Source organism: Hyperolius riggenbachi, chromosome 4, assembly GCF_040937935.1.
Source record: "Hyperolius riggenbachi isolate aHypRig1 chromosome 4, aHypRig1.pri, whole genome shotgun sequence".
In the NCBI taxonomy this organism is placed as follows: domain Eukaryota; kingdom Metazoa; phylum Chordata; class Amphibia; order Anura; family Hyperoliidae; genus Hyperolius; species Hyperolius riggenbachi.
The window spans coordinates 422,596,669-422,740,847 of record NC_090649.1 but is presented as its reverse complement, the minus strand read 5'-3'; the positions used below and the strand labels follow the sequence as shown (position 1 = coordinate 422,740,847).

General features: G+C 41.9%; 2 protein-coding genes and 1 long non-coding RNA gene across 3 annotated transcripts; 2 read left to right on the top strand and 1 right to left on the bottom strand.

Moving 5' to 3' along the window:
* Positions 1–9,176: 9,176 nt before the first annotated feature.
* LOC137504839 (piggyBac transposable element-derived protein 4-like) lies at positions 9,177–11,051 on the bottom strand. The gene has a single exon (XM_068233430.1). The coding sequence runs from the start codon at positions 11,049–11,051 to the stop codon at positions 9,177–9,179; it is 1,875 nt and encodes a 624-aa protein (XP_068089531.1).
* A 2,068-nt stretch (positions 11,052–13,119) lies between these two features.
* Positions 13,120–18,485, top strand: LOC137570913 (uncharacterized). Its single transcript, XR_011031233.1, has 2 exons — positions 13,120–13,193; positions 18,240–18,485. It is a non-coding gene; the product is annotated as an uncharacterized lncRNA (long non-coding RNA).
* A 10,472-nt stretch (positions 18,486–28,957) lies between these two features.
* On the top strand, positions 28,958–111,303 carry LOC137570912 (bifunctional protein GlmU-like). Its single transcript, XM_068279615.1, has 4 exons — positions 28,958–29,040; positions 37,944–38,003; positions 107,473–107,655; positions 110,874–111,303. Exons 1-4 carry the CDS (start codon positions 29,038–29,040, stop codon positions 111,132–111,134), a joined length of 507 nt encoding a protein of 168 aa, XP_068135716.1. The 5' UTR covers positions 28,958–29,037; the 3' UTR covers positions 111,135–111,303.
* The last annotated feature ends 32,876 nt before the right edge of the window (positions 111,304–144,179 follow it).

Genomic DNA, 144,179 nt, shown 5'->3' with positions numbered 1-144,179 from the left:
TTATCTCCTAGGAGAAAATTAACAAGAAAAGTGAATTGGATAGGGCCCGCTGTTTCTTATGAAGAGAACAATTTGTTCATGACTGTTAAAGCGGTATAAAACCCTGACATAATATTCAATAAAAACATATTTTCCTACTTTTATATGCCATGCAGTTATCATATTTGCATTTGTGCATAAGTATTATTATTCATTTAGAAACTACAAGTTCCCAAAAGTACAGTTTTTGCGTTGAGAGCTGACTTTGCATTTTATTCATAACTGGTTTTATTCATTATGTATTAAAGGCAGAAATGCTTTGAATGTCTGTCTGTGTCCAGGAGTCAGAGAATGTGTCACATTCCTCACTTGATACAATTAAGTAAACACAAGATAACATTATCTGCACTTTTGATGCTTCCAGATTTCTCTGCACTGAACTTTCAAGGCCTGTGTGTAACCCTTTGAATGCTGTTCTAGTAAAAAAAAATGCTGGTTGTATATAATATGCTGTAAAAAATTTTTTAGAGCAAAGAAGAAATGCTGGGTTATATTCCGCTTTAATATTAATATATAGATTCCAGAATAGTTATTCTGTCTTTCAAAGTGCATCAACAAACTATTGCATATATTTTAACTTAATAGCTGTATTTAGACGCCTTTGAAATCTTTATGAACACATATTCAATTTTTCAGCTAAAGTCCTTTCTAAATTGGACTTTTACTGTCTTCATTTTCCATTCTTGGGGTTTTAGAATGGGTGTAGCACTTTTCACATAATAATCTGCCTCCTATGTAGATCAATATACCCCTGTTTAAAGAGCACATCCTCATTTCCTGAATGAATGGAACCTGAACTGCTGACCTTGAGCTTTGTTAGGAATTTAACTTGTTCTATAAAAATGTATTGGAAAAAAAGGCCAGACTTTTCTTTTTCTAAGCTAGAAAGGCAGAGACTGGATAAGACTGCATGTAGCCTCTAGTGATAGAATTCTATGTGCATCCTTTAAGGCCTTGTTTTCACATCACGTGGACAAAAAAAAACCCCAAAACACACATTAAGTATGCACTACAGTCAATGGACTAGTTTCCATATTATGTGATTTTTTTTTTGCATGCAAATTGGTGTTGGAAAAAGACTGATAGGATGCAACATTTTTTTTTTTTTGCAGGATGCATCTAAATGCATGGCGCCACATAGAAACAAGTGTGCATACCGCATTGGTATACACAGGATGGGCAGGAAGGAAGTAGTCATGTGGTCATTTGTTGCTAGGTAGCACCTAATATGGAAAAAGGCATGCACATATTCACATTAAAGCACACACAAAATTGCATACGTTTTTAAAATTCAGAAAGAAATGCCAGATAATGTGTGCGATTTCCAGCACATGGATGACAACTTGTGTGTGGAATCTGGCCTAAGGCTGTGTTCACAATGGTGCATTGTGGCATTTAGGATGCTTTGTATCGAGGCTTGCCGCACTGCAATGCACCACCTATGCTTTGTTCACAGTGTAGCGGGTGCGTTGTGGTGTACTGCATACAGTATGTTACCCCCAAAACATGCACGTTAACTGTGACAGTGATGTATACTTTTCATTGACTGTGTGCTTCATTGTACTTCACTGTATGTGATGCAACACACAGAGTTTGCTATCTGTTTTATTGCATTCCTGTTGTTACAAAGAACGCAATGGCCACTGGCAACGTAGCCTAAGGCTTCTTCACTATGAGAGGTAAGGAAAATAAAATGCCCAGAATACAATCTGGCTACCAAAAACTGATTTTGCCTGCTAATGATGCAAAGTTTGATTCCTGGAAAGACCTGTGCTAAAGCACTATTTACTATGTAAATTCAGGTACCTGCTGGGGTTCTGACCAGAGAAAGGAAGGGGGTGGGTTGGATGCTTATAATACATAAAAAAAAACCCACTTAAAGAGGAATTCCAGTGAAAATAATGTAATAAAAAAGTGCTTCATTTTTACAATAATGATGTGTAAATGATTTAGTCAGTGGTTGCCCATTGCAAAAGCTTTCCTCTCTCTGATATACATTGACATTTACCACATGGTGACATTTTAACTGCTGGCAGGTGATGTCATGGTAAAGAGACGATGCTTGTTTTTTTGGCAGTTGTAAAAAGCTGTTATTTCCCACAATACAACAAGGCTTCCACAGTGTGATGCCAGTACCTCAGTGCTGTGAGGCGCTGACATCATTTGTGGGAGGGGTTTCACCACAAAGTCAGCCATACAGAGCCCCCTGATGATCCGTTTGAGAAAAGGTATAGCTTTCTCATGAGAAAGGGGGTATCAGCTACTGATTGGGAGTTCAATTCTTCGTTAAGGTTTCTCTTTAACTAAATCTACATTTCTTCGACACCATGCCCTCTTTGGCTGGGAAGTGGCTGAACCAGGTGTCCTCCTCTTGCCACCCCCCCCCCCCCCCACACACACACACACAATTCTGTATTCCTGCCCTGTCTGCTCCATTCCATCCACATGGTCACTCACACACCCTCAGCATTAAAGTGAGGGGTTATAGTTTACAATAGTCAGCTGGTCCTTGCCCCTCACCTTACATGGACATGCGATAATGTATTGGCACCCATGCATGTGCATTCAAGGACATAAACGCCTGAGACAAATGGAGGGCGTGGCACAAGTGGTTCACTTCACACAAGGAATTTGTGAGGAATGAATAACTACATAATTTTACTGTCCAAAAGATTCTTTAAAAATGGAAATGTAGATATTTGATATATTAGATATCAGATGCTCCTTCATAGCCAGTTATGTTGGCTGGAATGTAAAAGGTGGTGTTTTCTCAATACAGAAAATCATGAAATAATGGGTAAATATTGCAAGTCTGTAAATGATGATTTTTTTAGCAATTAATCAGATTATTGCATACATTTTCTAGCTTTGTGATTAGTTGCTATGGGGAGCATCGTTTTCTCTTTTTCTCTAGATTTTATTCATCATCTGTAATCTTTCTTGAATGATGAATTGTAAAACGACATCCCCCTTTCTCATTCACAGCCCAGAGGCCCAAGGAGAGACAAATGGTTATTTCAAAGCACAATTAATGGCTGCACACAGTAGATCTATATGCTGTGGGGACAATCTACTAAAAGACAGGAGTAGGGAAATGGTCACATTGTCCTGATTGGGCCTATGCTTTTTTTAGTTATTGGATTGACACAAAAGGAGCGTACACACATGCGACTATAGTCGTTTGAAACGATCGTTCTCCGATTTCAAAACGACGATCGTTTAAAAAAACATCCAACGATCATTAAGTCAAACGATGGACGAGCTAGATCTTTAAAACGAAAGGTCTGCCTTGCCGGATTTTTTTTAAACAACGATCGTTTGCAAAAGTAGTACATCGTTAGAAAACGGTCGTTCGTACTTGGCTTGACATGCGCATTTCATTATATCTCCATAGAACCTTTCATTTTTATGCGCAAGCGCAACAGTTGCTTTTCGTGATGTAACGTTCGTTCTATGAATGTGTCCTGTGACACGTTAATTGCAACATGATTATACCATAATTGTCATTTTAACAGGACAAAGTGTATTTTTGTATGTTTTGTCAACGCTATATTATGGAAATGCTCTACCTACATACCTACAGTATGAAATCTCCTACTGTAATGTAATATACGTAACTTTAATTTTACAGTGTAACGTACATTTTGAACCATTCGTTACATGCGGGTGGAACTTGCTATGATGTCACTTCCAGGAACAGAATGTGACGTTGTTCCGGATCGTTCATTAACAAACGATCAGATCGTTACATACCTTTAAAAGTTAACTTTACTTAGGTCGTTCTTTCGTCAATTAAAAGATCGTTAGTCAATCACAACGAACGATCGTTGTCGTATGTGTGTACGTAGCTTATGGCCCATATGCAATTCACTTTTTCTCCTTCGTTTTCTCCTAGGTGATATTTTTAAAACTTCTTGCCAAAAATGTATTTTATAAGCCACCAGCAAGCAATAAAATACTGAAAATAATTTTAATAGTACTTTTTCACCTACTTTTGGTACTTTTTTTAAATTACAGAGTGCTGAAAAGTTATTTTAACCACTTTACCCCCGCGCGTACGTATTTCTCCGCCCCTTTTTCCATCCTTTAACAACCAGGGACGGAGAAATACGTACTTTCCGCGTTCCCGACGCTGTCCGCGCTCCCGCTCGTAAACACGCCGCCCGCCGCTAGTAAACACGCCGCCGCCCGCTCGCCCAGAGATCAATGAACGGGAAAATCCATTCCCGTTCGTTGATCTAAGCCCCGCAATGATCCGCTGCTCTCCTATGGGCAGCGCGATCATTGTGAGAAAAAACTCACGTGTCCAGCCTCATTATACTTCCTCCAAGCTTCAGGAAGGAAGCTTGGAGGTCGCATTAAAACAAAAAGTTACTGTGGCCATCTTGTGGCCAAATAGTAAACTACACCCTACACATTTTTCACATACAAATAAATGACTTTTACACATAAAATTAACTCATTACCTCCCACACTCCCCATTTTTTTTTTTTGTAATTAAAAAAAAATTAAAAAATTTACAATTAAAAAAAATACATAAATAGTTACCTTAGGGACTGAACTTTTTAAATATTTATGTCAAGAGGGTATAACACTGTTACTTTATAAACTATGGGCTTGTAATTAGGGATGGACGCAAAAATGAAAAAAATTCACCTTTATTTCCAAATAAAATATTGGCACCAAACATTGTGATAGGGACATAATTTAAATTGTTTTATAACCGGGACAAAAGGGCAAATACATTTCATGGGTTTTAATTACAGTAGCATGCATTATTTAAAAACTATAATGGCCGAAAACTGAAAAATAATTATTTTTTTCCCCACATTTTTCCTATTTTCCCATTAAAACACATTTAGAAAAAAATAATTCTTGGCATAATGTCCCACCTAAAGAAAGCCTAATTGGTGGCGGAAAAAACAAGATATAGTTCATTTCATTGCAATAAGTAATGATAAAGTTATAGACGAATGAATGGAAGGAGCGCTGAAAGGTGAAAATTGCTCTGGTGCTCAGGGGGTAAAACCCCTCAGTGGTGAAGTGGTTAAAGAGAAGATGAAAAATGATCTCCTAGGAGAAAATTCCGGTGACATAGGGAATTGCACATCGGGCTTTGTCATAAAATGCTTTCTAAATCACCAGCAAGCAAGAAAATACTCAAAATAATTTTGATGGTATTTTTTCACCAACTTTTTTTTTTCACCAACATTGTAAAGTACCTAAAAGTTATTTTTAAAGATAATATGAAAATCATCTCCTAGGAGAAAACTCAGGAGAAAAAAAATGAATTGCATATGGGACTAAAAAGGCTAAAGCCAGTGCTGCTCACTTTATGAAACCCGCACATACCAAAAGAATGTTTATTTGAATTGTATTAAATTACATACAAATCTGAAATTTTAATCATGATTATTATTCCTATTCATTTCAATATACATTAGGATTTGCTGTCAAAAGAGAAATAACTGAAGTGGATGGAAATGTTTTAAATGCTTTTGATCAAATTGGGCCCGATCCAATTCACTTTTCCTCCAATGTATTCTCCTAGGAGATTACTTTCCATCTTCTGTTAAAAATATATTTTGTGCTCTGCAATTGAACAAGTACAAACAACCTAAGTGAAAAAGTACTGTCAAAACAATTTTCTTGCTTTCTGGGGGCTTAAAGGATACATTTAGGCAAAATCAAAAACAAAAATCTACTTACCTGGGGCTTCCTCCAGCCCCTGACAGCCATACTGTGCCGGTCGGCTTCTGCAGCGGAGAAGACCGGAAGCCATCGGAGCTGCCGTGAGGGCACAGGATGGCTGCCAGGGGCTGGAGGAAGCCCAAAGTAAGTGAATTTTTGTTTTTGACTTTGCCTGGATGTATCCTTTAAAAGGCATTTTATTTATAACGTGAAATATCACCTAGGAGAAAACTTAAGAGAAAAAGTGAATTGGATCGGACCCACAACTGGATTTTGTGACCAGTTTAATATGATGGTACTGTAATTTAGCTGCTTAGTTGTTTCCAAGATTCAGTGCAAGTGATTGAAATTGCACCTAACTATATAAAGAAATGATTGAATATGTGCAAATTCCACATCAATTACTGGCACTTGGTGTTATGAATGACTCATGGTGGCTTTCAACCTATTTTGATTACTTGACTTAAAGAGGAACTTCAGCCTAAACAAACATACTGTCTTTAAGTTACATTAGTTATGTTAATTAAAATAGATAGGTAATATAATCTCTTACCCACCCTGTTTTAAAAGAACAGGCAAAGGTTTGTGATTTCATAAGGGCAGCCATCTTTTTGGTTGAAAGAAGGTGACAGGGAGCATGAGACACAGTTCCAACTGTCCTGTAACCTGATCACCCCTCCCAGTTGCCGGGCAACGTGAATAACAACATAGGAAATCCCATCATGCTTTGCACAGCATCAGGCAAAAAAGGCCCGGGCAGTTTTCTTTGATGGGGCGGAGCTTAGCTAAACATGCAGCTAAAAATGAGACTTCTATAAGAAGACCAAAGTTCTAATGCTGTGAAACTGTTAAAGAAACACCAAGTCTTTTCAGTTCTGCTGAGTAGATTTTTAATCTGGAGGTTCACTTTAAGGACTAACTTAGAACCTGCACACAGCCGTCATTCACTTTTAATGCACTACACAGTACAGTTAAGTAATAATAAATATGTTTACTTTATTACTTAACCACTTCCTATCCCTATGACGTGAATATAAGTCTCTGCACTCTCCTCCCTACAAAATCTTAGATAACACTGTTTATTTATCTCTGAGCTGATAAAAACTCTAGAGAGTTGAAAAGCAACGACAGCAAACCCCTCTTCTCCCCCCAGGGAATTCAATAACAGAGTTAATTAGTAAAAAAGTATAAAATACACATGCCATGAGCAGACAGTGCCAGATTGACTCTCAAAACAAATGTAAATAAAAAAACATTAAACAAACAAAATGTGTAGGTTTAACCACTTCAGGATCACAGGTTTTCTTCCCTTAAAACCAAAACAACTTTTACATTTCAGCGCTCCTCCCATTCATTCACTGATAACTTTATTGCTACTCATCACATGTGAATGATCTATAGCTTGTTTTTTTCGCCACAAATTAGGCTTTTCAAGGGTGATATTTTATTTTAGTAATAATGTTATTCTCTATGCATTTTAAAGAGAAAAAAGAGAAAAAAATGAAAAGATACACTATTTCTATATTTCCAACCACTGTAGTTTTAAAATAGACAAAGATACCATAGATAAAACCAACACATTTTATCCGCCCACTTGTCCCGGTTATCACAACATTTAAATAATGTTCCTAGTTGTCCAATGTATGGCGACAATATATTATTTGGAAATAAAGGCACATTTTTTCAGTTTTCTGTTTTCTGTTTTTTCATTGTCATCTATCAGTAATTAAAAGCCCTTATCTGTAAAAGTAACAGTAATATACCATCATGGCATACATATTTAAAAAGCTGAGTGACTAAGGTAGCTATTTATGTATTGTATTTTCAATTATGTCACTTGTGGGTTTTTTTACAAGCGTTTTATTTTGGTGCCGAGTATATGAAAATAACAATTTTATTGCTTTTCATTCAGTTTCTTGCTAAAGAAAATTCACATGACATAGGTTTCAGTTGTCAAATATCCCAAATTATATTCTCTCGCTTGTCACGGTTAAAATGATACCCTATATACATCATCAGATAGCTTCTTGGGCACACCGCACACTGATAACCACAAGTAGCACCATTGGATTTTTGAAGGCCATTTTTTGCAACAAAAGTAATACAGTCATTCTTTCTTGGCAAAGCCCCTGGTGTCTCAGAACATTCAGTACAGGTCATAAACCAAACCATTCTGAAAACTAGAGACCTAGGCCTACTCAGATAAACATATTTTGTAACATTTGGATTAATGCCCTTTTGCTGAAATTGTACCAGAAGTTTGAAAACAGCATTTTTTTACAGTTTTCTTCAGTTTGGCGAGAAAAAAAAATCACATGACATAGACTTCAACAATACTACATCCCAAATTATATTCTCTCGCTTGTCACGGTTAAAATGATACCCTATATACATCATCAGATAGCTTCTTGGGCACACCACACACTGATAACCACAAGTAGCACCATTGGATTTTTCAAGGCCATTTTTTGCAACAAAAGTAATACAGTAATTCTTTCTTGGCAAAGCCCCTGGTGTCTCAGAACATTCAGTACAGGTCATAAACCAAACCATTCTGAAAACTAGAGACCTAGGCCTACTCAGATAAACATATTTTGTAACATTTGGATTCATGCCCTTTTGCTGAAATTATACCAGAAGTTTGAAAATAGCATTTTTTTACAGTTTTCTTCAGTTTGGCGAGAAAAAAAAATCACATGACATAGACTTCAACAATACTACATCCCAAATTATATTCTCTCGCTTGTCACGGTTAAAATGATACCCTATATACATCATCAGATAGCTTCTTGGGCACACCGCACACTGATAACCACAAGTAGCACCAACAGCTTTTTCAAGGCCAATTTTCTCCCCAAAGTGTCATTCTTTTTTTAAGTCCAGTACACACTTTCAATTAAGATTGGCCAATCACTGACCAATTGTACCACCTTGCCATGTAGTATGAGAGTCAACAAATATTGAATAGTATGAGCAGATTGTGCAGGTAAACGCTCATACTGTAGTATGAGGGTTTACCTACACAATCTGCTCATATTATTCAAGATTCAATAGTAAAATTGATCAGTGATTGGCCAATCATACTTGAAAGTGTGTACAAGGCTTTAGCAAAGTATACTGAGGGCTTCACAATGTCTTTAAACATACACAAATTGGTACTCACCATTGTAGAAGCTGTAGAAAGGTGGAAGTCAGGAGGTCCGAAGGTGTCCGGCAGCCATGCCAAGGGTCAGAGTTTGGTAGATCAGCCATGCCAGAGGTCAGAGGGTAATTCGGCAGCCATGCCAGAGTTCAGAGGGTGGTCGTTAGTTATGCCAGGGGTCGAATTCCATAGAGTGGTTGTCAGCCATGCCAGAGGTCAGATCCGGAGAGTCAAATACAGTTCAATTATACCATAAAAAAAAAGGGCAGTGAAAGGGTAAAAAAAAAAAAAAAAAAAAAAAAAACTAATAATGAAGGACTGTATGATAGGTCTCAAAGCAGGGATTAAGGCATAGTGCTGCTTTGGACGGACATTTCGGACAATGATATCGTGTGTCCCTTCGAACGTGATTTTTCCTGCAAACTCTGCACCTTTTTTGGGGGTATGGTTTTGATGCAGTTGGGGGGAGTGGGGCAGGAAAATGATTTCCCTCAAATCTGGCAACATTTTCTGCACGAAGTTGGTCTGGGTTTGGGGCAGGTTGTCCAGATTCAAAAAGGAGACATGTAATTATTGCCAGCTGGAACTTTAAAAAAGAGTCCCTGTTACCTGATTTTTTGTACAGGACAAAGGCGTTTTGGAGGCACATCTGGAAAAAATATAGAGCCACTTTTTTGTACCAGATCTTCCTCTTCCTGTTGAGCCTGTATGGTGCCAAAACCTGGTCGGACAAGTCCACTGCCCCCATGAACTTGGTGTACTCAGCGATGGCCAGTGGTTTTACTACTTCCCGACTACGAGTCCTCACAGTTGTTGTTGCCTCGGTGTGGATGGTGGTGAGGGCTAAGACATCGCGCTTATCTCTAAATTTTAAAGCGAGCAGCTCGTTGCTCCGTTGGCTGCAGGTCTCCCCCCTCTTCAGTTTTTTATGAACGACCTCTGATGGCAGGCCTTTGCGATTTGCCCTGACAGTTCCGCAGGCTGGAGTCTGGACTGAAAATAAATGTTTGAACAGTGGAACACTCGTGTAAAAATTGTCCACGTAAAGGTGGTAACCCTGGTGGAGTAGAGGGTTGAGGAGGTCCAGTACTATCCTCTCTGTTGTACCCATGTAGGGAGGGCATCCAGGAGGCTGTATTAAGCTGTCCTTCCCTTCATAAACTTTTAGTGAATAGATATAGCCACTCCCACTTTCGCACAACTTGTACAGTTTTATCCCATACCGTGACCTTTTGTTGGGTATATATTGTTTGATTGCCAGCCTCCCGTGGAAAGGGATTAAGGACTCATCGATGGCTATTCTTTGCTCTGGCATGTATTTTTCTGCAAAAGTTCTATTTAAATGGTCGATGAAGGGCCTCAATTTAAATAGTCGGTCATGGGCTGGGTCGTTAGGTGGGAGGTGGTCTGCATTATTGCTAAAATGCAAGCAGGTTAGCAGCATTTGGTAGCGGCGTCTGGACATTCTGGACGAATAAATTGGGATGCAGAGGATTGGATTTTTTGTCCAGTACAGTTGCTGTTCAGGTAATGGAGAAAGGGCCATATCGAAAGTCAATCCCAAAAAAACTTTCAAATCACGGGTAGTTGCAGGGGTCCAGTGGGAAGCTAACACACAGGTGGGATGGTCTGCTATGCGTTGCTGGGCATAGATATTGCTCTGATCGCAGACATACTGCAGGAAGCTCTCTGGCAAAAAAAGTTCAAAAAAGTCAATGGGCTGCATGTTGCTGGTGTCCACTAATAGGCCACTCCTGGCTGTGAAGGGAGGGAGGTTAGGGGTCTCCATATTAGATGCTGACCATTGTGGGTCCCTTAGATCATAGGGTAGTGGTTCCCTCTGTGGTACCCTTGCTGGCATGCTCTGCCTTGGCCTGGCAGCCCTCTGACCTCTTGGGATGGCATTGCTGGAGGTAGCTATAGGTGACCCTCCTTCAGAAGCAGTGTCAGTGTCACTAATGCCCCTTGCCTGCTCCGCGCTCCTAGATGGCTGAGCTGTGGATGGCCCAGCAGACTCAGAATCGCTGTCCGTTGAGTCGCTTTCTGACTCGGACGGCAGCCAATCAATATCTGTGGACTCCAAATCATCCTCAAATTCGCTGCTGCTGTGACTGTCACTGTCACTGTCACGCTCCAGAATGGCGAACGCCTCTTGCAAAGAATACATTCTCTTTGCCATCTTTATAGAAAATGTATATAGGATATACACTATAATTGTATAGAGGCAAATTGTAAAAAAAAAAAAAAAAGAGAGAGAAAAAAAAGAGTCCACAAAAATACAGCAGAAATAATATTCTATAAAAAAAAGCAAGGGAGGCTAGGATTAGATCAGGGTTGATCAGGGTGATCAGGGTGATCAGGGTTGATCAGGGTGATCAGGGTGATCAGGGTTGATCAGGGTTGATCAGGGTTGATCAGGGTTGATCAGGGGTATATAGTCCTGGTATATTTATTTATCAGTCCTGGTATATTTATAAAATCCTCTAGGTGGCAGTCAGAATACAAGAAAAGAAGATCCAGTTACCTTGTAATCCTCTCAGGAGTGATTACAAGGTAACTGTATCTTCTCAAGTGCTGGCAACATTGTTTGTAAACCTCACAAATGAATGAGCACTGCTATTGGCTTATAGCAGTGCTCATTCATGGTTACAGGCATCTGATTGGTGATGGGAGTAATTACTCCCATTCATCAATCCCACCCAGAAATAAATGAAGCTGGTGCACGTGCACGTGCACGCACGGGGGCGCGCACCCGCGGGCGGGAGCGCGCGGGATCGGGGGCGCGCGGGAGCGCGCGCGTGCACGCGCGCGATCGCGCCCGCACAGCACAATAGCGGCAGGGGCGTTTATAAACGCCCCTGATCCGCTAATTAAGTCAATAGGGGCGTAGTTAAGCGTCTGGGAAATCCGAAAGTGGTTAATGTACAATATAACTGTTTACATTCCAGCTACAATGTATGAAAGTGGATAAATTGTGTATTTTTTCACTTTTTTCCTTATTTTCCTTTTAAAATGCATAGAGAATAAGGTAATTACTAATAAAAGCCTAATTTGTCCTGAAAAAAAAACAATATATAGATCATTCACTTGTGATAATTATTGATAAAGTTATTGCCAAAGTAATCAGAGCTGAGCTGAACTGTGAAAATGACCAGGGTAGAGAAGGGGTTCATAAGTAATTAAAATAAACAGAAAAACAAAACAAGCTGAGCTCTACTATGGTGGGAAGCCACCTCCTTGTATTGATTTTATCGCTGTATTATTACAACCTGGGTGCCTCCTGTTCATATTCTCTGCCATACCACATTCAAGAGGCACTGCAACAACGTATAGAAGAATGTACTACGTTATTCAGGATACCCAATTCTATGTGTATTACAGTATCTTGCTTTGAGCATTAGAAACACTTCCTATATCTATATATTGCAGTATATTAGTATGTAACCCCGCCTTCCCAGGGGTGCTTAGTCTAGATTATGATGTCATGAAGCCCTCTCCTCCTAGTGATGTCACTATCTGTGATAAATTTAAGAATATAAATCAGGATACAGAAATATTTTACAATGGGCAAACATTGAATAAACAATTCCTAAAGTAATATTGTAAACATTACGCAATTTTAATTATCAAGGTGTATTCAGTAAAGTTCCTCCTTCAGCTCTGGACACCAACACCTTTAGCCGACATCGGTGGTGGTGGTGGTGCATTGCAAGAAGGGGAGAGATAGCATCTCCCTCCTCACAAAACATTGTGCCACTTCTGGTGGCCACGGGGCATTGTGGACACTCCCGGCCAGGCTTGTTGTTTGGTATCAAGGGGTGGAGAGATTTATCCAGTCTTGTGAAGAAGTGAAGACCTCAGAGTCAGTTTCAAATTGCCTAGCTGGCTACAGAGTAACTGTTTTACCACAAAATGACTTGTGCAGGATGAGCCCTGATGGAATCGGTAACGAAAGAGGATTTTACTTGAAAATGGAACTACTGCCTCAAACAACAATTTTAGCTTTGGACATAGAGAGGAAGGGTTACGACGTCTGGTAAAAGTCTCTTGTGCTGAGGTTTTAGCTGGGCTGGGGGAATGTGCTCATTTCCTGTCACAGTATCAGAGTCACAGAGAACAGGAAACGTAGTGAAAATCCTAAAGATGCAGAGAAAGTAATAAAAACACAATCTACAGCAGGGCGTTAAATGGTTAGAGTATTGTTGACTGAGTTTGTATTGCCATCGGTGTCCTTTCTGAGAAGATTCCTCACATTTCATGTCTTTGTGACAGCTGCAAGAAGAATGGGAATTAAAGAAAAATCTCCTCTGCAGAGGCCCAGGTAACCATAAATACCTAAAACACACCTATCCTTCTGATCCTCTGCCGCTAATATGTTTAGCCATAGACCCTGAAAAAGAATGCAGATCAGATGTGTGTGACGAAAATGTGACAGGATTAGCTGTATGTTTGTTTTGGATGTGCGAACCAGACACGATTGCAGTTAAAGAAATCAGCAGGACAGCCAGGCAACTGGTATTGTTTAAAAGGAAATAAACATGTCAGCCTCCATGGTGTACTTTCAATTTATATAACCCACCCACTTCCCATCCCAAACTAAAATAAAAAGTGTGTGCTAGAGCTACAATAAAAGCAAATACAATGGTTTGAAAAGCTTGGCTCAATCGCTATCATAAGCATTCAAATTGTCATTTATTTGCTTTAATGATATAAGTAAAGCTATATCAAAAGTAGTCAAACAAGCGGAGCTCGAACCATTTCTGGACTGTGTATTTGTATATAAAAATAATAGCTAGACTGCACTTTTTCATATTTTCAAAACAGGAGGTAAAATCATAGCCTAGGCTCTTGTTTTACATACACAAATGCTGTATGGAAATGTAAATTCCTCAGTACTTTCAAGAGCCTAAGCTGCTGTATCCACGAGAGCTCCCCTTTCATGTTGCCTGCATTGTCTTAGGAATCTCGCTGAGATCTTTGGCTGTTTCTCGTGTGGATTTTTTAGGACATTATCTGTTTGGTAATGATATCTATGTTGAAAATCCATCACTTTCAACAACTTCATATAGTGCTAAAACACCATGTCAGCAATTTGACAAGAAAAGTGGCCATTTCTTTATTTATGTTATGGCGTACTTTAATGAATGACCACATGCTGTGCACGGGGCAGGAGGCCGGGGGAGATGCGGCAAGAGATGAAAACAAGCAAAATATATCCCTGCCTGGTTTGGCTGATATTAAGAAATAGGAGCTCTAATAAGTTTACTTGTGAGTTTCCAGTGTTTAATCCTACAGAGAGAGCTGCAAACCCTTTTATTTTCCTTCTTTCTTTTTTCTTTCCTTTTTCTTTTTACTTTAAACAAAGATCTGGCTGTGTCTACATTTTCTTTGTGCTGCTCTGGCTTTACTGTACTTGCAATGGATTGTTAATTAAGTGGCATGCAAAAAGAAGACAAATCATGAATTTATTTAAAGAAAACCTGTAACAAGGAAAAGTTCCCCTGGGGGGCACTCACCTCGGGTGGGGGAAGCCTCCGGATCTTATTGAGGCTTCCCCTGTCCTCCTGTGTCCCATGGTGGTCTCGCTGTGCCCCTCCGAACAGCGGGGATGTAAATATTTACCTTCCCGGTTCCATCGCAGGCGCAGTATCGGCTCTCTGCTTGGAGATAGGCAGAAATAGCCGATCGCTGTCAGTCCTCTCTACTGCGCAGGCATAAGTCTCCTGCGCCTGCGTAGTAGAGCGGACCCGACAGAGATCGGCTATTTCTACCTCTCGCTGTGCTGAAAGCCACAACAGCACCCCCGCTGGAGCCAGGGAAGGTAACTATAGCAAGCCTTGTCAGGCTTGTAGAGCAAGGATTGTGGGTCACTTCGGGGGAGCCAGCGCTGGATTGCCTGCAGCTACAGGGATGGGGAAGCCTCATTGGGACCCTGAGGCTTCCCCCTCCCGAGGTAAGTACCCCCCAGGGGATGTTTTTTTTGTTACAGAGTATCTTTAAGTAAAGAAAAAGGTATTATCTTATTTATATAGCACCAACATCTTCCGCAGCGCTGTACAGAGTATATTGTCTTGTCACTTAACTGTCCCTCAGAGGGGCTCACAATCTAATCCCTACCATAGTCATATGTCTATTGATGTATCGTGTAGTGTATGTATCGTTGTCTAGGGCCAACTTTAGCATAAAGGCAATTAAATTATCTATTTTTTGGGGGGGGAGGAAACCCACTCAGACACGGGGGGAGCATACAACATCAGTGCAGATAGTGCCTTGGCTGGCATTCGAACTGGGGACCCAGCTCTGCAAGGCAAGCGTGCTAACCACTATGCCACCATGCTGCCCACTACGCCACTGTGCTGCACCGTATTATATTGCTATATACTGTATATCCCCCTCTTTGGACATTTCGATATTCTGTAGGTTTCAAACCTGGACTAAAGGGAATTTAATTTGGATTTTATGCCACCGATTGCTGTTATTGAACTGGTGTAACTCCAATGCCTGGTACACACCATGCAATTTCCCATCACCATTTTTGACAGGTCCAATCAGGTTTCCGATTGATTTTGTACAGAAGTGATTAAAAAAATGACCAGAAACCTGATCGGAACTGTTGGAAATGATCGATTCAACCTATCAATCTGTGGGAAATTGTATGGTGTGTACCAGGTACAACACATTTTTCCCACAGTATTTTATAGGCAACATCAACAATTTGCATGGCTGGAAAATGAATGGCAGACTACATTCTTGGGTTAGATGCTTCAGCATAAATCCTCCAGAACACTGGCATGTATTAAAACCACATCCACCCCTGACAGGTGACCACAAGCAATAGTGGTCATTTAGACACAACCTGTTGAAGTTGAACATTTGATTACCTCACAGGGAAGAACCAGTGACATCATAAGCTGTTGTCCATTGTGCTTAGCTAGAACAGTTTTTTTTTCAGCATTACTAACCTAGCTTCTCCTTTATAACCCCCCCCCCCCCCCCCCGCCCCCATATCTCAATTTACTCTCCTTTCATTCCTCCATCCATCCATCTGAGAGGGCAGCCAGGATTATCCGAGCTGCTTCATCTCTGCTTCCTTCATCTCCTCCCTGCACTGCATCTCATTAGCCTTCACATCGCATCCTATGCTAATCACACCTCTTCCATCAGACACTGAAGCAATGCCCCCCACTACAGGGTTGGAGGTTGGTGGCCTTATCTCCCCCACAGTCTGTGATGAAGGAAGAGAAGGAGAGTTGGGAGCATCCCAACCTTTCCCAGAAGTGACCATGGGAGGTTGGGCTCCTGAGCTGACATGGCAGTCTGTTTCCTGAAGCTGATGTTAAGTTAGTCAGAAACAACTTATTTTGAATGAGAAATAGGAAAGAAGAGGTGATTCATGGGATACATTTTGATATTAACCCCATCATCAGCTGTAGTTTACCTCATGCCCATGAACAATATTTTTACTCAACTCCCTTACCCAATAAAGAAAGCAATGCCGCATATTAGAGGGACAAATCTCTGTTCCAAATATGCTTACTTATACCCTAAAATCTCTATAATGTCCTCCTCAACATAGCTCAGCTCAGCAATGCTTCTATTGTGAAGGATTTTCAGTCACTCTGAGGCGTTTTCAGTTTTTTTTTACATGCGGGCGATTTTTAAAATTGCACACCAAACGCTTGTGCATTGAATGTCTATGAGAAGGTTCATATCAGCACGGGTTGTCCGTTCAGTAAACTGGTGCGTGGACCATTTTTGAGGCAAATCCGCCTCAATAGAAAGTATAGGAGAAAGACAAAACACTCACAAAATCGCTTTGTGTAGCGATTGCGTTCACGTTTTTAAGAATAAATACATTGTATTTATTCTTTTCCGGGTAAAAGAGTGCACTTCCTGACGCCAGGGAGTGAATTACAAAACCGCTTGGAAAAAACTCTTAGAAAACCACTTAGCACAAAAACGAATCGCCCACCCAAGCGCAGGGAACCGGGAAAAAAAAGACGCCTCAAAAACAGCCCAACGCGGACAGACACGCGAACGGAACGCAATGTGAACAAGGCCTCAGTGCTGATTATTCCCTTATCTCCATCTCTACTGAAAGTTTGCTTTTCACTAAGCCTCGTACATAAGATAAATTGGGCCTGATGCTATTCCAGGTGATAAGTAGCTTGCAGATGCGGGCTACTTATCACCTTGCCAACGCACGAGAATTACCGGCAAATCCTATTGGCAGTTTTACTCATGCGATGGCCGATCATTAGTGAACATTACTCAGACAAAAGCCTGAATGATGCTCCCATGTTATGTGCGATGTGGAGCGAGGTTTTACCCTGTGGGGCTGTCCTTCAGCACCACGGCCTCTCTACCCACACATGCGCACACCCGCTGAAATCTTCCACCGCTGCATCTTGGGGTCTCCTTTAATAGGGATACCCCCAGAGCTTCCCGCTGGGCCGCCACACATCTCTGAAGCCCCAAACGTAGCTGTGCAGGTACCCTGAAGCAATTTACCTCCCACCGCTGAACATCCGGCGCCTCTCGCCGCAAGTTCCGCCGTGTTATTACAGTGTATGAGTCACTGTAATTACTCTCTCTCTACAGCACAGTCCTGGCAAAGCATCTTTGAATCTTCCGCTGGGGCTCCCCATTGGTCCACGGTCTGAGCCATTTTCATTGGTCCAGACAGTGGACCAATGGGGAGCCCTGGCAGGAGATACAGAGAGAGTAATTACAGTGATTCATACTCTGTAATTACATGACGGGACTTGTGGAAGATGTTCAGCTGCAGGAGGTAAATTGCTCTGGGGTGCTTGCATTGCCACGTGGGGGGCTTCAGAGATGAGCGGCAGACCAAGGGGGATCTCTGGGGGGCCTCCAGATGCAGCGGTGATGACGTGCATTAACAAGTTTAGACCTGCTTTTTTGCTTATGTCTGCGATGCTTCCTGGAGGCATGCAAAGTGTAATAGGATAGGGTGTAAGGAACTTGCTGGGTGATAATATCGTCCAAACAAGTTTTTTTTTTAACACCCTGCCTAGGGCTAAATGCAATTGGATCAGACAACAATATTATCGAACTCACCAGCATTTAACGCTGGCGAGTCTGACAATTGCATCAGGCCCATTATAATAAAACACAGTGGTGGCTCCAGCTTCAAATTTTATTGATTACATCAAGAGGAGAATTTAGAGGGACATTCCTCTGACATGTGCTATTGAGAGAGCCTTTATGCAGGAATTAGGGTCAGACAGAAAAAGACAGTATATAGGTACAGTGGTTTTCCTATAAACAATTTAAAAATGTAATAAAAAAGATTTTAATATTAATAAATGAAAAATATTTTAAGATTTTTTTTTTTGTATTTCAGCCTGGTTTCATTTCCTGTACTATCCAATTTCTATGACTTGAGGAACACTTGGTGCCACATCATTTCAAAATAAATGTACCTGTTTGTGGAACGTGGCATCGTGAAGACAAAACAGATATCAAAAGAAGTCCAGAATAAAGTTCTAGAGAAGTAGGGCTGTGGGTTGGGTTTAAACAATTTCAAAGTTTAACATGACATGAAATATCATTGAGTCTGTTATTAAAAGATGCCAAGAATTCTGCACAACCATGATTCGTTCATTTACCAAAACTCAGTGACTCTATAAGGATTGCGTTAGTCACGGAAGTAAGGCTGGGTTCAGGTTGGTCAATTGCATAGCACACACGTTATAATGAATGTGAACTACAATGGAGACTGCAAAACAACAAAAGAAAAACAGCAAAGTACCTGTGATTGGGGCAGGTGCCATGGACATGTTGCTAGCTTATATTAATAAAAGTATCCATCTAGGCAAATAGTGTCTACAATGTCAAAAAATGCCTCCAAAAGAAATATCCGCAATCCAATTTTTATTAGGGAATGTATCCCAAGCAAGGGACGTAAGGCGGTAGCACTTACTATATTGATGATTACAGGATTGGGTAAGATCATTTCTATTCTATTTTTAATACACTAACATTGCAGTGTCAGAGAATTTATTGTATACTGTACAAAGGTAATTATCATTCTGACCATAAGTAATGTATGTGAATTGTCATCCATCCTTTCTCCTGGATTATGTATAACATTTGATATGATAACAATGCATAGACTTTTGTTTTGTTATATTTTGTGGAAGCTCCTACCCAGTGGTGTAGCTAAGGAGCTATGGGCCCCGATGCAACTTTTACAATGGGGACCCCCAAGTACTCTATACATAACAATTGATACGGGGCACCAAAACCTGCCAATGGCAACTACAGTGTCAGAGGTGCAAGAAGGGAATGGGGAACAGTTTGTTAATGATCCCTACTATTCAAAGTATCTATAGAAGTGTTTATTATGAGCACAGGACCAATAGAGAGCAAATACTGCAGTTGGGGGAGGGCCACTCGGAGCCCCTCTGGCCCAAGGGCCCCGATGCGGTCGCAACCTCTGCACCCCCTATTGCTTCCTCCTGCTCCTACCCACTTATGGGGTTTTAACATTTTAATTGTTTTTATGACTTGCTTGGGATACGTTCCCCAATACAAATTGGATTGTGGATATTTCTTTGGAGGCATTATTTCATATTGTAGACACTATTTGACTCGATGGATACTTTTCTGCACTGGAGACAGGAACATAGACTTTAATACAAAGCCTGCATGCAGCGAGTTAGAATAACGCGATCCGTTACAACGCTTTACTGTGAACAGGCCCATAGTATTGTATGGGCAGTGAGCTGACATGTAGAATTTTTCTGAACTAGCCCTAAAAAAACAGATCAACTACACAACAGCTATGAGAAAAATCACACAGGATGTAACTACAATACAGAAGCTCTACTAACTTTGCTGAAACCTATATTAAATCCCAATGAAATATGCCAAAAAGTCTAATGACACCAAAATGGAGGTATTTAAGGCCCAGCTTGGTGATGCAGAGTCCCTGGCTCTGTGAAGGCAATTCTGTCAGTAGCCCAAAGCAACCAGATGACAAGTGGAGATGAGTATTCAGGTCTTTGAAGTTTAAACCTCTGTTAACAGTCTCTTAGTTGAAAGGGACCCTTTATCTCTACAGGCAACTGATTATTTTTGCTGAGAATTGAGCTGAGTTAAAGTAAAGTTTTTAAAAGACGTTTAAAGCAGCACTTTTACTTTCGGATAACCACTTTGCTAACTGGCCATTTTAATGTGTATTAATAATAATTTGAATAATATAATAATCCGAACATTTGTACATCGCTTTTCTCCTGTCGAACGCAAAGCGCCTAAGAGCTGCAGCCACTGGGATGCGCTCAAGGGGCTATCCTGCAGTGTTAGGGTATCTTGCCTTGAACTTCTTACTGAATACTGTAGGTACTGACCCTAGCTAGGATTTGAACCTTGGTCTTCCATGTCAAAGGCGACACCTTTAACCACTTAAAGTGGATCCGAGATGAACTTTTACACATTGCATAATTGTGTTCCTTTCCTATTGTTTATAGGGCATTCCTCATGCCAAATACTTTTTTGTTTTTGTTTTAATACTCTAATTCCCTATAAACTAAACAAGCCACGCCCACAGGTTTTCAGAGAGCCAAGGCACTTTCAGACAGTAGCAAGGGCTCATGGGAGCTCAGTCTGGGCAGGAGGAGGGGGAGTTATTACTAGCCAGAGATTTCAGAGGCAGAGGGGAGGAGGGAGGTGGAAGGGGATTAGGTTTTTTTTGCTCAAGATGCAGATAAGCCTGCCTTTGTGTAATGTTTAGAAACAACATGGCTGCTGTCATTGTATCACAGGATTAAATAATCATATTCTATTAAAGCTGTTTGATTTGCTGTGTTAACTATATAAACTTTATATAAGATACGTATATAGACAAGTTACTATGTTCGTCCAGATAGACTATGCACTTGCTGCCTCCTGAGGCGGGCGATCGTGCACACTCCCCCCGCCTGCCATTAGCCCCCCGATCAATGAATGGGAATATACTTCCCATTCATTGATCTAAGTCCCCCACAGAAAAACAGATGGCCTCTTATTAGAGGCCGTGGTCTTTCTGAGTAAAAAAAAAGTTTCCCGTCCTCATTTATGTTTCTGGAAGTGAGATTGATTGCTTCCAGGACTTTTTGACTGTGGCCATTTTGTGGCCAAATAGTAAAACTACACCCACATCCATTTTTTTATTAAATAAATACATTATTTTACATTTAAAACTAGCTGTTTACCTTCCACACCAAAAAGTACCCAAATAAAAATTTTAATTATAAAAAAATAAAAAAAATTACAATAATAATAATAAAAAAACAACATAAATAGTTACCTAAGGGTCTGAACTTTTTGAATATGCATGTCAAGAGAGTATATTAATATAATTTTTTAACTTATAAGCTTGTAAATAGTGATGGACGCAAATTGAAAAAATGCACCTTTAATTCCAAATAAAATATCAGTGCCATAAATTGCGATAGAGACATAATTTAAATGGTGTAATAACCAGGACACATGGGCAAATAAAATACATGGTTTTTCATTATAGTAGCATGTATTAATTTCAAACTGTAATGGCCAAAAACTGAGAAATAATGAATTTTTTAAATTTCTTTCTTAATATTCCTGTTAAAATGGATTTAGAATAAAATAACTCTTAGCAAAATGTACCACCCAAAGAAAGCCTAATTGGTGGCCGAAAAAACAAGATATAGATCAATTAATTGTAATAAATAGTGAAAACGTTATTGGCGAATGAATGGGAGGTGACAGACTGACAGTTGCTCGGATGTATAAAGTGAACAACACTGTAGACTGAAGTGGTTAACCAGTACACTATCCAGCCACTAAAATAGCATATGGTTTCTATTGTTAATAAAAAAGCACACAGGTTTGATTGACAGCCCCAACCCCATGCTTTATCACTATTGCACAGTAGATGGCTTCTGCCACTGTCAGGAGAGCAGCTGACCATAGCTCTCCAAGTTACTTGATCAATGTGATTGTGTGACTTAAGCAATCACTGTGCTAGAGGAAACAAAGATGCTGTTCCAAATCTACTCTCCTCACAGTTCTGCAGTGTGAGGAGAAAAAAGGCTGGTGAGGAATTCTGGATTGTGATGAGAGAAAAGGCTGGCAATTCATTCTGCAGTATGACAAGAGAAAAGGCTGGCAATTTATTCTGCAGTGTGACATGAAAAAAGGCTGGCAATTCATTCTGCAGTGCGAGTAGGGAAAAGTCTGGTGAGTAATTCTTGAGTGTGAGGAGAGAAAAGGTTGTCAATTCATTCTGAAGTGTGAGGCGAGAAATGGCTGGTGAGGAATTCTGCAGTGTGAGGAGAGAAAAGGCTGGTGATTTATTCTGCAGTGTGATGAAAGAAAATGCTGGTGAGGAATTCTGCAGTGTGAGGAGAGAAAAGGCTGTGAGGAATTCTGCAGTGTGAGGAGAGAAAAGGCTGGCGAGGAATTCTGCAGTGTGAGGAGAGAAAAGGCTGGTGAGGAATTCTGGAGTGTGAGGAGAGAAAAGGCTGGTGAGGAATTCTGCAGTATGAGGAGAGAAAAGGCTGGTGAGGAATACTGCATTGTGAGGAGAGAAAAGGCTGGTGAGGAATTCTGCATTGTGAGGAGAGAAAAGGCTGGTGAGGAATTCTGCAGTGTGAGAACTGAAGAGAGAAAAGGCTGGTGAGGAATTCTGCAGTGTGAGGAGAGAAAAGGCTGGTGAGGAATTCTGCAGTGTGATGAAAGAAAAGGCTTGTGAGGAATTCAGCAGTGTGAGGAGAGACAAGGCTGGTGAGAAATTCTGCAGTGTGAGTAGAGAAAAGGCTGGTGAGGAATTCTGCAGTATAAGGAGAGAAAAGGCTGGTGAGGAATTCTGCAGTGTGAGAACTGAAGAGAGAAAAGGCTGGTGAGGAATTCTGCAGTGTGAGGAGAGAAAAGGCTGGTGAGGAATTCTGCAGTGTGAGTAGAGAAAAGGCTGGTGAGGAATTCTGCAGTATGAGGAGAGAAAAGGCTGGTGAGGAATTTTGCAGTGGGAGGAGAAATGTCTTTCATCTAAGGCACACTTTAAGTAGCCAGAGTCTGCTGATACTGAAGTGGTAAACATCTAACCCTTAACATTAACTCCTCCCTGTTGCCTATCACTGACCTTTCTTATCCATTACATTTTAAACTAACCTCCCATAACCCAACCTTAACCATCCTAATCTGCTCCTAATCCTTACCAATACCTATCATTCAGCATCTGTCTCGGCTTCAGTGACTACTAGTACCCAGTCCTTCGTCCCTTCACTGAAATCTTCTTGTCATCTGTGCTTAATAGTAGTAATGGTGCTGAGTGGAACACTAAACAAAATGGTAAAGTAATAGAAAAGAGATTTTCTCTTACTTTATTGGATCAGGGACATTTGTACTTGTAATAGGAAGTAAGGAAGTATCCAAATACGGCATAAGACAGGAATAAAACTGAACAGAAATTTTTACATTTTCCCACTGTATGAAACAAATGTTTTAATATGGTCTGTGCCTGAAGAGATGTTTTACCTCACTTACTGTTCGCTGTTTTGTAAAGGAAATCTCTAATGAGAACAATATGGAGGCTGACGTGTTTATTCCTTTTAAAAACATGATAGTTGCCTGGCTGTCATGCTAACGTTTGGCTTAATAGTGTTGGAGTCCCACATCTGGGGCAAGCATGGAGCCAGTGAAGTCAGACTTGAGTCAAAACACCTGATCTATATACTAGTTAAGATGAACGCTGGCTATATACCATACAATCCTTCACTATACAGTCCCATCACTTCCATGTAGTATGTGTGCTTACCTTAACAATCTGTTCAAAGTATTTTCAGTCTGTTTACTCTACTACTACTGAGATGTGGCAAAATTGTACAACTAAGATTGCATAGTGTAGTCATTCAAAAAGAATTAAGAGGATCCCTATAGCAGCCAGGAAAGTAAGTAGGATTTTTTCCTAAATGGGAAAAAGATGGCCGCCTCCATATCCCTCTCACTCCATTTTTCCTTTAAAACGTAGCTTTTGTTTGACGTCATGTCAGACTATTGCAGAGGATGTTTTTTTCTACCCCAAAATCATGTTCTTATTATTCTTCTTATTATTATTTTCAGCAATCATCAATTGAAAAAAACATTCCTAAAAAAAAGTAGGTTAAAAAAGTAATATTTATTTATTTATTTATTTATTTATTTGTTGTATTTATAAAGCTTATATTGAGTAATTTCCTGCTTGTTGTGAGTTTTAAATGTATTTTATTGGTAAGGTTTGAAAATAACCCCTTGGAGTAACTCCAGAGAAAAGCTAATATGATATTGTTTGTTTGTTTTTGCCTGTTTTTGACCAGGACCATATTGCACAATTGATTTCCCACTGATATTAGTTCTTAGAGTTTAGCATGAACCCAATGGATTATTGTAGGCTCTTGCCTGGCATGAAGGACTGATGGAGAACCAAAACATTTTAAAGTAACAATACATTTTATCTTTCACTTTCCACAGTTTACTAAAGGTTTGAATGGGTCAGTGAGCACCAGAAGTCCTGCATTAATAACTAACCTAAGATGTATTAAAAAATAAAAATTCTGTGCTCTAGTGCATGCATGTGTTTGCATTCGTACAACTTTTTTTGTCTGGTTACACACGTGAGGACACCAAAGACTAGCCATATTATATAAGTTGATGCTTCTTTTTGGTACCATTTTATTATATCAAGGTTTTATAAAAAAAAAAAAAAATTGTAGACAGTTTTAGTCTTCTTAATTATATACTGGTCCTAAATTGCTCCTCCAAAAATGTTGAAAACTCTGGTGAAATGTTTAGAGCAAACTGGAATGGTATTTCACAGTTACCAAGCATCTTATGGTGTATCATTTTGGATAATTTAGCAAACCTGGACTTTAGGTAAGTATATCTACCTCCTATACACTTCCAGTCGCTATTCCTCTTCACTATTATAGTGTAAATCATATACATATATATATATATATATATATATATATACATATATATATATATATATATATATATATATATATATATATATATATACATATATATATATATATATATATTTATGTGTAAATATATATATATATATATATATATATATATATATATATATATATATATATATATATATATACACACATTATTATTTTTTTCATGTTGCACTTACACATTGTATTTATGTGTGCAAAGACTATTTGTTGCTTTTTTTTGCAACACTTGCACTTTACACAAGCACTTTATTCTAAACTCAGAGATGGTTTAAATCCTGAACTAGTGCTGAGTGATTTATTTATAACTAAGTGCTTTGGTGCTGCTATGCTACATAACTTAAAATGGTTTTTATTGAGTAATATAAATATAATTGTTGATTTACATTGATTTATGGAATAGTGCTGCTGTGGGTCATTCTTTTTCTTTTTTTATCTGCCATAGGTTGCCTCATTTGACCCAGCACATCCGTTTTGCAGTGTATGGTGCAGCTATTTGCGTCTTCATTGTCTTATTAATTATATTTATATTTTTTAAAGCCATAATTGTTTTGTTACACAGTGATTAAACTGAGATGCACATTTTATACCATTTTGAAACCACCTTTAGAGCTTTTAATTATTTTTTAAAATGTATAAGGATAAAGATCACAATGTATCCTAAGATATGTAGCATTTTTCCCCTTTCAATATTTTCTTAAGCATTTTAAAAGGTGTAACATTTTCAAACAGTTTTATTGGTAAATAGATTAGTATTAGAAATAAATTGTTTATTGCGGTAGTTATTTGTTAGTTTTTAAAGACTTTAAATAGCAAAAGAAAATGTATTCATTCAATATGGCTTTACAAAAATTAGAACTTCCCTGTTCTTCGGTAGGGCTGAAGCATGCAAAAGAACTCTCTATGTATTTTCAGGTTTTAGAAGATTGCAATTGCAATCTGAGCAGAATACTCTATGTGGTCTAAATTACCAGCTGTGACTCAATATTTAAACCCTTATCTAAGATTATAGCTATACTTCCATTTAACTCCCCCCTACTGACACATCCTCCAGTTGCTGACATGGGTACTTTATTTTTTTTTTATATTTGGATTGTTTCTATATATTATTGTTTTGAATAATATAATGCTTGTAATATGTTTGTAGATGTGCGCTAGATCAGGTAAATAATCAGTATCTTCCTGATATTAATCATTTACCACTTTTTGCACCATTAGATATTAGACAAGATTTTCAGTAAAATCTTGACTGATATTGATCATGCTAACACCACTGCTAGCTATGTACTGCATGATGCAGTACAACGCCATGGCAACCTTAATTACTTACTACTGCACCCTTTCTCCTGAAACTTGTGGTAAGATAAATGATGTACTTACTGGATCAATAGTCCTTTTTATGCAATATTTCAATAAAAGTCTAAAAATTTTGCAGTTGAGTGGTGAGAAGGTAAGCCAACATTTACCTTCCTTTTGAGCTGTTTTTAATTGTTTTATTATATATCAGACAACACCAGTAGTTTATTATTTTTATAGGTATCACCACTGTTGGGGGGGTTGAACTGTTTGTTTTTTTCATAAGATTATTTTTTGGAGCAGCAATCTACATCTAAATCAAGACTAAATGGGGATGGCACTTCCCCATATGCACACTTGAATGGTTGCTTTTATCAGCAACCAAGAATTGTGAGTATATGTTCATCTACTTAGCTCCCTCCACAACTCACTACTAATATACTACACCAGGTCAGGCTCCCATCGTCCCTGTGTTCCCTCTTGATCCTGCTCTTAGTCAAATCTAAAACTGTGGTGTAATGTATGGTCTCTTTAATCATAACCCCACCTACACACTATGGCCTCAATTCACTAAGCTTTATCAAACACTTTATCAAACGTTTGATAATTTACCTCACGGGTAAAATCTACTTTTTAATTCACTAAGGTGTTATAGATTTTTTGAACGTTTTATCGATAAAACATCCAATAAATATATAACACCTTAGTGAATTCAAAATTAGATTTTACCCATGAGGTAAATTATCAGACGTTTGATAAAGTGTTTGATAAAGCTTAGTGAATTGAGGACTATGTGTAAACATAAGCCGTTAAGTCTTAATAGTCAAATCCTTCTTACCTTGTGCATTATTGCTTTGTCCCACTTTCCAGCATTCTCAAAACGTCTACATAAGCTTTGTGAATTTTAAACAACCCGTGTAATTCACTCAAAGAAGTGGCTGAGCTGGCACACTCCCACACGCTGTTATTTCAGATTTATGAACATTCAACTATATATATATATATATATATATATATATATATATATATATATATATATATATATATAAAACCTCACTCGATATATTACTGTGAAATGTCATTTACATGTACTTGTTACATTTTATCACACAGTTAAAGGCAGGGATGGGCTATCGAGTACTGAAGTACTCAAATCCGGAATGCTAATGAAGGTTAATTAATGCACCTGTGCCGGTGGGATAGGGAGGTTAACTTACCCAGAAGTCCGGGGGTTCCTACGCATGTCACTGCTGTAATACGTGACCTATGGGACACGTTCCACCACTCACTACTGCACTGCCACGTCCTCCTTCTGGCAGAAGGAGGAAGTGCAAAGTGTGGTAGTGAGTGGTGGAACGTGTCCCATAGGTCACGTATTACAGCGGTGACATGCATAGGAACCCCCGGACTTCTGGGTAAGTTAACTCCCCCATCCCACGGGCACAAGTGCATTAATTAACCTTCATTAGCATTCCAAATTTGAGTACTTCAGTACTTGAAAGCCCATCCCTGGTTAAAGGATACCCTAGCCCTTGTAAAAATTTAAAAACGGGGGCAGCAGGCATGTGTAGTAGGTTCTCCTCATGTCCACTGCTCCCCCATTCTCCTCCGTCCCCCTCCGTTAAAGCCTACTGTCCCCCCAAAGCTACTTTCTGGTTGTGAGGGTCGATGTGCACTGCACAGGTGCTGTTGAGCGGCACGCGTCCTCAATCACACACCCGCGGCCAGGAGCGATCTGTGCATACGCACTACGTAGTTGTGACTGCTCCCCCCGCTTTTGAATGCCTGCTCCTCCTGTTTTTGAATATTTACAAGGGCTAAGGTATCCTTTAATCTAGTGTGTTCCTACCCCCTCCCTTAGATTATAAGCTTCTGGTAGGGTCCTCCTCTCTAGTTTATCCAACTTGATCATGCACCCCTTCACTTGGTACCCTTCCTGTGGACCAACTTGGACTTGAACTATCTCTAAGACTTAAGGTGTACCAGAGACCAATTTAAAAAAAGTTTTATACATACCTGGGGCTTCCTCCAGCCTCTTGTGCAAGAATCGTTCCCACGCCACGACTGGCAGAACTAATGGGACCCGATACCGGAGCTGTAGGTAGCAGAGGATGGCGGCGTGGGAGCGATCCGTGCGCATGAGGCTGGAGGAAGCCCCAGGTATGTCTAAAACTTTTTTTGTAATTGGTCTCTGGTTTGCTTTAAAAACTCCATTGCATGCTTGTATCTTGTTGTCTGTCTCCCTATTTATCTATTGTTGAGCGCTGTGTAAAATATTGGCAGTGGCACTTTATAAATAAGTAATAATAATTATAATAATCAGTGATCAAAATCACAATATCTATAACTAAACTGTGACTGCAAAATAAATGCTCATATTAATATCTGCAGGAAACGGGAAGGCGAACAGATCTGATTTGTTTAGCCCTAATGGCGGTTAGCGATTGCTGTAATTAGCTAGCATTCTAAGTACTGAAAACATGGAATTCCCAGACAGCTCTTGAGTAGGTTTATCACTGATATAATGACACAACTTTCATGTTTCTTCATTAATAAACCACTAGTTCTGTGATTAATTGGTTATGTATTGGTCACATCCGAAATTCAGGAAATATCATAAATATTAATCTTCTGTGTCAAGATTAAGAACAAGCAGAATGCTTATCATCATCTCGCTTATTTTATATACCCCACAAAAAATGATTTTTTTCCCCAGCAGAGGGCGCATGAAGTCCTTAATTTCCAGGAGCCATCTTGTGACCTGGAATATATCACGTCACTTGTGACCTTTAGACCACAACTAATAGTCTTATAAAAGACAACAGCTCAGCTACAAGTGTGTGTCGGCCCAAGGCAAACACTGGCTGCTATTCTTTAGTCATGGTGAGTTAAACTTTTGTGCATCTGCTGTAAGTGAATTCATCTTTCACAGCCAAACAATATGATTCTTCTCTATGGCCTGAAAGCTTAACAATTTGGCAGGCTTTGTCAAATATAATTGCAAATCCATTAATTGGAGCAGCTTTTAACACGATTATCCTTCAAATCAAATACAATTTTGTGATGTTGAAAATACATTTTAAAATGACTACGTTTATATTTCTCCATTGTAATTTTTCTTTTTCTGTGTGATAAAATCATATGTGGAGTGTTCTATATATGCATTAAAGCTACTTAACTTGTGGAGTTCTGTTTGGAAATCCTTAGAAGTGCATTAGTATTCTAGCATGTTTTAAAGTTGACTTAAACTCAAGATAGAACGTTTTTGCCTCTAGTATTCCCATAACATTGACCTTCACATAGAGTAAGTATAATTTAATAACAAAGGGAGGGAATTCTTATGCTTTAAAGGATATCCGTGGTGAAAATAAACTGTTGAGAAAAACAATTGTATCTATCCTCCTTCTCCTAAAAATGACTTTTCTAGCTATCCCATAGTTTTATTTTATATTAAAATGGTTTTTAAGTTGTACTGTTTCATTGTCTCTGCTCAATGACACCTTCATTGAAGTATACTAGAGCTCAAATCTATTAATTATTTATCTCTTTTCTGCTTTCAGAAGCCATTTACTGACAGGAAAGTATTTTATGGCTGTAATTACTTATCAGTGAGGGTTATGCTATAGTCTGACCCGGGCCGACCTGGTCTCGACCCGGACAGAAACTGTCACTTGCATACCTGATGTTTAACTCTTTCAGGCAGAGAAAGAAAAAAAGGAACACAGCCTAGTTATTTGTGTGCTAGGCACTGTACATACACATGTCTATCTCATCATGTCACATGTCACCTCGGTTGTCCTTTAAAAGTAGAGCTGTAAGTCTATGGATTCCCATCCTAGGCAGCTGGCAATGAAATTATAACAAGATTAGCCACACTCCTCCTCCGTCTTGTTGTTTATTGTAAAATGCAGGGTTGCACTACCTGCAGTTGTGTCCCCCTTGACAGTCAGTTTCTCATTAGACTGGAGTAAGGAGTTTACATATTAATTAATTTTCCCTCCTCCTTATTTTTCTATTTTTATCCTCAATAAGTTTATTTTATAGCTCCATCTCTTACCCACTTGAGGACCGCGTGGTTTTCCTATAATCTGTGCTGCGTGGGCTCTTTAGCCCGCAGCACAGATCAGATTTCAGTCAGGGCTACCAGACTTCCCCCCTTTTTTCCCCACTAGGGGGATGTCCTGCTGGGGGGGTCTGATCGCCGCCGGCTGTTTGAGGGTAGCGGGGGGGCTCCTCAAAGCCCCCCTCCGCAGCGCTATTCCCCCCTCCCTCTCTTTCCCTCGCTCCTGTCCTCTCTATGGGCAGTACAGAACGGCGATCCGTCCTGTACCGCCTCTGATAGGCTTCAGCCTATCAGACGGCGGCGATCCCCGGCCAATCAGAGGCCGGGGATCGCCAATCTCCTTTACGCCGTAGGATGTAAACACAGGGGATTTCTTCCCCGCGTGTTTACATTTCGCCTGCGAGCCACGATCGGAGGCTCGCAGGCTGTTCACGGAGACACCCTCCGTGAACTGACATGGAACGGCCGCTCGAACGAGCGGACGTTTCCATGTAAATCCACTTACGACCAGCCGCCGCCTATCGGCGTTAGGTGGTCGTTAAGTGGTTAAGCTTTGTAACCACTGGCGATTTTCCCAACGATTTTCTCGACGACTTGTGATTTTTACACATCGCGAGGAGGGTACAGGCGCACAATTGCCAACGTCGCTTAGCGTTGCGCAGATGACGAAAGACTGTCACGATGGATCAGATCTTTAGGATCCCTGATGACAACGCACAAAGTACCATGATCGCTGTAAGTCTCATTTGCACCGCCTTGTACCCCGCGTGACCTCGCGCTTAACCTGTTGACGGGAAGAGGCGTCGCTAGCGACCGTCATCAAGGGGACATAACTAGACCCGTCTATCGGTGACCACGCGGCTTTATAGGACTAGTCTATAATCAGGCAGATCTGTCAGTTATTTACTGCCTACTGTTAGTGAAAGCAATATAGGAAAAGGTGATTTATTGTGCAATTTACTTTGGGAGAAATTTACATTTGATATGTATTTATTTAAAATGTTACAAATGATATTGGTCTTCTAATAGCTAGCATATGCTTTTTTGCCTTGTATTGGCACACAGAACGGTACATGCATGCATATAAGAGAGTCTGCGGATGCAACCTTTTCTGTAACATGCACTTAGCTTTCCGTATCAGTTTGTAATCAGAGAATTAGTGCAATTTTATAGAGCTCACTAAATACTGTCTTGAGAAAAATATAGTGGGGGAAAAAAATCATTTATAGCTACAAAAGAGGAGGGAAAGAGAAAACAATTATTTCACTGTCAGTAATAGGTAATGTTTTCTAAGGGAGTGGAAAAATGCACATACAGAGTTTCTGTCCACTTAAAGACGTTGGACCAGATGAACTAAGCTTGTGTCATGTAAAATGCTTTCTGCTTCAATAAACAGTACGCAAATGCATTTTTGATTTGCATCGGATAGCAAGTTTCAGTCTGTACATATCTAGAGGTTCAGAAATGTGAAAGAGGAACAATAACAACATATAGTAGAATGAAGACAATTATCTAGGATACCCACGTTTACATTTATTATCCTGGTTTTAGCATCAGAAACAACTCCTATAGTTATATATTGCTGTATATTGGTATGGACTTCCAAATAGGCTTAGCCAAGGCTGTTTATTATGCAGAATTCCCCCCCCCCAGCATTCTTGTAGACCAGCTATATTTTCTACTGGCTTTAGAACTCTCAGCAAATGACTATTCCACAGAGATCACCTGCCAGTACTAAAGATGTTGCCGCCTGTGATGAATTAAAGAAAGTCCATTGGGGAGATGAAAGATTTTACATTGGGCAAACATTGACTAAATAATTTATAAATGAATATCGTAAAAAAAAATAAAAAAATATTCAGTACATATATGTAGCACTAAGCCGTCCTAAAACTTGCCTGGATTTAATTTTTATTTCTTTACTAGTGAAAACATATATAAACCAGCGCTATATCTACGCAGACAAGGCAGTTACGGTAAAAATTGTTTTTTTTTTTTTTGTTTTACCCTCAAATTCCTTTCCATAACTTTACTTTATATCTTGACATGTTGTAATAGCATAAAGGGACCTTGAGTGCAGGCTAAAAAAAAATAAAAAAATTATTCAGTCTGTTATTTTGACTACAGTTCCTCTTTATGTTGACTTCCTGTGTCAGCACCATATTAAAAGTATTTGTCTAATGGCACTATACGTATGATCAACTTTACAAGTTATCAATATTTTCCTAATCAGAAATTGAAGAATATCAACAATTTTACTCAGGGCCGGATTTGTACTCTTTACCGCCCAAGGCCACTGTCACCAGCCGCCCCCCCCCCCCCCTCCCTTTCTGTATAGCTAATCAGATGATCCCTCCCCCTTTCCCTCCAGTATAGGTAGCCAGATGACTCCCTTAATCCCTCCTTTTTCCACCCTTCTTTTAAGTATCAGTAGCCAGCTTGCCTTCACACCGCAGCAGCCATCAGTGCCACTTATTTCTCCGCTAGTCTCCAGTGCAGAAGCTTTCTCTTCCTTTCCATCTCCAATGCTGCCCATGTCCATAGCCCTGGCCACAATTCAAACGTTCACAGAGAGCTAGGTGGCTGCTGCTCAGGCGGTTGGCAGCAGAGTGCATTGCAGCATTTGCAAGCTTGCAAATGTTGCACCAGTTTTGCCTGCTGCTTTGATGCCCTTCCTCCTGTGGTGCCCTAGGCCATGGCCTAGGCGGCCTTGGCCTAAATCTGGCCCTGATTTTACTGCTTTGCACCACTTGATCTAAAATTTACTTTCAACATAAATGTGAAGGAATATAGATGGAAGTGCAGCGATCACCAGCTTTCTACCACATGGTGCAGTAAAAATCTATCTGGCTGTTCATTGCTCTGTTTCCTCCTGTGGTCCTCCTGTTCACTGAACTGATTAATCCAAAATCCATTGCATAGACCATTTTTTTAGTTATTCAAACATTGTAATACACTGGTAGATTTTTCTGATTGATAATTGGCAGTTTTGATCATTTGATGGAGTCTGCTAGAAATCAATGCCATAAAAGTTTCCCAGTCAATTTTCGTCCAAAATAAATTGATTCAGTTGATCATGCCAGATGAAAGATTTTGTGGGGGAGGACTGACCCAGCAGGCAATGCGCACAGATTTGTAATTGACTTCATACAAATCTGTGCACAGTGTATGGAGAAATTCAATCAGATAATTCCCTATCTGATCAGATAAGGATCTGAAAAGGATCTGTTCGTTGCCTGGCCACATCAACCAGTGTATGGACACAGAGCTGGGACAAGGCCTTCCAGCACCCAAGGCTGAGACACCAAAGTGCGCACCTTTTTCCCTCCCACCCCAGCTGTCACACACTGATTGCTATTAGACTAAGAGGTTCCCCAGGTTCCCAAGGGCCCCCAACACCTTAATCTCTAGTTATCTGGCTTGCAGTCACTGCCATGTATCTTTTTTCTTATTTCTCTCTGCTTCAAACACAATAGGGGAATGGTAGCTGAGCGAGTTGTGCCCGGAGGCTGGAGCCTGTCTTGCCTCTGCCTCGTCCCTATATGGACAGCTTGCAGTGGACCCGAGGTGGGAGTGATGTGAAGGCTGCCGTGTTTATTTCCTCTAGCCAGTGGCCTGGCAGTCCTGTTGATCTTCTGGCATCAGTAGTGTCTGAGTCACAGCTCTGAAACAAGCATGTGGCTGATCCAGTCAGACTTGAGTCAGAGTACCTGATCTGCTGCATGCTTGTTCAGGGTCTATGGCTAAAAGTAGTAGAGACACAGAATAAGTGGGACAGCCAGACAACTTGCATTGTTTAAAAGGAAATATATATGCCAGCCTCCATATCTCTCTCACATCGGGTCCCATTTAAAGGGATCCTGAGGGTAGGCTAAAAACGCAATTTGGAGTTACCTGAGGCTTCCTCTAGCCCTGTAGCCCGCAAGCTCCCCCATCATCCTCCTGGCTCCTCTCTCGGTCCTGCTGGTGGCTCCGTTAATCGGCATAGGATAATGTTCCCTGAGCCAATGTCACACTGCTTGAGAATTCCTCCAAAGGCTCATTTCCATTCATTAGAACCAAGAATCTGCTTACTTCTTACAAATATGGAATATTAATTACAGTAGAGTCCCAGTTATTTTTAACTCAACTAATCAGAAGTTACATTTTCAGGTTATGGAACTCTGTGTCTTTGTAAAATGGGTGTGGCCACACACAACTGGTGTTACCACTTTCTATTGCCATGTGTCACAGTTTTTCGGAGCCCCTGTCTAGTTACTCCTCATAGTATCCCAGATTCTGCAATGTGTCCCATGCTTCCCCTTACAGTGTTCCCAATTCTAGTTCTCTTTATATTAACCCCTTAGTTCTAGTGCACCCTAATGGTGCCCCCTCTATTATAAACCTCTCATTAGTGCCTGCTCCATTATACTGCTGTCCATTATAGTGATACAGTAGAGCCCTGGCTATTCAGAACTCAACTAACCAGCAGTCTCAACCGACCAGCACATGTTAGGCAGTCTAATGGGCTAATCAAAGCGCCAGAATCATGTCCTTCACAGCCACTGGACCTGACAGAGCTCAGGGCATAGCGTGTGCACAGCTCATGCTCCTCACATTAAGCTGCAGCTTTATAAATCATGTTTGAAAGTGAATCATGTGCGAAATTAATTGTACAAAAAAATTGCATTATGAATTCACATCATAATTGAAAATTTTTCTGCACGAATACCACTATGTGAAATTCAAGCTCCTCAGTCCTCACTAAAGGGCATAAGGAATCCCATACAGGAATGTTAGGGCTGGTTCACACGGACGTCTGCATAGCGTCGCGTTTGGGGGCGTTGCGGCGGCTGCCCAGTCAGGCTTTCAGCAGCCTTCGCGTCGCGTTCAGATGCGGTCACGTTTTTTCTTTCCCTAGGGGGACATTAGCCATCACGGTTGGCCGCCCCTGGAAGCTACATGTAGCTTCCAGGGCGGCCACGAACGCAAGCGAAAATTGGGACCCGAACGCCGCGTTCGTGTAAATGTGTGTAAAAGCTTGGTGCAAACGATCCCATTCACTTGAATGGGATCGTTTAACGCGACGTTCCGAACACTTGCGGGAAACGCTCCGCAAGCGTCCGTCTGAACCAGCCCTTAACGTGTCATCTTGCTTCTTACCATTTAGATAATGGAAAAGAAAAGATAGTTATTGTGCGTATTTTTACATTGATTTACAGTACATTGACTCAGTGTAGTGCGCTGCACCTTGCACTGATGGAAAACTTTTTAGGAAGTCTGGAGTCACAGCCTAGTCAAGTCAGTAACATCGCTAAAACCGTCACCAGCAGCTATGTCCAGAATTTTAGCCTGTGACACCAGCTGTCATGGTAAGTCTTAAAGGAATACTGTAGGGGGGTCGGGGGAAAAAGAGTTGAACTTACGTAGGGCTTGTAATGGTCCCCCGCAGACGTCCTGTGCACCAGCAGCCACTCACCGATGCTCCAATCCTCGTCCCTGGTTCACTTCTGGAATTTGTGCCTTTAAAGTCAGAAAACAACTGTGCCTGCACGGTCGCGCCCTAGATCCCGCTGACGTCACCAGGAGTGTATTGCGCAGGGCCAGTACAGTCTGTGCCTGTGCAGTACGCTCTTGGTGAAGCAGTGGGAGAGAGGACACGGCCACGCAGGCGCAGTGATTTTCTGACTTTAAAGTCGAAAATTCGAAAAGTGAACTGGAGGCGGGGACTGGAGCATTGGGGAGTGGCTGCGGGGTGCAGAATGTCTGCGGGGGACCATTAGAAGCCCTGGGTAAGTTCAACTCTTTTTCCCCTACCGCCCTAGAGTAGTCCTTTAAATCCAGGCTGCAAGTTGATTGTCAGTGCATCTGTGCACTGCTATAGATTGAACTGACATCCAATTAGCACATAAGAAGGATGTCAATAGTTGAAGTGTAAGTAAATGTTTCAGGTATACAGTTAGTCAGCTGGTGATGTATTAGTATTTACTAAGGCCGTGAACTACTAAGTGCTTTGTGAAACTTTGTTAAACTCTGTTCTGCAATTGTCTTCCCAAGTTACTCCTGTCATTTGCACAGTAAATGAGAGTTACATTTCCGTGAGATCTTAATGAAATTCTTTTTCTGGCATAAAAAGTTGAACATATGTCAACGTTTACATACCAGCCACCAAAAGAGGTAATACAAAAGTGCAAATTATGAAAAACTTTATTTAGCTCTTAGGCCATGTTCACAGTGGTGCATTGGCTGTGGTGTAACTGCTGCCTTGTAACACGGCTTACCGCACTGCAATGCACACCTCTGCGACGTTGACAGCGTTTCGGGTGCGTTGCTGTATAACGTGATGCAGTATAGTAATGCACGGTGTTACCGGTAAACAGGGGCGTTCATAGGATCCTAAAAGATCCAGGGTACTTTTGGGCACTCCAGCCCAAAGATGGGTGTGGCCATGCACCGGAATGTGGGTGTGGTCAAGGGTGGAGCCCAATTTACATGAACTTAACTGCGATCTAAGTAGGCCTGCCCAAAAAAATGTTGGATGAAGCCTCCTCTCCATTAATACAAAACAAAAATGCAGCATATTACTTAAATAGGCAGGGTCACTTAAACATAGCTAGACAGAGCTACCTGGCTTCTGTGCTGGCTGCTCTGACTTTCTGCTGGGTGAGCTGACCTACTGCCAGTACCCTTCCATCCAATAGCATTCCCTGATCTTCTAGTGGACCCCCTCCCATGGAGGCACCACATCTCCCAGCATGCTCCCATAGAAGAACCACAGCTCCCTGCATGCCCCCATAAAGGCAGCACAGCATTTAGCATGGCATCACAGCACCCAATATGCCCACATAGAAGCACCATAGCACCCAGCATACCCCCCCATTGCTGTGTGCTGTGGTGCCATGCTGGGTGCTATGGTGCCTCTATGGGCTATGCTGGATGCTGTAATGCTATGCTGGGTGCTGTGGTGCCATGCTGGGTGCTGTTTAGTTCCATGCTGGGGGCCGTGGTGCCTCTGTGGGCCATACTGGGTACTGTGTGGTGCCATGCTTGGTGCTGTGGTGCCTCTTCTTTGCCTGGGGGACATCAGGGGCACCACAGGATAGATCCGGGGCACGTGCCACTGATCTTTGGGGCTAGCAACGCCCCTGCCGGTAAATGTGTAGTGCTGTGTGTTACCGGTAAATGTGCATTGACAGTAGTAGTGAAGCATGCTTTTCATTGACTGTATGTTTCACTGGACCTGACACAATGCAAACATAACATGTAGCACAGCTGTCCCGGTCCATTCCTGCTGTCAGAGGGAATGCAATGTAATAGCCACGTTGAACATAACCTTAACCCAAAAACTTGGCAGATGTTACAATTATTTGAATTTGCCTGCATTTTGCTGAAGTCACGTTTGTTGGCATCACATGTTTTTTTCTGCATTTGTATCTGATTTTTCGACATTTTAAATATGTTTGTGTGATGTGCAGAAGAAAAAAATCACATAAAAACGCACTTTTGCAAACAATATTGCGTGTGATTTTGAAGTTATTTATCAATACATTTTCATATAAATTAATGCCTTTAATATTCATTAGTAAAATAGCTAAATCAAAATTTGCATACGAACGCACACAGAAATCACAAAAGCACATGAAAATTGATCAATTATAAAAACAGAAAAAGTTTGAAGGGACCTCTTATCAAAATGTAATATTTTTTAAGTTAATAAACTGTTTTAAACTTTTGTCTTTTGCAGAATCTGTTTCCTTTCATTGGGACCTTACTGCTGGCAGCATGGACTTCTGCCTACATCCAAGTATGTCTGCAATCTTTTTGCTCTGTAATACATTTGAATAAGGCTATGTTTCCACTTGTGCGTTTTGTGTCAGTTTTTTTGGTCAGAAAATTCGCATAGATTTTGTAACTAATGTTAGTCAATGTAGCCGTTTCCACTCTATGCGAATTTTCGTTAGCGTTCGTACGCGTGAAAAAATCTTAGGTCCTGCATCAGATTTTCGGACATCGCGTATGATTCGCGTGCAATGCTTTGTATAGGCAATGCGAATTTTCGCGTTATTACGCGAAAATTCGCATTAGATTTATGGTTACAGGAAGTTGCCAGCAGTCATGACTAAGCTGTTACTAGGCAGATTATGTATATTTAACTAATGCAAATTTTCGCATAAGAAAATTCGCATAAAAACGCATACAAATTTACGTGCGAATTTTCACCAATCAGAAAAATCTTAGACGATTTTTTGCAGGCGAAAATGTAACGCTATAGTGGAAACGTAGCCTAATTGAAATGCAGCTTCTTATTAATAACAGCACATCTATACCGAATCATCAGTATCAAGCAAAGTACAGCTTTTTTGATTTTGGAAATAAGTACAACTGTGTCCTACCTTTAAAGAGAACCTGAACTGAAAATAAAAAGTCAAAATAACCACACACAGGTCATACTTACATCCTGTGTAGTCTACTTCTCAATCTCTTTCCCCTCTCCTGCGTCCTGTTTGTCCACTGTGATTAATGGAATTATCTGTCCTCCATTTTGAAAATGGCCATTACCCCCTAACAGCTTCCTGGTCAGCATACCATTAAACTGTAATGTCAACAACTTGAGCCATAGGGAAACATGGACATTACCTTGCACATTCAGGTGTAACTGACAGCAGCTGATATATAACTGACAGCAACTGGTGTATTTCAGTTCTGACAAAATCTTGTCAGAACTGGAAGGGATCACTGTAAGAAGAAAATGGTGAGCTTCTGAGAGGAACTGACAGTGAGGCAAGTATGTAATATTCATTTGAAGCTACATCATGGCCTCAATTCACTAAGCTTAACTCCTGTCTTTAATAACTCTTCTGAGCTGTTTTACAGTTATTACAATTATATCACCATGGTGATAACTGTAAAGCAGCTCAGAAGAGTTATTAAAGACAGGAGTTAAGCTTAGTGAATTGAGGCCCATGTGTTTATTTTAAATAATTGTACTCAGTTCAGGTTCCATTGAATGCCTAGTACTCACCATACAATTTTCCGTTAGATTGTTTTGATAGATTTTCTGTTAGATTATTTTCTGTAAAATACTGGTAGAGACTGGTCATTATCTCTGGTGCATTGTCCTCTGGTTATTTCCTGCTGAGCAGAACAATGCCTAATTTCTAGGCCGATAGATAGATAGATAATTTGCAATATGTTGGAAATTATCTATCTGGCAGGTAAATCTAACAGAAAATTGTATGGTGTGTAAGTAGCATAAGAAGGACGACTCACTTCAAGCTTCAAAATCAGAACTTTAGTTTTGCACTAGGCAACATGTTTCGCTGCTGCAAGCAGCTTCCTCAGGTCAGTAGTAGTGTAATAATGTAGCATTAATCCATCTCGGGCACCCGGGAGGCGAATTTGGTGGCTGCTTTTCTAGAAACCCTGCTTTGTGAGTATTACAATTCTTCTACTATTTGCCACCCACCTATACTGACGTGTTACACCATATTGTGCTCCCAGTGTCTTTGTGTTTTTCTCTTCTTCTCCCAAGAGGTGTGGTTTTGGTTGAGGAACAGATAAAGATTTTTGTCAAAATAAGAAGTTACTGTACCAGGTCACCATTGCCTTTTAGAGACTAACTGCAGATGCAGTTTTTTTTGCTAGCAGTTAATGTTGAGACAACTTTTATCAGGAAATAATAAGTAGTGTTAGAGATTGAATCGGCACCACATGGTTTGGAAGCTAAACACTTGCTTGCAGCACCATTTCAGCACGGAACAGCAGGACTGGGTGAGTTTAATTTAACTCCGATACTTCCTTCTTCCAAGCTTATATGTTTTGTTGCACATTGTATGAAATACATTTGTATACAGGTATTTTGTTTAAAAGTGGATGATTAGCAAATAGCAACAACCATTCATTAAAGTGGGATTGTCAGCCACATAATCAAATTCCATTGAAACACTGCATTGTGTCTTTAATGCTGCCAGAGATCTCACCCTGTAGTGCAAGATTTCCAATCTGTTCAGGAATTATCTTATCTCAGTTATTCGGGCTTTGTTCTCTCACCTTCGCCGAAGGCAGAGAGAGAGGGAAGCTTGTCATCTTCCCTCTCCTACATTCCTGCTTCTCTCCAATTGGGCTGAGCACACTGCACTGTGACAGGCTTGGCTGAAATCTGAGCACATTGCATTGTGACAGACCTGGCTGAAATTTGATGCTTGTGCTTACACATGGTTAGAATGCAAGCCACAATGACACAGCACATTGGAGGAAAACTATGGGAAGAAATGACATCAGGGATTCAGCTTCAGTGTGTGGGAAAAAGAAATGTCCCCAGCCAGGAACAGAATTCTCTACATTTACGATATAAAATTCACTGAAATCAAAATGTGGACAGTACAACACATGTGTTATGTAAGTAGATAAAGTATTTATCTACTTATATGTGTATTTTTTTTCCTGGCATAGTATGGATTATCCTACTGCTTTAACCACCTGAGCGGTTTGGACGAGCTCAGCTCGTCCATGACCGCTGCGGTGGATTGCTCAGCCCCTGGTGAGTCTTTTTTTATAATTTTTTTTAAAATACGCAGCTAGCACTTTGCTAGCTGCGTGTTTTGTTCGATCGCTGCTACCCGCCGCGAAAGAGGGTCCCCCCAGACCCTCAGCGCAGCCTGGCCAATCACCGCCAGGCTGCGCTATGGGGTGAATCAGGACTTTCCCTGAAGTCATGATGTCGATGACGTCATTCCAATCGTTGCCATGGCGACGAGGGAAGCCCTAACAGGAAATCCTGTTCAGAGCGGGATTTCCTGTTGGGTATGATCACCGGCGGCGATCAGAGGAGTGGGAGGGATGCTGCATGGAGGGGGGAATCATGTAGCTAGCGCTAGGCTAGCTACATGATAAAAAAAATAGGTTAAAAAAAAACACCTGCGGCCGAGAGTCGCAAATAATAAAAAAGCTAGGGTGGTTAAAAGTCGAGAGGGAAAAAAAGTTTGCACATAAAAAAAAAAAAAAGATAAAGCAACAAGATCGCAATAGAGAATTAAGCGTGTTTTCAGTTAGGTTTTAACCCTTGCCTATTCTATTAACCCCTCATTAACCTTGTAATTCCTATACCTGTTTAAACACCTTTAGGGCTTGTTCACACCTAGGGCATTTTGCCTTTTTGTCTGAGTGCCCTGAAAACACTAGTGCAATGATTCCTTATGGGACAGTTCATATCAACGTCCAGTTCCCGCACAGCAAAGCGCTGCATGTACCATTTTCGGGGCAATTTTGCTACAATGTAAGATATAGGAAAAGCGCAAAATGCTCACAAATCGCTTTATCCGGCAATTGCATTTGTGCTATTATGAATAAATACTTTGCATGTATTCTTTTCCTGGCTGACGTCAAGAAGTGAAAAAATGAAATTGCTCTGCAAAAGCGCTTACAAAAGCTCTTTATACAAAAACGCAGCGCGCAAAAATAGTTGCGCAAAAAAAAGCGAAACTTGGCCATCAGCAATTTCGATTTTAGATGTGAACAAAGCCTTAGTGCCTGCAGCAATCGGACGTATTGCTCTGCTGTGCCTAGTGGTGCATCTGTACAGCACTGGGGCTCCTGAGCTGTCAGGACTTACAGACTTGGACCTACAGACTTGGGATAATGAGCTACCACATACCTAGTGCAATTTAACCCAGAAATGCCAAAAATATATATTTTTATGGGTTTAATAATTATAACTATTAGTCATGGGAAAATGAAAAAGTATGTATTTCCTGCGCCTACATTTACATTTAATTTTATATTAAAATAGTATAATTACTATTATATGAAACATTTTTATTTGAAAAAAAAAATATTACCCAGAGAGAGAGAGAGCTTAGAGAGAGCTTAGACTGTCCTGAAAATAAATACAATATATATATATACACACACACACATATACAGTGGTGTAAAAAACTATTTCCCCCTTCCTGATTTCTTGTTCTTTTGCATGTTAGTCACACTTAAATGTTTCTGCTCATCAAAAACCGCTAACTATTAGTCAAAGATAATATCATTGAACACAAAATGCAGTTTTAAATGATGGTTTTTATTATTTAGTGAGAAAAAAACCTCAAAACCTACATGGCCCTGTGTGAAAAAGAAATTGCCCCCTGAACCTTATAACTGGTTGGGCCACCCTTAGCAGCAATAACTGCAATCAAGCATTTGCGATAACTTGCAACAAGTCTTTCACAGCGCTCTGGAGGAATTTTGGCCCACTCATCTTTGCAGAATTGTTGTAATTCAGCTTTATTTGAGGGTTTTCTAGCATGAACCGCCTTTTTAAGGTCATGCCACAACATCTCAATAGGATTCAGGTCAGGACTTTGACTAGGCCTCTCCAAAGTCTTCATTTTGTTTTTCTTCAGCCATTCAGAGGTGAATTTGCTGGTGTGTTTTGGGTGATTGTCCTGCTGCAGCACCCAAGATCGCTTCAGCTTGAGTTGACGAACAGATGGCCGGACATTCTCCTTCAGGATTTTTTGGCAGACAGTAGAATTCATGGTTCAATCTATCACAGCATGCCTTCCAGGTCCTGAAGCAGCAAAACAACCCCAGACCATCACACTACCACCACCATATTTTACTGTTGGTATGATGTTCTTCTGCTGAAATGCTGTGTTACTTCTACGCCAGATGTAACGGGACACGCACCTTCCAAAAAGTTCAACTTTTGTCTCGTCGGTCCACAAGGTATTTTCCCAAAAGTCTTGGCAATCATTGAGATGTTTTTTTTAGCAAACTTGAGACAAGCATTAATGTTCTTTTTGCTTAGAAGTGGTTTGCGCATTGGATATCTTCCATGCAGGCCATTTTTGCCCAGTCTCTTTCTTATGGTGGAGTCGTGAACATTGACCTTAATTGAGGCAAGTGAGGCCTGCAGTTCTTTAGATGTTGTCCTGGGGTTTTTTGTGGCCTCTCGGATGAGTTTTCTCTGCGCTCTTGGGGTAATTTTGGTCGGCGGCCACTCCTGGGAAGGTTCATCACTGTTCCATGTGTTTGCCATTTGTGGATAATGGCTCTCACTGTGGTTCGCTGGAGTCCCAAAGCTTTAGAAATGGCTTTATAACCTTTACCAGACTGATAGATTTAAATTACAGTACTTTTGTTCTCATTTGTTCCTGAATTTCTTTGGATCTTGGCATGATGTCTAGCTTTTGAGGTGCTTTTGGTCTCCTTATCTGTGTCAGATAGCTCCTATTTAAGTGATTTCTTGATTGAAACAGGTGTGGCAGTAATCAGGCCTGGGGGGTGACTACAGAAATTGAACTCAGGTGTAATAAACCACCTTTAAGTTATTTTTTAACAAGGGGGGGCAATCACTTTTTCACACAGGGCCATGTACATTTGGAGGTTTTTTTTCTCACTAAATAATAAAAACCATCATTTAAAACTGCATTTTGTGTTCAATTAGGTTATCTTTGACTCATAGTTAACGGTTTTTGATGAGCAGAAACATTTAAGTGTGACAAACATGCAAAATAATAAGAAATCAGGAAGGGGGCAAATAGTTTTTCACACCACTGTATATATATATATATATATATATATATATATATATATATATATATATATATATATATATATATATATATATATATATATATATATAGTACATATGTGATTAAACAGTTACTGCTGTATCAAAAGTGACTCAGCTAAAATGTCAGGAACATTAAGAGGTGAACACCCAGGAATGTAATGCAAAGGGGTACTAAATATAACTTAATGAATACAATAACATTTTCTGTAATATATTTATAAATTATGTTATTTAGTCAATAGATTATTAATAATATATCATGATAATAATATAATAAATTATTTCCTTACCCTGATTTACATTCTTAATTTATCATTTTATCACAGATAGCTTTTTTTTAACAGTAAAAAGATAGCGTCTTCTTTACTACTGGCAAGGACGCTGCATCATTGTGGGATGTTTGTTAGTTGTGAAGAGAGCAGTTCTCTTGGCCAGAAGGCTGAATGACATCATCATCATAGCCTAGGCTAAGCATCACTGGGAAGGCGGGGTTACATTACAAAATGCAGTAATATATAGATATACTGTGAGCAGCGTTTCTGATGCTTGAACCAAAATAATGATGTAAAAATGTGTATGCTGAATAATTTATAACATTGTACTAGCTGTCATTGGGGTGCCTCTTTAAAGGACAATTATTAAAAAATTGGAAAATATAAAATACATAAATATAACATGAGCAGTTCTTCCAGAGTATAGTATATGCACTATAAATTACTTTTCTCCTACTTCATTCTCACTTACAGTAGCTAGTGAAAATCTGACTGATCTGACAGGTTTTGGACTAGTCCACATCCTCATGCAGTATTCTTAGTATTTCATTTACTTACAAAAGCACTTACTGAATGGCATTTGCTCAGTCCAACTGTTAAAATAGTGTCCAAGCAATTATGGAAGTGGAGTGGCATCTTAGTATAGACCCTTTCCAGGGAGCGCATTTGTAAAGATTAATATTAAGAAGTTTCCATGAGGAAATGAACTAGTCCAAAATCTGTCAGATCTGTTAGCTTTGACTACGTACTATAAGCCACAACAACATAGGAGAAAAGTTATGTATAGTGCATTTAACTATGGGAGAATTGTACTTTTATACGTACTTTTATACGTATAAATTCTAAATGTTATACTCCTGTGTTGTTGCCTTAACCACTTTATCCACCAGTACAGTATATCTATGTCCTCTATGACTTCAACTAAGCCAAGAGGACATAGATATACATTTTGCAGCTAAAGCACAGCTGTACAGCATTGGGCATTGCTCCTGTGCACACCTCCGGCACTGTTGCAACACTAATTGGTGAAAGGGAATATATGTTCCCTGAACCAATAAGATTGATTCCTACCATTAAGAATACTTTTATTTTCTCTGTTCACAGTGAAAAATACACACTGTAGCATTATTTCAGAAACAAATATCCTCACCATAAATAAACGAGTGAAATAGCAATACAAAATTTGTGTTTTTCATCTTAAGTAACGCTTTTTTATTTTTAAACTGGAATTAGTAAAACTGAGAAATGTGTTTACCTATTTTTTTCCCTATTTTTCCTATTAAAATGCATAGAAAACAAAATTGTTCTAGAGAAAAAATGCCATACAATGAAAGTCTAGTTTGTCTTAAAAAAATTATATATTTTTCATTTATGTGTCATAAGTAGGGATAAAGTTATTGCTGACTAAATAGAGACTTAGCCAAAATGTCAAAACTGCTGTGGTCCATAAGAAGAAACAAGGTCTAGATGAAAAGTGGTTAAACAAAGTGTATGTGCCATATGCACAGAGGGTGGGTAGCAAAGGCAAAAAACATGGGAAATTGTCCATGCACATTAACTCAAGTCTATATGACAATAAATAAACATCCCATAATTCAGAAGTTAAATCCTGTTTTCTAATTAAAATATGTAGAGTCTTCTCTGCAGTGGGATATCTGCCCTGGGTGAAAGTGATATTTATTCTCCAGAAGTCTCCCTCCATTCCTGATCGTCCTGATATTAACACCTTTCATATAGAGGAATGCGATCTGGAAATCTTTAACATTCCGCGCATTAAAAAGCGTAATCTTCTCGCATATTATGTGCTAAAACTTCATACAGTGCCGCATGGAGGTTATAGACAGTGTTTCTTTTGCTATATAGATTGCTTATGTGATACACAAGCATGTTTTTTTATGAACATCTAATTATTTGGGCATTCATGAGAAGAATTGGAAAGTTGCATTGATGAAAGATTAAATGCCTGGAGTAACTTCAAGGCAACAAATGGAAGAAGGAAAATCAATTTTCCCAGCCACTGAGATTTATACAACGCTCTTTGTTATTTCGAATCAATAATGCTGTCCCTGTGAATAGCTGAATAATCACTTTTTTGTATAGTGTTGGTATACGTGTAGACTGAGTCACTGAACCTTCAGTTGCGACACTTTTGATCATTAACAGATTTTTTTACTCTTATCCTGATTTCTGTGAATTTTACTTACAGCCTGGAGCAGAGCAATTATTACACGCTGTGTGTCCAGCATGCCTTGCTGAAATAAATTGATTCTTCAAATACACATTTCCATTAAAAAAGAGCCTGAAATGTAAGGCACAATAGATCTTGTAAAATGAGCGTGAACCCCCCGGTAGGTTGTCTTGGAGTGAAATGCGTTTAGTGACGTGATTATTCACGGGGGATCCCACTGATGTTGGCTTTGTGGAGGCTGCTATCGCCGCTGTTTAACTTTGTATTGACATTTTAAACTTTAATCAGGAAGCACAGGGAAAGATTTTTTTTCTCTGTTGCGTTCACACTCAGTTTTTAATTGTTTCTGCTTATCGCTTGGCTTCCACTCTGTAGCAGGCTTTTCCAACCAATCGCTTCTTGACTGGTTGTCTAGTTAGCAATGGTTTGTGTCGTTCTGCAGCAGATGGAGAAGCAGAGGCGGCATAAGCAAAGCCACGTGATGGAATCTTCAGCTGTGTGTTCAGAGGGCATGCTGGAATTTTTATTGCAGGATAGGCAACACCGGCGGTAGCGCAGAGCACGGTTAAAACCTTGGCACGGTGCCACCCTGGAAAAAAGTGATTAGGTCCAGTGGTGTAGCTAAGGAGCTTTTGGCCACAGTCCAAGTTTTACATGCGCCCCCCCCCCCCCCCAAGCATACTATACATAACAATTCATGTGGTGTAACAAAAACTTGCGTATGAGAGCTGTAAGCAGAGGGGAAACAGTTTGTTAATGAATACCACTATTCAAAGCATATATAGAAGATAATCACCAGCATAGCACCATTGAAGAGCTGTACTGTACTGTGGTTGAGGGAGGGCCCCTAGTATGCAGCTCTGGTCCAAGGGCCCCAGTGCAGTCGCAACCTCTTCATCCCCTATTGCAACACCACTGATTAGGCCATTATATGTGGTAGATAAGCAAACCAAGTTCTTAGGTCACCCATTGCTCAACCATAGAAACAGGTCTTGAAAGAAATACTGTCCTCAACAAAGAAAATCATGGTACTGTATTTTTTTTCTCATTGGACTGATCTGCAAATTTTTTTTATCTTAAAAGTGGAGTTAGACTTCAGTGTCAAAAAATATAAAATACAGCCTGCTGCCAAACATGCAGTCTTTTGGGATGGTCAAAACTGCCCATTTCCAGTTCCACAGAAATTCCAACTTCATTCCATTTTTCAGATTTTCTGCTTTTCTGGTTTTCAAAGAGTATTTTATTAGTGGGAAAAAGAGAAATTGGAAAAATGGAAATTGGAAAATCATTCTTGTGATAGGTCTACAATTAAGATTTTGCTGAAAAATTCTTCATTGTCTGATTGGTTCAGTGCTTCCGAGTTCGGGTGGTCGGACTAAAATTACCAAGTTGCATTAAATCAGATTTCAGCGGAATTCCGATTTTTTTCTTCCATTTTCCGATTTCTGAATTTCCCTCTGAAATGAGGTAATTTCAATTCCGCGGGATCCGAATGAGCATCCCTAGCAGTCTTACTTACCACTGTGTAGCGGCTACTTGTGGAAATAATCTGTGCATGAGCTCAGAAGATCCACCAGAGAACTAGTGAGAAGTGAAAGTTATTAGACATTATGGGCCAGTCCCCCAGCCACATATGACCAGGCCCTGCCCTGTCCATTGGTTCAAAAGCTAGAGACTGACATCAGAGGGAAGTCAACTTCTTCCATTACCTGGATTAATATCATCCATTTGGGCCAACACATGGGTGAACAAGTAGCCAGGATAGAGCGGTAAGTAAGGCTATACAATAAGAGAGGGATTAGCAAGTCAAAACAATTCTTTCTTTATAGTTTATGATAAACTGGGAAATTTTAGAATCTCTTGTTGCTGTTTTTTCTACTAATTTCCTGTCTCACAGATACAGCAGAAAGTTAGAGACTATATCTGCAAAGCAGCTGTAAATTACACCTCTGCCAGCTATCATCAAGACCAGATGTCCCTATTGGAAGATTTATTCCCAGCCCCTGTTACCATGACAACTATAATTTTTTTTATTTTTTTTATTTCCCTCGCTCTCTTATTCAGAACTTTTACAGAGACAAGCAGGACACAGACAACAAAATTAAAACCTGACAAGTAAGTAATAGAGACATGGGATTAGCAGGACAGACAGAAAATTAGCAAGGTTTATAAAGAAAAAACAGGGAGCCTCTCAAATCCCTCTCACTACAGTGTCCCTTTAAAGTAAACCTGATACGGATGGGGACAAGAGGCTTTACCTAAGCTTTTCCCAGACCTCCCTCAGTGCCCAATTAGCTTTGCTGCTGCAGCCAAATTTAACTCCATGACTAAGTGGCTACTACTATGCATGTGCTGTTCTGTACTGTACACCTCCTCGATCACTCCTGTGGACAAGAGTGTTCTGCACATGTACAGTTCCAAGTTGTAAGAACTGCACATATGCAGAACACTCTCAACTTTAGGAGTGTAATCAACAGGGCTGGATTTAGGTGAAGGCCACCTAGGCCATGGCCTAGGGCACCACAGGAGCAAGGGAACCAAAGCAGCAGGCTAAACTGGTGCAGCATTTTCAAGCTTGCAAATGCTGCAATTCAGGGTTATCAGGCAAGCACCAGCCACCTGTGCAGCAGCCACCTTGCTCTCTGTGCACTTTAGCGTTGTGGAGGGCAACTACAGACTCAGGCAGCATTTGAGATGGAGGGGAAGAGGAAACCTCTGCACTGAAGATGAGCAGAGAAGAAGTGAGTGACACTGATGGCTGCTGTGGTGTGGAGGTGAGCTGTACTAAAAGAGTGGGAAAGGGAGGAATTAAGGGAGTAATCAGGCTACCTATACTGGTGGGAACGGGATAGAGGTCAACTCGCTACGTCTACTGAAGGGGGGCGGCTGGTGACATTGGCCTTGGGCGGTAAAGAGTAAAAATCCGGCCCTGGTGATCAAGGAGGCTCGCAGCCAGGAAAGGACATGCACAGTAGCCCACGACTCAGCTGGGTTTGGACTTTATTTTGGCTGACCCCAGCTCATTGGATAAGACCGAAAGGATATCAAAGGAGCTGACAGACTACAGAGTGCTGGATGATGTCCCAGGCAAGTAAAAATCTTGCTTCCTCTTTCTCTTGTACGCTTTAAGGTAAAAAAAGGTAAACATGCAGAATAATTGTTTAACCACTTTACCCCCAGCGGTACGAATTTCTCCGCCCCTTTTTTCCCTCCTAAAAAAACAGGGTCGGAGAAATCCGTACCTTACGCGCTACCGCCGTTGTCCGCGCTCCCGCCGCTCGTGCGCGCGCACCCGCCGCTCGTGCACGCCGCCGCCCGCTCGCCCGGAGATCAATGAACGGGAAAATTCATTCCCGTTCGTTGATCTAGCCCCCGCAATGATCTGCTGCTTCTTTCAGAAACAGCGAGATCATTGTGCGTCTCCCAGCCTCCTACTGCTTCCTGTAAGCGTCCTTCCGGTCGCTTACAGGTCGCATGTAAACAAACACTCTGTGGCCATCTTGTGGCCAAATAGTAAACTACACCCTAAAAGCATTTTACATACACAAACATTACATTTACACAATAAATTAACTCATTACCTCCCACACTCCCCAATTTTTATTTTTTTTTTGTAATAAAAAAAAAATAAAAAATACAATAAAAAAAAAGCATAAATAGTTACCTTAGGGACTGAACTTTTTAAATATTTATGTCAAGAGGGTATAACACTGTTACTTTATAAACTGCGGGCTTGTAATTAGGGATGGATGCAAAACTGAAAAAAATGCACCTTTATTTCCAAATAAAATATTGTCGCCAAACATTGTGATAGGGACATAATTTAAATGGTTTTATAACCGGGACAAATGGGTTAATACATTTCATGGGTTTTAATTACAGTAGCATGCTTTATTTAAAAACTATAATGGCCGAAAACTGAAAAATAATAATTTTTTCCCACATTTTTTCCTATTTCCCCATTAAAACACATTTAGAATAAAATAATTCTTGGCATAATGTCCCACCTAAAGAAAGCCTAATTGGTGGCAAAAAAACAAGATACAGTTCATTTCATTGGGATAAGTAATAATAAAGTTATAGACGAATGAATGGAAGGAGCGCTGAAAGGTGAAAATTGCTCTGGTGGTCAGGGGGTAAAACCCCTCAGTGGTGAAGTGGTTAAGATTGGGACCACACTTGCTTAAAACTGCATGTAATGCTTTTCAACAGCAATGCGCATGTTTGTTGAGAAGCAGCGATGTAACTATTAGGGAGCAGCCACTGCTATGGCAAGGGGGTCTACAGTGGTAAGAGGCCCCAAATACTATCCTTCTCTCCCTCCGGTACAAGGGTTCCATCCTCTAGGTCAGACGTTTTTGTGGCTACATATGTTATGGGTGTGAAGATCATGGCCACAATTGTTTTATGACGCTTCAAAGATGGGTCCCTGGGCTGTGAGGGTTACCAATCGGAGGCAAGGGAAGGGATGTGGACATTTTGCGGACGTTTTGCTGGGGCGCCCTATGATTTGTAGTTTTGCCCCTGAAGTGCAACAATTTTCCTACCGCGATTCATGATGTGTTTAAAAACCCCACCACATAAAATCGCAAATCATGTGCATTTATAATAGACTGCTGGCAAATGCCGAGAGTCTATGGTGGGTGAAGCATGCATTAAAGCGCGCACTGCATGCACAAAATCATGTGCAAGTGTGCTCGCAGACTAAGGTATTATGTGCAGTCTCAGCCAGATATTAGGTAAAGGCTCTCCCATTGTCAGAGCAGGAGCATTGCTTACATAACCAGGAGTTCTGCCATGTAAAATCTACCTGGCCACAGACATTTAATACAGACAGTGACATCTAGCATCTACCATGTGATTTTTTATTTTTCCCATGTCATCTTGTGGTTCTGTTTATCATGCATTCTGGACCATCAGTCTTGCCATTCCCCAGGCATCTGCCTCTCCTGCTCATCTCTTACCCTCCTCTGCAGTTCCCTGATAATTGGGTAATAATCCCCTGTGATAACTGCTTGGTGTCATTACAAATGGCCAAGCTCGGGAACATTAAACTCTCTGGTCACAGGCCACATCCCGGCTTTCAAGTGTTAATCAGTTTGGTGTTATTGTGTCCCCTGACCCCGGGGTGAAGCTCTCTGCATCCCTGTCACAGTCAGACAGAGGCACCCTACCTAATAATTAAAGGCATAATCATGCAGAATTTTGCTGCGTGTTTGTTCATTATAGAGGAGGCATCGCAGGTATTCAGTACAAGGCTTGCCAATCATGTTGTCCTTTGGGACACGTTTATAGAAGACTTTCCTCCAGGACATCATGTACTGATGCAGCGTCCAATTATTTTCCGCGGAAAACCTCTTTGGGATGTCACAAGGGTTCACTCTGCCGAACAGTCCAGCTTGTAACAAAATAACTTCATAGTTGTTAGCAATATTTCTGAAATTTAGTTAATTATGAGGTCCCTGCACACAGCTGCAGCTTGGAATGAAAATAAATCAGAACTTTTTTTTTTTAAACCAAATTGCAAATGAGTTTATCTTTACCTAATCTCTAGCCGGTACAGTCCCCCAACTTCTCGAATGCCATGCTGTTCCTTGCAACAGTGTAACATTGGCACAAATCCTGGTGCCCAGACTCCCTGCAAATATGGCATATTAGTCTTCTTCCTACCATCTGTTATACAGCTCTATCAATTATTAAGTAGTATGAAACTCAGTATTTCCTCCTAAAAGATTATTAACAGCATTAAATCTACTACCACAACATTTTTTTGTAGCAAAACATCATTCAAGCAGTTAAACACAGAACTATGTTCTTAAGTTGAAATCTCCTTACTTCAGTGGGAAGCTCCTGTTCGCATCTGAAGAGATGATAACATTATCTTTTCTTTGCATTCTTTTGTCAGCTACATTTAGTAAACATTAGCAAGCTGTGGAAACTGAGGTGTGCTGAGCTGAGAAGCAAAAAGAGCTGAGAAATGATCACTTGATAGATTTTAATATATAACTACAGCAGCTATGCAATCAAATGCAATGGCAGCTTACAGAGAAGATAGTACTTTGGGAATTTGTAATTTGTAAACAGACAATATTACTTGTCAACAAAAGCAAATATGATAACTGTATGAGTAATAAAAGGTAGGAAAACACATTTTTTATTGAATGTTATGTTAGAGTTTTATCGCACTTTATGTCTACTAATAAAAAAACACTGTTTTGTATTTTTGTTTTAATTGCTTAGTGGCCTAGTGGTCTGAAGGTGAGATGTGGTTGGTGCTTTTGCCACAAGGTCATGTCGTAGGATTTCAACAGCATGTTGCCATTGCATTGCTGGGAAAAGCAGCTGGAGATTGGAGAAGAGATAAGACAGCTAGTACTGCCCCATCCAGTGATGAGGTGAATGGACAAGTATCCGCTATTTATTGCCACAATTTGCACAGCCGGTAGCCCTGAAGCAGCTATTTCATTGGGTGCCTCCGGGCACCCAAATTTCCTCCTATTATCATTGCCCCTTCTTTGCATGGCGCCTCGGACGCCTTTTTTTTTTTTCCTGTTTTGGCCTCAGCTACTTGTCCTAGTAATTTACAAACAGGCAGCAGTAGCATCACCAGCAGCAGCAGGAGGCATCTATTATGCACTGAAAATGTTCTTTAGAACAAGGCAGAAATGCCAGGCCCCAGTTAGCGCTTACTGGCAAGGTTTTTACGTGACACTCAGCATGGGGGCGTCATGGATAACACTCTCCCCTCGCAGCGCTGGGTCCCTGGTTCGAAGAAGTAAAGATCGCATGGACAACTGGGTGTCTTAAGTGGACTAGTTTCAGAAGGCTGCAAAACATATGCTATGTAATCTGGATTTCAAGCTGATGCACCTTTATAGAAAAATGTATTAAAACCTTTTTGATGGAAAAAGAGTAGACTGCAGAACATGTACTAACTGGCATGTAGCTACAGGTCATGGGGTCTACCAGCAAAACCTTGATAAGTTTCTCTATCATCCACCACCTTCTCACCCTGTGGTGACCCTAGGTCATATACCAAGTGCAGCCCCCTTAATGCCCTAAACACAGCGATCATAGGCAAGCCTACAAGATTGGAGTACAGCGCAATTTCTAAAAGTTTTCTCTCCATGTCTGCTCACACAACAGCCGTCACAAGAAAATTCATTCAGGCTGGGTTCACATATGACACAGCGTGAAAAAGTAGCATTTTATGTCATGTTTTATGTTAATGTCATTAGGGTTTTTTTGCATTTTTTGCTGGGTTTTTGCTGCGTTTGTGTGTTTTTAATGCAGATGCAATTTTCATGCGTTTTGTGTGCGTTTTGTATGCGTTTTTATATTTAAGATTATGCAAATCACTAGTAAGACAACAGGAAGTGAAAATACTTCATAGTTACATAGTTATTTTGGTTAAAAAAAGACATACATCCATCGAGTTCAACCAGTACAAAGTACAACTCCAGCCTGCTCCCTCACATATCCCTGTTGATCCAGAGGAAGGCGAAAAAACCCTTAAAAGGCATGGTCCAATTAGCCCCAAAAGGGAAAAATCCCTTCCCGACTCCAGATGGCAATCAGATAAAATCCCTGGATCAACATCATTAGGCATTACCTAGTAATTGTAGCCATGGATGTCTTTCAACGCAAGGAAAGCATCTAAGCCCCCTTTAAATGCAGGTATAGAGTTTGCCATAACGACTTCCTGTGGCAATGCATTTCACATCTTAATCACTCTTACTGTAAAGAACCCTTTCCTAAATAAATGGCTAAAACGTTTTTCCTCCATGCGCAGATCATGTCCTCTAGTCCTTAGAGAAGGCCTAGGAACAAAAAGCTCACCCGCCAAGCTATTATATTGCCCTCTGATGTATTTATACATGTTAATTAGATCTCCTCTAAGGCGTCTTTTCTCTAGACTAAATAAACCCAGTTTATCTAACCTTTCTTGGTAAGCGAGACCTTCCATCCCACGTATCAATTTTGTTGCTCGTCTCTGCACCTGCTCTAAAACTGAAATATCTTTTTTGTAATGTGGTGCCCAGAACTGAATTCCATATTCCAGATGTGGCCTTACTAGAGAGTTAAACAGGGGCAATATTATGCTAGCATCTCAGATTTTTATTTCCCTTTTAATGCATCCCAGAATTTTGTTAGCTTTAGCTGCAGCGGCCTGGCATTGAGTACGATTATTTAACTTGTTGTCGATGAGTATTCCTAAGTCCTTCTCCAAGTTTGATGTCCCCAACTGTATGCCATTTATTTTGTATGGTGCTAGACCATTGGTACGACCAAAATGCATGACTTTACATTTGTCAACATTGAATTTCATCTGCCATGTATGTGCCCATATAGCCATCCTATCCAGATCCTGTTGCAATATGACACTATCTTCCTGAGAGTTGATGATTCTGCACAATTTTGTATCATCTGCAAAAATAGCAACATTGCTCACTACTGCATCTACTAGGTCATTAATAAATAAATTGAAGAGCACTGGACCCAGTACAGACCCCTGTGGGACCCCACTGCTAACAGTCTCCCATTTTGAGTACGATCCATTGACCACAACTCTTTGTTTTCTGTCCATTAACCAGTTACCTATCCATGCACACAGACTCTTCCCCAGTCCTTGCATCCTCAACTTTTGCACCAGACTTCTGTGGGGAACAGTGTCAAAGGCCTTTGCAAAGTCCAAGTATATCACATCTACAGCATTCCCAATATCCATATTAGCATTCACTACCTCATAAAAGCTGAGCATGTTAGTCAAACAGGACCTGTCTTTAGTAAACCTATGTTGATGCTGAGAAATAAGATTATTTTCTACTATGAAGTCATGTATAGTATCTCTTAGTAACCCCTCAATAGTTTGCATACAACTGATGTTAAGCTTACAGGTCTATAATTTCCTGGATCTGATTTTTTGCCCTTCTTAAATAATGGGAAAACGTGGGCTGTACGCCAATCCACTGGGACTCTGCCAGTTGCAAGAGAGTCACAAAAGATAAGATAAAGGGGTTTAGCTATAACTGAACTTAATTCCCTTAGGACCCGAGGATGCATGCCATCCGGGCCAGGTGCCTTGTCTATTTTTAAGTTATTTAGTCTTGCCTTCAGAAATCTTTATTTTTTTTTATAAAACCCAATCCATTGCGTTTCCATTGATTTTCATTATGTGCGTTTTGGCAGAGTTTCTACATATTATGCAACAAAAGCAGCGTTTTCAGAACGCATATTGTAAATCGCAGATCTGAGTTTTTTGTCCCATTGACTAACATTGCTGCGCAAAACGCAGCGTTTTTTGCAACGCTAGCGTTTCTGCTATGTGTGCACCCAGCCTCACTCACTAATAATCTACACCCCCTTCTAATAATCTTGTTTTAAATACAGTTGTTTTAAGACATTGCTGTAGGCAATAATAATGTTAATCATCGTAACTGCCATTTTGTAAAGTTATAACTGTGCTTTTGTAAAGTGATTTTCCCCTACTGGGTACTGTGGCACCCTAGAGCTCCACAGCAAGATAATAATACTCAACACTTTACATATACATGAGTGATATTTATGTTGTTTTGTAAAGGGAGGAGTTATATAATTGTAAAGGACCGTTGGGGAAATCAACCTAGAGATGACAGTGGTTTTAAATGGTATTAAACTTAACATAATTGCTGCACTCAAATATTAAGCAACTAAAAAGGAATATATATATATATATATATATATATATATATATATATATATATATATAAAGATTGGAGGACAAATTATCAGATTGTCTTGTAATAAACCAATTACTGTGTGTGCAAACAAAGCATATACATTTTTTTCTGCCTCCCCTTGGATACAGCAGACGCTTTTTTACATTGTTTACCCAACTCAGTATACGTCAACACAATCTGATAATGTATGGATGACAATGGTGTCGATTAACTTCTAAGTAAAGTGGAATTTTGAATTATTAACCCTTCCAAAACCTTGGAAACAAATAGCATGTGTTCTGCCCCATTAGTGTTATGTTGTGTTTAATGATTTATGCCATAGATTAAATTTAAGTTTCATATCATTTTAACTCAATACAGCTATAAATTATTTTTACACTGTGGTGAAGGAGGAAGTATCAGAGTCAAATGAAATGCACTCTGTCCTGCGGTTCCATGCTGAAATAATGTTGCATAAGTGTGTTTGGGTTCTGAACAATGTGGTGCAAAATTTGAAAACCAACACTGCTGATGAATAACAAAGCGCTATGACTGTGTAATCCTATGGGGTGATCCCACTAGAGGGATCAGATTTCTTTCAGAATCACAAACACAGTACATGCAGCATTTTTTGAGAGATAGAGCTTGTGTTCAAAACATAGCAGCACAAAATCACTAACAAAAATGGCAGAAATATGTACTGTATAAAACAATTGCAATCACTCATCGATTGTGGTAGCTTTTTTGTGATTTGTAGTAGAATCCATGACTTATAGTTATGTGCTTGCACCCAGACATTATGTTAAAGGAAGGCCATCCAGTAGGGACAGTGAATTAAGATGCTGTAAAAATGGTGGGTTCAGTAAACAGTGCAGTGACTACTGATTCACTGGAGAATCTGGAGAATTATTATGATATTTATTATAGATGGACTTAAACTCTAGCAAGTCACACAATGATAAGTCTTTATTTCACATATGGTTGTTGAATAAATTAAGTGAACTATACTTGGTGCTTATTTAGCTAGATCAGAGTGTCTTATCAGCAGCTGTAAATCATAGCTGTGAGGTGTGTGAGAGCTGTGCCTCTGCAGCTCTCTGGTTGTGTGAACACAGGTTTACCCCTTTCAGTGCTTATAGTAAAGTGAAATGGAGTAAAAATTCAGTTTTTTTTTTCAGATTTCCATAAACTGTAATGAAGATTTTTTTTCTTTGTGCTGCTGTTGTCTTACCTTTCCACTCATTGCAAAGTAGTGGTTTCTTACTTTCTTTAACTATTGGCTGGTTCAGTAGAAAGACTGCTTGTGTTCCAACTTTGTCTCAGCCTTGGAGGGAATGTGTAGGGATGAGCTTCTTGATATTTGTTAATTGTCCATTCAGTTTTTGATTGAGTCTGTTGGCTTATAAATAATAAATATGGTATAACATTTCTATCAGTATTCCATATCATATATTTGTTATCAATTTGTTCCGTGTAGAAGCCTCCTTTAAAGAACACCTGAGCTGTGCTTAAACCTGTAGCCTTTTACTTATTCGGGGCTCCTTCCAGCCCCCCTTAGTCTGTGAGGTCCAGTGGCATAGCTAAGGAGCTGTGGGCCCCGATGCAAGTTTTACAATGGGGCCCCCAAGCACTCTATACATAACAATTAATACGGTGCACCAAAACCTGCCAATGGCAACTACAGTGTCAGAGGTGCTAGAACGGGATGGGGAACAGTTTGTTAATGATCATCACTATTCAAAGTATCTATAGAAGTGATTATTATGAGGACAGGACCAATAGAGAGCTAATGCTGTAGTTGAGGGAGGGCCCTTCAGGGCCCCTCTGGTCCAAGGGCACCGATGCGGTTGCTACCTCTGCACCCCCTATTGCTATGCCCCTGGAGAAGTCCCTCAGTGTCCTCTAAGTCCCTTCCATGTTCCCGCTGGCGGCTCCATAAGGTGTGCGACCCGACAAGTCACGCTGGTAATGAGAGAGCGATTGAGAAGGGAGTGCAGACAGGCCCATGCATGCGCAGCCGATACGACTCCTGTCTGGGTTGCACATCTTATGGAGCTGGACCTTGTTAATTGAACTCTACACCCTGTTTACGGCCTGTTATTCCTGCTAGGGCATCGATTTCAATCATTTGCCACCACGTGGTCTCATTACTCTGCACTCTGACTAATGACTGCTGAGCTCCTTGCGCCGGTCAGGAGTCAATTTTATTGGTCAATCACAGTGATCACAGAACAATTTCTGTAGAAAAAAAAGTCTCTTTCGCGTAAAGGGCCAGTGATCCACAGTGGTTAAGATCAGAAGTTGTCAAAGCTAGTGTAAAAGTTACAAAACAAATATGCAGAGGCGTAGCTAGGGTTTTCAGCGCCCGGGGACAAAGACTATTAATGCGCCCCCCAAGGTCAAGGTTGCGCGCCGCGCCAAAGAGGGGCGTGGTCACATAATAAATGTGGGCGTGGTTATGTGTGGAGCCAAATGTATATGGAGGTTAGCAGGCTCACGCTCACCCACCCTCCCTCAGTATGTACCTTCCAGCATGTTCCAAGACAAATTCAGCAATCATGAGCCCCCCCCATCAAGACAAATTCAGCAATCATGAGGCCCCCAACATAACCAACTCAGCAATCATGAGGCCCCCAACAAGACGAATTTAGCAATCATGAGGCCCCCAACAAGACAAATTCAGCAATCATGAGGCCCCCAACAAGACAAATTCAGCGATCTTGAGGCCCCCAACAAATCATGAGGCCCCCAACAAGACAAATTCAGTAACCATGAGGCCCCCAACAAGACAAATTCAGCAGTCATGAGTCACATAAATAGACAGCATTTCACATAAATAGGTAGAATGCCCCCTTAATATGGTAGACACCTCTCACCTGGCAGCAGTTCTCCAAAATACACTCAATCTGACGTGGTTCCCCAAAAATAGGTAGCCCCAGGTCTATAGTTGTCCCCAGAATAGGTGGCCAGCAGTATAGATGTCCCCAGAATAGGTGGCCAGTGGTATAGATGTCCCCAGAACAGATAGCCAGGGGTAGAGATGTCCACAGAACAGGTAGCCAGGGGTATATGTGCCCAGTATATGTAGGCAGGGGTATGTGTGCCCAGTATATGTAGCCAGAGGTATATGTGCTCAGTATATGTAGCCAGGGGTATATATGCCCAGTATATGTCGCCAGGAGAATAATATGTGCCCAGTATATATAGTCAGGCGTATATATGTGCCCAGTATATGTAGCCAGGGGTATATATGCCCAGTATATGTAGCCAGGGGTATATATGCCCAGTATATGTAGTCAGGGGGTATATATGCCCAGTATATGTAGGCAGGGGTATATATGCCCAGTATATGTAGGCAGGGGGTATATATGCCCAGTATATGTAGGCAGGGGTATATATGCCCAGTATATGTAGGCAGGGGTATATGTAGTCAGGGGGTATATATGCCCAGTATATGTATTCAGGGGTATATACGCCCAGTATATGTAGGCAGGGGTATATATGCCCAGTATATGTAGCCAGGGGTATATATGCCCAGTATATGTAGTCAGGGGGTATATATGCCCAGTATATGTAGCCAGGGGTATATATGCCCAGTATATGTAGCCAGGGGTATATATGCCCAGTATATGTAGCCAGGGGTATATATGCCCAGTATATGTAGCCAGGGGTATATATGCCCAGTATATGTAGCCAGGGGTATATATGCCCAGTATATGTAGCCAGGGGTATATATGCCCAGCATATGTAGCCAGGGGTATATATGCCCAGCATATGTAGCCAGGGGTATATATGCCCAGTATATGTAGTCAGGGGTATATATGCCCAGTATATGTAGGCAGGGGTATATATGCCCAGTATATGTAGGCAGGGGTATATATGCCCAGTATATGTAGCCAGGGGTATATATGCCCAGTAAATGTATTCAGGGGGTATATATGCCCAGTATATGTAGTCAGGGGTATATATGCCCAGTATATGTAGGCAGGGGTATATATGCCCAGTATATGTAGCCAGGGGGTATATATGCCCAGTATATGTAGCCAGGTGTATATATGCCCAGTATATGTAGTCAGGGGGTATATATGCCCAGTATATGTAGCCAGGGGTATATATGCCCAGTATATGTAGCCAGGGGTATATATGCCCATTATATGTAGCCAGGGGGTATATATGCCCAGTCCATGTAGCCAGGGGGTATATATGCCCAGTATATGTAGCCAGGGGTATATATGCCCAGTATATGTAGCCAGGGGTATATATGCCCAGTATATGTAGGCAGGGGTATATGTGCCCAGAGTAGGTAGCCAGGTGTCCCCCTCCCCAGCAGGAGGGGAGCAGCGCAGAGAAGAGGGAGAGCTGCTCTCCCTCTCTCGCTGTCCCCTCCATTAATGTCCGGGTGCTGGCAGCGGCGGGCGGAACTTACCTCCGTCACGTCGCAGCGCGGATGGATCTGCCGCTACTCTGGTCTAGTCCAGACCAGAGCAGCGGCTGCGGGACCCGAACTTCCGGCCGGCGCTGGAGCGAGACGGAGGTAAGTCCCGCCCGCTGCGCCAGACACCCGGACAATAACGGAGGGGACAGTGAGGGAGGGAGGGAGAGCCCTAAGGTGAGAGAAGGGGGGGAGATGGCCCCCTTCTCCACCGTCCGCATAGCTCTCCCTCTTCTCTTCTCTGTGCTGCTCCCCTCCGCAGAGAAAGATAAACAAAAACAAAAAAAATCAGCTCAGCTGGGCTCCCTTGGTGACCCGGTGCCCGGGGGCACTTGACCTACCCCGACCCCCCCTAGCTCCGCGCCTGCAAATATGTAAAATACCATTTCATTTTTGAATAGTTAAATAATAGGAATATGTTGCTACAATAGTATTTTGTACTTTTGGGAAAGCTGAGTTTACATAGCTAGTTGTCAGATGGTGATTTATTTCCCCCGTCTTGCACAAGCTCCAATAAAGCAGGAAGGAATAAAGAAAAAAAAAAGTTTTCTTTCTGTCATTAATTCTCTTGCGCACTCTTTACAGCTCTAGTCTATTTTAAGTTTTGGGATAATGGAAGGTTTAACTTCTGATTCCTGCCAAGTAAGTTGTGGAAGTGCAAAATACGAGACCTTCAGTTCCCATTGTTTATTTTGTGCACAAATTACAGCAAAGATAAAGACATGAGCATCACAGGTGACTCTCTCCCTTGGCAGCGAGGTATAGGACTTCCATTAGGACCTATCAAATGCATTAAGCTGCAAGTCAAAGCCCTCTGCTTTCTGCTGGCTGCCTGTCTATGCCAGAGACAATCAGCCCATAAGGGTCATTTTCTGCATGAACTAACCTTTTCCTCTCTTAAGGTTTGAAGTCTTTGTTGACAATGAGATGCTCAGTGGGAACATTAAATTAACACTTCATATTCGTGGCTGTAAATTTACTGGCGGGCTGGAGGAAAGTCAAGGAAAACAAACACTCCATCATTTCTGCTTCATTTAGCTTGTGAATGGGGACACTCTCACCTGCAGAGAAAAGAGGTCAGGCCAGACAGGGATAATTTTAATCAGACTCTCAGACTGGTCTTTAGTTGTAGTGGATTGAGTTGCATTCCGTGTTGAACGGAAAAGGTGAGACTGAGGTGAGAGCAAGCAAATAGATAATAAGTACTCCGTGGAATATTTAAAAGGCCTCATTGCGGTAACCAAGGCGAGGAGTCACACGCTAATCGGTTGCCAGGGAAACGGGAAGGTCTTAAAGACTTTTAATTTTAATCGCTGGTGGAAGAAAATGTGTTGCAATCTTAATAAGGGTTTCTGATTTGTATAGAACAGTGAAAATGAGAAGGGAAGTTTCTCTTCTTGGATGAGAAATAATGATAGCAGATGTCTTCGTGCATCATTAAATACAGTTTCCCTTTATTCCTACTGAAGGCTTGTTTATGACACGCAATAACCAATTAAGCGCTTTGACTTATGCCGCATAAGACTTGCTTGTTAGGCTTCTGATCACCGGCAAACTAATACAAAAGGATTCATATGACTGGAAATAGCGTTTTCACTTACTCTAGTGGAGTCGGGGCCTTTTCAGATAAATGCTAAAGGGGGGGGGGGGGGGGGCGGGGGGAGTTACCCCTGGCCTAGATATACATAAGGCACACCACCGGGGATAGCAACTATTACTGAGCTTGGTTTGTGAAAATGTAAATGAGGTCAAACGTCAGCCTCTACAATCAAAATTGTCCTTGTTACATACATGAGTTAGAAAAGAAATCTAGTCATTAAAGTCAGAGATAAGAAGTTTGTCAAATCATACTATGTCTAGGGTAATGTGACTTTTCGCTAGATATGTGCATGCAGATTTAAAGTAATGTAGAAAATGAACATCAACATTCTGAGTATCTAGGCTTGAGGAAAAAAATAATTAATAATGAAAATTATTGATACGTGGGATGGAAGGTCTCACTTATCAAGAAAGGTCAGATAAACTGGGTTTATTTAGTCTAGAGAAAAGACGCCTTAGAGGGGATCTAATTAACATGTATAAATACATCAGAGGGCAATATAATAGCTTGGCTGGATGAGCTTTTTGTCCCTAGGCCTTCTCAAAGGACTAGAGGACATGATCTGCGCATGGAGGAAAAACGTTTTAGCCATTTATTTAGGAAAGGGTTCTTTACAGTTAGAGTGATTAAGATGTGGAATGCATTGCCACAGGAAGTCGTTATGGCAAACTCTATACCTGCATTTAAAGGGGGCTTAGATGCTTTCCTTGCGTTGAAAGACATCCATGGCTACAACTACTAGGTAATGCCTAATGATGTTGATCCAGGGATTTTATCTGATTGCCATCTGGAGTCGGGAAGGAATTTTTTTCCTTTTGCGGCTAATTGGACCATGCCTTGTAAGGTTTTTTTTTGCCTTCCTCTGGATCAACAGGGATATGTGAGGCAGCAGGCTGGTGTTGTACTTTGTTCTCTGGTTGAACTCGATGGACGTATGTCTTTTTTCAACTAAAATAACTATGTAACTATGTTGTCTCCTACCACTCATGTATGTTTAGGAAGGCTATGAGATCACTAGAGGCAAATCCTTCTGAGTACTGAGGCGAGGGGTTAGGTGAAGTATGAGGCCTGAGCAACCATCCAATAGCTGGGCTTATCTGTTCGATTGGCATTTGATATGATCAAGGAGGAAAGAGAAGAGCAAGTTGAGGAGAAGCTTTTGAGTAGTTGGTCCATCAGGAGTTTTCACAGATATTCCCGGAGTATATGGATGCATCTATGCGAAAGAGGAGCAAGAAAAAATCGGCATGAAATATTAGTAATAGAAAATTGATAATTTTACTGATATTTTGTAATCTTCTATAGTAAAATATCAGTAATTTTACTGATATTCTTGATGGAGCAGAGTGGTCTGTACCCAGAAATAGGCACCCAGTATATTTATTTACTGAAGAAAAGCATGCAGAGATATATCATACACAACCATCAGGTAATGCAGCTTACTTAGAACAGAGAGGAATACAGAATGAATACAGGAAATCACAATACCATAGAGATCTTCACATCATTCTACAGACAGTGACATCTTATGGTTGCTTTACTATGCTGCAGTTTAAAGTAATTCTGTTGATACTGCCAACAATTCTACTATGCCCTTCTGTACCCTAATTCTCATACCAACCCTCCCCTATCTATGTCTAACAAGAACCCCCCTCCCATGGATGCCAAAAAGAACCCTCCCCTTTATATGCCCAACAATGCTGTATAATTCAGTTATATTTAGGTACCTTGTGGTACCTACTATTAGAAGTGCAGCTTCCTTTAACCATAATAGGTTTTTACAGTTTAACATTTGATTAGGGTTATAATGCATTGAGAAAGAAACAGTACTGGTTTTTAGGCTTTCTACATTTTACAAAGTGATGTTTTATTTGTATTTTCTTTATAATCTGTGAAGGTTATGACTGACATGATGCAGCATATTCATTAGCAATATATGACCAGCGAGGAATCACTGAATGGCATAGGCAGCAGGTGTGGAAATGTTGTTCTGTCATTATCAGAAAGGATGTTGACAGTTGCGAGTAAAGAGCAGAAAAAAACTGCTTAGCTGCTAGAAATGCCATTTAGTATTAAGCTGAGGTATTGCAAGTATTTGCTCACTGGCAATGTATCACTAGTTAGCGAATCAACCATGTTTATTGACTTAAAAATTCAGCCTTGGAAACTAACAGGTTTCTGTTTTTAACAACGTTCTCAGGTTCTGTAATAGTACATTCAGTACACATACATTTATTTAGAAACAAATTCCCAGTTCTGGTGAAAGCTTTATAATTCGTTTAAAGAGAACCCGAGGTGTGTTTAAAGAATGTTATCTGCATACAGAGGCTGGATCTGCCTATACAGCCCAGCCTCTGTTGCTATCTCAAACCCCACTAAGGTCCCCCTGCACTCTGCAATCCCTCATAAATTACAGCCATGCTGTGAGGCTGTGTTTACATCTGTAGTGTCAGTCTCAGCTGCTCCCCCGCCTCCTGCATAGCTCCGGTCCCTGCCCCCGTCCCTTCCCTCCAATCAGCAGGGAGGGAAGGGATGCAGGCAGGGACTGGAGTTCTGCAGGAGGCGGGGAGAGCAGCAGACTGACACTATAGAGATAAACACAGCCAGCTCTGACAAGCTGTTTGTCAGCAGCGTGGCTGTGATTTATGAGGGATTGCAGAGTGCAGGGGGACCTTAGGGGGGTTTGGGATAGCAACAGAGGCTGGGCTGTATAGGCAGATCCAGCCTCTGTATGCAGATAATATTCTTCAAACCCACCTCGGGTTCTCTTTAAGTCAGAGAAGAGAAGGATTTTGAATCCAAAGAACCCAAGTCAGTTTGTTACTGCTGTCTGTTTTTCCTGTTGGGGAAATCTCCCACTTCCTGTACCTCTGAAACCAAGTGAATTATCTCACCTTATTTATTAACTTACAATGTATCTCTGCTTAAATGACTTAATTCATGGTTTATCTCTCCTTGTTTGACTAATGATTTATCTCTCCAGGGCCTGATGCACTGCACTGTGGTAAAGTTGCCATGCAATGGGAGCGCAAGGAAATTTTACCATTACTAATGCCAGGGGACTGTTACTGTAGTAACGCGTGCATTTCTATAGCAACATGCGTTGCCTCTTTATGATCCATAGCAACGTGCATGTTAACCCGGTACAGCCCACAGCACTGAAGCGCTATACTAACGGAAAAACAAGTCAGTTTTACTAGAGTCTCTGTGAAGTGATGCAGCAATGCATTCATATTAAGGCTGCCTTGCCCATCTAGTGTAAACACACTGCTGTCAGATCCCACATAGAAACATCAACTGTGCAGATAAAGGAACTCCCGCTATTTCTAAAAAGCAAGATGGCAGCACCCATAAACCCAAGACAGCAAGTTCTGCAGCACTGACTGCAAGGTGAGATGTGCACTAGTAATCAATATTACCTGTTTACGAGAATGTGGGGGAAATGGGTAACAAGGGCAAAGTTAAGATGAGATGTGCTTTAAACCTCTAAACCAAGATAGGCACTCAATAAAGGAACAACGAGATGAACATAAACAAATAAGATAAACATTTGTATGTACAATACCAAACATTGTACATACAATGGCAAGCATACAAATAACTACCATGTTTCACCGAAAATAAGACACTGTCTTATATTATTTTTTTCTTCAAAAGAAGTGCTAGGGCTTATTTTCGGGGAGGTCTTATATTTTGTGGGGGTAGCAAAAACCCTTGTGTATAACCAGATCCCCATAGTCTATGGCCAGATCCCCCATCCCCTTGTTTATGGCCAGAACCCCCCTTTAGCCAGGCCAGACCCACCTAATATACAGCCAGAACCCCACCCCTCTTGTGTATAGACAGACCCCTAATGTATTGCCAGACCCCCCTAATGTATAGCTAAATGCCCCATTGTTTATGTCCAGACACCCTTAATAGGCAGATAACCCCCCTCTCTGCATAGCCAGATCCCACACGTGCATAATTCCCCCACCGCTTCCCCCGTGGCTGCTTTACCTCGTGCAGGCTCCCCTCTTTCAGAATGTCGCATCCCAGTGTTCATAGTCAGACCCCCGGCATCGTAATTCAAACCTCAGATCAGCGGTGATGTCAGCTATGCAGGAAGTAAACAGAGCTGCCACTTCCTGTATACGGAGGCGCCGTTACACTGAATCTGTAGCTGCTTCCACCGCAGATCCCAGCTGATCTGCGGTTTGAATAATTGCTGCCGGGGGTCTGACTACGAGCACGGGGATGCAACTTTCTAAAAGCAGGGCCGGCAGGAGGTAATGCGGCGCCGTAAGGCAGGGCTCGGGGGCGGGGGGGGGGGGGGCTGATGCGGGATGCGGGTTGGGATTGCCGCTGCCACTAGGGCTTATTTTCAGGGAGGGCTTATATTGCGGGCATGCTGCTCGATTACTGCTAGTGCTTACTTTAAGGGTAGGTTTTACTTTCAGGGAAACACGGTAGGCTGTGTTTCTTCTTTTCTTTCTCTGCCTGAAAGAGTAACATTCAGGTAACATTCAGGTAAGCAATTGAGTTTCTCTCCATTCGGGACATAGTCCAACTATAGCTAACCCACTCCGATAAGGAATTACAGTAGGAGGGTAGAGACTGTTTATCTTGTCAAACTGAACTGTATAACAGAGGTGCCAGAGTGGTGTAAAAGTGATTAAAAACATTTAAAAAGATAATTTATTCATAAATACTTTGCAATTGTGGAGTATTTATGAATAAATTGTTGTGTATTATAAACCAACGATTTTTGGTGTCTTCTTGGAGGAGGGAGGTCCACCACTATCTCCTCATTTTTAAACAGTTTTTAATCCCTTCTGGTGCCTCTGTGACACAGTTCAGTCTATTGTCTAGTCCACCCCAGGAGGAGGGGTTTTACCCCATCTTTCCGATCTACAGAGAGCAATTTCTTAACCTGCATTGGGTTAGGTCTAAACCCCCCACCTGCCAATACAGTGGTTACCTTTGCGGTTAACCCTGGTTTTGAGTATCTATTCACATTGTTTTAATTTGCTTTTTGGTATCTTGACTTACTACACTTTATTGGGCTCTCAGTGTTCTCTTTCGTTCTGTTTATCTCATCAGTTTATTTTCGCCTATATATTTCTTTAAAGGGGTTCTCCGGTGGGGGTTTGAAAATAAAAACAGACACTTACCTGGGGCTTCTATCAGCCCCCTGAGGCTGTAATGTCTCACGCCGTCCTCCTCCGATCCGCCGTTCCCCACCACCGGCCTCGGTCTAGCACAGCATCTTATCCAACTGCGGCTGCGCGGTCGTGGCTGCGTGCTTGTTCACTCACGCGCGTCATCAGAAGCTTACTGCGCAGGCGCAGTACAAGAAAACTTCACACTGCTCCTGCGCAGTAAGCTTCCGATGACGCAAGCAGGAGCACGCATTATTCGTCTTGTTAGACAAATAATTGCCCTGTGCCGGCTGCGGGGAACGGCGGATCAAAGGCGAATTCGTAGTTTTGTTTAAAATACATTTATATCTGAAGTGCTGTGTAACATGTTGGCTCTACATATATAATACTGAAAATGAGTAAATTAGATATTGTATAATAGATGGAAGATGAGCACCTGATTTTGTAGCATACGAACATCTCTTCCCTGCAATAGCTTTCCATATGTTAGAAGGCTTCCATTGGCTTATTCTAGTAATGGTTCATGTCAATGGCCCCTCACCATACACAGGAAGTATGTGGGTGCAATATAAGTTTAGTAGATCACTCTGAGGCAATGGCAGAGGTAAATGGGTCATGGTGATTTTTAAAGGGAACCTGTAATGAGAGGGATATGGAGACTGCTATATTGAAGTCAACTGAGTCAGAGTACCTGATCTGCTGCATGCTTGCTCAGGGTCTATGGCTAAAAGACACAGGATCAGGAGGACTGCCAGGCAACTGGTATTGTTTAAAAGGAAAAAAATATGGCACCCTCCATATCGGTCTCACCTCGGGTCCCTTTAAAGTAATCCATAGTCCATTAGCCCAATATACCGTAAATAAGGAAAATAAAATAAATTTAGCCTGCTTCCTCCTGCGATCCACAGGTGTCTTTCAATTGTAAACAGTAAACATTTTTACATTTTAACAGTTTGCACCCTTTTCTGCAGATACACTGGACCAGACAGCGGGCCAGACAGTGACCTAAACAATGAAACTGATTGGTCACTCTGTTCTATGCAAATGTTGCCCTAGATCTGCATATGAACAATCCTATTAGGCTATTACTCTAAAATATAGGCAATTGCTTATGCAAATCTGTCTCCTCTAAATCTCTATTCATGCCTGGCATTAAAATTTATCCCTCTAATTTGCTTTACAGAATGTCCTTTAACTACGCTGCACTTCTGTAGAGACAAATTGTCGACATCTGTCTAAAATATAGCTGCCAATATAAATATTGTGTTTGTTTTGGTGTGGATGTTGTTTAGATGCTGTTTTGTTTTTTGACTTTTTTTATGCGTTGAGAATTGCCCATTACAGTATTAATTTTGCAAGGAAATTTGGTGTCTTTCCTTCTCCTCTCACATAAGTGTAGCATGGTGATTTGCTTTGGATTATGTGTCCTAGCACACTGTCATCATCCTCTTCATTAACTTCAGCCATTCACTTTTGATGCATGCAGTTCTTTTTGGATGCAAACCTCAAAATCAATTTTGTAGATGTGTGAAAAAAAGACAAAAAAAAAGAACAACAGTAAACCAATGCCAAATATTATAATATGTTTATGAAAACACCAATGGCAGCCTTAACATAAAAAAATCAATAAAACACTTTTGTCTATTGTAACTTGTGTGTTTAACTATTGGGTAACCTTTGTGATGTAAACAATTGTTCTAGTTGCTAAAAGTTAATATCTAACCAAAAGCCTTTAGACAGGTTGTATTTTTTTTTCCAAAGAGTTATTCTTGCCTCAGAGCAAAGGCCAAAACTGATACCAGTAATGCATATACAGTGGGAGCCATGCCAGTGAGAAACTGTCAAGTAGAATTATACTGTGAAATTTGTACTGTGTTCACATTGTAACTACACTGTCAATTTGTATGGTTTCCCCGTGTCTGTGCGGGTTTCCTCCAGGCACTACAGTTTCTTCCCACATCCCAAAAACATGCAGATAAGTTAATTGCCTTCCCTCTAAATTGGCCTTAGACTACGATACATACACTGCACGATACATACATAGACATGTGACTATGGTAGGGAGTAGATTGTGAGCCCCTCTGAGGGACAGTTAAGTGACAAGATAATATACTAAATAATAATAATGCACTTATAAGCATCTTAGCCCCCATCTAGTCCAGGGCTTTTCAACCTGTGGTACGCGTACCACCAGTGGTACTTTGCTGTTGGCCAGGTGGTACACACCAGGTTTGTCTGCCATTTGTCCTGGTCCCATCTTGTCTCCACAAAGTTCAGCTCCCCCTCGCTCACTCCTCGGTGTGCTGCCCTGTGGTATACTTCAGACCTCAGACCAGTGGTGAAGAGACAGCCAGACGGTGCACAGTGACAGTGACATTACTGCTCACTTCCTGCATTTGAAGTATACGTGCTGTCACTGTGCACCTTTTGCCTGTGTGTCTCTTTATTGCATCTATTTCTTTCAGAAAAGGACTTATACAAGAATGCCATGATGCAATCTTGCAGTACAAAAATTTAAAAAACTTTATTGGCACATCTACAAAAAATCTTGATAAAAACTTTTTAAATGCTTTTTAATCCACAAAGTCAGTCTTCATGAAGAGTATACTGTAAATACATTCAAGAAACTATACATAAAACTGACAAGTACTGTGGTCTGGCTTGGCTTTATGAATTATTGTTAAAGAGGCTTCCCTTTTCCTCCTCGGAAGAGGGGATGCAGAGATAGGACCTCCGAAGATCTCCTTGTCAGCATGCCCACATGCGCAATAGCGGCTCTCTGCTCGGATTCTGGTGGAAACAACCGAGCCCGATCGGGTCTGCTCTGCTGTGCAGGCGCACACGGGTTGTACTTGACCATTTTCAGGGGATAAAAGTGGTACAATTAGTGAAAAGATTGAAAAGCTCTGATCTAGTCCACTGGACTTATCATCACCATTTTGTGCATAACACTTCTTCCAGGACACTGGGGCAGAGCTATGAAAACCAGTGTAAGGAAAATTGAAGTCAATCTGGTCTATAATGGAGCAGATGTCATGGTACACTAAATACCAATACATACCTAATACATGGTACAATAAAACCATTTGATTTTTCCCGTTTTTTTACCAAAACAATCGAATCGAATGAAAGTTAAAAATAATATTTTTTTCAATCAAGAGAAACAAACGATTATCCCGTTTTTTTTCAATTAAAATCCGATCGGACATGTTGGAAAAATATTTATATTCGATCTAATGGAATAATTGGTCTAAATTATCTCATCGAAAAAAAACTGTAAAAATTGTACATGTATGGGCGCCATTAGGATTATCATTGATCTGTTTTACACCTGATTCACATCAGTTTTTCTTTCACTGGTTTGTTAAATCTCCCTTCTGGTACCCATACATGGTATAATAAAAACGTTTGATTTTCCCATTTATTCGACCAAACTGATCTAATCAAATGAAAGTAGAAAAGAATCTTTTTTTTCGATCAAGAAAAACAAGCAATTATCCCGTTTCTTCTATAAAAATCTGATCGGACATGTTGGGAAAATCTTTCTATTCGATCTAATGGAATAATCGAACGAAATTATCTAATCAAAAAATTGTACCATGTATGGGCACCTCTACTGTCCCTACAGCCTCTGACGCCATGCTATATATATGCTATAATAATCAGTGAGAAGAATGCTAATGGTCTGAGTTGACATCACGTAATGCTGCCAGAACTGTAACTCTTTTGAGATAGTGCAGCTTCCGGGGATTTCCATGTTAAGCAGTAATCCCCCTTCTGGCTAACAGCCAAACAGGAAGTGAGGTTCTCCAGCGCTCACTTCCTGTGTCGGAAATACAAAGTGCATGGAAGTGTATTTAAAAAAACACTTCTGCGCATATGCAACACAAAACGGTTTAAAAAAAAACCTGCGTCGTCATAGACTTACATGACATCGCCGCACGACTCGTCCAACAACACAGATGCTTTTGTGGCAGATGCCCCACTTCAGACGCATTGCATCCAGTGCATCCAGTGCCCAATAGACTTACATTGCCCTAACGCACCACAATGAAAACGTTCCAGTGTGAAAGGGGCCTGAAGCAAAACAAAACAAGTCTTACATGAAAATATTACGGACAGGATTTATCTTTTACTACTTATCCATACATATGAGGTTATCGTCTTGGAAAATCTGCATACAGCATAATGCATTATGTAAAGGCTGCTAATCCCCACACACCGACCCACCCATGCAGGTTTATGCTGCAGTTTCTGACATTTAACGTGTGGCAATAAACCTGTGGTGTGTTCCATGATCCATCTATTAGCAGTGTGGTGGCTATATTGGGAAATCATGTAGCATCACTTAATATGGCTGCAGTCTTCAGGCACCATGCAAGCACGAGACCTCCGATATGGAAGAACCCTAACGAGGTTGTATGAGGAAGGATCCTAGATGGTGGTTGCTTCTACCAGAGAGATCACTGCCAGAGGCTGACAAATTCAAAGGGATTCTTCCCACATAGGCACATTCATTAGCAATGGAAGGTTAAACGTATTCATGACAGCACACTGTGACATTTCAATAGCAATGCTCAGAGATAGGGGACTACTTTACAGGTCACATTAGTGGACCAGCAAAAAGTCTTAGGAGACTGAAGGGGCTGAACTCAACCCAAACAAGAAAAGTGGTAATCTGCATATTAATGATATGACCAAAATCTGTACATATCATTCCGACATGCAGTTTCCTGAAGGTAACTTCCTCTGTATTTCTATCATTATCATTGTTTTTTGCAGGTGTGTATGTGATATATATATCAAAACCCCTGTATCCCTGTGTGTGTATGTCCCTGCTTCCAGACTTGACAATTTGCTGTCTGAGATCCTCATTGCATTGTGGCAAATAACAGCTTTTTCCCACTGCCAAGCAAGCAACATCTCACTGTGTGCATATACTTCAGACAGTGGTGGGAGACGGGTGAGCAGGAAGCTTCGGTATGCGCATTGCCGGGGTTTAGTGGCCGTGGCCTAGCGCCCTTTTTTTAACAGGCGGGCCTTTTTACTAGCATATATATATTTATTACAATATCTTTATCGTAAACGTCAGGCTAGTTTTATACGTATATTTTGCATTGCGATGGGATCTGATGCTCCCTCTGCATCCACCCGCAACGCAAAATGACATTCATATGACCTGACCCTGCGGCATAGTGTCCCAGCAGGGTCATGTGCATCGCGCCACCCCCCACACAGTAACGTACTGCCTGCTGGGCAGGAAGTACATCACTGGGATTCCCCGCCACAACGCACCTAGCTCTGCAGTTTACACTACATGCATCACCCATAGTCATCCAATACTCCAAGCACCATGCCTTTGCTGTGGTTCTTGCGGTAACACCCGTTTGCCCTTGAATCGGCTCAGGTACTTCCAGCGCACCACAATGGACTGCAATAAGTGTGAAAGTCTCCGTGGAATTTCATTGCTATTGCGGCCACGCAGGTTTACCCTGCTAGTGTAAAAGGGGCAAGTAGTGTACTATATCAGCAGTTTACTACATCACAATTGGTCATAAATTGTATATTGTATATTTATACTGGCGCAGGAATTTGCATGCAATAATCATGCAACAACTTGCACAGGAAGCATAGATCTCACCACTTAATGTAGGTATAGTACTCCTCTGTCCACTGTCCACATTTCTGTGCAGCCTGGATGATGCTGTAGCGTTGCAGTCGTGTACAAGCAAGTCAATTCCCTCAGTATTCAGGCAGCAGGTTACACAGGAAGCATAGGTCTCACTGGCTAGTGCTTTTGAGGAAATCCACACAGGCCCTGGAATAGTGTGCAGATATGGCTGCATTTTGCATCCAGCCCACCGGATACAGAATACTACAGGCGACAAAAAACTATTTACTATAACAGAAGTTCTATTATATCAGGGTGTAGTATACCAGGTGTTACTACCATATACTGTACTTATAATTGTGCTATAATTGGTTTACTATACCCGAATATTTACTATATCAGAGACTACTATAACAAGATATTATATATGTGTATATATATATATCCAGCGCTGCATAATATGTTGGCGCTTTATAAATACAATTATATATATATATATATATATATATATATATATATATATATATATATATATGTATATATATATATATATACATATATATATATATATATATATATATATATATATATATATATATATATACACGCTTGTTGGGGCAGATACATGCAGAGGCATTACATTTTACATAAATTTACTATAAGTGTTGCCGAAATAACTCCTCTTGTATTATGTGCACAACCCATGCAGCGCAAATCATCTCACACATCATACAAGTAATGTGCACATTGCGTACATAATGAGAGTAGTTTGCATGACACATTGATGTTTCAGGAATCTGAGCCACAATGTCTTACTGCTGAAAACATAACATGCATTGTTAATTAACGGGCTTCAAGTTTTTAGCAGCAAGACTTTATGCGCATAAACTTTATTCATGTGAAATATCGTACATAAATCCACGTTTTACAGCATAATGCTGCCTTGTGAATCAACACCTATCTTCAAATCAAACCATTAAGTCAGTTTACCAGAATCCCCAGGATTTGTACAATTTAAAGGGAATATGCAAAGTATGTGACTTAAGAGATATTTTAAATTCCATATAAAAACTAGGTTTCTGCATAATGATGAACATGCCCACACCCATGTGATTAAACGTGTTGTGTTTTGGTGATTTTCAAAGTGACATGAAAGATATTTTTAGTAAGTTTTTTTTTTAGCTGTGGGAGAGTGGAACCAATGCCGCGTTAAAATGAGCCTACCAGGTGGTCCTTGAAAGTAGACACACTGTGTCAAATAAACTGAAAAGCCGGCGCTCTTTGCAGTTGGCTGGCTGCTGTAGAGCCTGGCAAATGTTGCACACTAGGGGTGGTACTGATGTAGCTATTGAGATCCCAGGGAATTCTCTGTGAGGCTTGGTTTGCTACAATCAGAGTAGTGATTAGATTTCTTTTGATCGCCGGGGTTAGTGTTCATCCTATCAAGGGACTGGGAGAGATGGGATACATATTAATGTCTTGCAGTGGGCCCACATAATTTCCCAGAGGGTCGCAAGGTCAGGTTTGTATTTAGTTAGCTGTAATGATCTCGTTAGGGATCTGAATGGACCACCGTCCAAGCCCTTTCAGGGCTATGAACGTGCCTCCCCTTCCCCCTCTTTTCCCTACCTTGTGTGGGCTTACACAGGACATGAACTGTGATTAATGGACTTCCAGTGCTTAATAATTTGCAAAACAGTATTAAACAAGGAGAGTTAAGGACAATTGGAATTGGACACAGGAGGGGCAAGAGGTTGTTGTAAACAGAACCAGTACAATCCCAGCGCATGGAATTAACTAAGATGGATGCATACAATGACACAGCTGGCAACTGGCAGGGAGCCAGTCCCGGGATAAAGCCCCATTTCTGTGTCCAGGTGGTCAGGCTGAGCTGGGCCTTTTAACTTTGCACGTCTTGAAACAAAAATGGCAAGGGGGAAAAAGAATACACTTGCAGTGGGAAAAAAACACAATGGGAAGCCATTGAGCACAAGAAAGAAAGAGATTATGAAGCAAAGAAAGTGACAAGCTGATAATAGAAAACACATTCAATAGTAGTAATCCTTGACATACAGACAGAAATATGAATACTTTCTTCTTGAATTTAGATGAACTTTCATTTCAATAGTGAAATAAAAGTAGATGTTTAAGTTGGTGCTCAATCGGGGGAAACAAATGATGGCTAAGAACAAAAAACAAAAAAGTTTCAAGTTCATGATATTGACCTAGGCAAGGTTCCTCCCCAGACCCAGCCAAAACAAATAAACAAATAAACAAAAGGCCAGGAGAGGAGCCTCAGGCCTGCATGTGGGTGAGCTTTTGTTGGATCTATTACTTGCTGTCTTGCTGCCAGCATGATTTATGGAGAGAATTGTATTTTAGCAGTTGTTGTCAAGGATTCTTAAACACGAAGCCCATGAAACATTGTCAGTGAGCAGAGATACTGGTGTTGTGTCCCCAAACAGTATTCATCTTACCGGCCGCAACAACCTTCTTGGCCTTGCAAGCACATCGGAGACGCAAAGTCACGGGGAAAAACAATGAAGACACGGGCATGCCAAAGTTTGTAAGATAAAATGAAATAAAACAAACCAATCCTTGTTGTGATATAGAAGTTGCTATATTTGTAAGTAAATGTATATATATATATATATATATATATATATATATATACATATATATGTACAGTATATATATATATATATATATATACTGTATATACATATATATATATATATATATATATATATATATATATACTGTGTGTATATATATATATATATATAAATTATTATTATTTTATTATTATTTAGTATTTATATAGCGCCGACATATTACGCATCGCTTTACAGAGTATATATAGTCTTGGCACTAACTGTCCCTCAGAGGAGCTCACAATCTAATCCCTACCATAGTCATATGTCTATATTATGTAGTGTAAGTAAGTACTGTAGTCTAGGGCCAATTTTTAGGGGTGCCAATTAACTTATCTGTATGTTTTTGGGCTGTGGGAGGAAACCGGAGTGCCTGAAGGAAACCCACGCAGACACGGAGAGAACATACAAACTCTTTGCAGATAGTGCCCTGGCTGGGATTCGAACCAGGGACCCAGCGCTGCAAGGCGAGAGAGCTAACCACTACGCCACCGTGCTGCCCAGTATATATATATATATATATATATATATATATATATATATATATATATATATATATATATATATATATATATATACAGTATATATATATATATATATATATATATATATATCAATTTTAAATTAATTTCAATTAATTACATTTTTTTACTTTTTATATATACATTGCTTGCATTTTCCTGCAGACCACCAGTCTCATACTTTTTCAGTATCTTGAAGGGCCCTTTTACACTTATCGCATTGCGTTGCATTATCCTTTTCTACCTCAGCTTATTACAAAGGCCAGTGAATGGAACATGACAACCCGCCAGCAATGCAACAAAATTTCTCCGAGTAACGAAGAAGGTGCAGTGCACCACCATGAGACCTCTACCGTTTTGGAATAGCATTTTTGACTATATTAATAGACGCTTCGATCTTAATCTAAATGTTAATATATCTGTGGCGCTATTCGGTTGTAGCAAAGAGTCAGGTCTGGAATAGAGGATGATGACACTTTGTGGAAAGTTGTGAACTTTGCACTATTAATTGCTTGAAAAATAATTGTAGATCACTGGAAATCCACACCCAAACCTGGTTTGAGTGAATGGAAGGATAAAACTTCTTTTTATCTAAGAATTGAGGAAAATATTAATCCAGATATATTAAGCGACCTAGCAGAACCCCTTATAAATTCTTATTCGCTCTGGATCTCTAGTTTGGAGAAATAGTTTAAGATTTTCTGTGAATATATCTTGAAATTACTAAATACAGATAGTAAACTATTGTATAAACTAGTCTGTGGCCATTTTCTTTTGATTATTTGTTGTTTTGTTCTCCTTTTTTTGTCTTCTTGCTATTCTTTCTTCCGTCTTGTCTTGTATCGTCATTTGTAGTGATGTATGTTTTATACTATAGAGTCTAATTTAAGTATAATCATAAATAAAATATAAGCGGACTATGGTGCTAATTAGGCCAAGACAAAAGAGCGTGCAGATGAAGCTGATTTTTTGCTGCCTGGGCCAGTTTCCATTGGAACATGCTGGTTGTCTGTAAAAAAAAAAGAAAAAAAAATGAAACCTCCACAGTACTCCTGTGAGTGCACTGTTCATTTTTGTTTGTTTTTTTTCCTCTTGGGCCGCAATGCGGCTATAACATGCGGTGTAACTTTTTGGCTCTGGTGCGTTGCGATTATTCCAAAGTGTAAAAGGACCCTTAGACACCTTGTAGAGTAGGTTCTGAAGAACACACGTTTCACAGCGGTTTTCCACTAAAGTCAATCTTCCTTCCTCAGCTAACCTGAGACCAGAAAACAACCCCCATAGGTTTCAGGGGGTGAAAAGAATGCGCTGCTCCATACAGGGAGGAGGCATCCAAAGACTCCTAATTTGCCTGGAGGCCTTCTGGAACCTTCATTTGGGTACCCAGGTTACTCAACACTGAGGGTGTTGCCAGCATTTTGTGGTAATGTATACCCGCTCCCCTGTTGGTATTTAGAGATGTCGTGAACCTCCGATTTTCGGTTCGCGAACTTCCGCGAAAGGTTCGGTTTGCGCGAACTTTCGCGAGCCGCAATAGACTTCAATGGGGAGGCGAACTTCAAAATTTTGAAAAATTTCTGCTGATTGGAAAAATGATAGAAAAGATGTTTCATGGGGTCTAATACCTGGAGGAAGACATGGTTGAGTAAAATACACATCAAAAGTCCCAGAAAAAAATCTGGATTTAATACAAAGCAGTGTTTAAAGGAATACTTAAGTCTAGAAAAAAAATGACATTTACTCACCTGGGGCATCCCTCAGCCCCCCGAAGCTGGATGGTGCCCTCGCAGCCCCGCTCCGATCCTCCTGTCCCCGCCGGCGGCTACTTCCGGTTCAGCGACAGCCGCCGACAGGCTGTGAACGTGGCTGATTTTCCGCGTTCCCAGCCGCTGCTATCACTCTCTATGCTGCTATAGCGTATATACGCTATAGCAGCATAGAGAGTGATAGCAGCGGCTGGGAACGCGGAAAATCAGCCGCGTTCCCAGCCTGTTGGCGGCTGTCGCCGAACCGGAAGTAGCCGCCGGCGGGGACAGGACGATCGGAGCGGGGCTGCGAGGGCACCATCCAGCTTCGGGGGGCTGAGGGATGCCCCAGGTGAGTAAATGTCATTTTTTTTTCTAGACTTAAGTATTCCTTTAAGGTCAGAAATCTCATTGAATGTTCAATTGCAGGCCTACACTACTTTATGACATCAGCAATCCTCTCTCTTCCCTCACTTCGCTCACTTCTCATCTTCCAGGGAATTGTAGTATTTCAAAAGCCAGCTTACATACCTTGACTGGGAATTGAACCCAGGCTGGGCTGGGAATTGAACCCAGGTCTCAGTGTGCAGTAGGTAACTCATTTAACCACTATACCACCAACAACACTACATGCTGAAGCCAGCCTAGCATGTACCATTATGATCAATTCAAGAGAAAAATTAGCTTGCTTAATCCACAGAATTGTACTATATCAAAAGCGAGCTAACATACCATGGCTGGGAATTTAACCTAGGCTGGGCTGGAAATGGAACTCAGGTCTCAGTGTGTGGTAGGTAACTCATTTAACCACTATACCACCAACAACACTACATGCTGAAGCCAGCCTAGCATATACCATTGTGATATACCCAAGAGAAAAATGATCTCTCTCTCTCTCTCTCTATCTCTCTCTCTAGGACTTGATGCCATTGAAGTGAATTTTCATCTTAAAACCATCAGCGGATACCAGCAGAATTTCACAGGCAATTTCGGAATTCCGCCAGATTGAAAAAGCAATTCCGTTCCGACCAAATGGAACAGAATGACCAATTTCCGCCTAAAATTGCGGAAAATACAATTCCGTGGAAAGCGGTGACCATCCCTAATAGAGAGAGAGAGAGAGAGAGAGAGAGAGAGAGAGAGAGAGAGAGATGAATCTACCTGGCTATCTGGGGTTCTCTTCGGACAACCGTTGAACACAAAAGGCAAGGCCATGCCTGGGAGGGCTTGAACCACCAACCTTGCAGTTAACAGCCAAACGCACTAACCAATTGTGCCACACAGACTGTGTACCACAAAGACTGTGCATGCAGTTGCTGTTGAATGATTTTATGGGGATGTATGTGTGTCTTTTGGAGGGAGGAAGTAAGTCTGCTCCAAGAAGTTTCAGCATGTAGTGTTGTTGGAGGTATAGTGGTTAAATGAGTTACCTACCACACACTGAGACCTGAGTTCAATTCCCAGCCACGGTATGTAAGCTGGCTTTTGATATTGTACAATTCCGTGGATTAAGCAAGCTAATTTTTCTCTTGGATTGATCATAATGGTACATGCTAGGCTGGCTTCAGCATGTAGTGTTGTTGGTGGTATAGTGGTTAAATGAGTTAACTACCGCACACTGAGACCTGGGTTCAATTCCCAGCCCAGCCTGGGTTCAATTCCCAGCCACGGTATGTAAGATGGCTTTTGATAAAGTACAATTCCGTGGATTAAGCAAGCTAATTTTTCTCTTGGATTGATCATAATGGTACATGCTAGGCTGGCTTCAGCATGTAGTGTTGGTGGTGGTATAGTGGTTAAATTAGTTACTTACCGCACACTGAGACCTGGGTTCAATTCCCAGCCCAGCCTGGGTTCAATTGCCAGCCACGGAATGTAAGCTGGCTTTTGAAATACTACAATTCCCTGAAAGATGAGACCCTCCTCCTCCGGGAGGAGAGAGGAGGGAGTGAGAATAAGGGATAACAATCAGCTAGGAACAAACCTACAAGATCCTAACTAAACTCTCCCTAGCAGAGTCTGTCAGCAGCTGTCCCTTAACTAATTACTGGAGGCAGATGAGTGAGTAAAACGACTGCAGAACCTTGCCTTTTATAAGGGTGGATGGGGCTCCAAGAGTGAGTGTAGTCTGATTGGTGACAATGTGCCTGCTGATTGTGATGTAGAGGGTCAAAGTTCTGCTCAATGGAGCATTATGGGGCGAATCGAACTTCTGCAAAAGTTCGCCTTCGCCAGCGAACGCGAACCACCTAAAATTCGCCTGGAACCATTCGCGGGCGAACCGTTCGGGACATTTCTATTGGTATTGCCAGCATTTTGTGGTAATGTATACCCGCTCCCCTGTTGGTATTTCCAGCATTTTGTGGTAATGTATACCGGCTTCCCTGATGGCATTGCCAGTTTTTTTGTGGAAACATTATCAGGTAAGCAATAATGTATACTCACTTCCCTGATGGTGTTGCCAGCATTTTGTGGTAATGTATACTCGCTCCCCTGATGGTATTGCCAGCATTTTGTGGTAATGTATACTCACTCCCCTGATTGTGTTGCCAGCATTTTGTGGTAATGTATACTCGCTCCCCTGATGGTGTTGCCAGCATTTTGAGGTAATGTATACCCGCTCCCACAATGGTATTGCCAGCATTTTGTGGTATGTTTGCCAGTTTTTTGTGGAAACGTTATCAGGGAAGCAATAATGTATACTCGCTTCCCTGATGGTGTTGCCAGCATTTTGTGGTAATGTATACACACTCTCCTGATTGTGTTGAGAGCATTTTGTGGTAATGTATACCTACTTCCCTGATGGTGTTGCCAGCATTTTGTGGTAATGTATACTAACTTCCCTGATGGTGTTGCCAGCATTTTGTGGTAATGTATACCCGCTCTTCTGTTGGTATTGCCAGCATTTTGTGGTAATGTATACTCGATCCCCTGATGGTATTGCCAGCATTTTGTGCTAATGTATACTCACTCCCCTGATTGTGTTGCCAGCATTTTGTGGTAATGTATACTCACTCCCCTGATGGTGTTGCCAGCATTTTGAGGTAATGTATACCCGCTCCCACAATGGTATTGCCAGCATTTTGTGGTAATGTCTACCAGCTCCCCTATTGGTATTGCCAGCATTTTATGGTAATGTATACCTGCTCGCCTGTTGGTATTGCCAGCATTTTGTGGTAATGTATACCCGCTTCCCTGATGGTGTTGCCAGTTTTTTGTGGAAACGTTATCAGGGAAGCAATAATGTATACTCGCTTCCCTGATGGTGTTGCCAGCATTTTGTGGTAATGTATACACAATCCCCTGATTGTGTTGAGAGCATTTTGTGGTAATGTATACTCACTTGCCTGATGATGTTGCCAGCATTTTGTGGTAATGTATACTAACTTCCCTGATGGTGTTGCCAGCATTTTGTGGTAATGTATACCCGCTCTTCTGTTGGTATTGCCAGCATTTTGTGGTAATGTATAACCGCTCCCCTGTTGGTATTGCCAGCATTTTGTGGTAATGTATACCCGCTTCCCTGATGGTGTTGCCAGTTTTTTGTGTATACATTATCAGGGAAGCGGTAATGTATACTCGCTTCCCTGATGGTGTTGCCAGCATTTTGTGGTAATGTATACCCGCTTCCCTGGTGGTATTGCCAGCAATTTGTGGTAATGTATAGCCGCTCCCCTGATGGTATTGCCAGAGTTTTGTGGTAATGTATACCCGCTCCCCTGTTGGTGTTGCCAGCATTTTGTGGTAATGTATACTTACTCCCCTGATGGTGTTGAGAGCATTTTGTGGTAATGTATACTCGCTCCACTGATGGTGTTGCCAGCATTTTGTGGTAATGTATAGACACTTCCCTGATGGTGTTGCCAGCATTTTGTGGTAATGTATACCCGCTCCCCTGTTGGTGTTGCCAGCATTTTGTGGTAATGTATACTTACTCCCCTGATGGTGTTGAGAGCATTTTGTGGTAATGTATACTCGCTCCACTGATGGTGTTGCCAGCATTTTGTGGTAATGTATAGACACTTCCCTGATGGTGTTGCCAGCATTTTGTGGTAATGTATACTCGCTCCCCTGATGGTGTTGCCAGCATTTTGTGGTAGTGTATAGACACTTCCCTGATGGTGTTGCCAGCATTTTGTGGTAATGTATACTCGCTCCCCTGATGGTGTTGCCAGCATTTTGTGGTAATGTATACTCGCTCCCCTGATGGTGTTGCCAGCATTTTGTGGTAATGTATACTCGCTCCCCTGATGGTGTTGCCAGCATTTTGTGGTAATGTATACTCGCTCCCCTGATGGTGTTGCCAGCATTTTGTGGTAATGTATAAACACTTCCCTGGTGGTGTTGCCAGCATTTTGTGGCAATGTATACTCGCTTCCCTGATGGTGTTGCCAGCATTTTGTGGTAATATATACTTACTCACTTCCCTGATGGTTTTGCCAGCATTTTGTGGTAATATATACTCACTTCCTTGATGATGTTGCCAGCATTTTGTGGTAATGTCTAACCGCCCCCCTGTTGTATTGCCAGCATTTTTTGATAATGTATACCCGCTTCCCTGATGGTGTTGCCAGTTTTTTGTGTATACATTTTAGGGAAGCAGTAATGTATACTCGCTTCCCTGATGGTATTGCCAGCATTTTGTGGTTATGTATACCCGCTTCCCTGATGGTATTTCCAGCATTTTGTGGTAATGTATACCCGCTCCCCTGATGGTGTTGCCATGCATGACCTGACAGCGGAAGTGATGGAGGTGGACACCTGACCACACCCTGATGCACTGCCGCTGACAACCAACCCACCCTGCACACACATACTTTTGTGGGAGAAATAGTATATTTTATATTTTGGAAAATATGGTAGCTGTCACCATGCTTGTACATAGAGGCATATAAACACACAGGTTATAGTTTCTCTTTTGGAGCAGGATAGGCTGAATGACAGATTCTTCAGCACAAGCCTTACTTCAGTGTGGAACATCTATGCAATATCCACTGGCCTCCAGTGCACATGTGATGTACAGAGTCCGCTGCAGATACTACTCAGATTAATTGCTTGTCAGACGTTTGATGGCTGAACATTGAATAGATGATGTGTTGAAGTCTACAGCCATTGATCACTTGATGATATGAAACTTTTCCTCTGCTGTATCTGAATCTTCCGTAACCCTGTCTTCCAGGAGAATAGGTGAAAGGACTTCTATGAAATACACTAGTAAGTAGAAGAAAAGGTGATATCTAATTTTCCAAACAATATAACAGATCAAATGGAAATTGTGAGTGACAGTCAGCTGCAGGCATTTTCAAATGCCTTATCTTCTATAGAGAGATTACTCTTAAAGCTAATTTGTCCTGTTGTGCTATTGTGCTTCCTGTCTATACAGATAACATTGTTTCTTATCATATGCTGCAGTTCTGTGCGAAAACACTTTAGCTAGCCGGACATATGACCCCATGACCTTTGCCCGAACTTAAAGTGGACCTTAACTCATGCATGGGACACAAGGAAAACACAGATTAATCCACCCTGTTTGTGTTTAGAGTGAAGAACCGGTCTAATTCCCCCTCAGCTGTAAGTAATCACAACTGTAATTGGAGTTCTCGGCATGGGAATCTCGGCAGCCTCAGCTAATTTGTAAATACAAGATGTTAACCCTTTGTCTGCTTCCAAGAAAGCTGGAAGTAGACACACTGTAGATTTATTGCAGGAGTTATGTAGGCAGTAACAAAGAAATGTTTTTTTTAAAGGTTATTATGCTATTTCTTATATTTTAGAGCAGAGAGGAAGTTCCAAGTTCAGTTCCACTTTAAGCTCCATTCACACGTTAGGTAAAACTTGGTCGACCGGACCTATAACAACTGCCTCTGTTGAGAATCTATTGAGTGTACAGCAACCACCAATGCCACGGCCAGCAATCAGCCCGGACGATCAATTTGGCCTATTGCTGGCCGAGGCTTATAACAAGTGTTGGTGTACAAATGCAGGACCGCCGGGCTCAGAACCAGAAAAGCCGCATTCAGCACTATTTCAGCACTGGACAGCAGGATGGGGTGCGTTTCACTTAGCTCTGATACTTCCTGATTCCAGAAGTAGAAAGTATCAGAGCTAAATAAAATCCAACCCTTCCTGCTGCCAGTGCTGAAATGGTGCTGAATGCGGCTGTTTGGTTTATAAACCACGTGGTCCTGAATTCGAACACCACCTCTACTTATAACTTTAGCCCACTCCTAAGCTTAAAGAGACACTGAAGCGAGACTAAATCCCGCTTCAGCTCTCATATATAGCAGGGGCATGTGTGCCCCTGCTAAAACGCCGCTATCCCGCGGCTGAACGAGGGTCCCTGACCCCCCAACCCACCCCCCGCAAACCTTGGTCGTCTTCTTGGTCGCAGATTAGCCCTTCCTAGAGGCAGGGCTAACGGCTGCAGCCCTGCCTCACAGCGCGTCTATCAGACGCGCATCGCCGCCTCTCCCCCGCCCCTCTCAGTGAAGGAAGACTGAGAGAGGCGGGGGAGAGGTGGAGATACGCGCTGACAGACGCGCGTGGGGCAGGGCTGCGGTGGTTAGCCCTGCCCCAATGCGGAAGCGCTCCCCCGCATTACGGTGGGGATTTGGGGGGACAGGGACCCCCGTTAAGCCGCGGGATAGCGGCGTTTTTGCAGGGGCACACATGCCCCTGCTAGCTATGAGGTCTGAAGCGAGATCTATTCTCGCTTCAGACTCTCTTTAACTTTAACCTAAGATCTACTTCCAATCCAGAGAACTTTCTCTTTAAAGGATAGCTGTACTTGAAAAGCACAGTGATCCAAAATGCCCTAATCACACTTCTGAAAGCCACACCTGATCTGTGGAACATGCTTCCACCTCATCTACAACCCCAGACAGATGGTTTCTCTAGTTATTTCAATGTAGAGGCGTCTATTTTCAACAGCAGCACAGAGTGGTGACATTAAAATAAGCAACACAAGATCTGGCTCTTCCAGAGCTCCAGTATCTACAGGTGTGGACTAGAGGGGAGTAGGTCCTGGAAGCCTGGGAGTAATGTTTTTGATAACTACCTCCTGTAAGTGCAGTTACTTTTTAACCCCAAATATCTAAGACAAACCTGAGCTTTCCCTCAAGACTAAAGCCTTAAAGGGACTCCGAGCAGTGCAGAAACTATGGAATGTTGCATACCATTTTGAAGCTTTCTTTCTCCTCTTTCCAATGATATATATAAACCGCTACCCTACGCCTTTTAGTTTTCGCTATTTTCGCAATCCAAGTTTCGGCAAATGCGATTTCAATCGCGAAAATAACGAAAACTAAAAGGCGTAGGGTGGCGGTTCAGGTGTCGTTGGAAAGAGGAGAAAGAGAGCCTCAAAATGGTATGCAACTTTCCATAGTTGCTTGTATTACACAGGACGACTTTTCCCCAAAGTCGGCAGCTGAATGGATCAGTTCAGCTAATTGCTAGCAGAGCGCCTTGCTCTCCTCACTCGCCACTGCGTGACATCACTGGCGGGTCGCTCTGTCAACCTCTTTTCCTGGTACTCTTTGCTTATGTGTTAACTACTGATTGCTGTGTGCATTCAATGATGTTTAATGTGATTATTTCTCTATGGCAACAGGGGTCCTGGCTGGTGCTGACCCTTACATGGGACATCTTTTCTACTGGCACTTCTTACGGTGCCTACAAACAGGGATAACCTCCCATCATCCTGAGCTCAGTACTCTACTGTCTAAGACCCCAAAACTAAAGGTAGCCATACACTGGTCGACTTGCCATCAGATTTGACCAACAGACAGATCCCTATCTGATCGAATCTGATCAGAGAGGGATCATATGGCTACCTTTACTGCAAACAGATTGTAAACCGATTTCAGCCTGAAACCGTTCACCATCTGTTGTGGTGGTGCTGCCGCCGCTCCCCCTGCCCGCATACATTACCTGCTCCGCTGGTGCGACTGCCCCCGGTCACCGCTCTTCTTCTCCGTCTCCGCTCTGGTCTGCTCTGGTCTCCGGCATGCTTCCCTTCTTCCTGTCTGGGGGAAGTTTAAACAGTAGAGCGCCCTCTACTGTTTAAACTTCCTGCCGGGACAGGAAGAAGGGAAGCATGCCGGAGACCAGACCAGAGCGGAGACGGAGAAGAAGAGCGGAGACCCGGGAGTCGCGCCGGCGGAGCAGGTAATGTATGCGGCTCTATTGCGTCGGTCGTCAGGCACTCGAACGCCGCTAGTGATGCGCTCTTTATCCGCGGGCGATCGGCGGTTATTTTCCGCACGGCGGGATCGGACGAAATGGATCGAAATTCGGCGTGTAGCGTGAACGATTGGCAGCAGATTCGATCCCAGTGATCGAATCTGCTGTCGAAACGGTGGCAAATCGGGCCAGTGTATGGCCAGCTTAAGACTCCTTAATACTGACTTGTTCTGACCTTCCTGAATGTTAGTGCTTTAACTTGGCATGAGAAGTCCTCATTAGATTTTAGCAGAGCATCCACCTAACATGCACATCTCCACTCACTCTTGTTGGAGCTATGTTAACAAATCAAAGCCACTAACAGCCTATGAGTCAGCAGCTAATTAACAGAGCTGCTCACTTACTTATAGTTGACTAGTGTCTTTCGTTGGCTAGTAAGGCTTCTACTCTTTGAGTGAGGTCCATGCCACTGTTATACTAAGTGTGAGAGAACGCGGAAAAGCCGCCGTGTGTACTGACAGCAAGGCGGCTGATTCCGCGTCCAATGCGGCGGTCTGCATGCGGAAGCATGCATCTAGTGACATGGGAGAACGCGGAAAAGCCGCCGCATGTACTGACAGCAAGACGGCTGGTTCCGCGTCCAGCGCGGCGGTTTGCATGCAGCAGCGTGCAGCTAGTGTGGCTGAGCCTGTTAGTTCACACAGGTTTAGGAATACGCGCGCGCGCGCTGAAAGGCAGAACTTTTATGATGGCCAAGGAGGGATCAGCTGACCAGGCCGGTCAGCTGACCTCAGAGCTGGTAACCATTGGTTTATCACTTCAGGGTGGCGCCAGAGAGCTATGCGCTATATTTGGTTACTGCTGGCCATTCTCAAGTTGTCTGCCGTTGCGATCACTACGTGGAAGCACTCAGATCCAATAGTGTGTTTGAACCAGGAGGACCTGGGAATTCACACTGAGCCAGATTACTTGTGTTATTATTCTGTTATACTTCAGACTAGTTCCAGGATGTAGAGACCACGGACCTCACACCCAAGACTAGGGAACTTGTATTATCATTCTGTTATACTTCAGACTAGTTCCAGGGTGTAGAGACCACGGACCTCACACCCAAGACTAGGGAACTTGTATTATCATTCTGTTTTACATCAGACTAGTTCCAGGGTGTAGAGACCACGGACCTCACACCCAAGACTAGGCATTGTTTGTTATTTGTTATGACCTGTTGCTTTCCTGACTATCCCTCTGCTTTCTGATTCGGTACCACGCATATCTGATATCACGTTGCCAAACCCTGCCTGACTTGGATACCGAATCAGCCTTCTGTCTTTGTACTTTATCTGTCTGTGTGTTGCCGACCTGGCTTGCCCGACCTCGAGAGCTATCTCTCCCCACTTAAGAGATAGTCTCCAAGATCAGTCAGTGACATCCACCTTCAGGTGTCACTCACTCTCTGGTCCTTCCTACCTTCAGCCTGACTCCACCCCTTGGAGAGTCTCAGGCTGCTGGAAGGTTTCTCTACTCTCCATAGCAGTGTCTTCTGTACTGCTTAGGGTCACCTGTTCATCAGGTGGGTTGCTCAAAGTCATACTGTTACACCAAACACTCACCATATATATACAGTATATATCTAGAGGCAGGGCCGGATTTACCATAAGGCACAGTAGGCACGTGCCTACAGGCGCCTTGCTGGCGAGAGGCGGCACCCCACGCACCCCAAGAATGTACCCCTTGCCTGTGGCAACTAAAGATGCGCTTTACTTCTGTCCCTGTGCAGGAGTGCTGCTCCGCTCCTGTCTGGTCTGGTCCGCTCCTCTCCCTCTCTCCCTCAGATGCAGAGGCAGCGAAACTTACTTCCTCCCCGTCCCGCTGGCGGCGGCTGTTCTTTGCACTTTACCGGCAGTGTCCTTCTGTTCTGTGTCTTTAAGGGCCCTCGCTTGATGAGGTCATCAGGAGAGGACCCTTTCAATACAGGAGGATGCTGACGGTAAAATGCAGTTCAAAGCCGCTGAATTGGGGAGGAAGTAAGTGCCGCTGCCCCTGCATCTTACATGATCTGAGGGAGGGAGAGGAGCAGAACACTTCACTACACTTCTGCATAGAACGGGCCCTGCAATCTAATAGAGTGACAACACGGCAGTAATCTGAGCTGAGAGGGGGTCATTCTTGGGACACCTGGCTGCAACGAAATGGGGGAGGAGAAGGGCAGGGGACATGTGTATTGCAGGGTGAGTGGAAGCCACTGCCTGAAAGGCTGGAACCGAAGAGGGAGTGTGATGCTGTCACTCACAGCTGTGGAGCACGGACATGACAAGGCTGTGGTGAAGAAGGTTTTTTTTCCCCCCTTTTAACTTGCTGCCTGAATGTCTGGTGGGGGAGAGGGGGAGTGAGAGGTGTGTGTGTGTATTCTGTGTGTCTTTGTGTGGGGTGTGTGTGTCTGTGTGTGTGTGTGTGTGTAGTGGTGTGTGTAGTGGTGTGTGTGTCTGTGTGTGTGTGTGTGTGTGTGTGTGTGTGTGTGTGCACAGTGTGTGTGTGTGTGTGTGTGTGTGCACAGTGTGTGTGTGTGTGTGTGTGTGTGTGTGTGTGTGTGTGTGTGTGTGTGTGTGTGGTGTGTGTGTGTGTGTGTGTCTGTGTGTGTGTGTGTGTGTGTGTGTGCACAGTGTGTGTGTGTGTGTGTGTGCACAGTGTGTGTGTGTGTGTGTGTGTGTGTGTGTGGTGTGTGTGTGTGTGTGTGTGTGTGTGTGTGTGTACAGTGTGTGTGTGTGTGTGTGTGTGTGTGTGTGTGTGTGTGTGTACAGTGTGTGTGTGTACAGTGTGTGTGTGTGTGTGTGTGTGTACAGAGTGTGTGTGTGTGTGTGGGGTGTGTGTGTCTGTGTGTGTGTGTATATGTATGTGTACTGTACGTGTGTATGTATGTGTATTGTGAGTGTGTGTAAAGAGTGTGTGTATGTACGATATGGCACGATCAATGGGATCAGCGGGGGATTGGCATGAGTGGGGGTGAGTAGATCTGCTAGGGGGATTACTCACAGGTTGGGGGCCAGGTGCTCCCGTACACATGTCTAATTATCGGCTGAGGTGGTTGTTATTGGCCACCTCAGCCAACTTAAGTCAGGTGTGTATGGGACTTTAGGGCAGGTTTACAGTGTAGGTGCTGGTCCCCCATGCACTTCTTCCTCAATCTGTGTGTGCCGCCTCCGGCTTTAATAAAGTCTGTGTTGCTTGTATTTGTTGCTGTATGTGTAAGAGAAGGCAATACAGGCTTCAGGAAAGCTGGAGAGGGCACACAGCAGGGATAGAGAAAGAGGCACATGAGGACAAACCAGGCAGCATTTGCCTGTATACTTGCATTCCTTACAGGCAGCTGGGCCAGTCTTTCGTGCACCACCCTGTACTTCATAAAGGCAGGGCAGTGGGTTGAAGTCTAGGCCACAGTCAGGCATTATAAGGGGAAGAGTTAATCTAGGCTGCAGGCAGCCAAGGGTGTAACGATAGCCTCCCAGTACTCCTGTGACTGCAGAAGGGCCTGGGGACTTAAGGGAGCACATCTCTCTCCCACCATCTGAATAGCGGAGCAGGAATTCCAACTTCGGCTCTGGGTCCCCCTGTCTCTTCTTCACTCCTGCCTTTTAGCATGCAGCAGTGTTCCTCCATCAGGGTGCATGTCATGCAACATTGGGAGCCTCTGTAGGAACACTGCTGCATGCTGAATGGCTGCAGTGCAGAGGAGACCAGAGAACCTGGATTTCCAATGGTATTTGTGCTCCGCTGCTCTGCTATTCAGATGGGGGGAAGAGACCACACTCCCATGAAAAGTGTGTGTAATTTGGGGGTGTGGCCTAAACAGAGGGGCGGAGTTTAGGGTGCCATAAGTTCTGTGCCTATAGGCTCCTGACCTGTAAATCCGGCCCTGTCTAGAGGTGTCCAGAGGTTAGCGCTATATCTGTATTATTGGTGATTCTGCAGATCATCCATAATCAGGTATAGATCTGTATTCTTGGTGATACTGCAGATCACCAATAATCAGATTCTCTCTGTGTGTTGACACCGATCATTACACTAAGCAGTACAAATTTACTTGGCCTTCAGTGGCCCATCTCAGCACCCCCGGCCCATTCAGAAGTGCTTTCTACAGATAAACTGTGTGAAATCAATCCCCATATCTGGTCTAGATTTATATAAAAAAAGATTGCAGTTACTTGAAAAAAGGGGTGTAGACTTTGTCTTGACCATATTGGACAAGGTTAAGGTGGACACACGTTACTCGATTGACCATCAGATAGATCTGTCTCTGATCGAATCTGAGAGGAATCTATTTCCTACTCACACACTGCACACAGATTTTCAATAGAATTCAGCATTAACTCAATGGGAAATTGTCCATACTAGCATCACTGCCTCAGGCTGTCGGGCCCCCAGGTCTGCCCCATGTAATGTGTACACCCCTGATATGTAATGTATACCCCCTGGGCTCACCTATCTCCCAGCATGCCTCCTCCAGTGTCCTGAATATTCTTTCTATTGCCGTCAGATGCACCTGTACACCGTGACCCAGTGGCAGGTGCGTGACCTCGTACATGTTGTCAGATCATGTGGTACAAGTGACTGGCGGTGATGTAGAGAAGACTCGGAGCCCTAGAGGAGATGCCCAGGGGGTACACATTACACATGGGGAGACTGTCCAGCGGTCATCGGGGAATCAAACACCGCTACTATCATGCACCCAACTGAACCCTTTCAAGCCAGATCTTTACAGAATGCCAGTTCAAACGTTTAAATTGATATGCCTGGAAATCAAGCAAAATTATCATTGGATGATCAGGTTGGGGCATTGACCTCTGGCAGACTTGATTATTGTGATAAAATCTGATGGATATCAATGCCGCAAATTGAACAACGTATGGGCAGTTGGGCACCTTAAGCTATGTAAGTACTTGTGCAGCTGCAGTCATGTGTATGAACATTCATACATTCATGTAGCAAATAGAGATGATTGGTTTCTCTTACAAAAACTCCTTTAGGGAAAATTTATGGATAAGCATGTGATTTTTTTTTTCAAATGGGTGATTTGTAAGGCTTCGACTGGCAAGTAACCTGCGTGCAGCATTCTTAAACCAGTGAAAGCTGCTACCAGGGCTGTATTTAGGGTTCGGGCTCCCCTAGGCACCCCAAACCTATGACAACAACCCCCCCCCCCCCCCCGCAGAGGGGCAAAAAATGGGCGTGGCCACATAATGCAGTGGGCGTGTCCATAACATACAGTGGGTGTGACCAATTAAAATTTCCTAGTAAGAGTGCAACCCAAAGTCGGTGGTGCCGTGTTTTCTCCCCGGATATGAGTAAAATGACCCTAAAAAAGAAAGTAGGAAATGCCCCCCCCCCCCCCCCCCCCCGAGCAGAGTTTAGGCTCAGTCCCCAGCCGGCCGCTGCCACTCTGCTGGAGGGGGAGCGAGTTCCCCTCCATGTGTGTGTGCGCTCTCCGCCGCTCCCCCATCCCAATAAAAATGTTAAAATAAAAAAAAAATAAAAAAAATACATAAGCAATAGGTGACCGCCCCCCCCTTCCCGAGGGGCCGCCCATGGCACCGGCCCACGGGTGCCTCTTAAGAGATACGGGCCTGGCTGCTTCTAGGAGAGGATTATAATTGAGGTGGCACAAAGAGACAGAGTAGGATAAGCTGTTCTTTTACTCCAGATCTCAACTGACTGGTGACTACACATGCTAGAATAAACTTGGCCAAGGCAGCCAATAACGACCACCTATGCTGAGAATCGAGCATGTGTACAGTAGCCCCCAATCCCCCATTGTCGGTCCTTCTCCCCATAGCAGCCTCTGCCCCACATTGTCAGCCGCGGGATCGAATCCTGACCACTGCCTGGAGAAATGCCTTGTACATGTATAAGAGTGCTGCATTTTCAGTCCACCTATGTGTGAATTTCTGAAGGGTGTAGGAAGGCACAGGGAACCAAGGACCACTTTTTTTCTGGTTTCTAATTGCTAAAGGAGCTGCCATGTCCCCCCTCCCCTTCTAGCTGCCCATTATTTATCCAGGGGAAGGTTTGAAGATAGCATCTGTGACTTCTGTAAACCGTTTCAAGCACAGCTTCAAATCTACCCCCCACCCACGATGAAAGCTTTTGTTTGCTCTCTGCTAAATTGTGCAATAAAATAATTACATCAGTCCTTATCTGCCTGAAACTTCTGCAGTCTGGCAGGCCTCGGAAGCAGGCTAATAAAACCCTCTGCTAAACGTTTAAATGTAAGAAGAGGAGGTAAAATTGAAGTTTTTTTTTGCCACATTGTTGACATGCATGTTAAATGTGCTATTGAGATGCCCTGGGTTCTAAAAATGGTGTTTGGGTCACTTTAAGTGAACAAATTCTGATAAGAAGAGAGTTCCTCTAACCGTCTTATCTCAAAGCCATACAACTACCAGCAGTAATAATGGCCAGACAACATATCACCACACTTGTGTATCTTGTATGACATTTTCAGGATCTTATATAAATAATTAGATTATACAACGGCCAATTGGATCTCATTCTGCTCTCATTTAAACCTGTGACACCACATTGCGATGGCTAGAGTTACACTTTAATACTGTTCTGTGTACATTTACTGCCGCCTCCACATTGCCATCTTAATGTTTTAAAATGTCCTCATTTATTTGATTTCACCCTTAAAATCCATATGAATAAAGTCTGGAATTCTGTCTGTGTCCTTTGCCAGGAAAGAACAATTAAAGCCCCCTCAGGAGGCTCCTGCTATGCTGTTAAATGTCACAAAAGGCTATAGACTTTAAGCTTTCATTTAGAACAAATCCCATTAAAAACATATTCAGTGTATCTAATTTAGCTCTGGATTGCTAACGACGTGGCTGAATTAGGCAGCTGTGGAAGACAGAGTGAGGGATGAAGGGGACAACAACTATCTATTTAGTTAAACATTTTAAAACAAATGGCACTTGTACGTGGAATGGATAAATAGCTTGTAAATGAGGAGATACTTTAGATGCATGTTATTGCCTATTGTGCAAACTTTCATCCAGCTTAACAAATAGAACACGCTCTCACTTCTCAGGGGAATAAATAAATGTCTCTGTGTCTCTCCAGTCTTGCTAGAGTGTTATGGAAAAGCATACAACACTTAACTGATATATGTGCAATATATATATATATATTTGATTTATAAAGCACCAACATATTCCATGGCGCTGCACAAAGTAAAAAACAAACATGGGGTACAAAATAATACAGACAATGGAACACACCAATATACAAAATGCAGAGTCGGTACAAAATAGAGAATCAGTACAAAGTACAGAATTGGTATAACAGTGACATAATTAGTATGAATAAAAAATACAAAAAGATGAGAGAACCCTGCCCTCGCGAGCTTACACTCTAAAGGAACGGGGAGGGGGGGAAGAAGAGGTGGGGTAGTATATAATATCCATACTTAGAGTCAGTGTGTTTTAGTTTATATATATATATATATATATATATATATATATATATATATATATATATATATATATATATATATACATAGATCATACGCATGTAATATATATATATATACTAGCTGGACGCCTGGCGTTGCCCGGGTATGTATTTGGCTGGTGTTGGCTCTGCCCACTTTTCCTAACCCTAACACACAATTACTCAATTACTTATTGACCAAGTTTGTGAGCTTTGCGGTCTTTGACATCAATAATTTGCATTGAAATAAAATAAATCTGATTGGATGTGGCTCCACCCCTTTTCTAAATTTGAACCCCAATCACCCAATGGCCAACTGTATCAGGTACATGTGATTAACAGTGCAAGAGGCTGGTGCCATTAACAGTGCAAGAATGGCAGCAATTAAATATTCCCCTTACAAATCAATAGGTGAATTTTGATTGGCTTTTGCAGGCTCCACCTACTTTTCAGAACATTAATCCCAGTCACCCAATGACCAACTGTGCAAAGTTTGAAAACCCTACCATTAACAGTGTAAGAATGGCTGCAGTTTACATTTTCACAATGAAATTTGTATTTTTCTCCACCCACTGATTTCTTGACATTGTTCGGGTATGTATTTGGCTGGTGTTGGCTCCGCCTACTTTTTCTAACCCTAACACACAATTACACAATGATCAAGTTTGTGAGCTTTGCGGTCTTTGGCATCAGTAATTTGCATTGAGATTAAACAAATCTGATAGGCTGTTTGTGGCTCCACCCCCTTTTTCTGAATTTGAACCCCAGTCACCCAATGACCAACTGTACCAGGTTTAAGGCTTGTGCCATTAACAGTGCAAGAATGATAGCAATTACATATTCCCCTTGAAAATCAATAGGTGAATTTTGATAGCCTTTTGTAGGCTCCACCCAATTTTCTGAATATTAATCCCAGTCACCCAGTGGCCAATTGTGCAAAGTTTGAGAACCCTACCATTAACAGTGTAAGAATTGCTGCCGTTTACATTTTCTCAGTGAAATTTGTATTTGTCTCCGCCTACTGATGACCACGGCATTGCCCGATTATGTATTTGGCTGGTGTTAGCCGGCGTCCACTTTTCCTAACCCTAACACACAATTAATCAATTACTTAATGACCAAGTTTGTGAGCTTTGTGGTCTTTGGCATCAATAACCTGCATTAAAATGAAACAAATCAGATTGGCTGTTTGTGGCTCCACCGCCTTTCATAAATTTAAACCCCAGTCACCCAATGATCAGCTGTACCAGGTTTGAGACTTGTGCCATTAACAGTGCAAGAATGGCAGCAATGAAATATTTCCCTGAAAAATCAATAGGTGATTTTTGATTGGCTTTTGTAGGCTCCACCCACTTTTCGGAATATTAATCCCAGTCACCTAGTAACCAACTGTGCAAAGTTTGAGAACCCTGCCATTAACAGTGTAAGAATGGCTGCTGTTTACATTTTCCCAGTAAAATTTTGTATTTGTCTCCGCCCACTTATGAACCCGCATTGCCCTTTTATGTATTTGGCTGGTGTTGGCTGTGCCCACTTTTCTAACCTTAACAACCAATTAATCAATTGCTCAATTAAAAACTTTGTGAGTTTTGCAGTGTTTGGCATCAATAATTTGCATTGGAATTAAACAAATCTAATTTGCTTTTTGTGGCTCCACCCCTTTCTGAAATTGAACCCCAGTCACCCAATGATCAACTGTACCACGTTTGAGGCTTGTGCCATTAACAGTCCAAGAATGGCAGCAATGTAAATATTGTGTGTGCCAAATTTCATTCAAATCCGTTCAGCCATGTTTGCGTGATCGAGTAACAAACATCCAAACATCCGAACTTTCCCATTTATTATATTAGTAGGATATATATTGGTCTTATGTTGTTATTTTTTACTTCAAAAGTTGTCCCGGGGTTTATTTTCACGGGAAGTCTTATTTTTTCCATGAACATTGATCTTCATTTATTCTTGAACGAAAAAAAACCCCAATATTTATTCAAACATAGTCATTTCATCTCATTTTGTAACATCGTCACTTTCCAAACCCTGAATTCCATCATAAATTTCTCATGATTGATTCTATTACTTTTTTTCCATGTACAAAAATCTATATTTACTAGAGTCCAGCACTTGCTAACCCTTCGGCCTCGTTCACACTCGGGCGCTTTCAGCAAGTAATCACATGGGATTGCTTACACTGCGCCCATTGTGGCGCATGTGCGATTTCTGTTGATGCCTAACGTGCTCCATGCAGCATTTTCCCTTCGAATGAGTCGCGGATGAGAATTACGAAATGTAATTACCAAAACTTTCCAGTAAACAGCAATGCAAATTTGCATTCGCTAGGCAATTGCGATTATGATTTGTGGTTTTGAGTGTGAACGGGGTCTTACTGTTTTGGGTCTTGTGGGGTCTTTTGAGTGCCATTCTTTAGGGGGTGTCTGCTTTCCTTGGTGAAGGGTCTATCTGTCCTGCTGCATTCTATTGCCAATTGATTTTTTTTACATGTATACCATAGCTGCCTAAGCACTATTTACAGTGACTTTTTATGAAGTGTAAGTGAGGCTTATTTTTGGAGTAGGGTTTATATGTATAGGCATTTAGTAGAATAATAGAAAGGAGTATGAGACCATCTTCAACAAACAGGTGCTAATGATCATCATTTCCTATGTAGGTTGACACATTGAAGTCACAGTTATTACCTGAAGCAAAACAACTGCATAGGAGTCTTAAAACTGGGTGAAGAACATCCAGACAATGCTGCGAAGATGAGGTTGTTAAAGGCAATTTCATTTCTGTTTCATTTCATTCATACATCATGGCAAGATTGAGCGCAGCACCAAGGCAGACTGGACCACTGCATGCTGTGATAGATAAATAGGAAACTGGTCCCAATGCTCCAGTTAGCAGTTAGTCAGCAGACGGGGGGGGGGGGGGAGGGAGCCTAAAGATGCCACAGGAATGGCACCTCAGTGCTGGGGGTAAATGACCATACTTTCGTGGCTGGATAGTGTACCGGTTAGGGCTCTGCCTCAGACACAAGAGACAAGAGTTCAGATCTCAGCTCTTCCTGTAATACAGTACCTATTCAGTAAGGAGACATTGGGCAAGACTCCATAACACAGCTAATGCCTACTGAGCGAGCTCTAGTGGCTGCAGCTCTGGCGCTTTGAGTCAGCCAGGAGAAAAGCACAACATAAATGTGCTGTGTCTTGTGGGGAGAACAGTTGGACATAAAATCCAATAAACCAAAATATTTGCTGTGGGGAGCTCCATGATTTGTATTAGAACAATAATAGGCAAATGCTGCTGTGAGAAGCATTAAAAACATAGAGATCGCAGACTTCTACATATAACAATAATGCTACAGGCACCTGATGATGGAAAGACGGCTCACTAAATTAAATGAGAGGTTACTAACTCTGCTCTCAGCATTCCACTGACACCTCTAACTACTTAATACTGAGGTTCCTATAGCTACCTAATATTTGTGGGCACCTCTAGCTACTTAATATTGAGGGTACTTCTGGCTACCTATTGCTGAGGGGCACTAGGGTTGCCACCTTGTCCCTTCAAATACTGGCACATGTGAATTATAGATGCCTTGTGGCTAGTTAGATGCAGTTTAGGCACTGATTATGTGCGAGTAGCCCCAGAACCTGTATAACTTAGAAGTGCCGGTATTTAAAGGGATGAGGTGGCAACCCAGAGGGGTACCTGTAGCTACATATGATGGGCAAAGGAAATAAGGGAGAAGTGACAGCTGGGCAGCCAGCATACTTGTGATGAAGGGCAGTTCGGGAGGTTTTGTAGGTTCATGGAGGGCGGAGTCTAAGGTGCCAGGACATCTGTTCCTATAGGCTCCTGTGAGGTAAATCCGGGCCTGTAGATAGCACTGACATTTTCTGCAATGCTTTACAGAGCCCACAGTCATGCCACTGACTAATTCTCATTTTTTTCTCAGTTTTTAAGCCGGTGACAAAGGGAAGTTGGTAATCATTGTTTTTGCTCTTTTTTCCTGTTTTTAATGCGGGGGAGGGAGGGGGGGCTGTAAGGGTTAGGCATCGGAAGGTAGTTTGTGCAGGGGGGCGGTTAGCATTAGAAGTCAGGAAGGGGGTTTGTGCAGAGGAGGGGGGGAGGGGGCGTTTTCACAGTTAGGCACCACCAGGGGGAGTTAGGATTGGGCATTGGTAGTGGAGGGTTCTGTGAGAGTAGGGTTAGGTTTAGCTTTAGTGAAATATTGTTAACAATTACTGATATTTTGCTACTAAAAATGAACACTTTAAATAGTAGAGTATCGGTAGATCTACTGATATTCTACTATTAGCACTGTTCCTGCGCCCGATTTTCCATGGCGCCCGAAATTCGAGTGCGCCATAACACAACACATCATAACACAATCATACACCCTTCATGCAGATAGTGTCCTGACTGTGACTGTGATTTGAATCTGATACTCTGGCAGTGCAAGTTGAGACTGTTATCCACCATGTTACTAAGTTGCCAGTCTATCTATCTATCTATCTATCTATCTATCTATCTATCTATCTATCTATTCATCCATCCATTTATCTTTGTAATATACCTCTCTATCGATGACATACGGTATGAAGTTACTTATTCAATATACATTTTCCTGTTTAGTGTGTTAACAGCTGTTTGTCCAGTATTCATGGCTGTTCTTTGTTTGAGGTTCTTTTCCATATTAAGCGTTTGTAGAGGTGAAGAGTAACACATTAACAAGCCTAGTGTGAAGGACAATGTTACATAGAGCCTATTCTATTTCTGCCCTGGCCTGGGAGGATTTAAGGCTGGAACTTGACACTTCCTGTACGACAGGTGCATGGAAATGAAATCACTATGTATAAAGGATAATTGTACAATGTGTAATGTTTAGATGTCAGCTCAGACTCAGCCTAAATGGTTAATTAATGGTCAGCGTACTATACTATGCCATGCTTTATACCTGACATGAATTAAACTTCTAGAAGAAATCATCACTTCTGTTGTTTAAAACATTTTCCTAAAACTATAGAAACCATAAAATAAAATACGTAGGGGGAAAAATAATTGTACTTCTGGGATTTAATGGTCATTTTTGCTATTTACAATTTGTTTTTGATAGTTTGGAAACTTTTGTTTACGTTTTAAGTTGTCCATTCTTTTAAATTGTTGTTTTACAAATAAATATTAAAGGTCTAATAATAATATGAAATAAAATATTATTCTGCGCAGCCAAGTTCTTCCAGTGCCATTTCCTATAGTGCAGTGGGTTGGGCGGTCTCACCCAGCTGCCAGGCTGGGGTCACAATGCCACTATCCCGTTCCAATGGAAAAGAATATTAGGTGGTGCACAAGTGTCACCTAAGGTTATTCTACAGGAGTCAGTATCTCTAGAACTAAATAGCAGCATCATATTTCCAGAATACAGAATACAGCTTGGAGGAGGTAAGTCCACCACTGCCTCCTCATGTTTTTAACTTTTTAGATTTGTTTATCCTTTTGGTGCCTCTGTATCCATACTATGCTATGTTTCCAAAATGCAGGGTGAGACACAGGCCTGGATTTACATCACAGGAGCCTATTGGTACAGATGTTCTGGCACCCTAAACTTCACCCTCTAGAAACCCACAAACGCCCAACGAACCACACCACAAATGTTCTGGCTGCACTGAGTGTACCTCTGGCTACCTAATACTAAGTAGCTAGAGTTGCCCCGAGGTAGGTATTAGGTCACTAGAGGTAACCCGATGGCAGCACCTCATCAGTGGAATGCTGAGAGCTGGGTGAGTAACCTCTCATTTATGCTCCACTTGGGACTCTTCATAAGGAAAGAGGGAGGCACTGGGGGGAAGGGAGTGCGCCTCCTTTCCATCATCAGGCACCTGTAAGCATGAGCCTACAGTGCCTTATGGTTAGTCCGGTCCTGGTTGGACAGATTCCTGGCAGTAGGTCTGCACAGGAGGGATGAGATCGTAAAGATAGTGCTAATCTAGTCAGCATTAGCCCTGCTGTTTCATTCTTATTTGATTTAAAGAGAACTTGAGGTGACATTTGGTTCAAAAGTTAAATACTTACTGTATATTCTCGCGTATAAGACTACTTTTTAACCCTTGAAAATCTTCTGAAGAGTCAGGGGGTCGTCTTATACGCCGGGTGTCATTGATGCTGGGTGATACGCCCTATCCTGTTACCGACTCTCACATCTCGCTGCTGAGGACTGTAGTGAAGCGCACATGTGTGAGATCTTAGAGGCAGAGAAGGGGGTAAATTGGATACAAGAGTGGGCAAGAAGAGTGAAAGAGGCATGTTTTATGGGCACAGAGCAATCTATTCTTCCCTACCTTTGATAAACAGGGAGAGCTGACCAATTCACTTAGGGAAAGGGAGATTTGACCAATCCAACCAGTCAATCACCTATATACTGTTATATACTGGGTACCCCATAAAGTACAGCACCAGTATCTATTCATACATAGCACCAGTATATGATGTTTTTTTAATTTTATTTGGTGTGCATTGGAAGAGGGGTAGTCTTATACGGCGAGTATATCCCAAACTCTATATTTTATCTGGAAACCTTGTGGTGTAGTCTTATACGCCAGAATATATGGTACCTAATTAAAGGGAGTCCTCTGCATCCCCCAGAGGCTTCCCATGCCATCCTCTGGTCCTCTGCCACTGCTTGGAACCCTTTTGCACACTGTGACCATGCTCCTCTTCATTCACGAGGGCAGCCATGCTTGCACAAGTGCATAAGGGCGGCCGCACTGCACTCGTGTGAGCAGGGCATGCCTGCAAAGTAGCATGGAGCTGCTCGTACATGGTATGGCTGCGCTCGTGTTTGAAGAGGCACATGGTTTTGACCTTGGGATCCAACAAGAGCTTGTCAGATTCCTTTAGGAGGTCTGCGATCAGCGGTAGTGGACCAGAAGACAGTGTAGGAAGCCTGTACAGGATGCAGAGGCTTCCCTTTACTTAGGTAAGTATTTAACTTTAGATGCAAGGTTTGCCTTAGGTACACTCTAACTAGGGCTTTAACTAAAAAGTGCTGCCATTTTACTATTATTTGCAAAGCATGCTTTTTTATTGTTTCATTCTAAAATCCCTCACTGGAGGCACCTGGCAGAAGGGGAAGTCCTGCAGCAATGTGGGATAGTTGCATACCTAGAAAAGTAAATCAGTCCTCTGACTCACCACTCTCTTTTATTAGCGGGCACATGCACAGTGCTGCTAAGCTAACAGTTTTTCTGGCATCTGCATGGTTGGCAATGTCCGATAAGCCCAAAATTTAGTGGACATAATTATAGATAGCTGATTCATTTATCAGTGGTTAGTCAGTGAATTTAGCAGCAGAGAGAAGACAAGAAAGATATGTATCGATCAGGGATTTGTGGGAGAATGCTGTTATTTTAAGGACAAATCACTTATTATGCTGTAAAAAATATATAAAAACAAAATATTATAGTATAAAACCAGTGAAGCACTAAGGTGTTGAAAGACATGTGGTGCTCAGAAAAAGCAAAATAACACCCAGCAATATGCCTAAAATAGTACATAGCAAGGAAATGAACAGCGCTACTTAAAAACAGATGAGTGCCTACTGCCTACCTGCAAAAGAGTGCAAGCCCCACTTATGGGATAAAATACACACTGAGCATACACATGACCTGTCTACCACTGGAGGATGTTGGTTTCCTGTAACAGCTTGCATGCAACTTGTTAAGTACTCGTCCCTCCCACTGCGAAGAAGTCAATCCTCCATGGGAGGGGACCTAACACTAACTAAATCATGCATATGCATAGCCTGGGCGCGCCACCAAGTAAAATTGAAAATTGCGCTGATCCCACTTTTTGCGCAATATGCCTAAAATGTTCTAATGTTCAAGTCAGTTAGTTTATCTTAACAGGTGATATGGAAATGGTGCAGTGATCACAACCACCAAAGTGACAGTTGTATCAAACGGGAAACTGTGAGTTTAATGTACCAGGTCATCTGGAATTGGTGTAGCAATCACAAGTGCCAAAGTGATAGTTGGATCAAAAGGGAAACTGTGAATGAGTTTAATTTACCAGGTAAACTGAAACTGATGCAGTGATCACAAGCACAAAAAGTGACAGATGGATCAAACAGGAAACCTTGAGCCGGTGTGGATAGGTGCACAGCTAAAAAGGTTTGTTCTAAAAATAATACTCTCAATTTACACTAGTCCGCATGACTGCTGTTTTTAGAATTAGTTTTGTTCTGATTTGGGTTTAGTTGGACTTTAAGAAAAGCTGCTACTTGTTTTGGAATTTAATTTTCAGCACCACGGCTAGCAACTAAAGAGCGAAATAGGATTCTTCAAGCGACAAAAGTAGCAGCATCCAGAGAAATGAAGTTGGCAGGACATGTGAAATCTTGGTAGGGCAAAGATGAGTCAACACTTCTTCCCTGTCTCCCAGCAGGCAACTCAAAGGCAGCGCTAGGAGCTCACGCCAACATTAACACTGTGGCTGGAAAACTTAATACTGCAAAAGCTTATCTTATCTGCATAGCATTTTCAAACTGTTCATATAGATTTATTTTGATTCTTATCGCATATCTAATTACATACTAAACAGCAACTAGCTCCCGGTTGCCATTTCTTATAAGATATTAGAGTTATCTGCCAGATGCAGCTTGTTCAGCCTCGATGTATTTTTTAGAAAATAATTTTTCTTGTTTTTATCTGGCGGAATGGATTTTAGCATTCTACAGTTGGATTAGTACACTGCTGTTTCTAAGGTCAGCACTTTTCTAAATGGACAGCATCCATATTAATAGGGTCTTAGCATATTAGCTATGTAAAGAGAATGTTTTGAATGTGTTTTTACTGTAATTTTGTAAAGAATCATATGGGCATTCATGATGACTTTTGTACAGTGAGACTGCTTTAGCTTTGTTTTAACACCCTTTCTGAAATTACAGTATTTCTCTATGTCTTCCCTGCATGTCATGTGACATCGACAAGAACTGTTCAATCGCAGAATTTGCAACATGAGTGTCAGAGTTTTAGCCCTTTAAGAACTAAAGAAAATTAAGATGTAAATGTTATTGGATTAGAGCCTAAAGGAATATGGGAACAAGGTTGACAAGCACCCAAAAAGGGGACAGATGTAATAAGGTCCTGTAACACCAACAGGACTCAAAACGTGAAAGCAAAGGATCAGCAGCACAGCGTAAATGTAATTCCCATCATGTCCTTTCTTTATACCCTGCTCCATGATTGGTTGCCAGTTTTTAATGAATTTTGATTGGTCCATGTGACCTGTTAAAGAGAGTATATAAATGCCTTTGGTGTTTGTAACTTTTGAGAGATGCCTATACAGCTTGAAGAAGGAATACACTTCCGAAACAGCGTCTGTCACTGTTCAAGGCTACCTCTCTTTTAATGTAATGGCCTTTAATTACATTTACGTGGTGCTGTTGACCCTTTTCTTCCCCCATTGCTTAAAGGACACATGTGATGAAAATAAACTCATGAAACAAATGATTATATCTATCTTCCTTCTCCTAAAAATGACTTTTTAAGATATTCCACAGTTTTAGTTTAGGTTTAAATCTACTTTTTACGTTTTTACAGTTTTATTGTTTTTGCTCAATTCATTAAAGTATGCCAGAGCTAAAAATCTATGAACTATTAATCCTTTTTATCTCTTTCCTGCTCTCAGACACCATTTTCTGCTAGGAAAGTGTTTTATAGTTGTAATGTCTTATCAGTGAGGGTCACAATATAGTCACTTCCTGTTTGAGTCAGGACTGAGTCAGCCACTTACATACCTGATATCTAACTCTTTCAGGCAGAGAAACAAAAAAAGAACACAGCATAGTTATTTGTGCGCTAGGCACTGTACATACCCAGGTCTATCTCATCATGTCACATGTCCCCTTGGGTATCCTTTAAAGGAATATGGTGGCGTACAGTATGCACAAATGTCTGGTAAAGTTGCTGTGTGCAGGGAGTGCAAGGCAAGTTTACTATTCATCACAGTGATGAGGTATCGCGTTTACAAAATTAGCGCGACCCGCTTTACCTAGGTAATACATGTTATGCCACTTGCATACTGCCTGCTACTCTAACATCACTCATATTACCTAGGTAACGCTGGTTGCACCAATTGCACAATGCACGCTACCTTGTCAGCGTAATGCATGGTAAACTTTTAGTGGACTTTTGTACATATGCTCCATGGTCAGTGCTGATCCAACTTAAAGTGAAACTGTATCTGAATATTTGTGAACTCAGCCTGGAGTAATAAATTGTGTTTTCCTCTTCCTGTCTCACCAGGTTGCTCCAGTTGGGCATACATCACCATTTTTGTGAGAAGTGATCAATAGGAGCAGTTTAGTGAGGGAGGAAGGGGGCTTAATTTGTAACTCAGGCTTGATTCTCACTCCATATGCAATAGAATACCAGTTCAATCCGTATAATTATTTTCCATGAACAGTACCTTTTTCATTTATTAATCGGTATTAATGGGATAAAATGAGCATCTACTAAAAGGGATACATTTTTAACATTTGATTGTAAAAAAAAAAAAGAATTTAGTGCTTAAGAAATGATCGTTTGGTTATTAAAATATCTTTGTTCTCTTGTGTCAAGTTCTTTTGAATATAAATCTATGTCCCACTGCCTTTATCTCTGCTGTGGGATTAGGCTGCTTCTCCAATCAGGGCAACTTTGTGAATGAAGGTCCCCGATTGGCTGCCATCATCATCTATACCCTTCTACTTGCTTTGTAGGCAAAGAAGATAGAATCATAATAAAAATACAGTCCAACACAGTTTAACCAGTTCCTGTCCAGATGACTTGAAAATAAAGGTTCATACACACCTACCAACTATCTGTCCAACTATCTGCCAAACTTGTCTGTTAAGCCCCATACAAAAAAGTATGTTGCTATTGTTCAAAAAGCTGATAAGACTGATAAGAAGTCAATCCAACAGTTGGCAGTTGTTTGAACCATAGCAAAAGATGTGTTTTAGTTGTTTCAACGTGTTTCACTACAAAAGCTATTTGACAATTGTGCTGCATAAAAGACTGCTGTTGAGTGTGCAAATGGGCTTAACAGACAAGTTTGGCAGATAGTTGGACAGATAGTTAGTTGGTGTGTATGAACCTTAAAGGTGGCCATACACTGGTCGATTTGCCATCAGATTCGACCAACAGATAGATCCCTCTCTGATCGAATCTGATCAGAGACGGATCGTATGGCCACCTTTACTGCAAACAGATTGTGAATCGATTTCAGCCTGAAACCAATCACAATCTGTGGAGCTGCCGCTGCCCCCCCCCCCCCCCGCATACATTACCTGTTCCGGCCGGCGCGAGTCCCCTGGTTCCCGCAGCTCTACTGTTTAAACTTCCTGCCGGGACAGGAAGTTCAGTAGCTGCAGCCAGTCCAGAACCCAGCGCGGAAAGAAGACAGCGGGGACTAGGGGACTCGCGCCGGCCGGAACAGGTAATGTATACCCGCTGTATTGCGTCGGTCGTCGGGCATTCGAACGCCGCTAGCGACGCACTCCCGACCCGCCGGCGATCGAGAGAAATCTTCCGCACAGACGGATCGTCGGGAATCGACGGGAACGATCGATTTCGGCCAGAAATAGAACGTTCTGTCAGCGGTGTGTGCGGCGATTTCACAGCCAATTCGATCACTGTGATGGAATCGGCCGTATATTGGCGGGAAGATCGTAAGGTGTATGGGCCCCTCAAATATCTGCATTTTCTTATCTACAAAAGCTTAGATAACACTGTTTATTTAACTCTGACCTGATAACATCACTACAGAGTTCTAAAATAATGACTGCAATCCCCTCTCCTCCTCCCAGGGAATTCAGAGTTAATTAGTAAACAAGTTTAAAATACACAGTCCAGGAGCAGACAGTAATAGATTGTATACATGACTTAATTGTTACATCAAATACATTAGCAAAACAAATGAACTGTTAAAATAAACAGGAGAGATAGTCAAATAAAATGTGTGGGTTTAATGTACAATAGAACTGCTTATCTTACAGCTATAATGTATGATAATGTGGAAAAATTGTGTATTTTTTTCACTTTTTTCCTTATTTTCCTTTTAAAATGCATAGAAAATAAGGTAATTACTAAAAACAAATATCTGCCACAAAAATACTAATTTGTCCTGAAAAAAACCAATATATAGATCATTTATTTGTGATAATTATTGATAAAGTTATAGCCAAAGTAATCAGAACTGAGCTGAACAGTGAAAATGACTAGGGTAGGCAAGTGGTTAAAGAATAAAAATTAATACAGATTAATACATTTTTTTAAATGAATAAAACAAGAAAAATAATTTAAAAAAATTAAATGACAAAAAAATGATCACTTGAAGAAAAGCATGGATTCTGGCTCTGGTAATGTAAATCAAACACATTTTGTGGTATTTGTCTTATGTTTTCTTTTTTTTAATGATGTCCAACAAAATGCCTTAATTAATAGAAATGACTGTTCTAATACTTATTTATAGACAATGTTTTTAATCCAGAACACCTACCTAATCGTTATTCCTGTAACTGTGGCAAACAGAAAAAATGTTTAAACTTGTATCTAAACTGAAAATATTTTATTCTGAAGGATTATAAAAGAAAATTGCTTTCTTTTTTTAATTTTTGCAAGATTAATCTTAAATAATAAGCATGAATTAAAAAGTGGGACCAAAATAAATTCCTAAGTGTCTCCAAAAAGCAGGACAATATTTAAACCCAAAGCAGTTAAAAACTGATTAGAAGTAAATAGTGTAACAGATTGCCATTTCTTTTACCATCATTTTTAAAACCAGATTGACTCTCCCTTTAAGACCATATTAATAAAGTGGAGATTTTTTTCACAAAGCAATTAGTGCTTTAGTCACCTACCGCAATATATCAAAGGAGTGATCTGCACTCCATTGCCTTCAATAGAGCCATCAAGCCTTGAATGAAAAGTGGCAAACAGCCATCCAAAATGACCTGCATTGACTTCATTTGCAATCTGAGGCAGAAGTGGTGAACAAGTGTTTAAAAATAAATTAAAAACAAAACACAAAAACACCTTTCTGTCTACTCTGCTCTCAAAGTGGTTAATGCCATTTGTCACTGTGATCACCACTTTGTAAAGATGTTGAACATCACTTATTGCTGACAGTTGACAGCACAAATAGTGATCTCTGAAAACAGGCGATAAACAACACAAGTTATACAGTTGTTTGTGGTTTTTACTAGCAATATGTTATGTAACCACATGTGTGTGTGGGGATCAGTTTTGCGGTCATCATCTGTATATCTTGTGGTTTTCTTAATAAACACCCTTGAAACGAAACAAGACAAGTTATTTAGGTAATACCTTTAAAGACTAACTGTACAAGATTCCTTTGCAAAGTTTACGTTTCTTCTTCAACATGACACAGAACTGGATCAGAACCGTATGGTTTCGAAAGCTTGCAAAGAAATCTCGAACGGCTAGTCTGTTGTTACCTAAAAAAAAAACTTTTGTTTTTATGTCTTCAAATGCTCAACACGACTAACACTGGACCACATACATCTAAAACAGGGAGAAAGGGGAAGGTGAACACACCTTAGGACAGATGACAGAGACAAAAGGAGCCCAATAGCACAATGTGCTAGTAATATTGGAAGAAATGTCCAGAGAGAATTATACTCACAAAAATGGGTTGCAGCCAGGAACAACCAACCATATGAAGCAGTTGGAAAAAATAATCCCATCTCCACTCTGGGCCTCCAGGGATAGCTCACACTCTTGAAAAAGGCCACTGGAACTGTAGAGGGCTAAGCCACTATGGTTCAATGACATTTATCTTGAAACAGGCAAACCCTCATAAATGTCCAGATTGGTTAAGCTTATAATTACTTTTATGAATATCACCTGATGCCAGGTAATTGTGCTAGATACAATTATGTTGATTGCACTCAATATACAGGTCACTAAAAATGTATACAAATAGGTCATCACTTCCAATACTGGTTGCTGCATCTTGTACAATGTAAATAACTGTGCCTGTTACAACAGTGTAATTGAATGGGAAGGATTGTGTTGTATTATTTTTTTCCTTGAGGCTACAGTTTTATTCTAAGTAGCCTGATGTGCATACCTTATAACTGTCTCTCAACAAAAACAATGATCCCTGTTCTCTTTGTGCACTCAGGAGGGGCCGAGCTCTTTGGCGGTGTATGCCCTGCGTTTGGGACCAGGAGAAGAAATAGTCACATCGCTGTTTAAATTTGTGCAGGAGAAGAATCTGAGGGCACCATTTGTCATTACTTGTGTGGGCAGTGTCACCAAAGCAACTCTCAGACTGGCTAACGCAGAAGCGGAGAATAGCAATGAGGTACCTGACAGGCTGGCTGATGTACTGGCTCGGTTAGAGCCATGCAGAGATGCATCAAGATGGTGGGAGAAGGTTTCAAGAGAAGTGTACGGTTCCTAATTATGTAATTATAAGACTTAGGTGCCAAAGTACAAGCTGTTGCTAAAATCTGTTCCTTGTGAGTTTCCCCCGGAATGCAGAGACTGAAATGCATTTCCCCTGAAGGTCTGCTGTCATCTTTAATTTGATATAATCTTTATCTAAGCACATTGGCAGTGCTGCGATAGTAAAATGTGGAGATCATTTCTTATGGCACCAAGTAGACGTTCATTTGTGATCTTCATTTCAATTTTCCTGCAAGACTTAATTACAGTAAATTATATAATAAGGAATAGAACATTGATAATGATGCTTAGAGACTTCACAATGACTTTTTAGACTTACATTTAGACCTAATTTATTTTAGATTTTTTTTTTAGGCTATTTGACCATTATTTGTAATGATGATCATAAAATTAGAAACATTGTAAATTTTGGTTCTACAGCAAAAGACTAACCAGCAGCTTGATTAACTAATCGGGTGTCAGTTAAAGGGAACCTAAACTGAGGATATGGATTTTACCTTTTAAAATTATACCAGTTGCCTGACTCTCCTGCTGCTCCTGTGTCTCTAATACTTTTAGCTACAGCCCCTCAACAAGCATGCAGACCAGGTGCTCTGACTGAAGTCATACTGGATTAGCAGCATGCTTGTTTCAGGTGTGTGATTCAACCACTACTGCATCCAAATAGATCAGCAGGACTGACAAGCAACTGGTATTGTATAAAAGGAAACCTACATATCCCTCTCAGTTAAGGTTCCCTTTAAATAAAAGGCAACTTCTGAATCTATTGTGCTCTCTGCAAGGTATCGGTTCCTAGGCAACCAAAATGTCTTGTACACACGATTATGATTATCACTAATAATCACTATAAGTTATGGAAAGAGTAATTTTATAATAGAACATGTTGTATCCTTTTGGCCAGCTTTTGGTCCTTTCTTAACTGCTCACCTATTTCTTAGCAAGATGCGCCTATTCCATATTAAAGAATCTATGATATTCCATAGAAATGATTATGGGTAAATGACCTGGAACAGCTGTATACAAGTTGAAATAAGTGACGTTAAAGTGGAACCTCAGCATGGCCTTTATTCTTTATAAAGACATTCCCTGAAAATGATTTATACCAAGATGCTGACCAGCCTCCCTGCTCACTGCACACTACTTTGGCAGTTGGACGGAGCAACTGCTAATCACTCAGTGCTTTTAAAAATAAAGAAAACCCTAAGAACCCCCCTATGAGAAGATGGGCTAGTCCAAAATTTGTCGGTAATGTCAGATCTCTACTACCTACTGTAAGTGACAGCAACATAGGAGAAAAGTAATTTATGGCTCATTTTACTCTTTGGAGAAATGTACTTTTTATTCGTATGTGTTTTAAATGTTAAGATTTTCATGACAGTTCCTCCTTAAAGGGATACTGTAGGGGGGTCAGGGGAAAATGAGTTGAACTTACACGGGGCTTCTAACGATCCCCCGCAGACATCCTGTGTTGGCGCAGCCACTCACCGATGCTCCGGCCCCGCCTCCAGTTCACTTCTGGAATTTCTGACTTTAAAGTCAGAAAACCACTGCGCCTGCACGCCCATGTCCTCGATCCCGCTGATGTCATCAAGAGCGCACAGCGCAGGCCCAGTATGGTCTGTGTCTGCGCAGTACACTCCTGGTGACATCAGCGGGAGCGAGGACATGGGCGTGCAGGCGCAGTGGTTTTCTGACTTTAAAGTCAGAAATTCCAGAAGTGAACCGGAGGCAGGGCCGGAGCATCGGTGAGTGGCTGCGCCAACACAGGATGTCTGCGGGGGACCATTAGAAGCCCCGGGTAAGTTCAGCTCATTTTCCCCCGACCCTCCTACAGTATCCCTTTAAAGTGAATGTTTACCGGTTAAAAAAAGAAAAAGTCAGATACTCACCTAAGGAGAGGGAAGGCTCGGTCCTAATGAGCCTTTCCTCTCCTCTCCCGGTGCCCGGTCCCACGCAGGATCCCCCGTGGCAGTATTCGACCAGTTCGGTCAAATACTGCCACTTCCGCATGCCGAAGGGACCTTTCGGAAGCCTTCGGGAGCACTCGGGCTCCCGATGACGCGGCCGCTCCATACTACGCATGCGCAAGCGCCCTCTATGACGCGCTCGCGCGTACGTAGTATGGAGCGGCCCGTCTTCGGAAGCTTGAGTGCTCCCGAAGACCTCCGAAGTTCCTGTGGCGGCGGACGTGAACGGGGGAGCCAGCGCAGCACCGAGGGCACCGGGAGAGGAGAGGGAAGGCTCATTAGGACCGAGCCTTCCCTCTCCTTAGGTGAGTATCTGACTTTTTCTTTTTTTAACCGGTACCCATTGGCTTTAAGGACTGTTCACACTGGAAGAGGTAGCAAATATTTTACCTTTCTTGTCAAGGCACTCTCATTGCATTCCCATGCAGGGTAGTGCGGTTTTAGCATTTTTGAATGTAACCATGAGTTAAAAAAGTTGCTCATCCCAATAAATGTATGGTTGGGAAATACATTTATTGGACTCTTCAGTCTCAGGATAGAAAGGTATCTTCCATGTTAAATTAGAGGACTGTGGCCATGTGTGCACTTGAAGCATCAAACAAGAAGAAGAAGTAAAAAAATTGAGTACCATATTCAATACTCTTTTAATGTGTACATTATTGTCTGGAAGAATCAGCTTTGGGTTAATAATAATAATAATCCAAACATTTGTATAGTACTTTTCTCTTGTCAGACTCAAAGCGTTCAAGAGCTTCCATTGGGACGCGCTCAAGAGGCCACCCTGTAGTGTTAGGAAGTCTTGCCTTTAACGCCTTACTGAATAGGTACTGACCCTAGCCAGGTTTCAAACCCTGGTCTCCCATGTCAAAGGCGGTGCTCTTAACCAGTACACTATCCAGCCACCCACAAAGGGTTTAAATGGGTTAAAGGATTAAGGGGTTAAATGGAGTGCGTCCTGAAAGCTAGTCCTTCAAGAAACGAATTACATACTAAACTCAACTTGTTGTAATAGTAGATTATTATTATGCATGGATCCTTGGATAGAGGTTCACTGTGAGGAATTGTTACAGTTTGAAACTTTTTCCTGCTGAGAGATTTCTATTTTTTTCATCCTAGTATGTTTTTTTTCTCTGTTTTTTTTGTGCAGATAATACATTTAAAAGAAAGGTTTGAAATAGTTTCTTTGGTAGGAACACTGAATGAGCACGCTCACTTGCACATCTCCCTGTCTGATAAAGATGGAAGGACCATCGGTGGCCATGCCATGGGAGATTTGGAAGTCTTCACTACCGCCGAGATAGTGATTGGGGAACTCAATGACCTTCAATTCACTCGGGAGATGGATGAACGCACGGGCTTCCCAGAGCTCGTCATTAGTCATCGTTCAGAAAACACTACCTCTGCCTAGCTTCTAAATTATTTACCATTTTTTCCTCCGAACAAGTGAATGAGATAAATTTGCTTCAGAGCATGTCCTTAGACTGCTCTTTGCATTATTGTATTGATTTCAGCCATCTGATCACTCACAGCATAATCAGTCATGTATGAAATAAACACAGAAAAATCATCTCAATAAATTCTTTAAATGTCTTGTCATTAGTTTCTGCTGTTTATCAGCATGAGCCGCCTTGAACGTTTGGGGATTTTTCTTTTCTTGCCAGCCATGCTGCAGAGACTTTATGAGACTGATTGCCCCAGAGAGGGTATAGGACAGCGACAATTGCTCAGAGGGCTAATGAATGTACTGTTTGCTCATCTTTACATGGTTACTAGAACACTAATTGGGAGGGACAGCATGAACAAGCGCGGAGAAGCAGTTATCTGATATGCGTGACATGGATTTAAAGCAGGAGTTGGGATGCTCCACTGCCTGGCCCTGTAGTTTACTGTTTTACGAGCACAAACTATTCTCTTGTTAAAGGTTAACGGCTTTCATATTGTAGAAGCTATTAGTAGATAATGTCTACCAGTTCTTGTGTCACCTTGCATTGCAAATGTAAGTGAAGCTGGATATTTTTATTGACTTTGCATAGAAATATGAATACAGGGATAATTCATGATTTGTTTTTCGCTATTTTGCTTTATCATTGTTGTTGACGTAGCTTTTGATATTGTATGTGTGCTGTTCCTTTCTATTATGTGTTTGTACTTACCCAAAGTCTGGACTGTGTATACTTTCCCTCTCTCAAGCAAGAAAAACAAAAAACAAACCAAAATATGTTGTAAATAAGTAAATAAAAAATAAATAAATAAATTATATATATATATATATATATATATATATATATATATATATATATATATATATATATATAAATATATATATTGGTAATCCGGATTTGCAATGTATCAATAAAATAAACATTCAATTTTGTTCTATTTTCGACGCACCCTATCTTTTGATTATTTTTCTAAACAATCGCCGCCTTTATTTAGATGTTTATCATATCTTTCTACAAGGTTTTCAATCTCTTTGTTTTAGTAACACCACACACCTCATCTATGGGTTGGAGGGATTGGGGAGGAGGGGCTTCATATTAATGCTGCTGAACAAACAGTTGCTGGCATTTTGCAGTGACGGTGCAGGGAGAGAAGAAGTTAACCTGCAAGAACATAAATTTCAGTTGAAATTGCAAAAATGTGTAAGCAATTTTAAGTAATTATGACTTTTGGAAAAAAAAAACATTGACTCAGTGTCTTTTTAAATCTATCTTTACCATTCTAATGTTTATATTTTTAAACTTCCTCCTTCATATATGATGGCCTCTTTTTCTCCAGTAGCCATGCTATTCCTTACTTGATTTGCTGATGATGTAGTTAGATATTATTCTTACTATTATATCCTTTACCTATTACATAAAAAATGTGTATATATGTTAACATAAAGTACACACACTCCCATTTTACAAAAATTTGAAATAATGTGAACTGCCAAAAGACCAAACATTTTGATTGCTTTCACAGCTTGTCTTATTTCAAGTAAGAAGAGTTGAGAAGGTGTTGGGTAAGGTGGAAGAAATAATAATGCATGAAGCATAAATAACACATAAACCATGAACATCTAATTTCTCATGAACTTTCAGTGCTTACGCTGTTTTTATATTTTAATGGATTTGACATCCGATTTGATAGAGACATTGAGGCTAGATTCACAATAGGCAGCAAAATTACAACCGACACACCAAAAAAGTTGCAATGCAAGGCTGCGTTACCGTCGCATACAGTAGATACAGTAGAGCATACGGGTAATGAAAAGTATGCTTTCCTGTATCTGTAAACATCTGCGTTAAGAGGTAACGCACTGCAGCAGTGCGTCAGAATAAGCGCAACATTTACAACATGACTTTAACGTCACACTGTGAACATCGCCTAGGGTTAACATTACAGTGCAGTAACCTGCATTATGCAACTTTATTAACGCAGGACAATAATGTCTAAATATATATTTATACATTTATAAATAAATATATTAAAACTATGTGACTCGTTTCACGGGTTCAATCCTGTTTCATTAGGCAATAATTGGAGCAAAAAAGAGTACAGGTCTATATGAGAGCCAAGCGCCTCGGCTCTCATATAGAAGTGTACTAGTTTTTGCTCCAATTATTGCCTGATGAAGCAGGATTGAACCTTCAAAACGCATTGCACTGTGGAGTTATTGATCAAATAAATATTATTGTTGACTATTAACAGAATTTGTGTCTACTTTGAGGAGGTAAGTCCACCACTACCTCCTCTTTTAAAATTGTTTTACGAATTTTATCCTGTACTGGCCCCTCTGTTCCAACCTTCAGCTTAATGTCAAATGCACCCTGGGTGGAGGGGTGTTACCCCTTTCTTTCCAATCTACAGAGAGCGACGTCTTAAAGAACTTACGAGGCCAAGAATTGAGAAAAAAAATAAAAAAAGTTAGCTACCTGCGTCAGCTTGTCAGGCACAGAGAACGCCGTCCGCGCCCTCCGTGCCATTCCGCTGGGTCCCCGTCGATCAATAGCCCCCCGAACGGTACCCGACAGCGCGGCCCGGGTCGGGCTCACCAGCCTGTACAAAGATGGCGGCCAGAGCTCTAAGGCCAACCCCTCGATCCACGTAACAGTAGCGTGAATCGGGGGGGTCGGCCTTAGAGCTGCGCAGCCACACTCGTGGCTATGCATACTGCGCAGCCGCGGCCATCTCCGGCCGCCATCTTTGTACAGGCTGGAGAGCCCGACCCGGGCCGCGCGGTTGGGGACCGTTCAGGGGGCTATTGAGCGGCAGGGACCCAGCGGAACGGCACGGAGGGCACGGACGGCGTCCTCCGTGCCTGACAAGCTGACGCAGGTAGCTAACTTTTTTATTTTTTACTCAATTCTTGGCCTCGTAAGTCCTTTAACCTGAGTGGGGTGAGGTCTAATCTCCCCACCTGCCTACAAAGTGGTTGCCTAATTTGTAACCCTTGTTTGTGAGTATATTTATTTGTGTTCACATAACCCATTCTTGCATCTCAACAAACTACATTATTTTAGCTCTCAGTTTCCCCTTTTGTGTATATGAAAACTATGGCACTTATATCAATTGTAAAATTAACATATCAATCAAATGTTAATCAGATATGCCTTTTCTTTTCTCAGTCAATACCACTGAGAATGTAAAGGTACATGAACAGGAGGAAAACATGACTGTAGATTGCATAACTATGTACTTTGTTGGGCAGTACAAAACTAGCAGCTGCAGGGGTGCTGTTTAGACAGAATTGCATTCCCCCACCTTACTGTTTAAGTTGATGCCAATCAAACAATACTCAGGTCACTGAGCCTTAAAGGGGAACTGAAGTAAGAGGTATACGGAGGCTGCCATATTTATTTCCTTTTAATCAATACCAGTTGCCTGGCAGCCCTGCTGGTCTATTTCTCTGCGGTAGTATCTGAATAACATCAGAAACAATCATGCAGCTAGTCTTGTCAGATCTGACTTTAAAGTCTGAAACACCTGATCTGCTGCATGCTTGTTCAGCGGCTATGGCTAATAGCTATGGCTAATAGTATTAGAGGCAGAGGATCAGCAGGGCTGCCAGGCAACTGGTATTGCTTAAAAGGAAATAAACATGGCAGCCTCCATATACCTCTCTCTTCAGTTCCCCTTTAAATCATGTTTGACTCAAAAGTACAAATTTAGGGAACACTACTTACTATATTAGCATATTTAGAACTGTCTCTAGATTGTCTTTTTACTAAAATTTAGGTAGTCCCAATTTACGAATGTCCAACTTACGAAAGACCTGCCAACACAAACGGCCCAAATATGGGAACAAGTCCAAAAATGTTTTTTTTGTAAAAGACCTTGTAGTTTTTGAGAAAATCGATTTTACAAATTTAAAAGAAAACATGTATTAGCATATTTAGAACTGTCTCTAGATTGTCTTTTTACTAAAATTCAGGTAGTCCCAATTTACGAATGTACGACTTACGAAAGACCTGCCAATACGAAACGGCCCGAATATGGGAACAAGTCCAAAAATGTTTTTTTGTAAAAGACCTTGTAGTTTTTGTAGTTTTTGAGAAAATCGATTTTACAAATTTAAAAGATTTTTTTAACTTGGAAAAATGAAATGTTGCTGCAGTACACTATACTATACACTTTATAGCAGGTACATATACATTTTAAAATTATATATTACAGCAGTTACAGCAGTATATGCACCATGTGCCTATACAGTATGTGTTATAGCAGTGTATACAAGCACATACTTGTCACAAACAAAAGGCAAATGCAGCATGTAAATAATGAATTGACATTTACATATCTCCTATTCAGCTAATGCGAACAATGCATTTGATTTTTTGTTCTCTGCAGGCGGCACATTAGTAGGTTTAGTTAATAAATTGTCATTAGAAATCTGCTCCAATGGATTTGCTCTGAAAGCTTTATTTAATAAAGGGTAAAAAGTACTTGTGGAAAACGTCTTCATTCATGTCAATAGGGAAATGAAGAGCTATCAATAAATAAAGTCTAGATGCGACCCAGATTTTTTCAAAAACACTTTATTAAATAAAGCTCTTCTCTATAGTCACTTCAGCTCTCGGTGTTGTAAAGGACGAGTGAGCCGGAGCTATTGATAACACTTGCAGATATGTTTATACAGGGATCAGATCTGCACAGAACATGATATGCTGCATACTATTCATATATGCCGCTCAGCCTGTAGATCATCTGCCATACTAGGGCCAGAGGAGGCTTATCAGCAGCAGCTCACAGTGTTTCTTCACTAGAGATTGATTGTGCCTGATTAAAAATTTCCTGACAGGTTTTTTTCAGTTCTGATAGTTTCCTAAAAAAATCTTTGAAGTGTCAATACAATAATGTACAACATAATATCATTTTGTAAAGCGCATGGCTCCCATAAGAGTCGATACACTTTTCCATGCATGCTCAACAAGTCTTAAAATGGTAGCTTGATAAATTACTTAACCTCTTGCCGACCATGTCATGCCGATGGGCGTGGCCGCGGCAGCAGCCCTAGGACCGCCTAATGCCTATCAGCGTAAGGTCCTGCGGGCCTATTTTGCAGGAGATTGCGTGCACATATCCGCTTGGTAGGCAGAGCTCCGCCCCCGTCTTAAGTCTCCCAGTGGTGATCTCTTTTAGCAGGGTACAGTGCTGTGATCTATGGCAGCACTGTACAGGGGACTGCCATGTGACACGGCTGTCCCCCTGTGGGAGACAGAAGCGATCGGCTGTCATAGGCTGAAGCCAATGACAGCTGATCATGGGGTTCGGCTGGCTGGGGGAGGGAGGGTTTTTGAAAGAAAAAATAAAGAAAGCTCTGTTTGTGGGGAGAAAAAGGGGGGGGGGGGGATCAGTTGTGTGCTGTGATTGGGGGCCCTGCAGCGAGGCCTTAAAGCTGCAGTGGCCCTTTTTGCAAAAAATGGCCTGGTCTTTAGGGGGGTTTAACACTGCGGTCCTCAAGTGGTTAAGGAAAACCTGAGACAAAAGGAGGCGGAGGCAAAACATTTATACCCACCTGGGGCTTCCTCCAGCACCCTTCGGGTCTTTTGCCAGCTCTCTGGGTTACTCCAGTTGTTTTCTAGCTGCCCTGGTTCTTCTTTGAGTTGCGCTCCATCACGCATGCACGGACTGGCCACTTCTGGCGTTTCTAGGGCCGTGCGGGGCGTGCCGCCGCCCGGGGCGCTGTTGGGAGGGGGGCGCTATAATGGAGGGGGGAGCCGGAGCCACGGGGAGGGCAGCCCGACCTCTCCCTCCCTCTCCCGGGCCGCCCTCCGTGCTCCCCCCTCAGATGCATAGTCAGTGAGCAGGCAGGAAGCGCTGCTTACAACTCACCTGCCTGGCTCCAAGCGCCGCTCTCTCGTCGCCGGTCTCCTCTCTCTGCATAGATGCTGATACACACGCTGCTTCCTGTTTAGCTGGAAGCAGCGTGTGTATCAGCATGTATACAGAGAGGAAAAGACCGGCGGTGAAAGAGCAGCGCTTGGAGCCAGGCAGGTGAGTTGTAAACAGCGCTTCCTGCCTGCTCACTGACTATACATCTGAGGGGGGAGCACGGAGGGCGCCCGGGAGAGGGAGGGAGAGGTCGGGCTGCCCTCCCCGCGGCTTCGGCTCCCCCCTCCATTATAGGGGACAGCTACCTATCTAACCTATCCTGGGGGCACCTACCTAATCTAACCTACGCTGGGGGGCAGCTACCTATCTAACCTATACTGGGGGGCAGCTACCTAATCTAACCTACACTGGGAGGCACCTACATAATCTAACCTATTCTGGGGGGCACCTACCTATCTAACATACACTGGGGGGCAGCTACCTAATCTAACCTACACTGGGGGGCACCTACCTATCTAACATACACTGGGGGGCAGCTACCTAATCTAACCTACACTGGGGGGCAGCTACCTAATCTAACCAACGCTGGGGGGCAGCTACATATCTAACCTATACTGGGGGGCAGCTACCTATCTAACCTATACTGGGGGGCACCTACCTAATCTAACCTATACTGGGGGGCACCTACCTATCTAACATACACTGGGGGGCAGCTACCTAATCTAACCTACACTGGGGGGCACCTACCTATCTAACATACACTGTGGGGCAGCTACCTAATCTAACCCACACTGGGGGGCATCTACCTAATCTAACCTACACTGGGGGCAGCTACCTATCTAACCTACACTGGGGGGCAGCTATCTATCTAACCTACACTGGGGGCAGCTACCTATCTAACCTACACTGGGGGTAGCTACCTATCTAACCTACACTGGGGGGCAGCTACCTATCTAATCTATACTGGGGGCAGCTACCTAATCTAACCTACGCTGGGGGGCAGCTACCTATCTAACCTATACTGGGGGGCACCTACCTAATCTAACCTACACTGGGGGGCAGCTACCTATCTAACCTACACTGGGGGGCAGCTACCTATCTAACCTATACTGGGGGGCAGCTACCTAATCTAACCTATGCTGGGGGCACCTACCTATCTAACCTATACTGGGGGGCACCTACCTAATCTAACCTACACTGGGGGGCAGCTACCTATCTAACCTACACTGGGGGGCAGCTACCTATCTAACCTACACTGGGGGGCAGCTACCTAATCTAACCTATACTGGGGGGCAGCTACCTATCTTACCTATACTGGGGGCACTTATCTAACCTGTATTGGGGGCACCTACCTAGCTAGCCTATACAGGTGGCAACTATACTGGATACCTATATTGCAGGCACCTACCTAAATAACCTATACTGGGGGCGCCTACCTATCTAACCTATGCTGGGGGCAACTATTCTGGCTACCTATATTAGAGGCACCCACCTAGCTAACCTGTACTGGGGTACCTACCTATCTAACTTATACCGGGGGCGCCTGCCTATCTAACCTATACTGGGGGCAACTATACTGGCTACCTATACTGGAGGCACCTACCTGGCTAACCTATAGCGGGGGCAACTATACTGGCTCACCTATGCCTGGCTACCTATACTGGGGTACCTATTCTTGGCTACCTATACTGGGGGGACCTATACTAAGGGTAACTAGACCTGGCTAACCTATACTGCAAACACCCATACCTTGCTCGTGGGGGGGCGCAATTTTTACACCCTCGCCCTGGGTGCATTTTAGCCTAGAAACTGCACTGCAGATTAGGTACACTGACTCAGCTGACTTTGCTGGATTAGCCATATGCTTGTTCCTGGGTTTTAACTGAGACGCTACATATGCCAGAAGATCAGCAGGACTGCCAGGCAACTGGTATTGTTTAAAATGAAATAAATATGGCAGCTTCCATAGGTCTATCACTCCTTGGGTTCACTTTAAGTCCATGCACTGTACTTTTACTGACGGTAAACTAGCTAAATTCCTGGAGGTTTAGAGAGGGAGGCTACAGCTGAAGACTAAAAGAATTCAAAGACAAGGGCGGTGGTCTGATCTGAGTGTTTCGACAGTCGTGAAAAATATAGCCAAATGACAATGAGTAACTTTTATCGGGGCATTTTGCTTGCTCACTGTTGGGCAGATATAGTGCAGTCAGCCAGGTGTGTAAAATGCTGATCAAATAACAATGTTTTACAGCATGCGAGAATGTCGTGCACTTGTGCACTTTGAGTTGTGTATGGAAATGGAGACAAGAAGAACAGCTGGTAGACAACTCTCCCATTATATAAGAATGATCCAGATCGTGATATTTAGGCATTTCATCTTCAGTGACAGGGGAGGGCAGGTGGAAAAGGCAGATATTTAACAGGGAATGGTACCAACCTATCATGGAGTGAGAAGTGAGATAGTAGAAAGATGGGGTAGTTGTCTGGGACAGCTAAAGGACCACTACTAGTTCTTTCTAGCAGGAGTATACAGAAAGAAATGCATAGCTGCCGCTAGGGATGGTTAGTGAGATGCAAATACTGTAGTACCAAGTTGTTGCCAGATTATGTGAATTTTGCATGCAAATTTAGGCAGATTGAAAATTGTCCAGTTGAATTCCACCTTGTCAGAATTTGATTAGTCTATTTTCAATCTGCATACATTTTTACCTACATCAACTTGAACATTTTTTGCATCTCATTTATTGACCATCCCTAGCTGCCATTCACTTTGCCAAATTGAGGCATTAATTCTTGTTGCTTGGAACTGTGATGGAAAAAATGCCATGTGTTTTAAAAAGGCAAGGCTGTACTTGGTACGGTTTCAAAAAGGAAGTATTGTAATTTCCCTTTTAGTTCAGTGCTGGACAGGAAGTACATCACTGGGATTCCTGGGTTTCCCCACCGTATTCCTGTCATTCCGCGCAAGCACCGCTCCCGCCAACATATTATTTACATTACCTGCATTGCCCATTAACTTACATTACTTCTACCGCAGCTGCGTCACCATGGAAATCCGACAGTAAAGCGCTGTTGACTTTGCGGCGGCTCGTCGTCTGATCAGGCACTTCGGGAACAAATGCAATGCAGTAAGTGTGCTAGGGCCCCGTTGCCTTGCATTGTCCTTGCGTTACCCTGCGGTAAAACGGATTTCCAATGCACGTGTTAAAAGAGTCCTCAAGGTAAAGAAGGCATACATTTTACTACAGATAGGAGGATGCTCAGATAATAATTAAAATAATAATAAAAAAGATTTTAAAAAATATGCATTTAAGTGATTTTAGAAATCTTAGAGGTTAACATGCAGATATTTTTGATAAAAGAGATGAGCTGCAGCAGCATCATTTCTAAAATCCAAAGTCCAGCTACAACAACCTGCATAATTGAACAAAATAATTGTGGTAGCTAGTGAATAATGTGAATTTTGAAAAAAAAAATCTCTGCAGTGTTTTATGCATTGGAATCTAAGTGACAGAGCATCATAAAGGATATTTTACTGTAGTGCAGTATAGTGGCGGGATACATTCCACACTTGCTGCTATGGAACTGAATGTCAAGAAACTCATTTTAGTGACAAATGATCATAGTTAATATATCTAGAAAAAAGGGAGCAAGTTCACAGAGTTCATCCCTCTATTCGCGGCTATGCAGTCTTATGTTAATCCCTAGAAGGTAAGAAATGCGGTTTAAAAGCCCATTGTTTGGAAGGCTATAAAAATGACGCTGGTAAAATCTCAGGGACAGTAACTCCCTGTGCTTGAATGAATTAGTTGCTGTTCTTGTTTCCTCCTTGCTTCTCCTATTGAAGGGCCCTAGTATGTCTTTTACTGCACCATGACACTGCAATAACAAATTCACGACAATGGCAGCCTTGACACGGGCATAATGCTGTATTGTGTCACTGAATTTTTACACTGATACCTTGAGACAATTCATCAATGTTATTTTAAGCAGCACAGCCCTTGACCTCAATATATTGAATAAATAAACTAAAACAGTAGAAATAATTTTAAAAGAGTTTACATTTAATTTAAAACATGGACCTTTTTTAAAGTAAAAAATAGCACCGGTGTTATTTGTAAAATAAAATACAGCAATGTAGTTACCTAACAGAAGTCTTTTGGGGAATAGTGATGTAGATGAATAACAATGAGAATTATAATGAAATTACAATTTTCACCAACCTACCGGTAGATAGCCACTGTTGAAGCATTAAGGCGGCCACTAATGGTTCAATTTGTAGCGAAAAATCGTTTGAGCGATCAGAAATACTGATCGGATTGGTTGAAAATGATCTCAGTTGATGGGCACAGTCGTCGGAGTGGATTTTTGTGAAACCAAAATTTGGATTTTCTTGATTGGTTTGGATAGATAGGAAACAAAGATTGGTTCGTTGATGGTGAACGATTTTTTTTCTGATCAGAATTTCTGATCGCTCAAACGATTTTTGGATCATTAGTGGCTAGCTTTAGGCTACTTTTACACCGCAAATCACAATGAGATTGCAATCTTCACGGGATGCTAGGTACACGAGAATAAAAACGGAGAAAAAATGCAGCAGGCAGAACTTTTTAAAATCGCTTCTAAATCGTAACCAGAATTACATTGGAATCACATGTAGTGTAAAAGAGCCATCATTCAGCTGCAAAATAAATAAAAGATACGGTAGCTGTTTGAACTTTACAGCCCTGTCTTGTTATTAGCAAAGTTTCCTCAGCCTAAGAGAAATATTATGACTTCTGCTTACTTTTTAACCCAGTTGAATTTCACTGCCGTAAGACTGCCTCGTTTACACAGATAAAAGCACTATTTTTTTAAACCTTGCACTGAAAAACAAAACAGAAAGGCACCTCTGTCAGAACTAGTACCACATTATATGCACTCATGTTTATCTCATAAAGGGACAGATTCATTAATCTGCGGTAAAATTAATTTGCAAAGATAGCACAGGTACATTTTCCCAGGTATACGCAAAGTACGATGTTTTAGAGATAGAAAATGTGGGTAATGCATGTTGTACAAGCATTACCCAAGACAGGGTCTTATACTAATTTTTGCTGCAAAAGATGTGTTATGGATTATTTTGAGGGAATGTCTTATTTTTTCATGAACAACAATCTACATTTAACGTTGAACAAAAAATAAATAAATCAAAATGTATTCAAAACAGTCACATTCTGGAACATCATCAAAACTCTTAACACCCTGAGTTCCATCCTGAATTCCTTGTGACTCAATTTCATTGGACAACAATCTACATTTACTGAGGGCCCGGAACGTACCAACCCTTATCGTTTTGGGTCTTTTGGGGTCTATTGCGTATGATTCTTTTGGAGGTGTCTGCTTTCCCTACTGAAGGGTTTATCTGTCCTGCTGCATACTATTGCCAGTTGATGTTACTTTTTTACATGTATTTCATAGCTTCCTGGATACTATTTACATCTTTTTTTATGAACGGCAACTAGGGCTTATTTTTAGAGTAGGGCTTATATTTCAAGCATCCTCAAAAAATACTAAAAAAAAATCAGGGTACGTATTGTGTGTATTATGCAAGCTGTGCAAACTACAAAATACATAAATTGCATAATTGCCACTGTTTAGTGAATCTGTCTCATGCCACATATTAGTTTAGATTAGTTTTAAAGAGGAGCTGTCAGCTATACAATTTCAGAAAAAAAACATAACACATATATAAGTAGATAAATACTTCCTCTACTTACCTAACATATGTATTGCGCTGTCCACGTTTTGATTTTAGTAATTTTTCTACAGTAAAAAAAGAGAAAATCCTTCTTAGCATTTCCCATTTTAAGTGTGGGTATTTTGAAGCTAATCCTGATGTCGTTCCCTCCCTTACTCTCCTCTGCATGATTTGCCCGTCCTTCACTATAGAAAGTGCATTGTCTCAGCATAAGAAATTTTGGCCAATCAGAGAGGAACAGAGGTGTACCAAATTTTGTGTGTACCAAATAAGAGTCAGATAAACTGGGGAATGATCATTTATCAACAAGAAATAGTCATTTTAACTTTTGGATTGCCTGGTTAGCATCCTTATTACTGTTGACCAGATAAAAATAAAGAATTGAATTTTGATTTTATGCCCACAGTTACACTTTAAGCTTATTAAGTCTTGACAAATCCAAGAAATGGATAGGCCAAAAGTAGCTGCTGCCTTTGGATAGGAAGAAATATAATACATTAAGTACATTTTAAATTTGTCTTGCTACCGTAATAGTTAATCAGATAAACAAGTTTTTTTCCCCTACTGCTCTTATTTTTTTTTATCTCCACTGGTTATTTTCTACTTCCTCCTGACTTCTCCCTTCCTCCTCATTCTTCATCCTCAGTCCTAAATCTTTTTTTTGCACAAGCGCTCTCATTGTACAGCAGGGGCTGTTAGGAAGCTCTTTAGACCCCTAAAATTACTTCCATGATATACAACCCTTGCATAATTTCCTGTTATTTGCCCTTTCTAACATTTACCATTACACTATGATTTTCTACCACTATTTTATTGTTTCTGTTTCTGCCACTTTTATGCCTTTTCTGTCATATTTGCTGTGATTATTGTTTTTTTTTCTGTCCGTTTAGAGTGATTACAGAACTGGTTTAGGTGCTTTGTTTAAAAAAAAAATTCTACCTGAAAAAAGGATTCTTTGGACTTTAATAAACATGGTTAAAACTAAACTAAGTGGCGGAAAATGAATTCCTATAATGAATATTTTTTTTACATCATTTTTTTAATGTTTAAATTACATTCTACTTCCCTATTCCCCTCTTACATTTCAGTTTTCTTTTTTTTTCCTTGGATGTACTAGCTCTTGAGATGGTGATGTAATTTTTGATCGAAAATCATACATCATTCCAAACATTTTTTACAAATAAATAACTGCAAAGTGAGGTGTGCGTAATTATTCGGCCCCCTGAGTCAATAATTTATAGAACCACCTTTTGCTGCAATTACAGCTGCCAGTCTTTTAGGGTATGTCTCTACCAGCTTTGCACATCTAGAGACTGAAATCCGTGCCCATTCTTCTTTGCAAAACAGCTCCAGCTCAGTCAGATTAGATGGACAGCGTTTGTGAACAGCAGTTTTCAGATCTTGCCACAGATTCTCGATTGGATTTAGATCTGGACTTTGACTGGGCCATTCTAACACATAGATATGTTTTGTTTTAAACCATTCCATTGTTGCCCTGGCTTTATGTTTAGGGTCATTGTCCTGCTGGAAGGTTAACTTCTGCCCCAGTCTCAAGTCTTTTGTAGTCTCCAAGAGGTTTTCTTTCAAGTTTGCCCTGTATTTGGTTCCATCCATCTTCCCATCAACTCTGACCAGCTTCCTTGTCCCTGCTGAAGAGATGCACCCCCTGAGCATGATGCTGCCACCACCATATTTGACAGTGTGGATGGTGTGTTAAGAGTGATGTGCAGTGTTAGTTTTCCACCACACATAGCGTTTTGCATTTTGGCAAAAACGTTCCATTTTGGTCTCATCTGACCAGAGCACCTTCTTCCACATGGTTGCTGTGTCCCCCACATGGCTTGTGGCAAACTGCAAACGGGACTTCTTATGCTTTCTGTTAACAATGCCTTTCTTCTTGCCACTCTTCCATAAAGGCCAACTTCGTACAGTGCATGACTAATAGTTGTCCTATGGACAGAGTCTCCCACCTGAGCTGTAGATCTCTGCAGCTCGTCCAGAGTCACCATGGGCCTCTTGACTGCATTTCTGATCAGCGCTCTCCTTGTTCGGCCTGTGAGTTTAGGTGGATGGCCTTGTCTTGGTAGGTTTACAGTTGTGCCATACGGCTTCCATTTCCGTGGGATGTTCAAGGCTTTGGAAATCTTTTTGTAGCCTAAGCCTGCTTTAAATTTCTCAATAACTTTGATCCTTGACCTGTCTTGTGTGTTCTTTGGACTTCACGGTGTTGTTGCTCCCAATATTCTCTTTGACAACCTCTGAGGCCCTCACAGAGCAGCTGTATTTGTACTGACATTAGATTACACACAGGTGCACTCTATTTAGTCATTAGCACTCATCAGGCAATGTCTATAGGCAACTGACTGCACTCAGACCAAAGGGGGCCGAATAATTATGCACACACCACTTTGCAGTTGTTTATTTCAAAAAATGTTTGGAATCATGTATGATTTTCATTCCACTTCTCATGTGTACACCACTTTGTGTTGGTCTTTCATGTGGAATTCCAATACAATTGATTCATGTTTGTGGCAGTAATATGACAAAATGTGGAAAACTTCAAAGGGGCAGAATACTTTTGCAAGCCACTGTATAGCCATGTCACTAAAGATGCCCTTTTATGGTACAATTTTTAGTGAATGTTTTTTTCAATCAGATCATTCAGATTGAATTGTATGAGAACAGAGAAGCTGATGGGCCTAACCAAGTGTGAGTGATTACATTATTAACATGGCAAATGTTTTACAAAGGGACAATTTTATAATTATTATTATTTAGTATTTATAGCTCTCTGACATCTTCTGTAGCTATGTACATAGTATATTGTCTTATCACTGTCCCTCAGAGGGGCTCACAATCTAATCCCTACCAAATTCATATGTCTCTGTATGTATCGTGCATGTATCATAGACTAGGGTCAATTTAGGTGGGTGCCAACTAACTTATCTGTATGTTTTTGTGATGTGGGAGGAAACTGCAGTGCCCGGAGGAAACCCGCAGACACTGGGAGAACATACAACTCTGCGCAGATAGTGCCCTGGCAGAGATTTAAAATGGAGACCCAGCGCTGCAAGGCGACAATTTGCATATTCAGCAGTGATGCATTGTGGGACACCCCATATGCTCACTCCAACCTGAATAATTGCAAATACCTTCTGTTTTCAAAAGGCAAATTTCTGTTTTGTAAGTTAAAGAGGAACAACAGTGTAAATTTGTATGTAACTTTTTTTTTATATTCCATCATTACAGGTTTACTTTAAAATACAGACTTATATACTATAGAGATGTGAGGTAATTACATAAGTACAGTACATCAGGTGATTGGGTAGTAATACTTATCAGTATTGAGTAAAGCACAGAAATAGCAACTAATGACTTTACAACTTTGTTTGTCCCATCATAGGATATAATGGTGAACCTTAATGTCATCTTGTTCTTTAGTCGTGTCATATCATTCGTATTGATTGTCTTCATGTCAGCATTTCCTGGACAGGTGTCGGCTGCCATATGCGTGCTCCGCACTGAGCTAACACTGTCCTACGCAGCGCCTTATCTGAAGGCCTCCTCACATATTAATACAAAGGCCTCATTAATTACAGTTCATTATGGATGATTCCTTACATAGGTTATATGTGTGGGCTAGAGGATTATATTGCACTAGCTGACCTAAGCCCGTTTAAAAACGGGCACTAGGTCTTTCACCGCCGCACCCGCCTGCTCGGCCGGGCCACCTCCTGCCCCGTCCTGCGTCCTGTCCCAACGGCTGTGTTGGTGCAGGACATGTGCAGTAGCGCAAAAGCACTGATACAGGGACAGGACGCAGGGACACTTGTATTTTATACATAGAGATTGGCTGTTATATGCATAGTCAGTTTGACTCACACTTGGTTTTATCAATAATACAAAGTCATAGAAAACCTTTATCTAATTCATTTCTTAACCCTTATCATTAGTGATAAACTGCTAGACAACAAAGGATCAAATTATGTATAAAAGATAATTCTGACATTCTCCATACTGTGCAGAAATCAACTGACAAACAACAGCTAAGTCCAGTGGCGTAGCTAAAGAGCTGTGGGCCCCGGTGCAAGTTTTACATGGGGCCCCCCCAAGCACTCTATACATAACAATTGATACGGCGCACCAAAACCTGCCAAGGACAACCCCAGTGTCAGAGGTGCAAGTAGGGGATGGGGAACAGTGTGTTAAGGATTACTACTATTCAAAGCATCTATAGAAGTGATTTTTACCAGCACAGGACCAATAAAGAGCTAATACTGTGATAGAGGGTGGACCCTTCGGGGCCCCTCTGGCCCAAGGGCCCCGATGCGGTCGCTACCTCTGCACCCCCTATTGCTACGCCCCTGGCTAAGTCATAAATTGGAGACTGGATTTCAAGGCTACACAAATATAGCTAACTTATTCCTGTATCTATATTGCAGGAATAAAGGCTGCATTCTAATTCTTGTACACCCCATGCTGCATGTTTCCAATACTCTGCAGTTGTTTCCAGAGTTGTTTGTAAAAATGTGAAATCAAAAGTAATAAATATGAAGTACTGTGTAAGCCATATGATAAATTGCAGGGCTGGATTTTTTGAAAGGCCACAAAGACCTGGTCCTTGGTCGGCTGCAGCCCAATAGGGTACCTGGTCATGAAAAAGAGGTTGATACATATGAAGAAGGAGGCCGCAAACTGGGAGCAACACAGGAAAAAGGGAAGATAATGTCCAAGGGAGCTGTTCATTAAAGAGATGGGCAGCAGTATATAGATGTCGCACATGGGAGAGGGGGCTGCACATGGAATGGGAGGGGCGTTGCTGCACAGAAGGGGAGTCACAACACAGTTGGCCTGGGTCGAGAAAAGTATAAATCCGGCCTTAATAAAATGGTGTTAAAGTGTACCAGAGCTGAATCTATTAATTTTTTTTTTTACAAAACTGGGGCTTCCTCCAGGCCCATCCGCTCGGATCGCTCCCACGCCGCCGTCCTCCGCTGCCTGCAGCTTCGGGAACCGGGTCCCGTCACTTAGGTCAGGGCCAGTCTATGCAGGAGAAGTGTGCCCTCTACGTATCTCTCCAGTGGCTGTCTTAATTTGTTTTTACTTAATTACTGTATTTCAACATTAATACAGAGTTTATGGTACTTATACAGTGTGGGATATAGTACTGTTGTAGTTAGGTCTATTCTTAACATTGAGGGCCATATGCAATTCACTTTTTCACCTGACTTTTCTCCCAGGAGATAATTTTTCATCTCTGATTTAAAATAACTTTTCAGCACTTCTCAACTAAAAAAGTACTAAAAAGTTGGTGAAATAGTACTATCAAAATTATTTTGAGTATTTTCTTGCTTTCTGGTGGCTTAAAAGGCAATTTATTGACAAGTTTAAAAATATCACCTAGGAGAAAACTCAGGTGAAAAAAGTGAATTGCATATGGGCCGAATCTCAAGTAACCAGAAATGACACTTTTCTGGCATCAGCAAATCCCCATTGGTGCTGAATAATGGGAGTTTTACTGTATAAAAATGTAATATGGCACATCATCACTAGGACAACCTTGTAGTCTTTTAGACAGGGCTGGATTTTCCATAAGGCACTGTAGGCTCGTGCCTACAGGTGCCTAATGATGTAAAGGCGGCTCCCTCCCATCCCCGAGTGCTTCCTTCTCTCCTTCTCTATGCAGAGTCCTGAGCAGAGCGTAAATGAAAGGTTACTCACCTGGCTATCTGCTTTCAATCCTATGACAAGATCTCAGCAGGTGGCATCTCTAGCTACCTAATACTTGGGGGCACCTGTGGCTACTTAATATTGGGGGTACTGCTGGCTACCTGATTCTAAGGGGCACTTGTGGATACTTATGCTGGGCAAGGGAAGTAAGGGAGAGGTAACAGCTGGGCCAGCCACCACACTTGTGGTGTGCGTTCGTGGAGGGCGAAGCCTGGGGTGGCAGGACATCTGTGCCTATAGGCTTCAGTGATGTAAATCTGGGCCTGCTTTTAGGTGACAAGTGCTATTTGACTTTATGGGTGCAGAAGAGCTTGCAATAATTTGTGAAAACAAATGTCTCCTGTCCAGAGCGTTGACTTTTGTTGTATTCCCAGCCACTGATTTACAGTGGGATGCAAAAGTTTGGGCAACTTTGTTAATCGTCATTATTTTCCTGTATAAATCGTTGGTTGTTACGATAATGTCAGTTAACTATATCATATAGGAGACACACACAGTGATATTTGTGAAGTGAAATGAAGTTTATTGGATTTACAGAAAGTGTGCAATAATTGTTAAAACAGAATTAGGCAGGTGCATACATTTGGGCACTGTTGTTATTTTATTGATTCCAAAACCTTTAGAACTAATTATTGGAACTCAAATTGGCTCTGTAAGGTCAATGACCCCTGACCTACATACACAGGTTAATCCAATTATTAGAGTATTTAAGGGGGTCAATTGTAAGTTTTCTTCCTCTTTTAATTTTCTCTGAAGAGTAGCAACACGGGCGTCTCAAAACAACTCTCAAATGACCTGAAGTCAAAGATTGTTCACCATCATGGTTTAGGGGAAGGATACAAAAAGCTGTCTCAGAGATTTCAGCTGTCTGTTTCCACAGTTAGGAACATATTGAGGAAATGGAAGACCACAGGCTCAGTTCAAGTTAAGGCTCAAAGTGGCAGACCAAGAAAAATCTCGGATAAACAGAAGCGACAAATGGTGAGAACAGTCAGAGTCAACCCACAGACCAGCACCAAAGACCTACAACATCATCTTGCTGCAGATGGAGTCACTGTGTGTGGTACATTTGGCGCACTTTACACAAGGAGATGCTGTATGCAAGAGTGATGCAGAGGAAGACTTTTCTTCGCCCACAGCATAAGCAGAGCCGCTTGAAGTATGCTAATTTAAAGCACATTTGGACAAGCCAACTTTATTTTGGAATAAGGTGCTGTGGACTGATGAAACTAAAGTTGAGTTATTTGGGCATAACAAGGGGCGTTATGCAGGAAAAAGAACACAGCATTCCAAGAAAAACACCTGCTACCTAGGGTAAAATATGGAGGTAGTTCCATCATGCTGTGGGGCTGTGTGGCTAGTGCATGGACTGGTAATCTTGTCAAAGTTGAGGGACGCATGGATTCCATTCGGTATAAGCAGATTCTGGAGACCAATTTCCAGGAATTAGTGACGAAACTGAAGCTGCGCCGGGGCTGGATCTTCCAACAGGAAAACGACCCTAAACACTGCTCAAAATCCTCTAAGGCATTCATGCAAAGGAACGAGTACAACGTTCTGGAATGGCCATCTCAGCCCCTAGACCTGAATATAACTGAAAATATGTGGTGTGAGTTAAAGAGAGCTGTCCATGCTCGGAAGCCATCAAACCTGAATGAACTAGAGATGTTTTGTAAAGAGGAATGGTCCAAAATACCTTCAAGCAGAATCCAGACTCTCATTGGAACCTACAGGAAGCGTTTAGAGGCTGTAATTTCTGCAAAAGGAGGATCTACTGAATATTAATTTCATTTATTTTTTGTGGTGTCCAAATTTATGCACCTGCCTAATTTTGTTTAAACAATTATTGCACACTTTCTGTTAATCCAATAAACTTCATTTCACTTCTCAAATATCACTGTGTGTGTCTCCTACATGATATATTTAACTGACATTTTTTATCCTAACAACCAAAGATTTATACAAGAAAATCATGACGACTAACAAGGTTGCCCAAACTTTTGCATCCCACTGTAGCCTAACTCTTTGATAGGATGGAATGATATAATGCAAGCAGGGTTGGGCTGGGACACTAAGGGCCCACCAGGAAAGCTTTGGTCTGCCCCCCCCCCCCAATTTGGGCTCATATACGCATGTACTCTAGAAATTTAGCAATATATATATATATATATATATATATATATATATATATATGTGTATATATATATATATATATATATATATATATATATATATATATATATATATATATATATATATATATATATATATATATATATACTGTATATATATACTGTATATATATTGGTAGAACATTAGATTATGATAGGGAATAGATTGTAAGCAGTAAGGACAGTCCCCAGCAGCAAAAATAAATGGGTGTCACCACACATGGGTGACAACATGGGCATGGTCATGATGGATCATGGGCAGACTTAAAAATACAAAAAATAACAAAAAAATACAGAAAATAAGTAGCGGTGTAGTAAGTAGCGGTGGGTCCGACCAGATACATTTTAGATAAAATAATCAAGTAGTTACATGCCTCATGATAATTCATTATGTAGTTAAATGCCGCAAAATAAAAGTATTAAGTAGTCCAGTGCTGTTCAACTTCGTGGGCATGGAGGGCAGTTTTTTTTCCAGACCACATGGTGGAGGGCGACCCCATCCAAAAAAAAAAAAATCTAGCAGCAGATTTCCCCACAAAATGCAATCAGATTGTCAGCAGATTTCCCCCACAAATAAAAAGGTCTAGAGGTGTCCCCAGTTTCGGTTGGCAGGTATATAGGTGTCCCCAGTTTAGGTAGGCGAGTATATAGATGTCCCCAGTATAGGTAGCCAGGTCTATAGGCGTCCCCAATTTAGGTAGGCAGGTATATAGGTGTCCCCAGTTTAGGTAGGCAGGTATATAGGTGTCCCCAGTATATGTAGCCAGGTCTATAGGTGTCCCCAGTTTAGGTAGGCAGGTCTATAGGTGTCCCAGTTTAGGTAGGCAGGTCTATAGATGTCCCCAGTTTAGGTAGGCAGGTCTAAGTGCCCCCAGCCTGGAAGGGGGGAGGGGGTAGTGGGCACAGAGCAGCAGGGAAGGAGGGAAGCCTGCCCCCCTCACCTAGGGCTCCCCCTTCCATGCTACCCCCTCCAAAATTGCAGCCAGCAGTGGCAGCGAGCGGGAATCACTTACCGAGAGAATCAGAGAGCTCTGCGTGCCGCTGCTGGTCTGGTCTCCTGCACTGCACTGTCCAATCACGCTCTCACAGGAAGTACAGTGAGAGCATGATTGGATAGTGTCAGTGCAGAAGACCAGACCAGTGGGACACGCAGAGCTATTGATCTCTCTTGGTAAGCCCTTCCCCACTGCTGCTGCTGGCTGGCTGCAATTCTGGAGGGGGGAGCGTGGAAGGGGGGCCCAGGTGAGGGAGGGGGGAGGCTTCCCCATCTCCCCGCTGTTCTGTGCTACTTTCCCCCCTTCCTGCACTGTGCCCCCTCCTTTTCAGCACTGGGCCCCCCAGGGCACCCGGGGGCAAGAGTCCTACCCGAGCTCCCGCCAGGCCTTTTTCAGTCTGATTACAAGAACAAATAAGGAGCTGGAAGCTTGGGAAGAACAACTGTTGGTCATTGCAGTGGTGTTTTCCCGCCACCAAAAGGGAGATCACCCACTGTTTTACAAATTGGACCCTGAGTAGCAGCTAAGTGTAAAAAAATGATCTGACTGCTAAAAGGTGTTTCAGTGAATGTGGACATTTGAATCATTCATTTGTCTTAATTTGTATAGAGGGGGAACCAGGTGTCATCACTGGCACTGCATTATCTTGGAGAAACAATCAGACCTGACAGTAATTTCTTCACTGAGCAAGGTTGGCCAAAGGAAATCAAGAACGCTGTGTAGATATAAGAACATCTGACCATAAATGATCAGACGGGGCAACCATACTTTTAGACAACAGAAGACTCCAGCTTCTACACAAGAGCACCCCTGACTTCCCACAGCAGGTAAAACACAGCAAGCAGTCTATGCCACTAAGTGGCTAAGATGACAACCTCACAGATCCAAATAACGTTATATCATTTTGTGTACACAATGACTGAACAACACTGCAAGCTTGGTAATTAATGACCTATTAAACCTGGGGAAAATGCCTGGCTCTTCAACGAAACAGAATGCATAACAAATAAAATGAAGAAAAAAAACGGCATTGTTCCTCCCTTTTTCTGCTTCTCAATACTCAAGCAGAATGACTTAGTTGTACCCTGAAAGCTTTTAAGAAATGGTGCCGTGCAGGGCAAAAACAATGGCCCCTTCACTTTTGCATGAATGCTTTCTGTTATTTTCCGCACGCCCGGAAGTCATCTATTTTGTCCTCCTGACATCTGCAAGCCTTGTTTGTTTATAATGCTTTCAGGGCACTCGGCTAGAATAAAAATGTTGTAAAGCTGGTCTATTAATAGTAAGAATGCTTTCTCTTGTGTTGGTAGAACGGCGTCTTTTACCCATTGTTAAACAGTGGTGGCACATGATAGGTTTGCATCAAGGCTAATCTCAACCCAGAGAGCGCAGGTGCTAATGTAAGTATCGATCTATACCAGTTGGCTTCAGCTGTTGAAGAACTAGAAGCCCATAAAGCTGCTGTGTAAATCAACAAACATTTCCATATTCTCTCTCAGTTCAGGCATTGTACTCCAAAGCACGGGGTTAAAGCCTCTCTAAACCTACAAAAAACTCAGACTTTGGACAGAGCTGACTAGTTCAAACACTGCTGTGTAGGGTTTACCTCACATGGTATTGCATTTCTGTAGACAGAAAATATTAGGGGTTACCTGAGTCTAAAGCTCGGCTAAGGTGCCTTTACAGAGAATCATGCACACATCAAGGCTCTGTATAGTGGCCGCCCAATGTTGATTAAAGCGGAATATAACCCTGCATTTCAACTTTGCTCTAAAACATTATTTACAGCATATTATATGCAACCAGCATTTTTTTTTACTAGACCAGCATTGGAAGGGTTACACACAGAGCTTTAAAGTTCCGTGGAGAGAAATGCAGACGCATCCGAAGTTTAAATAGATACATTTAAATAAACACAATGTAACAAGTGAGGAATGTGACTCACTCTCTGACTGTGCAGGAGCTCCCGGACACAGAGAGAGAGAGTGAGTCACATACCTCACTTGTTACATTGCGTTTACTTAAATGTATCTATCTAAACTTCGGATGCGTCTGCATTTCTCTCCACGGAACTTTAAAGCTCTGTGTGTAACCCTTCCAAATGCAGGGTTATATTCCGCTTTAAAGAGGAAAAAGGGGAAAAAATAAACCAATACATTGCAAAGTTAGAAGTTAATAGAAGAGAGATCAAGAAAGGATTGATATTCGCCATGTAATTTGTTCATATTGTTTGATCTACAATCAGCCTGCACATAACCATCTTTACTACTGGCAGACATGAAAAAAAGAAGACAGCACCAACTGCCATTATGTATAACCACACCCACTAACAATGCAATAGGCTAAAAGGTTTTTTTTTATAGATAAACATATGCACAGAGGGAGATTCTGGCTGCTTGGCAGTTGGAAACAAACGTTATTTTCCACAATGCAACAAGGTTCCCATTAGGCTCCCTGCACACTGCATGCGATTCCGATTTTGATTCTTAATCGGTTTTTACATCCGATTCCGTTTCCGATTTTTAATCGTTACTGCATGCTGCGTTTTTTCCTCCGTTTTTCTGTTGATTGTATTCAGGGAAAATCGGAATTTCAAATCGGAAACGGAATCGGAATTGCAAAACGGATTTGCAGTGTGCAGGGCGCCTGAGTGTGATGTCAGGACCGAGGTTCCAACATCACGCTGTGGGAGGGGTTTCACCAAGGTAAAGATTTTTTCATGGAAAAAGGGGTATCTGCTACTGACTAGGATGAAGTTCAGTCCTTGGTCACAGTTCTTTAAGGATCTGGCATGACAAAAAAATCCTGTTGGGGATTCTGCCCTATAGACACTTGTGCCCTCCATAGCAACAAATGTGTCGCTAGCCTACAGGCTAGCAATGAGTTTGTATGGTACTCGGCCACAAACTATTACCTGAGGGATCGAGCTGTGATCTCTGCTGTGCAACATAAATTGCATGTCTGTACATAGCTTTAAAGAGTAACTCCAGTGAAAATAACATAATGAAAAAAGTGCTTGATTTCTACAATAATTATCATACAATAAGATGCAAGTGTCCCTGCGTCATCAACTGAATAGTTGTGTGTCCCTGGCTTTTTTGCACTGAGCATGTGCGCAGCCAGGGCAGTTAGTACACAGGGCCAGACCTGACAGTTCTCATTGCATTGTGGGAAATAACAGCTTTTTCCAACTTTCAAGCAAGCAGCTCCCTGTGTGCATATCCTTCAGACAGAGGTGGGGAATGAGCAAGCGGGACGCGTATGTGCGCGCATTTCGGGGGATAGCAGCTGTGACCTAGCGCCCGTTTTTTTTTAACGGGCGAGCCTTTTTTCTAGTTATTTATAAATGATTTAGTCAATGTTTGTCCATTGTAAAATCTTTCCTTTCCCTGATTTAGATTCTGACATTTATCACATGGTGACAGTTTTACTGCTGCCAGGTGATGTCTGTGGAAAGAGACGATTCATTTTTGGCAGTTGGAAGCTGTTATTTCCCACAATGCAACAAGGCTCTCACAGGGTGATGTCAGCACCCTGGTGCTGACATCACACTGTGGGAGGGGTTTCACCACAATATCAGCCATACAGAGCCCACTGATGATCCGTTTGAGAAAAGGTAAAGATTTCTCATTGAGAATGGAGTATCAGCTACTGATTGGGATGAAGGTCAATCCTTGGTTACGGTTTATCTTTAAGCAGTCGCTATGACTATCACCCTCACCCGGCTGCACAGACACAATTGTGACTCTGACCTTTAAAATGTCTGTATCACACTAGCACACCAGATTGTTGTTAGTGTGACTAGAAGTGTTCACTATCATGCTGTATAATTGTAATCCTCACAGTGGACACTTCTCACTTATCTGACCCCCTCCTTTGTCCATAGAAAAGACTGCAGAGCAGTGTGTGTTTCCAGAATGTTCCCAGAACAATACTTCTGTGTGTACATAATTGGACAATGGGCTTGATTCATTAAGCTGCACTATTAAGCAGCGCACCTTAATGTGAATCAGTGGCTGTTAATGCATGCCTTACATAGCAGCACTGTTATGTAAACAGTGTACCTTCCTTAGGAACATGACTTCCTTAGATAGGAGCGTGCCTTCCTTAGGAGCATGCCTTAAGGTCCGTACACACGCCGGACTTGAGGCATCAACGGGTCCGTCGTCACCTCCCGCTGGGTGGGCGCTCCAGCGACAGTCCGGCGTGTGTACAGTCTGTCGGCGGACTGATACGGCTGTTTCTGAGCGATCCGCCGGGCGGATCGCTCAGAAACAGCCGTATCAGTCTGCAGACAGACTGTACACACGCCGGACTGTCGCGGGAACGCCCACCCAGCGGGAGATGACAACGGACACGTCGTTGCCTCCAGTCCGGCGCGTGTACGGACCTTTACTTAGATAGGAGTGTGCCTTCCTATACATAGTTACTATGTGTAGGAAGGCACGCTCAGGCCTGAATTTACATCACAGGAGCCTATAGGCACAGATGTCCAGGCACCCTAGACTTTGCCCTCCAGGAACCTACAAATCACCGCGCCGAACATTAGCATTTACCACAACGCTAGCGTTTCTGCCTACTGTGTTCTCAGCAGGTATGAGTGCTCCCAGTATAGTTAGCCAAGTATAGGTGCCCCAATATAGGTTAGCCAGACATAGGTGCCCCCAGTATAGGTAGCCAAGTATAGGTGCCCCAGTATAGGTTAGCCAGGCATAGGTGTCCCAATATAGATTAGCCAGGTATGAGTACCCCCAGAATAGGTAGCCAGGTATAGGTGCCCCCAGTATAGGTAGCCAGGTACCGTATAGGTTGGGGCAGCTCCTTCCCTGTACAGCAGTGCTCGCTCACCAGCTTCATGTGTTCCAGTGCTGACATCACTCTCTTCAGCAGTGCCCCCAGCATCCTCTCCATGTTTACAGCGTTTACAAGCAGGGTGAAGCACTGTTGTAGCCATGGAGAGGACACTGGGGGCACTGCTGAAGAGAGTGACGTCAGCGCTGGAACTCATGGAGCTGGTGAGTGAGTTTTCAATACTGTATACATAGGCATCCCCTTCAGCACCTTGAGTCTAACCCAATAAAGTTCCATTTCGCACCACTTGCATATTATTGCATTTTGTTTAACCTTTTAGTGAGAATTCTAACATTTATTCAGTTTTGATTATCACCAATAACATTTGCATGTACAGAAAAAAAACAATATGGCTTATGCACCACCTTTGGTGACACCCACTAGCATTAAGTATATATAGAGGAGAGGTAGTGTTAGGAGTAGTTGGGGTTGGTTAAGGGTTAGGCATGGATAGGTGAAGGATAGTGTTAGGCATATGTAGGGGCTGGTTAGTGATAGGAGTAGGTGGGGGTTGGTTAGGGTTAGGCATAGATGGGGGAGGGTTAGAACCAGTAGGTGAAAGGTGGTTAGGGCTAGACATAGTTGGGGAGTGGTTAGTGTTATGCATAGATACAGGGGCTTAACTAGAAATCACTGGGCTCCCCTGCGAATATTTGGATGGGCCCCCCCCCCATAGGTGCCAAATAATCGTAATGAGGCAGCGTTTCACTGTAAATTAATTGTAAAGTGGGCAGCATTTCACCAGAAAATCCTAATGTGGGCAGCAGTCACCAGAAAATTGTAATGTGGGCAGCAGTCACCAGACAATCGTAATGTGGGCAGCAGTCACCAGACAATCGTAATGTGGGCAGCAGTCACCAGAAAATTGTAACGTGGGCAGCGTTCACCAGAAAATCGTAATGTGGACAGCATTCACCAGAAAATCGTAATGTGGGCAGCATTCACCAGAATATCGTAATGTGGGCAGCGTTCACCAGAATATCGTAATGTGGGCAGAGTTCATCAGAATATCGTAATGTGGGCAGCGTTCACCAGAATATCGTAATGTGGGCAGCGTTCACCAGAATATCGTAATGTGGGCAGCGTTCATCAGAATATCGTAATGTCGGCAGCGTTCACCAGAATATCGTAATGTGGGCAACAATCACCCAAAATATCGTAATGTGTGCAGCAGTCACCAGAAAAAAAAATGCCCCTGTAAAAAAACAAACAAAAAACAATTAACTCACCTGGCAGCGTTCACCAGAAAATCGTAATGTGGACAGCATTCACCAGATAATCGTAATGTGGGCAGCAGTCACCAGAAAATTGTAACGTGGGCAGCGTTCATCAGAAAATCGTAACGTGGACAGTATTCACCAGACAATCATAATGTTGGCAGCAGTCACCAGAAAATTGTAACGTGGGCAGCGTTGACCAGAAAATCGTAATGTGGGCCAGAAAATCGTAATGTGAGCAGAGTTCACCAGAAAATCGTAATGTGTGCAACATTCACCAGAAAATCGTAATGTGGACAGCGTTCACCAGAAAATCGTAACGTGGACAGCATTCACCAGAAAATCGTAACGTGGGCAGTGTTCACCAGAAAATTGTAATGTGGGCAGCAGTCACCAGAAAATCGTAATGTGGGCAGCAGTCACCAGAAAATCGTAACGTGGGCAGCAGTCACCAGAAAATCATAATGTGGGCAGCGTTCAACAGAATATCGTAATGTGGGCAGCGTTCAACAGAATATCGTAATGTGAACAGCGTTCACCAGAATATCGTAATGTGGGCAGCGTTCACCAGACAATCGTAATGTGGGCAGCAATCACCAGAAAATCGTAACGTGGGCAGCGTTTACCAGAAAATCGTAATGTGGCCCAGAAAATCGTAATGTGGGCAGAGTTCACCAGAAAATCGTAATGTGGGCAGCATTCACCAGAAAATCGTAATGTGGGCAGCAGTCACCAGAAAATCGTAATGTGGGCAGCAGTCACCAGAAAATCGTAATGTGGGCAGCATTCACCAGAATATCGTAATGTGGGCAGCGTTCACCAGAATATCGTAATGTGGGCAGAGTTCATCAGAATATCGTAATGTGGGCAGCATTCACCAGAATATCGTAATGTGGGCAGCGTTCACCAGAATATCGTAATGTGGGCAGCGTTCACCAGAATATCGTAATGTGTGCAGCGTTCACCAGAATATCGTAATGTGGGCAACAATCACCCAAAATATCGTAATGTGTGCAGCAGTCACCAGAAAAAAAAATGCCCCTGTAAAAAAATAAACAAAAAACAATTAACTCACCTGTCAGGAGTCTCTCCCGGCCTCTGGTGCGCACTGCGCAGCTCCCCGACCCCGACGATCCTCCTGTGCAGCACATCTCCAGCGCTGACAGGCAGAGAGCAGGGCTACGGCAAGATGGCGCCCAAAGCCCTGTACTGGAGACACAAATAGTCTCCAGTGCAGGATTTCGGCAGCCATCTTTCCATAGCCCTGCTCTGCCTCCCGGGAGACTGCGGGCTGCGGGGAATGAACTGGCGCAGCGTCTATTAGACGCTGCGGCAAGTTGAGCACCTTGCTGGGGGGCCCAGAATCGGGTGGGCGGCAGCGCTCACCCGCACACAGCGAGCAAGCCCCAGAGGGGCCCCGGGCCCCCTGCGGCTGATGGGGTCGCATCCCCGGCAGGTATGCCGGTGCATAGATAGCTGAGGGTTCAAGTAGTGAGAGTTAGGGTACAGTGGTGCAAAGCAAACCAAAGCAAAAAAATAAATAAATAAAGCATATGCCCATAAATGTTACTGTTTTACTTTTGCAGTGAAGGAATATATTACACTGGTTGTTGTGGGAGACTACTCGAGTCTTGCTCCAAACTTTTTAAATCAGTCCACATTTTGCCCGTGAAGCCCACTGATGATAATCACCGACATGATGTAACTGTGCTGCCGCTCTGATGAGGATTTTGCATCACCCGAACCCAAAGGAGCTTAGGTACTCATGTATTTGCAATCCATAAATACAAATCTTTGATACAAAAGCCCGCAAGAATAGCTTTCCATCTTTTTACATTACCGCTGTACTCCATCTCTAAAATAATACAATTCTTTTTAGTGTTTGCTTAAGTGTCCACTTAACATGATGAATTAATTTTGGATTTATTATCCCACACAAGCCAAGAGAATTGTTTAGTATGCATGCCCATGGAACATGCACTTTTTAATTTTGCTCCATAATTTAGAGCACGTTAATAGGCACTATAAATAGCCACTTGTATGCTGAGCTTTATCTGTATTTAAAAATAAGGATAGGACATGGAGCAAATTAACATTATTAGAACCTGGATAAAATATTGTTGTGTTTGAAATGTTTAACTGTAAATTGTAGCTGTGCGGATTCAGTAACAAGGCTATTTATCTTCTAAAGTCCTTCAAGTTTTTATTCCAGTCTAAGTTATTCTTTAAGATTTTTCAAATGTAGGGACTGTATCAATTAAATTTGAGGACTTGGTTACTACAACTTTTGTACTTCAATCACTGTTGCTCCCTATTCTTCAACTTCAAGTAGAACTGGAATGATATAAAATAAACAGTCCAACATGTAGCAGATAAATGATGTTTAGGTGGATACATGCAAAAACGGCAGGGAAATTTGGGTGCAGGGTGAAGCCGAAAAATAACTCACCCTGCTCCTGCAAAAGTCCCGGCGGCGTTGATTACTATTCCCCCTCCAGGCCCCTATGAAATCAGGGGGGAAAATGTAATTCGGTTGCCAGCAATTGCAGCGCATGGCGTAGTGGTTAGCGCTCTCACCTTGCAGTGCTGGGTTCCCTGTTTGAATCCCAGCCCGGTCAACATCTGCAAGGAGTTTGTATGTTCTCGCAGTGTCTGCGTGGGTTTCCTCCGAGCTCTCCGGTTTTCTCCCACATCCCAAAAACATTCAGATAAGTTACGGTAATTGGCTTCCCCCCTAAATTGGCCCTAGACTATGATACGTACACTACACTATACGTACATAGACATATGACTGTGGCAGGGATTAGATTGTGAGCCTCTCTGAGGGACAGTTAGGGACAAGACAATATACTCAGTACAGCGATGCATAATATGTCAGGCTTGTCAGCTCTATATAAATACTTTTTTTTTTTAATTTTTAAACATTCAGCAGCTTTGATAGTCAAGTCCCAACTGTTGGTTTGGCTCTATATAAACACTTAAATAAATAAATAAAAAAAAATAATGGTGTACCCAAATTTTCTTGCGCTGTTTTGGCTTAGACTAGATTTACAGTGGTGCGTTGCATAAGGCACATGTTAAAATGTGTGTGAACTGCAATGTAGACTGGCCACAGACGTTAATTCAGAGCCTGCATGCAGCGAGTTAGAATAATGCGATCAGTTACAATGCAGAGATGTGAACAGGCTCATAGAATTGTAGAATAATTCTGCAACGCAACTGATGCTCTGTGAACTAGCCCTTGATGTTTTATGTTTTAAGATGACATTATTATAAAGATATTGCACTTTCTTTTTTGGTGAGTACTCCCTTGTGCAGTCACTGTCCCCCACTACTAGATCACTCTCTGCCTTTTTGCTTGATCAACTTGGTAGCCTTTCACTGGGGTCAAGATCTGTAACCCCTGAATCTCTGCACTGCCATTGTTCTTGTGATTTCTTCAGGATACTATTGTTTAAACATTGCAATCTTTAGGGCCTGTTCTGGCCACAATGGGGCCCTGGGGCAAAAGTCAATTGGGGACCCCCTAGTAATGCCCCCTCACTGGTCCCATCCCAACACACTCCCAGCCACACAAAATCATTAGGTGTCCATCATATGTCCCCAAAAGCATTGTTGGGGACCCCATTATTCCCCTCCTCCTTTCATTTACAAACCCAGAGTCTACACACATTTGTGTCTTACCTAATCCAGGCAGGACACAGGAGGCAGCACCATGCTCTGTGCTCTGGACTTCTCTCCACAGCGCCTGTTTTCATCAATCTATGTAGGCAAGAATAAGGTCACCATAGCTGGAAGGGAGGGGACTAGTGTTGGGCGAACACCTGGATGTTCGGGAACGTTCGCCGAACATGGCCGCGATGTTCGGCATGTTCGGGGCGAACCCCGAACTCCCAGAACATCCCGCTTTTGGGGGCCCTATGGGGTTGCAGGCATAAGGGGGGAGCATGCCCCGATCGCGGGGGGGGGGGGTCGGAAATTCCCCCCACCCCCTCCGCTAGCGCTCCCCCCTCTGCCCGCTTCCCCATACAAAAGTTTAAGGAAAGTAAAATAATACCGGTGGTAGTGGCTGGCAGTGGCACTGTGAAGTGAGTCAGAAGGAGGAGTCCGGAGAGTGACGCGTTGAGGGAGGCCGGGCAGCGGGCGGTTCAGCGGTAGTACCCTTGTGGTACTTCCGCTCTTTCTCTGACCTCACATCCTCTGCATACGAGGGTACGCGTCACGCGTACCCTCGTATGCGTCATCACGCAGAGGACGTGAGGTCAGAGAAAGGGCGGAAGTACCACAAGGGTACTACCGCTGAACCGCCCGCTGCCCGGCCTCCCTCAACGCGTCACTCTCCGGACTCCTCCTCCTGACTCACTTCACAGTGCCACTGCCAGCCACTACCACCGGTATTATTTTACTTTCCTTAAACTTTTGTATGGGGAAGCGGGCAGAGGGGGGAGCGCTAGCGGAGGGGGTGGGGGGAATTTCCGACCCCCCCCCCCCCGCGATCAGGGCATGCTCCCCCCTTATGCCTGCGACCCCATAGGGGGGCCGTATTCGGCCGAACAGGGCCCTGTTCGGCCGAACAGGGGCCCTGTTCGGCCAGGCATTGAGCCGTTCGGGCGAACCCGAACAGTTTGGCCGTACACCACCAGGTGTTCGGCCGAACTCGAACATCACCCGAACAGGGTGATGTTCTGCAGAACCCGAACAGTGGCGAACACTGTTCGCCCAACACTAGAGGGGACACACACCTTGGGGGCCTCTACACGCTCTGGGGCCCTGGGGCTATTGCCCCCTTCGCCTCTATGAAAGCGCCGGCCCTGACAATCTTCAATCCCTGCTTCCATACCTCTTCCCATTAACCACTTGAGGACCTAGGGCTTTCTACCCCTTAACCACTTAAGGACCTAGGGCTTTCTACCCCTTAAGGACCGGCCACTTTTTTTCCATTCAGACCACTGCAGCTTTCACGGTTTATTGCTCGCTCATACAACCTACCACCTAAATTAATTTTGGCTCCTTTTCTTGTCACTAATAAAGCTTTCTTTTGGTGCTATTTGATTGCTCCTGCGATTTTTACTTTTTACTATATTCAGCAAAAAAGACATGAATTTTGGCAAAAAAATGATTTTTTTAACTTTCTGTGCTGACAGTTTTAAAATAAAGTAAAATTTCTGTATACATGCAGCGCGAAAAATGTGGACAAACATGTTTTGGATAAAAAAAACCCCATTCAGTGTATATTTATTGGTTTGGGTAAAAGTTATAGCGTTTACAAACTATGGTGCAAAAAGTGAATTTTCCCATTTTCAAGCATCTATGACTTTTCTGACCCCCTGTCATGTTTCATGAGGGGCTAGAATTCCAGGATAGTATAAATACCCCCCAAATGACCCCATTTTGGAAAGAAGACATCCCAAAGTATTCACTGAGAGGCATAGTGAGTTCATAGAAGATATTATTTTTTGTCACAAGTAAGCGGAAAATGACACTTTGTGACAAAACAAAACAAAAAAAAAAAGTTTCCATTTCTTCTAACTTGCGACAAAAAAAAAATGAAATCTGCCACGGACTCACCATGCCCCTCTCTGAATACCTTGAAGGGTCTACTTTCCAAAATGGGGTCATTTGTGGGGTGTGTTTACTGTCCTGACATTTTGGGGGGTGCTAAATTGTAAGCACCCCTGTAAAGCCTAAAGGTGCTCATTGGACTTTGGGCCCCTTAGTGCAGTTAGGCTGCAAAAAAGTGCCACACATGTGGTATTGCCGTACTCAGGAGAAGTAGTATAATGTGTTTTGGGGTGTATTTTTACACATACCCATGCTGGGTGGGAGAGATATCTCTGTAAATGACAATTTGTTATTTTTTTTTACACACAATTGTCCATTTACAGAGATCTTCCTCCCACTCAGCATGGGTATGTGTAAAAATACACCCCAAAACACATTATACTACTTCTCCTGAGTACTGCGATACCACATGTGTGGCACTTTTTTGCACCCTAACTGCGCTAAAGGGCCCAAAGTCTAATGAGTACCTTTAGGATTTCACAGGTCATTTTGAGAAATTTCGTTTCCAGACTACTCCTCACGGTTTAGGGCCCCTAAAATGCCAGGGCAGTATAGGAACCCCACAAATGACCCCATTTTAGAAAGAAGACACCCCAAGGTATTCCGTTAGGAGTATGGTGAGTTCATAGAAGATTTTATTTTTTGTCACAAGTTAGCGGAAAATGACACTTTGTGAAAAAACACAATTAAAATCAATTTCCGCTAACTTGTAACAAAAAATAAAATCTTCTATGAACTCGCTATGCTACTAACGGAATACCTTGGGGTGTCTTCTTTCTAAAATGGGGTCATTTGTGGGGTTCCTATACTGCCCTGGCATTTTAGGGGCCCTAAACCGTGAGGAGTAGTCTGGAAATCAAATTCCGCAAA

Bases quoted from the DNA above. Each gene is read 5' to 3' on its own strand.
- LOC137504839 (XM_068233430.1), bottom strand. From the start codon at position 11,051: ATGGCAAAGAGAATGTATTCTTTGCAAGAGGCGTTCGCCATTCTGGAG.
- LOC137570912 (XM_068279615.1), top strand. The intron at 38,004-107,472 runs GTATGTCTGCAA...TTGTGCACTCAG, and splicing joins GGACTTCTGCCTACATCCAA to GAGGGGCCGAGCTCTTTGGC. The intron at 107,656-110,873 runs GTACCTGACAGG...TTTTTTGTGCAG, and splicing joins AAGCGGAGAATAGCAATGAG to ATAATACATTTAAAAGAAAG.